Source organism: Sylvia atricapilla, chromosome 1 (assembly GCF_009819655.1).
Source record: "Sylvia atricapilla isolate bSylAtr1 chromosome 1, bSylAtr1.pri, whole genome shotgun sequence".
Lineage (NCBI taxonomy): Eukaryota > Metazoa > Chordata > Aves > Passeriformes > Sylviidae > Sylvia > Sylvia atricapilla.
This window is the reverse complement of record NC_089140.1, coordinates 28,280,717-28,424,895: the sequence shown is the minus strand read 5'-3', so window position 1 is coordinate 28,424,895 and position 144,179 is coordinate 28,280,717. Positions and strand designations below refer to the sequence as shown.

The window sequence follows — 144,179 nt, the reverse complement described above, 5'->3', positions numbered from 1 at the left end:
GTGAAATTAGAATGAAATACCAATGAAGCTTGTTTTAGAGCCCTTATCATTGGTAATTTGCTTTGCATTCCAACTAGACGTCTCACATTTCTTAATTCTGCATTACCTTGTGGTATCCAAATAAATTATTTGTCTACAAATAGGAAATAAAAACCTTACAATTATCATTTAGCTTTCAGTTTGAGGGCATATACCCCTGGTAAAAACAAGCATATGGAATTTATGGAGTTATATGTCAACTTTGAATTAAACCACTCAGAAAAGTTACACAGCTTAATGATAATTTCTGATACCTCTTTTCAGAATTTTTTAGTAGACTCTGCTGTATTAAAATTTATCCTTTAGAGTTTTTATAAGAACACACTGGGTACTTAAACGTTGTACAAAGCTGCTTTAGAAGTTTAAGTAAATGCTCAGCAGGTTTATCACACATGTTTATTTACCCCAAATGTGCCTATTTATTTAATTGGTAGAGTCTGATGGACTACTTTGCTGTTTGTATCATTTTGCAGTGGCATCAGCTGGCTTCCTTCCTGCTTTCTACATCAATGGAATAGTGAGTCAAGTTTAGTTTTTACTTCCCTTTCTTAGTGACAATGATAACCAAGGAGAATTTTGGGTTCCTGTCTGACTCTGTGGCATCTATATCAGTTTGAGTCAAGTATGTAGCAAATTTTCTATTTTGTGTGCAAAATTAACTTCTTACTGAAGCCTTCAGGTTCCTTAGGTTTCAGACTTTAAATATAGATCCTCTAAATTTAGGGTGAGATTTGTCATCCTGCTGAGAACAATAACCATTCTAAGACTATAGCTCCTACTTTGTAGATCAGAAGCAAGATCTGTCAAACTGTAGCTTTTCCATTTAATGTGGTCAAGTCCTAATTATCTTGAATACACAGAATTAAACATTTCATGGAGTCACTGGAAAGATAAATACTTTTACATAGGAATAAGTTGGGTCTAGTTGGTTCCTTGTTTTGAAATAAGCATAAAGTAGAGGATTTTCACAGTGCGGGAGCTCATCTTCTGTGCATCAAGATTACCTCTTCAATTAAATTGGTGGACTGCACAGATACAACTCACAAGTATGGTACATACTCCTTGTGTGTATGTCACACAGTACTAAGATCTTTGGTGGTCTGCCTTAGTTCAGGAATTCTACCAGCCCAGCTAATATTTCTGAGAGCAGAAATTTAGTATGTGATCGTATCTTTTAGTGAACTCCTTAGACATGGTGAGAACATGCTCTTGGACAGCAAAGGAGGATTTAATACCTGCTGTCACCTCATGTTAAGGAAAATACGACAACACTGGTGTGGTTGAGGGTGCAAGTTCCCTGAACACACACACAAGTCTGTGTGTGTCTCTGCACAGTAAGTACCCTTTTCATGCAAGAAGTTCCACTTCTTACATCAGTGCATCTATTGCAAGTGTTGGTTAAATATAATACATAGAGCAGCCAAGGAAGCTGCTCCTTAAAGCAGAATATCTCTTGTGTTGTTTGTCTGTGGAGATATTTGGAGAAGAGCTTGTGTTGCTAGCCGTGTGGGGAAAGAGACATTTCTTTTTGAAAAGGAAAATATGTTTTCCTGAAGTTTCTCTTGCAGTACATTTAACTAGAGATAGATGTCAATGAAAATTCCAGGCAGTACATTTCTAGGTGAATTGTGATATTGTCAACAAAGTTATTTACATTACAAAACTGTTTATTAAAAATAAGTTGTTCTGATTGTAGAAGTGACACATAAATGTCACTCCTATTCCTACAGTATAAGAAAACAATGGACCCAGAGACTTATGTAACAAACTCCGCCTTAAAGTTTTTGACCACATTTGGCAAATTTCATTCCCAGAATAGTTATTGGTACCAATAGTTATTGGTACTATGGTTCAAGTTGTTGGCCTTGGGTACAAACTTACCACTAATAGTTGACTACTGTCAAGCACCATGTTGCTATTGTCAGAGAAGACATAAAAATGTAATAAAAATTCAACTTCTAAAGTAGTCAAAAAACCCCCCACCAAATCCATGGATAAAATAAAATTATACTATCTTACTAGATAAAAAATAAAATTAAAAATATTTTTTATTTGCTCCTTGATATTTTTTAAGTACTTGTCCTCAGTGACTTGGGACTGTCTCAAATCTAGCCTCCGTATAATAAGCTAAAAAAAATATCAGTTTGAAAGTAAATGAGTAAAAAAATTGGGTACTTATTTCACGTGATATGTAGAATTGTTGATGAAATTGCTAGCCTAAAACTAAACTAAATACCTCTAAGTGTATATTCCACTTTCGAAGTATTGGTTTCACCTAATATTTCAGATGTCTGTGCATCTAAACATTTAAATAAGTTCTATATGAAGTTTACACTTAGAAAAAAATGCCTACCTTAAAAAAGAATACAGAAATACATGTATGCGTCTACAACCTTTTTTATGTTGTCAATATTTTGGTCAATTTGGGCACCATTCAGCAGTGGCATGCCTGTACAGGATGGGAGAATGCGGCCAACAGAGCTTACCCAGTAGCAATCAGAAGACATAATTTAAAACTAAATTTTTAACTTATTTGCCTTCAGACTGTGACATACTTCAACTCCAATTCTATGAATTCTGCAAATATTTTGGTTATTGTCACCTAATGATCAGCATTTGATACCTCAAAATAAAGATAGAAAATGCTGAACCCCCAGAAACACCTGCTGTATGAAACTTCTGTTTCATAAAGGCCTGTGGGTTTTTTTCTGCTTTGTCTTTTAAACCTTACCACTTGTATGTGCACTACTTGTGTTAGATTTATTTTGTCAAGTTAGAAATTTAGCAACAAGCTAGCATGATTGCTTTTTTATTTAATTTTTTTTTTGTGTGTTCAAAGATAAATATTTTCTCCTTGAACTTCCTTTCTTCACTGTGGTACAGAAGACAAATTCAGGTACCTTTTTGTTCATATAAGTTTTGCAAACACAGAAGAGTCATTGCCTGTACTGTTATTTTGTCTGTATTTCATGATCTTTGAGCTTTCAACCTTTACCCTGTTGCAAATCAAGTTTCCAATAGCACAAGCAGCTCCTGAAGCAGCCACTTTGGCCATAGTCAACCTACCTGGGTTTCCTGAGGATGTTCACCCTGTGCTTTCACAGATTCTGAAACAGGAAGCAATTTAGTGAATTCTGTTCACTGGAAGGGTCAAATGCCCTCTGCTTAGAAAAAGACAACTGACTTAACAAGCATTACTGAGTGGAAATAACTTCTTGTGTTTGCTGCTCAGTTACTTTATTGTCTTTCTTACATTGTTAAGCGCGTTGTCTTGTTTCTGCTGATGCTTTTTGTTTTTCACAGAGCTACTCCATTCAGTAAATATATTATATGAACACAGTTGAAATTTTTATTTAATATCTATACAGAATTTATACTTAAATATGGACAGATCTGCATAAAGCAGGAATTCTCTCATTCTCTGTGTATTGGGGGAAGGAAGCTGTGCAAATCAGATGTGCTATTCCAATTCACAAGCACAGGACTCATAATCTTGAAGTTGCTCTATAAGCTATGTGAATGATGACAAGGTACTTAACTTTGAAAATAAGAACAGGTGCTTTAAAAAGCTTTTTTTTTTCCTTATTACTGCTGTGGGAATTAATAAAGGATTGATTTTTTTTCCAAGAACACAAAAGATTGAGGTGTTTTTTTCAGTACATTTTTCCTCTTCTAGATGCAGGAACAGAACTTGCAGAGGTTTGTAGCTATTGCTTCATCACTATACATTTCAGTGAATAAATACTGCTCATCGATAAAACCTCAGGCAGACAGTCAATAATGGTTGAATATTAGGTAAGGCTACAATGAATGTCTGGATAAATTTATAGGTTGAAGGAAAAGACAACAGAAAACTCTAAAGGCTAAAGAGAGTATTTAAGCATTCTGTAGGAATTAGAGCCAAGTTGCTCACTGGATAGCAGGTATCTTCTTACCCCTTTGGGAAACCTAAGAGTTATGTGGGAATTTATTGTTAGAAATGCTAAAGAGCAGGTGTGTCAGCAGCATTGTCTTGTCCTAAAGATTCTTGCTGAGTTCCATATATAATTATATTTAGTCCCATTGAAAAGCAAAATAGATGTTTGTTTGCTAGACATTTCTAATGAGTTATACCTTGCACCAGAAGAAGTTTTAAAGAAACTTCCAAATGTTACACACGCTACCATAGAGCTGGATACATGTGCCAAGCCATGCTTTAACAGATTATGAACCTGGTAAATAAAAAAGTAGAGTAATAGCAGAAGTCATCCTCTGAGGTGGTTTCAGATCACACAGAACCCCTTTTTTCCTATTTCTGTGGTTTGAATTTAAAATTTTTTAAATTTACTTTTAGTACTGGTCATACTTTTTTTTTTTTTTTTTTTTTTTTGGTGACAACAGGCATATTATCTATTTCTTTGTAGACTTTAGCTAGACAACTAAAGAAAAAAATCTGAACTTAACGTTTTTGAAAATCTAGGCAAGAAAGATTATTCCTAATTTTTCTGCCTGTGTTATAAGGTCACACTTGAGAGCTTTTCTATCACACTGGATTTTTCTCCCTCTCCTTATGGGTTCACAGCCATTTAATTTGTCTGCCAAATCTCTTGGAGAATCTTTATTTATCCTCTGTCTGCAATGGGTACCAAATGTAACATTGCTAGAGCTCATATATGTTTTTCCTGGAAAGTCAGAAGCATAACAAATCTACTGCAGAACTGTCTTTCAGTCTGTCCATCTCTGAAATGTTTTCAGAAACTTCTCATTGCACACCTGTTTTGACTTTCTACTCAGCCAGTTCTGGACAGCAGAATATGAATTACTGTTGTTTTGTGCCTCCTCGACTGCTGCTCTTTACAGTTCCATCAGGAAGGTGTGAATGACTTGTGTATTATGTAAAAGAGTATTTTCAAGTGTAGAAAGGTCCTGGAGGCTGCTTGTACACCAGCACTACGATAAAAATTTAATTTAGGTCCTGTAAAATGTTTAACTCAAACCCATGTTGTAGGTGTCTTTACAATTATTTAGTTCATTAAAAATTATCGTGATACTTGACTCAAAGGCACAGGATCCCTAAGACACATTGTTCCTGGGAATGGTAGGAAAAATAATGCAAACTCAATTGTTTTAGTAGGAAAGGAGTGTGTTAAATCTGAACATTCCCTGAACCTATATAATTAAAATACCTAAATATCATTTAGTCATTAACTATTGATGTCTTCATAGATATGTAGAAATGGAGTCCTATTTATTACCATTTTCTGCTTACATAATGCTCAGGGGCCTAAGGGGTCTCTTGGCAGCAGGAAGGCCTAGAGAGAAAGGTAATTTAGACAGAAGATAACTGCTGTGTTCAGAGGAAAGTATTTCCAACATTTGGAAAGGGCCATTGAAGAATATGATAAAGTGGCTTTTATCTGTTTTGCAGATCATTATCCGTAATTATCAATAAGGTTTTTCTGTACATCTTTTTTACTTGGGCCTTGAGGCTGTTCAGTGAAAGATTTTCATGTTCATTTTCTTGAATGTGAAGGATTATTTTTCAAAGATAGAAGTAGAGTTATCTACCCAAAAGACTAGTTTAGGAAATGCAGAAATGGCCATGTTCCAGCACATATAAGGCAGAGCCAAGGTGGAGCTGGAGCTGAACTTAGCAAGGGATGCAAAGAATAACAAGAAGTGCTTCTATGGGTATGTCAGCCAGGAAAGGAAGGTTAAAGACAGCAGAACCCCTCTGATGAGCAAAGCTGGCAGACTAAAAACAAATGAGGAGAAGGCTGAGATGTTCAGCAGCATTTTTGTCTCAGTTTTCTATGGGAGTCTCTTTTTCCACACCTCTCTAGTAGATGGACTGCAAGATGGGGACTGCAGGAAAATGAAGAGGGAGCTTAACAAACTTGGTAGGGGAGTCCAGGGTAATCACATGAAATTCAGCCAAGCCGAGAGCAAATCCCCAGTATCAGCACAGTGTGGGGCATGAATGAATGAAGAGCAGTTCTGCCAAGAAGGTCTTGGGGGTGCTGGTGGATGAGAGGCTGGCCATGAACTGGCAGTGTGTGCTCACAGCCCAGAGAGCTAAATGTGTCCTGGACTGCATCAAAAGTGGTGTGGGCAGCAGGGTGAGGAAAGGCATTCTGCCCCTCTGCTTCACTCTCAAGACAGCCCAGCTGGAGAGCTGTGTCCAGCTCTGGGGTTCTCAGCACAGGAAGGACATTGACCTGTGGGAGAAGGTCCAGAAGAGTTCCACAAACTTGATCAGAGGGATGGAGAACTTCTCCAAAGCAGAGAGGATTGGACTGTTTAGCCTGGACTAGAGAAGGTTCTGAGAGAGATCTTATTGCAGCCTTTCAGTATATTTGAAGAAGGCCCAGAAGACAGCTGCTGAGAGCATATAGTAACAGGAAGTGGAGTAATGGCTTCAAATTATTTAGGGTAGATTTAGATTAGATACTTGGAAGAAATTCTGTGCTATATGAGAGTGAGGAGGCACTGGAACAGGTTGATGAGAAAAATTGTGGAAGCATTCAAGGCTGGGTGGGATAGAGATTTAAGCAATTTGGTCTACAGGAATCTTGTCTTTGGAACAAGGATTATCTTTAAAATCCCTTCCAAAACAGACTACTCAGTGATTCTATCATAAAAATAATTAACTTGCTAGAAGTATCATTTCAGAGTCTGTCCACAGGATGATTATGTTTGCTTGTTCTTTGGCTTATCATTTATCTTTCTCTCCTTTTTCTCCCTTCCCCCCACTTTGTGTTGTTGAAAGGTAGCAATATATTACACAATTTTCTGGTATGATGATGGTACTCTGAATCAATAAATGAATCCTCATGTTGCACAAAGATACTGAGCAATTTTATTTCATAATAGGATGCAGAAAGTGACCATACTTTGCATTTCCTGCCCTTACAGTGGTTTTTTGCTTTCAAAGTCTCCATCAATATAAAGAAAGTAAGAGTCAAGGGAGATACAAGAAGCAGTGAAGAGACATGAAAAGTAACGATAAGGTAGGAAGTAGACAGATCTATACCAAAGTTCAGGTTACAGTCATACCTCTGTCTCCATGTATGTAATCACACCACCCCAAATTCTGCATATTGAAGAAGCTATTAACATCTGAGACAGGTGCTCTATCAGAAGAAAAGACCTCCATTGGGCTCTGCATTACTGTATTGCATTTAATTAACTAGCAAGACACCCTGAAGTAAAATTGAATTAAAGGTCTCTCTTAAGCTAAGGAAGGTGAAGAGTTTCAGACTTAATTTTCCAAACAATATTTCGTTGTTTCAAAGGTGTATGTGAAGTTCTTACATAAAATCAGTTATGGCCAGCTTGGTCTTTGATATTATAAAATTCTTGAATGTGCCTGTGCCTTAAGCAGAATTTCTTTTCTTTCGGACAAAGTAAATTGACATCATTTGCAAAAATTTTGTACAGCAACTCCATGTTGGCTGTGACGGATTATTTACAATACCCCGGGAGCAGCAAACAGATTGTGTTTCACTCTAATTGGATGGGTGAGATAAGCTGTGAAGTTTTTACTCTTCCTTTACTCTTGGAAAATCCTAGCAAAGGTGTAGGAAGCTGCTTGGAAGTGCAGAAGGGTGATTTTACTTATCTTTTGTCTTCATGTAATTCTTTTGTGTGTGTGTAGTACATATCACAATCACTCAGTTTCCACTACCAAAGCAAAACTCTGCCTCTTTTTGGAATAAAGTCAGCTATTCCACCAGCTATTTGTTCCCAACTGACAGAATACATTGAAAAGGCAGAGTTTCCATACTGAAATTCCCTATTTCTGTTGTTTAGATAGACTGTTACCAGCCTATATAAATATGCCAGATATTTACATTTTAAATATTGAATGGGTCTAAAATGTTGTCTTTCTCCTTTCTTTTATAGTAGCCAAATGACACGTAAACTTTTTTCATTGACACCACAGTGGTTAAGAAGTCGAAGGAAGTGTAGTAGCTAGGAATATTTACAATATGAATTCAAGCTGTATGTTTTAAATAGATCACAAATGCAATAACCTCGAATTCCTTTCCATTATAACATCTCAAATATTGTCATTTAAAAAATGAGTTTGGATCATACCTCATATATATGTGCTACTTCATTTTAAATCCCTTATCAACTAATGCTGATTTTCATTTGAACGTAGGGAGCTATAAAAATTTACATGTGGAAAAAAAGCTACTGTTATTACACCTGATTTTGAACTTCCATTTCTGCAGTTGGGCAATGATACCTGCACAAACTGTAAGAGAATATGGTGGAAATGGTAAAATTTTCTGGTATGTTGGCATTTGCCTTCATGGAAGTGCGTGCTTTCATTATTATTCTCAAAACCTGAATGCAGAATATTCATCTTAATACTGGAGTTAGTACTATTTTATAGTTCTGTCTGCAGTATCTACTTTCATGTTCTATCCAGTTGTCTTTAATCTGTGGGCCAGAGGATGAGTTGTATGCAAAGATGAAAGATTTGAGATAGTCTATTGTGGAAAAACAGAAAACTTTGAAGAAATATTAGGCTTCTATACATAAAAAATTAATGTCCAAAGAGAAAAGTCTCTGGATAGGGCAAGCAGTAATGTGATTACTTTGACCATCAAGAACAACAATCTTGCTATAAGGGACAGTTAAGCAGTGGAGTAGTTTGCCTCGAGAGACTGGATTCTCTGTTGCTGGAGGTTTTTAGAAACTGGTAGACAAATATGTTAGGTGTGGGGTTTGTGCCACTTGTTACCAGGAACACAGGATGGACTAGACAGCCTCCTGAGGTGTGCTCCAGCCCTGTTTTTCAGTTTCTCCTATAAAGGTTCCAGGACAGACTACATGAAAATCATTACTAAAAATCTATTAAAACAATTACAATCACTTTACCCAGCAAACCATCTCTTTTAATTTTTTTCAGAGATGGTTTGGTTTATTTAGGCCTGATAGGTTTTATTAAATTGATCCTTGTCATTTATCATTCACCATCTGGTCTCTCCTAAGTGTTTATATATTGATTCCTTTGTTACTTAAATCTGACCGGGTAAGAAAAGGAAGCAGTCATACTCAGTTCAGAGAAAACAAGAAAAGTTAAGCAACACCTGTAGCATGGCCCCTGCAGTTCTTACCATGTTTTTATGTTGATAAATCTATCCAGCATTTTTGGTAGTCTAGTCAGTGCTGCTTTGCTGTCCTGAGTAATCCCTCAAGTCTCACCCTACGGCAGCCTTGTGGCATGCAGTTGGCATTAGACACCCTTGACAGGATTTACATAACCTCCACCACCCCTGAGAGGAAGTGTTTTCTTCAAGCTGCACTTGAGGCCCTTACAATATCACAGGTTTTAGTCCTTCTCACATGGACATATGTCACACAGACATTTGTTCTCTCTAGCGTTAATATGAATGCCTTGAACTCACGAGTATTATATTGTAGAGTGACCCTATGAAAACTGGAAGGTGGGAAAAAGACAAGAATGGTTTTTCTCAGCTAGCTACAAGAACTTGAAAATAGAAGAAAAATCTCAACTGAAATCCGCTTTAGATTTTACAAACCATTTATGTGAAAAACAGTTCTTAAGAATCTTTCATACCACTAACTTTTTATTCATGGAGGCAGTGATAAGCATTTTTCACAAAAAATGGTGAAAGCAATTTTTGTTCTGAAAAAGGAAATACTAATTTAAAAGACAATAGAAAAAAAACAGGAGAATTTTATGCTGTTATTTTATTTTGGCATTCCTTGTTATTCTTGTGTCTTACAATTTGAGTATCCATTCTCTAAAGGTGACATTTTCAGTCCTAAAGCATAGAGTTGAGTGCTAAGTTTTTGCCTGAGCTAGGCATTTCTTGCATCGTATGTTTACAGTAGGAGAATTTTTAAATTAGCAATTAGCAATTTTTAAATTTAGCAATAAAATTTCAGTAGTTAAGATTTTATTTTTACAGGGTGGGGGAACTTTCTGGTGGCAATATAATAATGTACCTGAAAACTGAGTACATCTTGTACAGATCCTGTAAAGAATTAAAGAGATTCTTGTGGATTTCTCATTTACAACTACCGAGTTGTATTTCCTTAAACAGGGTATTTTACAGGTGTTTGATTGTTCTAATACAACATAACCTTTCAGGAAAACTTGTTCTTCTGAATTGAATTAGTGAATATTCAAATGTTAACTAATAAAGCAGCTTTGCTTTAAAAATTACTGTGGCACATTTCTTACCGTTAATTGCTATTATCTATACAGAAGTCAACTCAATTCCATTTACTTGTGTAAACAATATTGCATATTTTCTGAAGGCTTTCCTTTGGAATAACTGACGTGAAGCAGGAAAATGGAACTTTGAGAGCAGAGACATTGAAATTTGCAGTGAAGTGTATTGACATAGCATAAGGTGTAGTGATATTAGTTTGCAACATGGAGGCACACCTGGGATAAGAACATAGAGGTCTACAACATCTTTGTTTTTTTCATGATACCACATTATTGTTTCAATGGAACTCAATTTCTCTGCATATCCTCAACAATTTACTATGGATATGTCCAGTGAAACAGAGGATCATAAGGCTTTGAAGCCAGTTTGAGGGAATGTATCTTGAGATGATCAAACCCTCCTGGTGTCTCAGGTCCTGAGATTAGCTGAAAACTTCTCAAAGTTGCCTGACATCCCTTCATTTTAGCCCTGTTCTTCAGGGAAACAGCAGTAAATTGGATTCTTAAAAATACCTCTGTCATAGTGTGCATCCTCACAGCAAAACAGGAAGAAGCTTCTTAGTGTGACTGGTTTATATGAATTGTTAAGAATTGCTGGAAGCTTGTTTATGATATGACACAAGCCAAGATAGCTGAATATTCAAAACTAATGCTTATGCTCTCTTCTTTGGCATATGTTTCTTTTCTAGATTTTATGGGTAAGGGAATAAAACACAATTAAGTACTGTATGAGACTTAAATAAGTAACTCATTATGCCAAATTGCTAACCTACTATTAATGTTAAATATTTCCAGGGAAATATAGCTTCCATTCCAGCTAAGTTTAAAACAAGCAGCTGCCTGAATTCACCTACACAATACTACAGATTTAAAATTCACTTATGGAGGCAAATTTTACTTCAATTAATTTACACCATTTAATATGTGACATTAGGGTAAATATTTCTTAGAAAAGATGTAGTGGAAGTGTGCAAAAAACTGGGATTTAATGTGATGAAATCCTTCTGAGGTTTAATGTTATGAAACCCTTCTGAAATTAACAGAAATGTTTCTACCAAGTTAATACAGATTTAAGCAGAGATATAAGGGACAGATCAAAATAAGCTTAACTAAAGTAAGTGTAGGTAGATTTGTTGCCAAAGTTGAAAAATTGCAAATTCCTACTTCTCTGCTCTGTTTGTCTTGAGGAAGTCAATGGAATAAGCATAATCTTTCTTTCATTTGTTGAAGATACCTGTCAATTTAGGTATAGGTGAATGTGTTGAATTGAACAAATACAGCAGCTGAAGCATTTGAACAATGACTGCAACAAAGCTTAATTTGTATCCATCAGCTATGTCTTTCTGCCAAAGTAGCAATGTGCAACCAGTTCAGTAAACTTTCTTAAGGTTAAAACATATTACAGTAGTCTGAAGTGCACCATCTTTCATGCATTTGAAGGCCCTTGTTTTCTATAGTGCACTGAATTGCATCAATTTTTGAGCACTGTAGTCTTACAGAGAATTAGACTTAATGTAGATGGTGATTACATTGTTTCCACAAACAATATATCAAAATTTTCCACTTGTCTGTGTATTTAGTGGCTACAATGAAATTTTAACTATCCAACAATGGACACTATTTCAGTATGCAGTATCTATACATGGAAGTAAACTATTTGCCTCATGTGCATTATTATGAAATTAGTTTTAAAATGAAGAGGTATTTTAATGCTGAAGGTGAGAGGAGTTGCACTTTTTCAAGTATTACACAATGACCTTTTTTCAAAGTCCTCTTAAGTCATCACTAGAGAGTTGATGATGCTCTTACAAAACACTCAATTATTGATTTTTAAGCACTTTTAAGATTCTTGAGATGTAGCTTATATGCTTGTATAGTTTAGAAGATGCACCACAACTTGCGCTTTGAAAAAGATGCCAGATATTTATGGTTGTATGTCACACATGAACTCCCAAGGAAGTCTCTTCTAGCTGAAGTGCAGTCAAATCAAAAGAATAGAAAAAAAGAGTGAAAAGCTTTAGCAATAACTGACAGTACCTAAAAGCATCACTATTTAAAACCTAATAGACATAACAACATGAAGTAAAAATGGTACTTTTCCTTCCACGTAGTTATTTCTTAAAATATTTCTCAAAATCCTTAAAAATTTTGGTGGAAAATTCCTTCAGTTCATCCATGGAAAGAAATGTCTAAGCAGAAAATAGTGTTTAGCCTGTGGCATACTGTGAATTAGTTTTGTTGTTGTTATTGTTTTATTGGGGAGGAGTTTTTAGGGATTTTTTCTTTTTTTTTGAATTAGGGAAATTAGTATACAGCTACTGTATAATGAGGTTTTTATGTGGAAGTAGTTTATGTCTATGAAGTAGTGACATTTTTACATGCTTGAACAGATGTGGATTAAATTTCCCAAACAGGGAACACAGTCTCATTCACATAAATTGATAATACAGTTTTCTTTCAAATTGTAGACATTTATGATGAGATTTATATTTTTCTTTAGACTTCTGAATATGTTGGAAATGCATAGCCCCTATTGATTTCAGTATGGGTTGGGAATTACTTGTCCATCTTTAGGCATTTTTATATCTGTCAAAATCATAGCTTTAACTCTGAATAGGTTTTTTCCTTTCAAAAACATAAGGATTAAATCAACTTTTAATGAGTTGTATGAATGCATGCTCTAAACAAAACATCTCTTTTTCACAAGTACATATCTAAATAAATTTCTCAAATAATTTACAAATACTTCTAAGCTTCATTTTTAGACTAAAATTCAGAGACTGTAGGCAGATAAACTTATATTAATTTCTGTGTTTTGTGATGAAACTCCAAAAATCCATCATTTATATACCAACATACTGAGATATAAGTACTGATATTTCAATTGAAATTGATTTTTCAATTTCTGTTTGTACTACCTTTCAGAAATATTTTAATAATTTTCAATTTCTTTGTTAACAATCTGGTCCCTAAAAGAATTTTAAATAGAGTTAGCTGTAATTTTTGATCACAGAAACTGGTTTGGTTAGAATCGCATAGACAGGATTGAAGTGGAATCATTTACTCAGGAATTTTTCTTTTATGAATAATGAGAATTTTAAAATTATGCCAATTGTTCAGCAGATTACTAAAAGCACTATAAGTCAACTGTATTTAAGTTTATTATTGTTATTACTATTATTATTATTAAATATGCTACTTCTCTTACAAAATATTTGAAGTCACAATTGTCAGTTTTCATCAATGAATTATTCTAATGTTCTGTAAATATTTTCATACTTAATTATTTTCACATTTCATCTTTTTGGCAGAGATGGGTTGCACAAAATATCCAGGTGAATAACAAGGATTGATTGATTGAATGATGATGTCATTTCACATGTACAGACAGAATGATCCATTCCATGTCCATGTGTCTAAAAAAACTGGATTTTTCTTCAGAGATTTCAGAGGAAAAAACATCCGTATGTGTGATTCCATGACTGAGAAATTTCCCTCACAGTTCCTTATCTGCCTTGTTTCTCTGTAGCCTCTATGTTACAGTCTTTTAACAGCCATGTAGTTTGGAAAAGGACCCATGTGCTTTGGTAGGACTGCCAAATAATAAGGTTGGCAAAGCCTTCTGGGGTTCAGCATAGAGTAGCTGAAGTTCTTATTTAAATAATATTGCTTGTTCCAGACATCGCCATGTTTAAAAATGTAAAGATTTTCATTTTCAAAGAGGGGAAATGAAAAGCACTCACTTCAATGAAAAGTTGTAGGAAGTTAGCCTTAAGATACTGGCAAAATTGGAATGACACTGTGCAGATAAATAACAGACCATTTTGTCAGATTCCATTTTACAGCTGCCTGTGCTGTAAAAAAATATTCTACTACTTAAGAGTGTTACTTTTTTTTAAAAAAAAAATAGATCATACTGAAGCCTTTCCTCAGATTTTTATATTTAAAAAACCCCAAAACCCAAACCACCCAACACTACAACTCCTCCACACTGCATGTCTGTGTGGTGCTACCAAGGGTTGATCACTACTCTTACAGCTGACGTGGCTGTGATAGTGAAGGGCAGAGAGGGGGATGCAACGTAGCACCCTAACTGTTATCATAATACGCAACAAGGACAGTGTGTAGTTCTGAATAGTATTACTGGGCAAGGGTGACATTCTTATAATCCTCCTACTTTTATGTCATCTGTCCCAGTGAATCACTCTCTAATGAGTATTAGAGATCCAAGATGTAGAAGTCTTGTTGAATCTGTGTGGTGTACTGGTTCACCACCTACAGAAAGGAGCTGGCTGCAGTGAAGTTTATAACGGAAAGCAGTAGATGCTTGTTAAAATTCTCTATTATGCTCTACTGGCATTTCATAAGAGAGAATGGATGGATTAAAAATGTGTGCTGATTACTATACAGCTGGGACTTTTTAACAAAACGGCTGCATACTTGTGGTACACCAAAGAGCTAAACTATGTTCTCAGAAGCACTTAAACTGTGAAGCTATTTAGATTCTTACTTGCAGGGATGAGGTCCCAGCTTCTGTCCCTCAGTGTGCTGGGTTATGTTCCGTGTGTGGACGATGTTTCTGAGAAGCATGGAAAAGTTCTGGGACTCTGGTTTGACATGGTCAGGAATAATACAATGCACTCTGCTGCTTTCTGTCTCTTTGTTTCTTCACACACATTCTGCTTAGCTGCAGTAGAGCAAGATACACCATATTGCAGAAAACCCTCACAAATATTTGAATTTCATTCTGTTTTCACTTTAAGGGCTTTGTTTACTCAAAATACGAGGTAAAGTAGGTGAACTGGAACTCACGATTAATACAGCTTACCAAGCCAAATCGACCCCAACTGTAAATACAGTGCTACCATTCCATCAATAGTGTGTGCTGTGTGAATTGAGATCTAACAAAATTCACTATGACTTAAAGGTGAATAAAGCTTTTCCTGACATGTATGTAAAAATGTAAATTACCTGTTATTTTGCCTATGCCTATTTCTTCTATTTATCCAGCATTGATATGATGATTTTAGTTTTTACTGCACATGCTTTTTGTTTTGCCCACCTCTCCAGTGGCACAAAAAATAGCTCCTGTAAATGAGACCTCCCAGGTGATATTCTACACATCTCCTTCCCCATGTTCTTCCTTTTCCCAGTTTCAGTGAACATAAAGGTTGTAGATAATGCAAAGATTTGCCTTCTGTCCTTTGGTACAAAACTAAATAACAGAATGTGCTTTCCTAGTCCCATAAAAAGACCTCTAGACCCCACTAATATAACTTACACCTTGCGTTACCCAGGACATCACTTTAGTTATCACACCAGACAATATTCCTGAGCTCATTCTGTATAATTGCCAACCCTATGGAAACTCTAGTCAGAACAAGAAAAATAATATGAGGCTAGTTAGACTAGTATCAATAAATAAAATAAAAATGGAAACTTTTGTGTTAATTTTGTATTGACAAGGTAAATTTTGATTTAGAATTAGTGAAATGTGGTTTCATTTATCCTTAAATCCTTAAATTCTTATTTTTTAAAAAAATTCTTAAATTTTATTTGTTATGTAAAAAAAAAGAGAACTGAGACCATCCTCCCATGTCATGTTGAAAATCACTCAGCTGATGACTGTGGAGTGAATTGATCAGCCCTTACAGTTTTCCAGATCTCATCTTCAGGGATGCTAGATGTGGCTTATTTGATAATTAATACCTACGATAGCTTTATCTTTTACAACAATGGTTACTATTTCACTATTAAAACCCATGCTATTAATAAGTAGAACGTGACACTATCATCATTAGCCTAAGTAAGCAAGAAAGCTTTTATTCCTTCTTGTTATTCACTAATTTATAGTAACAGTGATAAATAGGATGAGTGTGATTTTGTATTCATGATGAGGTGAGTTATGTTTATTGCTTCACTCTAATGTGATGTGTAATATTTTCACAAGGGTTGCTTCTGGAGATTTTGGTACAGATAAGAGAGGTCTTCTTAATATGCTCCTGTTATGTTACTATAAAGCATTCAGAACAGCAGATGATATCCATATGGAAAGCAAGAAAAATATAAAAAATGCTATATTCAGACAGAAAAAAGAAATTGTGTTTAGTGGTCTTGCAAAAGCACCACCATAGTTGGCAAGAATACTTTTCATGTTGACAGTTTTTGCTCAGAAGCCTAAACCTAAATGCTCATCAGGAGTCAACTGAACTCTTCCCATAGACACGTTCCTCTTGGAAAAGCTGAGGGATGTTTGTCAGCCAGTACTGGCAGCACAGATTTCTCTGCTATATTAAACCTAATATAAGCTGCTACTTTTTAAAGGCACAGTGTGGGTACTTCTTTGAGTTGCCATTCCAGTATTTTCCTGAATTGCTCAGTTCTCTACAAGACGATGTGTTTTCACTTGTTGGGGGTTTTTTGAATAAAATGCCAGAAGTATTTGGTCTCTCTCAGCTCTGTTTAGGGACATGCTCATGCTTTCAGGAGAAAACTCTGAATTTAAGCTCTGATAAGGGCTTTCTAAATGAGCTTGCAAAATTTGATAGGCTGCACAACCCACTAAGTCACATTTAGCTGACAGCATCACATGCAATAAAAGAACTATTTCTAGAAAGAGCCACAGGATAAATTGGAAACCATTAGAAGTTATAGTAATTTATGTCTAACAGTCTTTACTTACTACACTGTTGCAGCAAAGTGTCATGGAAAGACTACTGAAGAACCCAAGATACTTTATGCAGAAACTACTTCTGTATCATCAGGTGCCTTCTGGAGAATCACAAGCCACTAGGAACCCACCATTAGTTGGTATATGGTGAAATCATAAAATCATACTGCTTTTCTAAAGCTATTGAAGTAATTGTACAGACATGGGGCTTTTTTTTTTTTTTTTTTTTTTTTTTTTTTTTTTTTTTTTTTTTTTTTTTGGGTCCTGATCTCTAAAAAAGAAACCTGTGCAGTCTAGAGTTTTCTGGTAAGGATGGCAGCTAAAACAGTTAGAGAATCACCAATGATTAGTTCGATCATTCTTTGTTACTGTACTATTTACTACTAGAAATTAGGTCAGCATCCCTGACATTGGTCATCTCTAAGAGGTAACACCTTCTGTTTTAGAAAAATAATTTCTAATTACATTTTCCTTAATTTTTCAAACGCTCAGCTTCAGGGTTTAGCTTCCTCCCTTTTTGCATTTGCTGGTATGGATGAAATATTAAACTCTAGAATAGCAATATTAAACTCTAGAATATAGATTTGTATTTTATGGGCATCCATATTTTTACTATGTGATTTAACCAAAATACTTGAATATTTTCTCTTTTTACCATTGTAATTAGTTGTTGGTCTTTCTAACTAATTTGACTTTTTGTATATAAATGTAGAATCCTTGTGCATGAGTTACATTACACATGGCTGTAACAATTTCCTTATTGCTTAAGCTTTTGAACACTCTCCAAGTATATTCTATCAAACTAACCAGTATATGTCAGGTACACCTCTTTTTGCTATCCTAAGGGTAAAGCTATGAGTGGAATATTTCATTTTTGAGTGATTTTAGATGTGGATGGGTGCATAGGTGCTTGTTTGTGTATATTATTGCTCCTTTTCAGCTATGTTATCCAAGGAACATGTACCAAAGATGGCATGTTTAAGATCATGGACCTCTAATGGAGGCAAAGGTAATTTTCATTCTGTACCTTTTAGTTTATGAAATTCATAGTTTGCCACCCTGTTAAGAGACCTTGAGGGTAAAGAATGTCATCCAGGCCAGAAAATAAGGCAACAAAACTATTATTACAGCTTAAAAGTCTTCCTTGGAAGGTTTTTCATTGACTTGTAGTAAAGTGTGAGCCCTCAAAAACTTGGTACATTTTTTGTGCAATGAATTGGATTTACACAATTAAATTTAGTAAATTTTAGTAAATTTGGTAAAACAAATCAACATTAGAAAGCAAGAAAGTTCCATATTTCAAGTGTGTTTTAATTTGTATCTTCCTGGTCCAAAGTGGGGGGAAAAAAAATCGCAGTGACTCAGGGGACTGTGCTCAGTAAATTTGAGCTTCCTTTTGTAAAATGTGAATAGAAAACATCTTTCTTCCTTAGGCTATCATCAAAAGCATAGACATGACATTACAAAGATTCAATAGAGTTTGCAACAGGAGCATCCTGAATAAAGTACCAGATTGCAGAGATTGTAATCTTAGATATAAGGAGCCTTACACTTTTTTGTTTTTCTGAAGCAAATCTGTGATCTGAGGAATTTTATGTCATTCTGAGCTTCTGCTCTTATCTGCATTGGATTCTAAGAGAATTAAAAGATTTTTTTATTTCTTTTTAAAGGTAGTCTGGCCCTGTTCGCAATGGGATTCCAACATTTCCTGTTAAAGCATGATTTATCAGGAATTTAATTAATATCCAGTTCAAACTGTAGTACAGGCCTCTAAATTTAAAAAAGAAAAATAAGCATAGCACTAAACACTTAGAATTATGATAAATAAAATAAGTAAAAACCTAAAGTAAAATTATTTTTAAAAAATGAACCCAAACGAAAATTGGAAAAAGGAATGCCAGTCAAGCCTGTTATGTTCAAAAGCCAAATACAATTTTTTATTTTAAATCTTACGTTAATGGTATAATGTAATTAAATACTCTATGTGCTATCAAACATAAACTGTAGCTTTTATATTGCTGTTTTTCTTAGAGATGTTAATTTCTTGTCCTTCCCTCTTTCTCAAGCTAGATATGATTTTGAAACATAAGCAAATAAATGTCAAGTCCTTTGGCCTCTGTTCTGCCATTTCATTGCTGAAATTCTTCCCAATTGAAAATTTCCATTCAGACTGACTGGCATTTGTTGAACTGGTTGTTGTTGTTGTTGTTGTTATTATTTTACATTATTTTAACAGTCTTTTGCAAAAGCCGTGGATTTTATGCAACCCTTGCTGTGCCTGTGCATGATATTTTAAAAGCAGCTGCTTCTGTGGATCTTTTCCACAATAGTATGTTTTTTCCTGAAGACACCGACCCTCAGATAAAACCCTTCAGCTACTTCTAAGCCTTGGTCTGTGATGTTTCCAAACTTGTATGTGGAGCAGGTACCACCCGATTTAATACTATGCCAACTTAAGAAATACAGAGACCAAATAAAAAGGTACAGCAAAGAGTAAATATGATCAGTGGAAGTTTTTTCAGTATCTCTACCCCTTCTCCTCTTTTGAGACAAACTAGGATGTACAGACTTTGTCCTCAGAATCTCTGCTCTATGTTACATTTTTTCTGATCAGAATTAATAGGTAGAAAAATATGCACAAGGAAATAGATGGAGCAGAATGGTTTATGAGGGTTTCTTATATAAAAAACGTTTTTCAGATTTACAGTTATTTTTTTCAGCCTGCAGTGCGTTGAAAAGATAGGAGGATATGACCATAGAATGTCACTATGCTACAAGAATCCTTCTTATTCTTTGTCACAGCACACGTGTTGTTTTCTTATTAAGGCAGCAGATAGTTCTCAGAAGACGTCTCATTCTAGTTATAGAACTGATTTTTTTTTTAATATTCATTAATGGAAAGTGACTAGAGAAATCATCTATGGTTCTACAGTCTTGAAAAGACTAAAATTGTGTGAACTCACAGGAATATATTTCAGAGAGCAAGAGCTCAGCAGCTTCCTCTAACCTGCTTGGTTTTTTACCTTGCTTGCTCCCCTAGGGTGAACCTGTAGCTGTAACAGCAGCAGTTGCAGCTGGAATTAGAGCATATTTGCCCCATTTGGCCCACATATCAGGGCTTGAATTCCACCTCCTGCTTTCAGTTCCTTTTTTGTTTAATTGATTGATTGACTGAATGTGGGACACTTTAAAATATTATTTAGTTTTCAAAAGAGAAAAAAATACCTTTATGGCAAAATGAAATAAGAACCAGTAATTTAGTGCCTTATTAAAATATATTATTTTCAAAAATGAACATCCTAGCATTCAAAGATTGCGTGTTCTTCCCATGTCCCCTCTTTTTTCAAATACTGGAAACTAATGAATTGCAAAAGTGTGAATAATGGTAACCTTGAGCACTCTATGTGGAAGAAGCCTCCAACATCAGAGCTGAGTTTAGTGACCCAAAATAGCTAGGTCAAAGAAGAAATGAAGTCCCGGAATATTACTGAAATCCTCCCAGCATGCAACATTTATCCCTATTACTGGTCCTTGGTATAGTTGCAAGAGCCTAATTTTCCTTTTTTGAAAAACAGGTATAATTATTTTTTCTGATCTTGTGAACAGATTTTGGGACATGCAAATACAAGATTTTAAGCACATTAAATTCACCAAATGAAAAGAAGACTTCCTGCTTCTAAATGTTCTGTGTTTTATAAATTCTAAGGGTTCAAATGATATCTCCTTTGTGGCTTTTATTGTTCCTGTGAAGACTTGCACAATTTTTCTGGTGGGACTCTGATCTGTAGTTTCTGTACATCCTATTACATCTGTACGTGTAATTTTAATCTCCATTTTTTGTTATTTTTTTCCTACCTTGCATTTCCTCCCAGGGAAGAATTTCTTATCACATGACTCAACATAGCTGTTTAGTCCTCAGTTCAAACCTTGCAAACATTGGCTTTTCCCAGTCACTCTCTAACTACAGTTTTTTTGTATCTGAACTTCATTTTCTATTTTGGCATCTCTGCCTGCATGTGCCCTGTAGTGCTACCAAGGACTAGCTCCTTGTCTGTATTGCTGTCCTCTCCAATTTCCATGCACTCCTCAACCACCTTTCATAGATGCACCCCCTCTTTGTCTCCTTGCAATACAGTTTAACCTGAGTGTGAGATTGGTTGCTCTAGGTAGCCCTCTAATAGTTGTAATAGCCATAAAAGCAGTAATGACAGCCTACAGTGCCCCACATTTTCTTCTAACTTTTTGCTTTGGATAGGAAAAGTTCTCATGGAAAGCTCAAGAACCTCATATGTTGTGTTCTTTCAAATGCTGCTTTAAAACTTCTAATTTAAAATGCATCTGCTAGGCACAGATAGACGTGATACATAACTGCTGTCTATTATGTTACCTCTACCCCTCAAGGATGCTGGGTTTGGGTGAGAGAGAGAACACATTTTCATTTCTGTTTTGGTGAGCAAACACCTCTTCTCTCTAGGGCAGAGACCACCATCTTTATTCAGCACCTTCACAGGTACAACAAAGCCCTGCTACAAAGGCTAGCATTCTCAGCAACTAAAAATAGAGAACATATTAAATATGGCAAATGTGAGAACATAATGCATATGATCTCATTATCTTCACAGAAGTTAAGATAGTCTGTTTCTCCTACATTATCTACTCTATAAAAAAATAAAATGCCCTACTGCAAATGGGCACAAAAAACCTAGTTCTTAACCTGAACACCAATGGCAACACATTGCACGGCTCATGCCTCAGCCTCTTAATAGCAAAGTCACTTCCTAATTAACTGGAGACTGGAGCAGAGTTTGCCTCTGAAACAACATTTAAAATGTGCTTTTTAACTAATGTATTGGTTTATTTAGGTCTTTTTATCATCTTTACTAGGTCTTTGCTACTTAAAAACCCCTAAGAAATACTATTCTCTCCCTTTTAATTTTTTTTCTTGCTATTAGTAATCAACATCTGCTTTTCAATATCTCGTCATTTAATGTGCACAAAGCCGTTTTTAGATTTTGTCCCTTTTCTTTGACTCTTCTGTTGTTTGCCTTGGAATACTCAGGTGTTGTATGCAGACATCTGGGCTGAAGGGGGAACACAGGTAGAAGTGGGTGGCTAGGTCCTGATGGTTATATACATTGATGATTTCAGATGTACATATATATACAATATAATATCAATATAGCCACTGCTGCTAGTAGTAACAGTTTTGATTATTCCTGTATCTATCAAAATTCACAAATGAACAATTGTAGAGAGAGGTCATATCTTTTACTAACCCAGTTGATACAACTGCTTAAAAAAAGGAAATAGGTTTAAAGCCCTTCTTTGACTTCACAAGCTTGTTTGGTTTTTTTGGTCATTATAGCCACTCATTTAATAAATGGCATTGCTTTTTCCTACAGACCCCTTGCTGCTATGTTAATATCTGTGCTCAAGCTCTGAGCATGTCCAGTAGTGATCTTGAGTGAGAGTCTGTAATTCTGAAAGGGCACGTTGTGTCATCTTTGTGTCTTCTGGGTTTCAGGAGGGCTTAAAGGATGACCAAAACCATTTAATGTGCACTGAACAACTTCTAAATGAGAGATTTTCCAGCAAACTCAGTAAACACAATTTTTAAGCATTTCTCTTCCTGTTCCTTGCTTCATGTTTGCCTTAGACTATAACTGCATCAAGAGATTTGAGGTTTTCTGCAACCTCTATGAACTACAGAGGGGCAGAAATCTCACATAAAATATGTGAAGGATTCTGAAGTGTTTGCACGATTCTCTCTTGGTATCCATACAGGAGGACATGCAAATTAAAGCCATCTGTGAGATTATGTGCAAATTCTTTTACTGGCCTGATATTCAAGTGACTTCTAGGCTACTTCATTATCACTTTATCATGGCTGGCCATTTCATTAATTTAATTGCAAGGACAGAAACCTGGAAACTCCACTGACCCTGTAAGAACCTATTGCAATTTACATTTACATGTTTTAATTTGGTTTGTTCTTCCAGTGACTCATACATTGCTATATTAGGTCCTGGACTAGTATAATTTTATTTTTATTTTCTCAGTTGGTAAGGAAATGAGTATTGTTGTGATGGGATTACGATGATTTGTACAACTCAGTCAAAAAGTCATTTGAGTTGTTCTCTAGTATTTTGCACTAGAGGACTGTCTGCTGCTTTGGTTGTGTTGGCACAGAGGGCTGAGAATTCGTCCTGATCATGGATGCACAGTTCTAGATGATTCACACCTGTTGTGTTGTAATTGTCATTGAAATTAATACATACGAATAACATTTTGCTCCTCACAGGTTCGGAAGGAACTAGATTAGGACAATCCAAGGAGCTAGATGCAGCCAGTATCTCCACCAATCAATAGTAATAGACTATTATTGTCAACAGTACTTCTCAGGTTAAGAACTCAATGCTCAATATCTGTCTTTATAGACACAAACCCCCCAACAAGATAGCAGGGGCTGCCTGTGTAGGAATTACTCAGAAGACCACTCAGAGATCCAGCACAATACTGAGGTTACTCTGCTCCTGCAACTGGGCCAGTGCTCTAAGTGAGTGGCCAGCTCTTCTCCTTTCTAAAGCTTTTTTACTTTGAAGTCTTGGTTATGATGAAGGCTGAAAATATTAAACTTAACTTGCTTTTAATCTTTCATAGAATCATGGAATGGCTTGGCTTGGACCAGGCCTTAAAGGTGATCTGGTTCTGAACTCCCTGCCATAGACACGGACACCTTCCACTGAGACCAGGTTACTCAGAGTTCCATCCTGGTCTTGGACAGTTCCAGATATAGGGCATCCATCACATCTCTGCAAAACTTGTTCTAGTGCCCCATCACACACATAGTAAACAATTTCTTCTAAAAATCTAATCTAAAGCAACCCTCTTTCAGTTTAAAACTGTTCCTACTTTGTCTTGTATGCACTTGTAAAAACTCCCTCTCCATCTCTCTCGTAGGCTTCTTTACATACTGGACGGTGCTACAAGGTCTCTCTCCCTGGAGCCTTCTCTTTTTCAGGAGGAACAACCCCAAGTCTCTCTGTCTGTTTTCATATGACAGGTTCTCAAATCCTATGATCAAGTTAGTGACTCTCTCCAATAAGTTACATCTTTTTTATTTTGGGGGCCTCGGAGCTGGATGGAGTATTCCAGGTGAGGTCTCTCAAGAAGTTGGTAGAGGGGAAGAATCTCCTTTGATCTCCTGGTTGCCTTTTTCCTGGAGCCCAGGATATGGTTGGCACACATTGCAATAAAAGATTTGTTAGCAGTTTTAGTTTCATGCACTCTTTGTGAAATATTTTAATTTTAGTTTTCCTGTGTAGCATGATTTTCTAGTACATAAATGTTTTCTGAAAAATGCCCTGCATTGCATTATCAGGTAAACAGACACTGAAATGCAGTTGCTTATGGAGGCCTCTAGTATTACAAACTAGGTCTAAAAGACAATGATGTATGCAATGTGCTGGTAAATCATATAGTCAAACTAGGATTACTCTGTTTTCTTTCCTTTTTTCATTGAAGATACTTGTTTGCATGTACCTTTAATTCCACATCTCGTAGTTTCACGTATGAATATAATCACCATTTTTTCCTTCCTACTGGTACATTCCTTTTTCCTGATTTAAGGTTTAGTCCTTGATGCTGCATTTGAGACAAAGGCTTTACAAAAAGACAGAGTGTTGGACAACTATCTGCCCTATTAGCTTCTCTGGGTTTTGTTTTTTTTCTTTTAAATTTTGCTGTTACACACTATTTTTTGTTATATGACACTAGCATCACGATAAAATAAGCACTGTTAACCTTAAAGCATCAGCATCAAGGGGTTAAAATGTGGTCAAGGGTTAATTTCCCAGACAGAAATCTCATTAGGTTTTCATGAATTTGCTGTAGTCAGTCACATATGTAGTTGTTATTTTAATGAGTCTTCTATTGACTATGCTTTAAAAGTTGCTGCTCCACAGTTGTTTGGATGGAGGGCATCCTTTTTGTTGCCTGTCAGGCCCATCAGTGACATCAAAGTTTACCGGGGAAATGCCTGGAAGGAATGGATAAAGCAAAACAATTTCAAAAACCAGTAAGTTTTTTTTTAACTTAGTTTTGAAATGTACCTGCATATTATGCACCAATTACGACTATCCTTTTTCTAAATTATTGTCCTCGGTATAAGCATAATTTTATGAAGGTGTCTAAAAGGTTTATTTTTCCAAAGTAAAATGTTTTTGAGTGTTTTCTCTGTCTTGTTATCAAGTAAATTATTATTTTTTTTTTTTTAATATTGAGCTTCGATTTTGTCGTACTGGATTATGATGGTTTATTTCTTGATTTGAAAATGTACTTAAACTCTTTTTACGTTTTCTGGAAGAAAACAGTATTTATCAAATCTTCTCTTTACTCTGTCTGGATTTACTTTTATTTTTTACCTTACAGCAATTATTTGTAGCTCCATAGTGTGTCAAATTGAACAGAAAACACATATCTCATTGTCCTCTTTCAAATAAAAGTATGAATTATATATTGCCATTAAGAAATGGAAATAATATATAATTTTCAATATATAGTGAAGCTTTGTAGTATACTTGAACACATCTGTTTGTAAAAAAAGAACTAGTATCTTATTTCTAAAGCAGTATTATTAGAAAAGTTGATTTTAAAATAATTTCTTATAATAAAATAAAGTCAACACCTTTTTTTTAATATATTTTCAATTTGGTAAAAAACCGTTTCATCTTTTCAACTTAAAATGGAAGTGATTTTGAAGTTAATTTTTCAGTTTCTAAAAGTATTATATAAAAAGAAAAGATATTTAATAGTGCAGCGCTATTAACAGAAGTAATGTTTTAACATAGTTGCAAGAATTTTGAACAAACATGTAAAATTACATAGTAATTACTATGCCTTCTCCAGTGAATACGTGAGACAGTTATGACTGATGATGATACAAAATTGCAATTCGACACACAGAACTACATCTACAGCATCTTCCTCTTAATGGTTAATGAAGTTTTTCTGAGTACCACTCAGCACAGTGGATGAACAAAGATGAGGATAAAGAGGGCTTCAAAAATGCTTTACTATTCCTTTCCTCCCTAGCATGTGTAACAGGGCCAGAGAGAGGGAGGAGAAAAGGGAGAGATGTGTGGCATGAGGAGGAACAGCAAGTAATACAATGCTTCTCCTGCCAGGGTGTATTTATTGCACAGCTTCTCTTGGAGTTACAGCCCAGGCGGGACCACAGAGAGCTTGGCTGTTTGCAGAGTGTCCACCTCCTGCAGCTCAGTAAAGCAGGATGCCAAACCTGTGCACATGGGCAGGAGTGGTGGTGGTATGTGCTGGAAGGTGGTGCTGTGCCAGACTTTGTAAGGTGCAGGTTGTGATGTAGGGAAGTGCAAGGTGAGACCCAGCCATGTGAATTTCATAGTCAACACCAAATATGTGATGGCTCAGAGGTCGCTTTGGAAACTTCACTTGATGTTGGTTCAATTACCTTGGCTGACTGGCACACCAACAATTTTTAGTGTACTGTTCAAAGGTAAGAAAATCCATTACTGATTTTTCTTTAGAAGAATGTGTGGTAAAGCCCAGTGCTTTGGGAGCTGGTTGATGTGTAGCTCAAGATATCCACCCAGTGGGGTGGAGGGGTCAGCTGGAGACAGCAGTTTCATCGGCTCTGCTGGTCCAGGGGTTAAATTTGCCACTTGCATCCCAGGGTCACAGGTGTAGCCACGGCCTTCCCAGAAAGCCAGCAGCTGCTCCAGTCTCAGTATGGGTATAAATAGGAAAATGATGGCCTCATTAGAGAAGCTGTGAATGCCCCATCCCTGGCAGTGTCCAAGGCCAGGCTGGATGTAGCTTTGAGCAATCTGTTTTAGTGAGAGTTGCCCATGGTGGGAGGTAGAATTACCAATTATTTTATCACAAAAGTGGCTTACAGGAACAGCAATTGAGAAACTTGGTCAAGAACAGAATAAAATTATTATAGGCTTTACATTTAGAATAACATTACTCTCTTGTACTTGCAGGTATGTTGGGATGGGTGTATGAAAACAGAAGGAGCAAAAACACAAAAAATGAGCTGCTAGTGGTGGATATTTTCCCTGAGAAGGCTGTATGGGAAAGGACAGGTGTGGTGGGAACATGGTGCTTCCCTCTTCCTCAGCTGGACTTGACAAGTGAGTATGGATAGCGAGATCAGAAAGGAGATCAATCAAAATGTTGTGGCAGAGAGTAATGTGCTCCAGAATAGAGTGCAACGAAACACTTATAATTTTTGAAACAAAGTAGTACAAAAGAAGTAACTTGGATATTGTTAAAACCGCCACAGGAGAATTATGCAAAAGCGGGTCTCTTTAGTTGGCTTTACACTATTCGCTACAAAATGAGCCCTCAGAAAGGTCCGAGTGAGAAGCTGGACTCGCTGGCTTTGGGGCTTTTCTTGGTGAAGGCTGAACTACATCACATCATAGAAACCTGAAACTTTGTATCTCGCAGCAAGACAGCGTCATGATTATCTAAATTTACCACCTGATTGCCGTGATACCTGGAATTTACTGCTCAAAGAGAGGACAAATATAGCTGTTATGAAACCACACAATCTGCTTTGGTGCATCTTGGCAGTTCAGAAAGGCAAGAGTTTTTGGACACAGCCTTCCAACAGCCACTCAGTTCAAAGAACAGAAAGCTTGCTTTCTTAGACAAGTCCTCAGAACTCCTGAACTTGCTAGGTCCTGGCACCACTACACCAGAATTTCCCCTAGATCCAGTGTATGTATGCTGCCAAATTCTGTCCACAAAATCTAGAAATTATGTCATCCTCGTAGAAATAAAAATTGCTTTCTATGAATCAACGGGGAAAAAAACCCCCAAAAAAACCCCAAAAAACAAACAAAAAAAATCCACCCCAAAAACGCCCAACAAAAAACCCAAACCTAGAGCAACCGCGAGCCCCGGGATGCCACCAGCTCCGAACAGAACGGTACGAAGGGTCTTTCGCCGCGTTCACGTCCCGGGGCCAGCGGCGCTTTGCTGGGCAGCTCTGCCACCAGAAAGGGCGCGCGTGTGCGTGGGGGGGCGGGGGGAGTGTTTTGCCTCACGGAGTCAGGGAGGCGAAACTTTTTCTTAATTTTTTTTTTTTTTTTTTTTTTTTTTTTTTTTTTTTTTTTGTGAATGGAAGCGGTTGCCTTGCCACCCTGGGGGGGCGCAGGGGACACGGCGTGCCCGCGGCAAGATCCCGGGATAGCGGCGGCCACCCCAGCGCCGACTTCCGAGGCGCTCCCCGGGCGGCGGCGAGGGTCGGGCGGCGGCGGCGGTCGCCCCCCGCGGGGCAGGGACAGGGACAGGGACAGGGACAGGGACAGGGACAGGGGCCGGGGCCGGGGCCGGGGCGGGCGGGCGGCGATCCGGCGATCCGGCGGGGGGCGCGGGGAGCCAATGGGCGGCGGGGATCCGCCGGCGCGGCTCGGGGGCCCCTGGAGGAGGAGGAGAGGAAAAACCACGGGATTGAGCTCTGTCAGTGGCGCTCGCGGCTTCCAAGGGGGAAGTGCCGGGGAATAATTAATGTTTTTATTAAATTTGGAGGGAATTTTTTGCAGCCGATCGCCGCGCGTGGCCTTCAGGTGGGTCTTCCCCCGCAACTTTGCCCGCCGCCCCGCAGGACGGCGCGGCGGCGGTGGGGCTGCGGGAGCGATCCTGCGGGAGAAGGTGGCTGGTTCGCGGGGCGGGGGGGCCGTGTGTGTGTGTGTGTGTGTGTGTGTGTGTGTTTGTGAGGGAGCGGTGAGTGCGTGGCCGCCCGGCGCCGCCGCCGCGAGGTGCGCGGCCAGCCCCGCGTTCGCCATTACGAGTTGAGCACACGCTTGCGAGCGCCGGGGCTGCCGCCGGCGCGGATGGCCCGCGGGCGCGGCGCACTGTAAATAAAGCCCTGCCTCTCGCCCCGCTGCCTGCCGCCGCCGCCGCGGAGTGCTTTTGCTCCGCGTTTTGCTGGCAGGAGCGTGTAACCCAGGTGAAGGCAGAGAAGGGAGGGTTGTTTTTATGAATGGGACTCTTTGAGGTTAATTAGGTATGCAAATGCAAGCAGTTCATTCATGCTGCTTTTTTTTTTTTTTTTTTTTTTTCTTTTTTTTTTTTTTTTTAAATCTAAAAGCCATCTTGTATTCCCCTCTAGGCTGATTGGAGTCCAGATCCCGAGGAAATCTCCAGATCAAATGCCCAGTAAATAAAAACACTGAGCTAAGACTCGTGGAAGAGCTGCAGAATGGATGGATTTTATGACCAGCAAGTGCCTTACATGGTCACCAATGTGAGTGATCAGTTCAAAGTTGGTGTTTATAAACTTGACTCCGAGTTATTTCTGTGGGGGAGTTTTACAGACACAGTCTCTGCTTTGTTACGGCTGTAGGGGCAACTCTTCATCTGGGAGCTTTGCTTGCAAGATGAGCCTATCTTCTTAGTTATTGCAATAAAGCATCGTGTTCTTTTAAAGACAGTTTTGGGATGATTAAAAAATCATGCACATGATTAGCGGATGAGGGAGGCGAGAGCAGCAGCAGCTGCATTCAAAGTTTCTGGCTGCGTTTGCCTGCAACGTTCAAAAGAATGAAGTTGAGGCAAACATTAACCTTTTTTTTTCTCTCTGTTTTTTTTGGTTTTTTTTTTTTTTCTTTCAGGACTTTGCAAACAATTTTATAAGTGACACAGGGAAACAAAGCAATCTATTATAATTTCATATCTGGGTTCTCCTGCATAGCTTATGCTATGGGGATTTAATGGGCTATTGTGTAGGTTTGTATACTTTAGATGCTAAAAATACGATTGGTATTGTGTTGCTGCTTGAGCACGTTATATATGTATTGTACAAATAGATGTCTACATAGATAGACAGAAATGTGTTGCATTTAGACACAGGAATCTTTTGGAGGATGTTAGGTGCTCAGCAGAATCTTTTGTTAGAAATTGGAGGCTTGCAAGAAGTCCCTGATTGAAAATGTAAAGAATTTGTGCCAACTTTGCATATTCCTGATTAAATAAAAAAAAAGCCCCCAAACAAACCAAATCTCAGACCTCAGGTTTCTAAAGTAACTGATCTTTCCTGTTTATAGAATCCGCGTGGGAGAAACTGTAATGAGAGACCGACAAATGTCAGGAAAAGAAAATTCATTAACAGAGACCTGGCTCATGATTCAGAAGGTGAGGGTTTGTTGTTCCCCCCCCCCCTGCCCCCGCCACTTTCTCCTTTCTTGCTAATGCAGAGAGGCTTTTTGAGGGCTCTTTATTTATTTATTTATGTTGGAGATAAATGTATCTAGATCAATCTGAATAAACAAGACAAGAAAACTGCATTTACTAATGCAAAACAAACTGGCAAAGGCAATAAATTTATAAAGTTGAAAGTCCTTCCTTGACTTACCTTGTTGCATTTTGTGCACATGTGGTGCAAGGATGTCACGCACTGAAGGCCAAGCCCTTGCAGTGTCTGACACAAGTCATGGCACCTGGCTTTTTCACCATCAGGCCTCTTCAGATTTAGGGCATTCTTCATTTCTCCCATTTTTAATGTCCTTTTCCCTGGTATGTCTTCACTGATGGTAGCAGGAGTGAGGGAATGTGGGTGTGGAGATTTGATTTTCACCAGCTTTACTGGATAGTTAGGCTTCTGGTGCCTGCTGGCCTGTTTCTCTTGTTGTAAAACACTAGCAGAGTTAAAAATCCAGGGAATTTTGATTAAGGGAGCCTAGAGTGGAGAAAGTTTTGGGAGGCCAAGTAACTTTGTCCCATCGGTGGCCACTCAGGATTCTAGCTTGAGAACTGTAGGCTGGTAATAGCTGTTAACACTTCTTTAGGTTACAATGTCTGTATTATGCTATGCCTGCAGCCCGAAAGTACATAAGACGTACAGGAAGATATGTAGAGGCCTATAGCTTACCCCTATGTAAATCTCATCAGAGTAAGAACACACTGACACAGTTTTCAAAGCCCACACTTGCCTGAAAAAGTAGATTGAAAAGAAAGCAACTTTCTGATTTTCAGTTAAATCATTTCCCAGTGTGCATGAGGGGTATCAGTCCACAGGATAAATGAATAGCCTCTGTCATTTAAATATATGTGAATAGTTATCTGTCAGCATTCATAAAAGGGGAAGTCTCTCTCAAAATGCAGTAAATTAAAAATAAAACTGTTTGTTAGTTCAAATATCCTACTTAGTCTTAGCAAACAGAATTTTCATAACTGAGTATATGAGGCTGGCAAGTAAGCTGAATGCTGCTCTGGTTTACACCCATTGTAAGTAACTGATTTCAGTGAATTGCAAAAGATAAGCTGCTGGAAAATTCATCCCATGAAGAAGATGGTTTTAGCTTTAAAGAAGTACAGTGAGCATAGAGGAAATAGTGGTGGTTCTCATGTCATACGACGTAAAACATAAGGGGAAGTACAAAAGATTTCCCATTTCTCTTTGCTATTGCAGCATCTCAGATCATGACTTCAGAATTTTTATATGATAGTTATGACCCTACTATTAAAAATACTCAGTTATTGCTCAGGCAGAACTGTGGAAGTCCAAGCAAGCTTTATCTGGGGCAGATATTACAGGAGGAGGCCTGAATTGTATAAGAAGAAATAGTTCACCTGTAAGAAATATTATGATTTTTAACTTTCCTATTTGTTGCTGAATGAGCCTTTTATACTACAGAGCTCTGTTAAGATTCTGGTTATTATTTCAAGAGCTGAAAATACAGTAAGTGCTTGGGCTTTTATTAATAGGTGTAGAAAAATCAGTCACTGATGCCTCAGAATGCCTATTTTTTTCTGTACATTTGGCTGCCAAAACAGAATTAATGGATATTGTTATTAAGGAAAAATATATTTTTGAATGTATTTTAATCTTGTGAAGAGATTAGAGGTGTGAGTCTTTTACGCATGTCTTTATCTTTTTGCAGAACTCTTTCAAGATCTGAGCCAATTACAGGAGACATGGCTTGCAGAAGGTAAGTGAAAAAACTGCTTGTAAAATAGGAAAAACAACTCTGGAGGGGAAAAAAAAAGTCCTGAACTTGCTGTCTTAGTGTTCAGCCCAATTAATTGAGCTCTAAAAGAGCCACCTCATGTGTCATGCATACATTAGAGCCTCTGATGAGTTTGTCTTTGGGGACTCTGGGGCTGCTCTACCCAGTGTCATCACAAATTACCAGGAGAAATTGCTTCCAGCTCACAATCACATCTGCTTTTGGCAAGAACTAATGCACCAAGACTTCAAGTTCTAAGCCTCTGTTCAGATTTTAATTGCAATTGATCAGGTTTATATTATTGTACCTCGAGAGACTACATACAGCCAGAACTGGGCTTGCTGTTTCCTTTTCAGCAGCACATATAATTATTTGGTGTTCTGGTGGAGTACTTTTCTGATGGCAGAAATTAGTTTCTCTGGGTTCATCGGGACGGGATGCTTCAAGATTTAAGTGCAAGTGTCTTCTTTCCACCTTGTTCACAGCACAGAACATTAGGTGTGTATGAAATACTTAACCAGTACTTTTTCTTTCTTTTCTTTTTTTTTTTTCCTTTTTTTTTTTTTTTCCAGAAACCTTTAAATATTTTGCATGTTATTTTTGTCTTTGTATTTGTAGTCGTGAGATTCTGTGCCGGGTGATTAGAAAACTAACATCGGTCTGTTTTAGACATGCATGTTCTTTTAAGTATTTCAAATAATCTTGCAGAGCACATTCTAGTGAAGAGACAAGGGTTAAGAACAATAATGTACAAGTCTGAATTTTGAGTAGTTGTTGAGAGATTCATTTAACAGTAACAAAAATGTGCTGCTGCATTAGGAGAACTTTAACAAGTTGCAAGGTACCTTTTTTGTCTATTTGTTTTCAGCAACATTTTGTGATTTTTTTTCCCTTTGATATTTGCAGTACTGTTTATTTGAAGCAAAAGGATTTTTGTGCATTATCTGTTCTTAATATTTCTGGTCAATTTTTTATGTAAACTTCTGCATCTGAAATAGACATAAATTTGATGCAAGTTAAAATAATCTCTCCAGATTCATCCTGATTTAAATGAATGTGAGTATTCACATAAGTTTAATTTTTTTCCTGTACAGGACTATGCACAGCTGTTAAGAGAAGAGATGTTCTGGTTGTGTTTTTTTTTTTTTTTTTGGTTTGTTTGTGTGTTTTTTTTTGTGGTTTTTTTTTTTTTTTTTTTTTTTTTTTTTTGTGTTTTGTTTTGTTTTGTTTTGTTTTTTCTTTTTTTTCTTTTTTTTTTTTTTTTTTTTGTGTGTGTTTGTGTGGGGGTTATTGGAGATTTTTTGTTGTTTTGTTCTTGTTTGAAAGGAGGGATGATGTTGGGGTGAAATGCTTTTGCTGTTGGTGTTCATAGAAAGGGAAATACTGCTGATGACTACTTGCTTATGCCCTGATTCTGTTTTAACAGCTTCTTTAATAGTTTCTTTACCTATAAGTAAGTTGTGAGGTATTGTTTATTTTGATGACATTTTTATTCTGCTAATATTAGTTTTAGTAAGGGATTATTCTGTGTGTAATCAAAACCCCCTCCTGAAATTAATGGAACAGAGGATATATTTTTATGAACTAATGGAATTCTTCCTTAATAATTGAAAACAGGATGTCCTGTACTAAGATCATTTTTGTAGTATAATGGTCAGATGTAACTGTAGCTGTCTCCCTGTGGTAATTTTCTTAAGGAACTCTTTGCATTGTGAAATTTCATTCATGTTAGCAAATCAGAAGCATGTAAAAATGCTACTCAAAAGATACTATGTTTTAATGTAGAGGTTAACTTTCAGTTTGATTTTTTTCACTGACATGAATGGTTTTGTTTCTGAAAAATGATTAAATTTCTTTGATCTTAAGTCAGAAAAAACACAGACAGATTTATAATGCATGTGCAGGTAATAACAGAACTTTGAAAAATAATGCAGAATTTAAAACTAATTTGATCATTTGCATAGGTACATTAAATGAATGTAATGGCAATTTTTATTCTGAAGGCACTGCTTATTTTAGACTAGAATCACTCATTTGAGAGCCCCTTTACCTCTTTTTCAGAATGTATTTCACTGAATAAATTTAGATGTGTTTTGAGAGAGAAGGTGTCTAGTCCCATGTCAGTTAGGTTGAATAACCGTCTAAATGTAGATAAAATAATCTGGGAAATAGTTAAAAATGAAAAGAAAAGTTACTTTTTTACCTAGCAGAAAGTAATAAAGCTAAATAATGCAATTTGTCCACAGTATATTAAAACTAAGTATTACAGGCTTTTCAGTGTTCTAGAAATACTTTAAGAAATCTCTGTTTTGGGCCATGCCATGGTTTGAGTTGTTTCATGAAAAACAAACTTAGCACAGTTTTTCTTAAGGCAAAACTAAAAGTGAAATAAAAAGTTAAGATGACCACATCAAATATTGAGCTATTAGCTTGATCCCAAAGTTTTAGGAAAAAAATCTCCCACCTTTTACAACTTCTCTTAGTCTTTATAATATGGTAGTGTTTGAGGACATTGTAGCTCTGCTCAAATGTCTATATGGATGAACGTAGCCAGGAAACAGATTTTGAAATCAGACTTGTTTACCCATTTCTAGATGTGTCCATTTATGTTCTTCTGGACCTTCCTAGGCTAGAATGCTGCCAATTTGGCAGCATCAATGCTGTTTACATATTTCTTTTCATAATGCTCTGGAGCCAGGGAAATGACCATGAAATTTTAAAACATCTTGACCCTTTTTAAGAAAAGCAGTGGCAGCTGACCAGGTTTCTCCCACTAGTTCAGATCCTCACTGGGGAGTAACCAGGTCAAAAATCTACCTAATAGTTAGGAGAAGAAAATAAGTTGCATTTTATTACACACAAAAATAATGGATTTTTTGTGGATTTTTCTTTGTTTTGCTTTCCCTGAAGCTGTCCTTACTGCATCACATACTTTAGCCTGAAGATTTTTACAGTTAGTTGTCACCTGTGACAAGTTGGTGGTAAACAAGTAAACAGAAAAGAAGTGTATTCTTTTCCTCTTGGAAATGGTGGGAGGTTCACTTGTATTAAAGTATTAATCCAAATGTAAACAATTCAGTAACCTGTTTAATATTTTATTACTACATAATTAACAGGCTGAATACTACTTACAGAGAGCTCACAAATGTATTCCACTAGCTGCATAGTAGATTTTTATGGAAATGAATTTTGCTTCTTACTCTGTGTGGTATTATATATGTAAGAAAGACTCTAAATTATTTTGATGTAAAACTTAATCTGAGTAAGGTTGCCCCTGTGTCAATTGTTATGCAAGAAAGAAGATAGAGTATAAGTTTTCTCATGCTAGAAATTGAAAATGGAAAGCCTTTAGTAATTTTTTCATTGTTCAACCTTGAAATAGTTAAAGTTGTCTATTGTTAGCAAGACAAATATTATTTGCATGTTGTCTTTTATTTTGTATTTAAATAGCTCAGTGGCAACATTTTGACATGATAAGACTATAAAATAACTTCATTGATTCCATGTATTTGGAATCAGATTGGTTCTGTCAGGTGGCAATTGTTCGGTAACTTGAGAAAAGCGGTTAAAATATTAATCTAGTGTTATCTTGTCATGGTAGCTCTTCCTACCTATTGTGGAACAAAATGAAGAGAGAACAAATTGTTAGTGAGTGAATGTCTCCTTTCTATGGTAAAAGCATTTGGTTTTGGGAAATACTAGATTAACAAAAACCTCAGATTTTTAAAAATACCATTTAGATACTAATTTCTCCTACAGCTTGTTCAAGATACATAAGAGGCATCCCAAGTGAAGACAAATAATAAATTTATGCACTAATTCTGCCTCTTAGAGCAACAGATAATACACTTCTCAGATGGTAATATGCTAAAAATAAAATATCATGTTCTTTCTGTGATTTGAAAAACATACAAAAAGATTACGTAAACAGTAAATGATTTGAAATAACAGCTACAGGTAACGGGTTCATGCCTCTGGTGCAACTCAGCTAAATTGAGTGGATGGTTTCTTCAGGCTACTGAAGCCACTTCTTAGTATCTGAATGTAAGTAATTTCTCATAAGTAATTATTGGCCAACTTTGGAATGAACTTGAGGAAGTAAGTTTCTTCCCTGTCTTCTCCTAGTGTGAAGGTCCCACCAGTGTTGCAGTGATGCCTAAGCGAGTGTTGACTTGTAGTTTATTTCTTGAATGAGGAGGTGTGGAAGGAATAGTTTCTGGGTCTTGAAGGATTGCTTTTAATTAAAGAGAGCACTGGATCTTCGAATATTAGTCTAGTTAGAGTGGCTTTGTTTAATCTGGCTAACTAGCTTTTTTCTGCCAAAAAGTTGTAAAATTTAGCCAGTGTAGGGCAGATGGTATGTAGTCACATTCAAGAACTATCCACATTTTTATAGGAGCAATGAGAGTCAAGAAATAGTGATTTAATACTTTCATGACTGAAATCTGCCTGACAGGAACAAACACTCTTAAAAGCAGTGAAAACACTTTCAGTTTGTAGTGCAGAGAATTTTGAGAATTTTTTTTTGTGGATCTGATAGATTTGATTTTTTAATACTCACAGCTCATGATCATAAATATCTGCACAAAAAAAATAACAGTTGCATTAGGCAAAATGGGAGTAACGGTAAGGGGATGTTATAAAAAAATCAAAAAGAAATAAACCCACCAAAAACCTACTAGTCTGAAAGCCTTTGTAGTAATAAACTTTTTCATGTTTTCTTTTCCTTTCCTTTTCTAAAAAAGTACATAATTTTACTCAAAATCCTAGTTTTCAAAAGCATAGAGGGGTTTGCCAACCGTGAGGCAATGTAGCAAAATGTTAAATGTGAATACTCCTTTTAAGCTAACCTTTTTCCTCATTTTAGTATAGCAGCAAATGAAGAACAGATTCTACAAACCCATCTTCATATTCCTAGGGATTATTCACATAAGAAAGAATTTTGAGATCTGGAGCTAGTTTTGATGTACATTTAAGTTTATTAGTCAGAGCATCTCACGTTATGTAAAAAGGGTTTGAGGTTGTTTTGACAGCAAATCCAGTGCTTATGGGAAATAATATTTTTTACCATCTTGAAATTTATCACTGTTTTGCCTTCCCAATGCTTCTTTGTCAGAAACAGTTGTTCCCGTGGAAATAGAAGAGCTACCAACCAACAACCCCCCACCCCAGCTCTTGCAGGAATACTTACAATTTAGCCAATCTTTCAGATATTCAGAAGTGACAATGAATCAAAGAAAACTCAATAGATCCATTACTGTTGAGGCCTGAAGTCTTATTTTAGCTAAGGCCAAAATACTGCTGCTCATATAGAATTTCCTGTCAATTTCAATTTCTTTTGCCACTTTGAATAAATGATGGATATTTCAAAACTAATTGCTCTTAGCTCTAAAAGTGAAGCATGAGGTCAGAGCACACAGTACCGCAGGAAGTGCTCTGCTACCCAAAATAAAGTTTTAAGTGAAGCATTTTCAGCTTCTTGTTTTTCTGGGCAGTTTCCAGGGTTTGTTTTTTTTTTTTTTTTTAACAGGAACACCTTTCTCTGGAGTGCAGCTGAGCTTTTGGAAGCAGTTTGTGAGTGGGAGAAGGAAGAGTTAAGTTTAAGCCCTTTATAGTTTGCTTAACTTTTCATTTATTAAATAACGTTCCTCAGCAGGTCTGTGCTGCATCTTGAGACAAAGCAGTGAAATCACTGTGTTTATGCCTAAAGTTCAAGTTTACTTTGCTGTAGCTTTCTGGAAGGGTGTGACATGAAAAGCTTGTGGTTGGGGCCACATGGTTCATGCTGGACTGTGTTTTTGTGAATGGAGGCAGAACTCCAGTTCTGACTGCTTGTCTTGAGGAATTGCTTCGGAGATCAGCTGTCTCATTCACTGGCAGAAAGAATGACTCATACATCTTCTGCCTTGTTTGGCTCCAGGTCATTGTTACAGTGGATAGAGCTGGTTTTAATTAAATATTAACTCCTTTTGTCCTGGATGCTTGTTAATGGGGACTTTTTGTTTACTTGCAATGAAAGCAGGCTAACAGGCCCGAGTTCTAAACCTTTTTTTTTCTTCCAAATTGCTTTCCCTTTGCAAAATGAGCTGTCAGTTCAGCCTTTCAAAGAGTGTTTAAAACTCTAAAAACTACAAACAAATATTAAGTATTTCTGTGCTGTGAATGTATGCATAGCTCAGTAGGTAGTGAAATTGTAAAACCTAAACTGATAACATCTCAGGATCATCATTAACTTTTCTGCATGCTTTTCAAATCCTCTTGAGACATTATAGCTGCAGTCAGAATTAAAAAAAAAAAAACTTTTGGTAACATTCTAGGCTGAGTTGGATAGTTTATGCTGCAGATGTTGTCTGCTTCATGAGTCTGAGTCTTGATGGCTGTGAATATAGAATGAAATAATGTAGCTGCTTCTGCTATAAGCAGTAAAAGCCACGTGCTTAATATCCTTAAAAACCTTTTATTAGTCTTTTGGAATATACTTGCCTTCTGAAACCCCTATAATTAAGTAGCACAAGGAAATGTTCTCATTCAGACGGGTGATCATTTCAGATATCTTTTTTCAATTTTCCTCTGAATGGCAAAGTAAAAAAAAAAAAAGTTTTGGTGATTTATGCATTGTGTCTTGTGTATGTTAACAGAAGCTTTTATGGCAGCTTTGCTAAGTTGCAGTATTTGTGAATAAAAGAGCGAATTAATGACCTATGTATATAAATGTGTAGACCGTTGTGACACTGCAAGTTACATTTTCCTTTCAGATAGTCATGTCAAAGTGTCTTTACCTGCCTATTTAATTTACTGCAAAATCTACCTGTAATTATCCAAAATCCTGGTATAAAAACTCTCTTCTGCTTGAGCAATGGGAGGATGTATCCCAATGATACAGCATCTTACAGCGAGGTGCTGGTGGAAGGAATCTCTCTATGACAATGAGTGTTTGCATTTCAGCAGTATGGTCGTGTGCAAGTTTCAGTTCTGCTTGTTTAAGAATAATATCAGATTAAGGGAAGAAATAATTTCTGATTCCTACCAGTTAGCAGATCCTTTTGATTTCTCTGTATAGGCTTGTGGGCTCATTTCTAAGGTACTGATGCTGCTAAATTTACATTTCAGTTGGAAATGCATGTTCCTGGTTTGAATGTTTTGGATGCTGTTATTTGTTTTGTTTATATTTGGCAGAGTTTTAAACACTTCTTAACTTGCTGTGTTCCTTTCTCTACAGAGGCTTTTAAGGCTATGTTAATATTGCATTTAAAGTAAATTTTGACAACACAGTCTCCACCTGTTTCTAGAGTACTGTTAAAGTGATGTGCTCCGTCTCTATTAAATATGCCTTCATAAATTTTGGGAATCTATGAATGAAGTACATTATTCTTGTTTAGTCCATAAACAAGAGTAAATCAGGGGTAATGGCAGTAATGTAGTGGTTTCCATGACAGTTCAACCCAATATATATATTTTTTTTTCTTACTCTATGGCTGGGGGAAAAAAAAAAAGAACCTTACTTACTGATACATACATAAATCTCTACAACAGATTTTTTTTTTTTTTTTTCTGGACGAAGTCAAATTAAATTGATAAAACCAGAATGAAGTACTGGTGAAGCTGTCCAGTGCACAGAGGATGCTATCTGGAAAGTTATATGAGATTTCTACCCTGTTTCGCAACCACTAAATGTAGCCTCTTTATTTAAACAGAACGGGTTTTGCTTTCTTTGAGGCTTTTAAAGATATCCTAGATCCACAAATTTATATATATCTCTACATATACATGTATATATAAAATGCAGGTGCATGTTAAAAAAATTAATTCTGCTAGCCTCCTCGCTGCATTTGAAAATGATAGCTGGCTTAAGAAAAATGTGTGGGATGTATCTTCTGTAAACAAGAAGTTACTTGATTCAGTTACTTTAACTCTGAATGTACTCGCAGACACTTCAAAAGTAAGTGGAAATATAAGAAATCTTAGGAACTGATTTTTAAGTAGAAGACCTTGATTTCATAATCAGATTTTTCTGTGACAGTCAAATAGTTGGCATTTTTGTAAAGAAAATGCCAAATGTTCATGTGTAGTCAATTGCATGAAATGTCAGAAATTGCGGAGCATTAGTGTTTAGGCTCATCCTGTCCCTGAGTTCGTTCTCCATAAAATTTTGTGGTTTCTCTGGAAGAAAGAGAAATTGAATGCATCGAAATAGTGGAAATATTTGGGTTGGTACTGTTTTATAAAGCTTCAAACTTCGAGGAATAAATATGTCCTCAGAGATACTGGTTTATTCTAAAAGGATGGGTTATTCTTGGGTTTGATTTTGTTTGTTTGTTTTTAATTAGAAACCCAAACAACAAAGCAACAGTAGCTATGCTTTTTTTTTTTTTTTTTTTTCAAAGTAAGGCTAATTACACTTAGTGTATTTATCTTACTCACACTTCTTTTCAAATCTGTATTTGCACATTTCCAAGGTCATTTGTTTTTAAGGGGTATTCGCTGCAATAAACACAGTAGGATTTTAAATTTATTTTAAAACACAGAGCAAAGAATTTTTCGGTATTATGAGCCTGATTCTGAACTCTTTACCCAGGAAAAAAACCCTTCCAGTTAAGTCATTAGAAATATTTCCTGAGTAAAGGAGTGGAGATCTGGTCCATGAAGAGCACTGTAGTGCACATTCAAAATAATTGTGAGTAATTTAACATAAATATATCTTTTTACTTCAAGCAAATTATATTAAAACTACTAGAAATTGCACATACATAATAGGGAATCTGCACTTCCTGTGCTAGAAAGTGTTCCAAAGGGCATTAAAGTTACATTTTATCATTTAACGTATTTGAGAACATTTGATAGTTACAGTTTCGATAAGTGATTATATAAGTAGCATTTACCTTTCAAATCTTTTTGGGTAACCAGATCACGGCAGATGTTAACTTTTAATTAAGATCATATGAATTATTTGCTTGTCTTTGGCCAAGAACTGCGGGAAGTATTTTTAGACGATAATTTTATGCAGCTTTGCTGTGGCGATTCTAGGTAGTGTGTACGTTGAGGAAATGATGACAAAGTTTAGAGAAGATAAGCTGGATCTCTCTTGTGATGTACCAGAATCAGTCATGCTCCGAGGATGCCGTTGCTCTGTGTGATGTTCTGCAGTTATTTAAATGTATTCATCTATAATAAACATTTAGTGGTATTTCAGCTTAAATGGTTTAAATGAGTTTACCACGCAGTTTGAGAGATGGCTAATGTCTTAGATATACAACAAAAAGGAAATGTGGTACCAGAGGAGCAAAATTATCTATCAGCAGACCGTGAAATGTTTGTATTTAATAGCTCAGGTTTGTGATGGAAGTTTCCTAAAAGCAAAGACGATCTTATAAAAGGCAAATGGATGTTAATCAGGATTTTTTGCTTTAAGTAAATCTTTTTCGATGTCTGAAATGCTGTCATTGAACCAGTAATTCTATGGTCTGGTAAAATCATTCTTTTTGAATATTTAAAACAATAACAGAAAATCCCTGCTGTGTTGGCTGACTGCCATGAATTGGAATCACTTTTAAGTAAGCCGAAGGTGTGGTAGTTTAAGGTTAAAGAAGCATTAGTGTTAATCAGTGGCATTTGGTTTTATGGGGACTTTATGTGCAGATATTTTGAAAATGAGCACTACTGAGTTTTACCAGTAGCATGGTAGGTCCAGACCCTGGTACAGGGAGTGAGGAAGGGCCAGTGAGCCCCCACATCCTCCCAATTCCCATTGCTCTGTGCTGGGGCTTCTGTGGACTCACGCTGCACCACACAGCTTCACCCCTGGGTTTATCCGATATTAAAATGATGTGCTTGCCTCATTTTCATACTACTCAACAATGAAGAAACAAAAAAAATCATCATTTTAAATTTGACTGTGCTTTAAATTAGGTGCAAGAGTCTTTATTTATGGTTTAATGGCTTCTTTTAATTCTTGTTTCTTGTTCTTTGTTTTATTTTTGTTTCCCTTTCTTCAGCTCAGGTACCTGACAATGATGAGCAGTTTGTGCCAGACTATCAGGCTGAAAGTTGTAAGTATATTACAAATCATCACTTTCTTTAAATATATGTATTTGTATATCTGTGTCTTCATATTTGCTAATTATTTTGTCATCTGTGGTCATGTGATAGCTCCTTTTGCTGATCGGTGACATCAGTGCGATGAGTAGATAAAGCAAGTGGCATTTTGATGTGCAGCCAAAAGAACTTGTTTGGCTGAAGGTATAACCTTTAGCACAGGGCCCTTTCCTGTCATTTCCACACGCAGCCCGAGGGAAGCATGGAAAAAACTGAGGTTGTGGAGGTGGAAGGAGTTTTCTCTGTAGAGTGAGCAGAGGAGCTTTTTAGCCAATACCGATCAGATACGGTGGGACATAGGATGCATCTTTGCTGAGCAGAAGCCAGGCTGCTCAACATGTTTTGTGTATGAATAAATAAATAAAGTTCTCCACATAATCAATGAAATAGAGCCACAGCTGAAACATTTTTAAGTTGTCTTAGCCTGTGGCATTTTCTTGCTCAAACATTATTTTCCTTTGAGTTAATTGGTGAAAGCAGGAGTTATGTTAAGCTGCGTGCTTTGGATTGTTTTCTACTTATTATACAAGACCCTCAACTTATTTTTATCAGCCTGTACCCCTCAAGTCTTGCCCTTACCTATTAAAATGCTCCTATTCTTTTAAATGCTGGCTCGGTTTTGCTGTACCTGCTGTTCTGTTGTATTGGGGGATTGCAAGGGCAGAGCATGAGAAACATCTGACAAAGTCTCAGACTTCTTGGAGCTTCTTTTTGCAGTTTTCTTCTTCACGGGAGGGTTCTCTCCATCATCAGAGGTCTCTTCTAAACAGTGATTGTAGCAGAGCACATGGTTGCTTTTCCATTTTACCAAATAACTTAAATAGTTTATCCTATTGGAGTGAATTACTGCAGTTCACTAAACCAGATACCTGTTAAACATTGCATTCATGTACTGAAATATTAAGATTAATATTAGAGTGATTAGGAAAAATTGCATTAAAATAGTCTTTAACCCAAAAATCAAATTCACACTTGCTGAATTTTTCCTATAAATATTTTAGATTTTTTTTCTAGTTACTAATAAGCTGTTTTAAGAAGAATTTGTGGGAAGTATTCATAACAGTATTTTGTAAAAAACAAACAAAAAAAAAACCAAACAATTTTTTTAAATCCTTTGGCATTGTTGTTGTGCAGGATAATATCCCTGCACAACAACAATTTAAATTAGTTTTTCTTTCAAAGTTCTTGTACATGTGCAAACCAACAATCATGGTCACTTTTAAAGTTTGAAAATTGCCTTTTATAACTGAAGTTCGGTTGGTTTTTTTTTTAGCTTCTGTCTTCAAAGACTTTTTCTGAAAAAAATTATAATATGAAAGACAAAACAATCTATAAATTGAAAATCAGATATGTTTATATGATCCATACTTTCTTTACATATGGATCTGTGTCCAAATATAGTCATTCATGCATATACCTTTGTGTAAGAGTACAAAGTTCAACTGGGGCTTCTATTAACTCACAATCGTAGTTACACAACAAGTCAATGATTCTTGGAAAATAATTTGTGGACTGTGAATGAAAAGCCCCATTGAAACTGGCCACTGCTTTTGGTGATAAAGAAATTCTCCTAATATGGCTATTTTATTAATGCTGTTGTGCTTCAAAGTTCCTTAGCCACAGCTTACACAGTATTATCAAAGGAACATTTATTTCTTAATTTCAGTTGGTTTCTTTATCTTAAGTAAAGGTCAGGAGAGCTTCCTGGAGAGCTACTCTGGCAAAGGTTATGGAGTTTCAGACGTATACTTGGATATAATGTATGTAGCTGTGGGCTCTGCAAAACATGAATGGAGATCAACATAACCAAAGCCATGGGGAAATTACTGCTGCAGAAGTAGCACAATTGTGACTGTTTTCTCTAGGATCCAAGCCTGCCTTCAAACTCCATTATAATGGCTTGCTCTGTGTAGTCTGTAACTGTGCGGTACTGAGCCTGTTACTGGCAGCAGTCTGGCAGACGGACTTGACTTCTTTTTTAAAAAATCTACCTAAGTTTATTTTATTTTATTTTCATTTTTATTTTTTACATGGGAGAGAATGGACAAGCTTTCATAGATTTAGTGTTTAATTGAGCGAAAAGTGAGGAAGGACAGAAGTGTAAACTGATGGAGGGGAGGTGACAGCCAATTTAGTTCAAAGGCATCTAAACTAAACTGTGCTTTGCTACAGAAATTTCATTTATGGAGCTGCATGTAGATAGGGGTGTGTAAGCGATGTGCAAAGTATGTAAAGAAAACTGAAGTGTTCCAGTGAAACACGTACAATCTGCAGTCCAGTTACAAAACTAATGGCATTTTATTTCTAGCTTCATTGCTTGAGAAAGGGGCTTTAAAGCCGAGACAGATCTGTGCTGTTAAATTGAAAATTGTGATGTTAAATTGAAACATTAAAAGGAGACTTAAGAAGCTTCAGCAACAGTGGCAGTTCTGGAACGATGTGGTTAAAATTTTCTTGCCTAGAAATCACCAGCTTGGAGATTTGAAGAAGCCAGCTCTTGAAGCAAGATGTGGAAGGTAGTGGAGGAACTGATACTGCCAAGATCATGTGCTGTGTCCTAGCACTGAGCAGGATTCAATGCCCCTTAAAGTGCTGTGGCTTTTGCATTTATTTTCTGTAATAATGATTTTAACTAGTGAAACTGCACTGGTATTAGTAACTAGGGGAAACATTTAGTTTAGATTAGATATACAGTCCACTTTATCCACTCAGGGATTTAACTTCAAAGCTAGCTTGGGACCATGAATATTTCAATTATGAGTTGCTATTAAACTTCAATCAGTTTTTGAAAAGCAAACATAATATGTGTATTTATAGTTAGGTGTGGGCTTTAGATTATTATGAGTGAGATCAACAGCTAGCATAACTTCATGTGGTTTTATTGACGTTATTGGAATTACGCATATTTCTGTTAGCTAAGGATCGAGCGTGTCAAGCTTTAAGCTTCAGTTTACCTGTTTAAAAATAAAATTTACTTTGTTACACCTTATGTCTTCTGGAAAGAGGCCTTTCCTACCATAAAAATCTTAGTAATGCCTACAGCTTCAAACCTTACATTTTTGTCATCAAAGCCCCATCTTCTCTTACCTTTGTATTAAATATTTTTTAGCTTGGCATACCTATCACAAAAAACCTTTTTGTAATTTTGTTTAGCGTGAGTGGAATTTAGAATAGATAACGACTAGCTTGTTAAGCTGAAATTTGAAAAACAACCCAAAGGTTTCTTATACCTTTCTGCTTTCTGTGAATACTGAAATTCTTGAGTTCTAAGAGACAAAAATGTGTATTAATTTTTTGTTGTTTGTTTGTTTGTTTGTTTAAAGTTATACTGGAAAAAATACTGAATTGCATATTAAATAGTGTAATTCCTTACTTTTTCATTTCCATTCTCGCAAGAAATAAAAATTCCACGGGAAGGAGGAATCACTTCTACAGGCTTTTACTCAAAAATTCTGTCTTAGGAAGGTTGATTTTGTCTCTTTTTGAACCTGCTTCTGTAATGCAGTTCACTTGTTTGCTGAACATTCAAGTAACTTCCTAATGACTATTCTTTAACAATAACATGAAAAGTTGTGTAAAGCAAAGATGAAAAAAAAATCTCTTTCCTCTAAAAAGGTGAATGTTATGGGGTGTTTTTTTAATCAACATTCTGTATGTGACACTTTTTCCTGATTTGTATCCAATTCATAAAACCTAACTAAGCTGGTTTTCCCCTCCATATAAAGTCTGTATCCACATTTAGAGAAGGGTGACCTATGTTAACTTCTTCAGATAAGGTTTCCTATTGTTTCAAGTCCATTTTCATATACTGAGGAGGAGCCAGATCCTGAGCTGGTTGTAATCAGTGGCAAGGCTTTCAGATACTGTAGAACAGCAAGGACTTTCCACTCCAGCAGCAAAAATGAATAAAGTGTTCAGTTTGCTCGAAGTCAATAGCTGTTGAGGTGAAGATTACTTGCTCCCATTGTTTGGATGGTTTCTGTGACAGACACAAGAGGAAGTAGGTAGGATTTGCTGATGTTTAAAAGATGTAGTTGGCAAAGAAAACTTGGTATTGTCAACAAAACACTGAATTGTAATGCAACCTTGGTACAGTTGGTTATAAATGGGGATTACTCTGCACCAAACTAAATTGCCTGGTGTCTTAATAGTTAAACCATAATCATGGTTTATTTTGTTTTAATAATATGTATTTGCATGGATCTACTTTTTCAGAGTTTTCTTTTTCTTTTTTTTTTTTTTTCTTTTGCCCTGAAATGTCAGTTATGTATTTAAATATAATGATAAATTCTAGGCTTTGCCTTTTATTTGTTACGAGTTTCTGTTAATGAGGATTTGTCTTGTGCTTCACCTTCTTGATCAGTTTCCTTCCTTCTCATTTATTTTGTTCCTGTATTGTTTCCGAGATCATCACAGCCTTAACTTAACATTGCCAAGGGGTAAATGTTAGTGTTAGACCACATCTGTTGACAGAAAATGGGAAGGGCTGGCTGTAAAAATCTGTGCTTCTCCATGTCTGATTAAACTTTAAGATAGGAAAAATATTTTTTTTAGTAGTGATTTTGTCACTGATCTTTCATGACCTTTATTCTTTCTCTTACCTCTTTTTTTGTTCCTCCAGGTTTAGTAAAGGTGCGCCTTCAATGTAGATGCCAGGAATCTTAAATTATTCAGGGATGTGCTTTTTAGATGCTCTGGCTTCAATCTTTAAAAGCCTGTTAAAGAGAGATTCTTTACATAGGCTTCAGGTAGCTGTATTCTTCTGTCATTTTAACTAATGGTGTAGGATATTCTAAATGCAGTTTAAATGAGGAAAAGCTTTAATATTTATTTATATATTTTTCGGCATACAAAATAATGATTTTTTTGCATTACCAGATAAAAAATTCTTTGGGTTTTTTTTTTTTTTTCCGCTTTCTTCCTGTGATTTAAACTTCAAAAGTGAATTTCAGAATTAGAAGAGCATTTTCTGCTTGCTTTAGTATAGCAAGAGCTGGTGAGAAATTGATAGAGGTTAATTTTCCCTTATTTTGACATATTGTGAAGAAGAAAGCCCACACAATTAAAGTAGAAAACACCAGAATACTAGGAGTTCTGACAGGTCTACTAAAGTCAAAATGGAATTTACTGATATTATTTATTTACTGGAATTGTTTTTTGTTTTGATGCAGAATAGTTTGATTTTGCAGGTTCTAGAAAAGATTTTAGTGGACTAAAAAATGTCATTTTTTTTTTTTAATGTGGTGATTCATTTCTTAGGCAGCTGGTAGTCATGTCTTGGTAGTGCACAATGTTCTAGAAATTACAGTTGGTAGTGTTTTGGTTGTCTGTGTGCGGCAAGTTGCATACACCAGCATCTTTTCAGGTTGGTTTTTTTTTTTATTTTTTTAAAAATTTATTTTACCTTTATTTAGCGTCTGTGTGTCTGGAATAACCTTTTCTTTGAGTGTAGCTCTGCAAGTGTGGTGCTACAGCAGGCAGTCTGACGAATATCCTGCAAGGTGGTGCTACTTATTCCTGGTGCTGAGCTATTTTCTGGTAGGGCTTTCTGTTGCAGCTGTGTTTTCTTTCTTGCCACTTGTCTTGAAACTACTTCCTTCCATAGGTCAGATGTTGTCAAATACAGAGACATTTGCTTACTTCTTTTAGTGCATGCTCGACTGTGATGGATTATTTCTTAAGGGCTGTGAGAGTCCGAGCTCTGTGGTGTGTTCCTGCCTTTAGCTTTGCATGACCTTGGGCATGTTGCTTAACATCTTTGTTTCTGGTTTGAAGTAGGCACAGAAATGCATGTATCACTCTGCTGTGAGGTACACAGCTTTCTTAATGATCACTTATCTGGAGATCTCAAAAGCATTTTACAAAGACAGTCCAGTGCAATTGCTGTTGTAAGAGCTGGAGAGGTCAGACTGAGGAGTCGATGCTGACCACCTTATCTCCCTTCATAGTTGCCTTAGATAGCCTTGCTTCTTTCATTGTATCTCTGAGCACTTGTTTCCTTTGTTTAAACAGGACTGAAACTGTTACCACCTGTTAACTTTGTTTTTCCCTTTCCTTTTTTTTTTTTTTAAATTCACATTCCAAAGAAATTAGGATTTGGTGTCTTTCAGAAAACTCATTTTGTGGCTAATTGATGGGCATTAGCCTGTGCTAATAAGGGTTTTGTTTTTAATCTTTTTTTCTCCATAAGATTTTTGGAAATATTTTAATCTATATTTAAATCTATATTTAAATGCCAGATAGTTGTGCAGATTTAATAATTAATAACTTACTAATCTACCATAATTGCAAGTTCTGATTCTTGAAAAAGTTTTACCATGAGGGAGGGTGTCGATTGTAATGCCTTTAACTTGTGATATTAATAGTGGAACATTTGAGGGCTTGCTTTGATTTTAATAAGCAATTTCTGTTTATTTTATACTAAATTTCCAGCTTTGGAGGTGCAAAGATTTAAGTTTCTCCTGGATTGCAGTAGTGGTAGTGTCTCACAGATTATGTAAATACTGGTGGTGGCAGTAGCACTGTGAAACAAATTAGAAGACCCCATCAGGAACATAGCTTTTGATTTTTAAAACTTCTAAAGCTGAAGCTTTCTTTCAGAGTGCCCAGCAGCCTGTGATGTGAATTTTATTGCTAATGGAATGGTACCTCTGGGCATCTGCAGAGGCAGCAGACACCTTATGCAGACTGGTTTAACTGCACAGGACCCATCTGCACCTGATGGTCTCCAGCAGTGTGGGGCATGGGGGAGCCCAGGCAAGCTGGATAGGGCTCTTTTCGTGGGGGTTTGTGCCCCTGTCTCCTCACTGCTCTTCCAGGGCTGTGTCCCTGCTCAGCCAAGCTGAGTTAGTTTCCTTTCCTTAGAGCCTCATCCTTTTTTGCTGCTTTATTGCAGATTAAAGGCTTGGGTTGCATGTGAAGGTTATCAGCTAATGAATAAACTTCAGTCATCCTGTCCTGTGATAAATCTGTCTCCTAGATCAAAGATGAAGCATGTAGACCTTTTTTCTTTCAAATGGTAATTTCTTAAGGCTGTCAGATCACTTCCTAAGGTCTGTTTACATGAAAACAAAAACATTAAACATATTTTATTCAAAATGTTGAATTCTCAGTTTTGAAAAAACCTTCTATTTCCTCTCTGAGGAGGCCTCCCCTCCTTCCTTTTATGTAGGTCTCATCTGTGGAAATACAAGTGATCATTACATTATAAGTTGTCACAGCAGTATTTTCTTAACACTACTGTTATTTCTGTTTTAAACCAGATAGTTGTTCATTTCATCAGGAGTATGTATATGTATTAGAACATTTTTTCAGTTCCAGTTGTGTTTAAGTGTGCATGAACTTCTTTTAGCTGTATTTCCACACTGAAACCAAGCAAGGCAGACTGAAGGGTTTTTGTGATTCTATTTTGATACTAAACACTTATTCTCCTAAAAGTCCTTTCCATGCAGTGTTTTCGCAAAATGAGTTTTGTATTTCAAGAGCAGTGTAAATACTGATTTGAAAATCTATAATCTCTGGAATGGTGTAAAATAAGGAGGCAGTCTGCAAGCTGAGTTAGTCCACTTCTATATATTACATAGGTTTCTTCATGTAAAATGTATTCGCGGTCTGTATAATTTTTTTAACTTTTTATTTCTGCTTGCTGCCTCAGCAACTGGAGATAGAAATCAGGCTCTCCTACAGAGTGCTGTGAAGTTTTCAAGGGATATAGCAGTTAAAAAAAGGAGGAGAGAGTGAAAGTCCTCAGGACATCAGTTAAGCACTGAGGAGTCTGTGACACATTTGTGTCATGTAGGACAGAGGTAGCCCTCTGTAAGCATGCAGGAAAAACAGCCCTTGTTTCAGGTTCTAAGTCCTTTTGTTTTGGTCCCGTGCATTTCAGTACTAGGAAGTAATTGCAGTGAAGCCATTTATAAGCTGATAAATGTGCATAAATTATTATATTTATTAATTCTTTTGAGTTTTAGAAGTCATCAGTGTTTATTTAGGAATGGTATAAACCTAGTTTAAACTTGTAAATGGAAAACTGATTATTTTATCAAGGCATGAACTTGTCTTTTCCCTGAGAAGGATTTTTTTCTTTTCCTTTCATTTATTCTTTATTCTCTTTGTCTTCAAGACATTACTCTTACCAGTTCCTGGATTCTAGTATGACCTTGATGAGGTGAATGGAGAAGTGAACTGTCTTGGTAAAGGATATCTTTCTTCTTACATATCTATTTCTTCTGTAAGCTGAGGATTATGCATGTTAGAAAAGAGTGAATCATTTAGCAGCTTTATTTCTGGTTGTCTTTTTTCCTGTGGCTGTTTATGAACTTATTCAGCAAATGTGGTTGCCAGTAAGTTAATGTAGTGAAATATTTTCTAGCACTGACATTTACTGCCGAGTCCTGCAGTCACTGAATAGGAAGGTTACTGACTGGCCAGGGCTTTTGTCTTTGAATTTATACATTATGAGTCGTCATCAAGGACATTTGAAAAATGGCATGTGGAAAAACAATTCCCAGTCTTGCTAATTTGATCCTCTTTGCTCAAAGATTGTTTCCTTTCTGCTTATAATGTATACCTAGAAAAGATAAACAGTTTAATTCTTCTTTAATACTCTGTCTTCATGCTGAAACTACATGCAATGTTTCCTTACTAACCATCTGTTAATAAAATTTCTCATGACCAAAGCAATAAGAGAAATAGAGACAACAGGGACTTTTTAAAGTGTTAGTATTCTGTAAAGACAAAAAAATTTCAAGTATTTGGGATTAGAATTTAGGAACGGGATTAATACATGTGTATTAAGTCAGTTTGTGTGTACATATATATATATATGTGCATATATGCATACAGGAAATGACTGTATGCACATATAAAATAATCATAAAACTTTAGGAATGCTTGGCTTCAGAAGACATCAGCAAGTGTATTGGTAATGTACATTCAATTGCAAGTGTCATACACATTAGGAATGCTTTAAGTAGCAGCAGAAGCCTTAAATATCTGTGCTGAAAGCTAGCACCTGGTTGCAGGTGGTCAAACTTCCACTGGCTCCAGAAAGAGCACTTTACTAAGAGTCTTTGAAAATCGGCCTACTTAAATATAGTCTTGACTTTATGTTCCCAGACGTAACCACTTCTGACAATGGCTTCTTTGTTTCCCTGTTGAATCAGTGATAAAAATTGTGAGCTGAGCTTTACTGTTGACTTATTTCAGTGGCCCACACCTTTTCTACTGAAGACTGCAGGTTTTGCAGTAGTTTTTAGCAGTGAGCTAGAGGATTAGATTTTAGCCTTGCTTGAATGATCTGTAAAAGGAAGCTGTTAGAGTTCTTACTGGTGAGCATTTGTGAAAATTGAACATTGAAGCATGGAGGACACATGTATTTACAGTGGTGACAGTCTCTTTCTCCACATGAAGTTCACAAGTATCCCATTAGCTACCCTGAGTTAGTGTATACTTGCTTTATGAATATATACCTCTTAAAGGTGAAATTGAATTAAAAATAATCTCAAAAGGCACTTTTTAGTGCCTATTATTGAGAACTGCTAAAATAGCAATGAATTGTAAATAATCTTTTAAATTAGTTGTTTAATTCATGCTAGAAAGTGCTTGGTGTGGAGTCCATTTCATTATTTATTGTTTTCTCTTGCTTTTGCATATACTTGAGTAACTATCTGACAGGCACGATTATCCTTAAGGATAATCTTTTATTAAGATGCACTTTCATTACGAGGCTATTCCTGTTTTTATAGGGACACATTGGTTACGGATCTCTGAGGGTAGGCTCCTGAGGCTGAGCCACTTCACACTAGAATCAACTTTCTGACACTGGTTGTTTGGATTATGGCAGAACCAGCAATTAAATCCAGTTTCTTTCACAATTTGTCCAGCAGCAAGAACAAGATTAGTGGCCCTCTCGTTTATAGATGGCTGTTAGCTCCTTGCATGAATCCATCAGAAAAAACCAAAAAAGATAATGATTATATTGATGTAACTTGAAACTTTTGTGTAAGCGGGGAGATGAGGCAGAATCAGTTCCTGTTTGTTTTCTGCTAAAGACATCTTTCCTAAATATCAAGTTGATGATACCTTTAAAGCAATAAATAGAAAATACAAAATGGTTAATTTTAGTGTTTATTGTTCTGGTTGGGAAAAATGCTTGTTACAGTTTCCAGAGTTTTCTTCATAATTCTGTTTCTACAAAATCTATTCAAATCCAGACCTGAAACTGTCAAACTGCAGTTACCTGAAGTGGAAAGTGTGTGTGTGTGAGTGTATGTGTAAAATGCTGGGATATTACTGGATATTTTAGTAATGGAAGTTACGCAGTGCTTAGCCATTACCTCTCACAATTTAAATTAAATTTTGAAAATTGCTGCAAATGGAAATCCTGTCCTCAGAAAAGCACACAGACTCTGATATAGTGGCCAGCTCTTCCCTGTGCATTTAACTTTATTGATAATTCCCAGGTAGGAATACAATTTAAGTTTTCTCCCAGGCTTGATTTTACATTAAGAACTTCCTCTTTAGCAGAAGCTCTAAAGGTGGATTGCCTCTTTTTGCACCATGCCTGGGAGCCTTTGGAGCCAGATGCATTATCAGTAACTGTAGGAACAAATGCCCCTGATCTCCTCCCAGGATTTTAACAAAGCAAATGCAGGTGAAGAGCAGCCCTCTTGCTCTGTTCAGTCATGGAGGTTGCAGATCCAGAATAGAAGGATTAAAAATTCTTTGGAATTTTTTTTTCCCCTCTCTGTAATCATCTTCAGCTATCCACGTGTTTTAGTTCAATTGCTACAGAACCCAGCTGGTTTAATTTTATTAGGTTACCACTTCCTCCTCCAGAGAGCCCTAAGCCTCTGTTTATTTTGGGGGCAGGGAGAGCTCTTCGTCCTGCCTCACTGCCACACCTGCTCTCCTCAGACATCAAAGTGAGCCAGTTCACTCCTCCTAGCTTAATCCTTCCCCTCTCCCTCCCACCAGTGTTCTGCAGTTTTCCTTGTATTCTTCTCAGTTATCCAGTGCCTGTGGTATTTGTCAGCAGGTTCACTTTTGCCCTGGAGGTACCTGCCAGGAGGCAGAGACCCCCCCTGGCAGCACTTTCCATTCGACTGACTGCAGCTGTGAGTCTCCTACAGCTGGACAGGTAAATTGTCTGGAAAGGAAGGAGAGCACTGCAGGAAGGGGACATAAATCGGAATAAAACAGTGCCTGTGACAGCATTTCTGTGGGATTGCTTCTTTTGGAGGCTAAGAAACCGTGTTGGTAGCTGCAGCTCCTGCTGCCTGAAAATACCTTCCACACAATTCTTAATGGGAAAGTGGAAATTTTTGGGGGATAGAGGCAAAGAGGGATCAACTAACTGAAACTGTGCCAAAATGTTCCATGCTTGGGGGTAGAAGAATAGAGACACTCTTCTAATACCACGTGGCAGTTCAGCCAGGTAGCAGCTGCCCAAATGCAGTGTCAGCTTATAACAAAGGACCTTCAGTGCCTTACCTAGGGATTTACTAGAACCCTCTAGAAAAGTTTGCCTTGGAAATGCTCTACCTTTGCATTTAGTGAGTAGGTAATCTTATACTGATATTTACTGGAAGTTCCTCCCCCTACCCCCCAGTCAGATGGCTTACCCTTTTGGGTGGGCTTTTTAATTTTTGTTATACTGAATATTCTCAAGTGAATATACTATGCAGTTTTTGACTGACATGGTCCTTTGAAATGAGAAGCCAAGTGGCTACAAATATCTGAATTATCTCAATGGTGCCTTCCGCACTTCCAATGTCAGAAGGCTGCAGGTGTACCCTCAGTAACTAATGAGCATTTCAGAAATTGCAACTGCAGAGACAAATTAGGGATATCTTGCACTAAAAGTGAGGATTTATAGCAGTGAACCAATTATTAAACTGAAGGGGCACTTAAATATTGTGCTTCTTGTCCCACACTAACTGGGAAACCCTCCACCTCTCAGGGGAGGCTACATATGTCATGCAAGGGGACCTTAGGTTAGCTGCCCAGAAATAGCTATCCTGGAGGTTTTTTTTTATTGTCTTAGCACACAAGCCTTAGAGAATTCCAGTTAAGGAATGACATTTATTTTCTTTTGCGAAGAAGCTTCTAGAAGAATTTCTTTGCTGAGCAGTGGCAGGACCATCATGTTTAATTGTCAAATAAGCTGTCCTGCAGGGAAATAGCATAGGCCTACATTTTAGTGATGTTTTTGTTGGTAACCTCCTCCCTGTGCATAAATGCCCTCGTATAAACCTGCCTCATGGAGACTTATGCAAACTTGGTGTGCTCTAGGTGCAGTGAACTCTTTTCTGTTGTCTATTTAACACCTTTTTTTTGGCCTCAGGTACTAATCTCAAAGACTTCATGCTCATGCCAGGTCGTAGTCAGGATCAAGAAAATTATGGTGAATATATTGAATTAACATAATCTAGAGATTCACAGGTGATTCAATTAATTTAAAATTAATTGAATGTGGTTTTTTGTCTTTTAGTCATTATTCTGTAATGCTTTTTGCTTAAAAAATTAGGTAAGAAGAAACCTCTCTCACCAAAGCAGGAGCAAGTTATTTTAGCAAACAATGCTGGCTCAGATGGATGCAGTACTGTAGTTCTTAATGTCCAGAATTTCCCAATATCAATTTTCATAGGAAAAGCGAGCTGTTATTTTGCATCCTGCAACTCCTTGGTAGTAAACAAAAATAAAATCCATCTTCTGCTGCAGTTCATTTTCACCTGCTCGCTACTTTTTCCTAAGTCAAATACCAAATCAATATTTTTTTTTCTATTCTCATACCATGTCATCTGAGAAGAGACCATGTAGGCTTTAAGGAAAAAATCCTAGCATTTTGGGTTGTCTTTTATTCTTTACTTTCTCCCCCCATCCTTTCCCACCCCTTAAGGATTGTAAAGACTACACCTATAGCGTAGCGTTTATGCGATTCAAATAAACTTTTAATTGACACGCACAGTATTGTAAGCTTTATTCTGGAAGAGAAAATAAGCAATTTGCTTCATTTTGCAGCCTGAGTTCTAACTGTTATTAAAGTGCATTTGTAGTTGCATATTTTCCAGTAAAGGTGACAGATTACTTCAAAGCTGGTATTTTCTTTTTGTTAAACAAGGTTCTCAAATAGATCCATCTTGCCCACGTATTCTATTCTTGCCAGTTGGCTTTGAAAGCTGGTGCTTGGGCTCATCGTTCAGAACTAGCTTCCAAAAAATGAGGTCCCATGCTGTTTCTATCTTTTGAGCTAGTAGGGGCTGGAAGGATCTGATCTGAAGCCAAGGCGAAGACTGAATTGATGGAATCATATATAACGGCTTTGCCAAGTACTGCCCAGTCATGAAGTCCCACTTTCTGGGAAAGAGCACTGAGATGAGGGGTGGCAGAGCATTCTCTTTTTTAAGAGATTGTCCAGAGATTTTCTTTTCTGGATTTAGAGTCAGGCTACCACATAAGAAAGAACTAGCTTTTTATTGAACGCTTTTTCACACATTTACAAGTTGTTACTTTCTTCTGCATGCTGCTTACCCACTTTCTCCCCAGTTATACATATCCATTTGAAGAGGAAAAAGCTTTATGCTCTTTATTTTACATATTACACATATTTTGATACATTACCATATGTAATGTATCATTGCAGAGGCACGCTTGCACATTCAATATGCTTACCTTCATTTGACTCTGTGTGCACACACAAATACCCAAACACACATGCAGACTGATTCGGGTGAACGGTCACTGCTTGTTGATCTGGATGGAGCCCATTTGTCTTTAGGTCTAAATTCTGGATCTTGAAGGAGTTCTAGTTTTCTAGATGCAACTGTAAAATGGAGAATAATACCAAGATAATATATTTCTTAAAAAGATACCTGACAGGAATACATAGATTCTTCCCATCCCCACCCTCCCTTCCCTTGCTAGCAGCTTTCATTTGTAAGGTAGGGAAAGTTAAGGTCTCTTGTCTATGTTCAGCTTTTCTATAAACTGCCAGGATAGTCTCTGAAACCACAGTGATGATACATATCTGTGTGTCAGATATCCAATTTGTCACCAGCTTCTTCCAATATCTGGCAGAGAGCAGGACCTAAATGAAATCCAGTTGACTGGAGCTCAGCTAAGATCTGATAGAAGTGACTTTGATAGATAAATGGTTGAAGAACCTGGTGGAGTCTGTGTAGATGTAATCTGTTCATTTCTGCAGCTGTTGCAGTGGTCAGAAACAAAACGGTTCTTTTTTGCAAGAGCTCACGTAGGGTGAAAACAACTACAGATCTTGTCTCAGTCATCCATGCTTGCAGTCACTTCTGTCTTCAGCTGTAGCAGTAGTATGTGTTTATAGGCTTCTAATTCAAAATCACTGGGAGCAGTTTAGCTGGAAATACTTGATTGCCAGCCTTTACTGTCCCGGCTCTCTTCATCTGCCACCTCTCCTAGCTGATGTTTTTATTTCAGGTTTTGTTAGTATATGAGGCAGCATACCGCATCCAGCTGTAACGCAGTAATCTCTGGAGTATGGATGAATGGTCAGCTGTGGCGGGTACCTGCTTCTGATGACTCCTGAGCATCTCAAAGTTACCAGTAAAACTTCTCATCAAAATATATAGTACAGTGAAATTGAAAGGGCAGTCTGTTTTGGCATCCTGATGTCTTTAGTCTGATGCTTATTAAATGATTGTTGAAATTCAGAGTGCAGCTGTCTACAAAGGTCTAAAGCTCAAATCATAATGATCTAGAAATAAATAATCAATAAATGTCTTCCAGAATGCAGAAGGCTGTTGTTTCATGAGTTAAATGCACATTTTTTAAACCTCTTTGGAAAACATATAAAGCCTGTCATTCCCACCTAGAAAGCTATAGAGAAAGTATTTTGTTTCATAGCTCATTGCTTCAGATATGCAAATACCTATACTGAATGTATGATTCAAATGTTAAGATGACCATTGCAAAAATAAGGCATTTCAGGACTTGTGAACCCACAGTGTTGTGCTTGGATTTTTTAAAAACGTTTTCTGATAAGAGCACCAAGGTCATTACTATCACCTAAGACATAACTAGTATTTTATGCCCTTTGACAAATCATTCAATCAACTGTTTAAAAGCAGATTTATTTTTTTTTATACTAATGCCTACCTGTTGTACTTATAGCATAAATAATTTGTTTGAATCATCAGGTGAGTGCTGTTAAGTTAAAGTGAGAGAGGAAAATGGCAAAAACACGAATTAGGGTCCCTGTCCTTAAGTGTATTTCAGTTTGCATTTTGATAGCAGTTTAGAAATGTTATCGCCTGTTTTGTCACAGACATAATTCACATCTTTCTTCAGGCACTGTAAACAAGAGAAATGGTTTAATGGCTCCATAAAAGGCACTCTGTGCTGATAGCTGAGATTAGACCCTTTAGTAATGGATTTTTGTGTGTTGGGGGAAGGGGAGGGCTTGGCAGAGGTAAATGTACTGGAAAAGAATCTTGGAGAGACTCTGATGTATCTGAAGTGCCTGCTGCATTGCTGTATGTATCGAGAGATAGATTTAAAGTGTGACAGTGTTGGCTTTATCAGTACAGGGGGCTTTTCTTCTTGCATTTGAAATTTTACCGAGTATTATCTTGGGTCACCTCAGTCAGTCCAGTACCTGGAGTTGCAGTGGTATTAGCTTAAGTATTTTTAAGTCTTCTGTGTTTCCATCTTGCTGTTGAGTAAAGTCCATTATATTCAAGTGTGTTCAAAAAATCTCTCAAAACTTACATTGCATATTAAAATTTTGCCTCAATCAATGATAAAAATTAGTGAGTTTATTTATAGAGTTGTGTTTAGAGAATGATTTCAGAGCATAAATTTGAAAGGCAGCTCAGAAAGAGCATGTTTAAACCATGACTTACTGTTACTTCCTTTTCTCCACAGGTACTCAAAGTCCTCAAGCATAACACATGCGAATGTAGTATTATTTAGGAGACATGAGAGTTCAACAGCAGGAGCAAATGTGGTATAAAATCAGTCTATAAACTTCTGTCAATTGATTTTATACCACATAGTAAATGCTTGTGACCCACAAGTGTGGGATAAGACATCTTTGTCTCTTTGCTCAGTGGAGTCAACATTGCTTGCCATTAACCAACGTCACTGAATTACCAGTTATATCTCATGTCTTCTAAAAGTATGTTTAAAACCATTCTTCCTCAGAAATAAGATTTTATCATGTATTCTGGGCAGGAATCTAAAGTTTGAAAGCTAAAGTATTACTTTTTGTTCAAAGGAGAAATGACTTGCCATTTCATATAACATATTCCTCATTCCTTCTTCATCTTGAGTAATCATCTCTTGAAAAACATTTTAAGCCATTGCTTAATGCAGTGCATTTCAGGACTTTCTTAAAAGAAGTGGATTCAGGTCTGTCTGTACAGAGGTGGTACACTTCCTGTTTCTTGGGCTAGAAAGTGTACATATCAGACTCCTCTGAGCCAAAACAATTCTTCCTTTGATTTCAGAGTTATTAGTAAAATTGTCTGTTTGAGTGGTTTGGTTCTTCATTCTTTGGGTGTTATTATGAACAAAATGTTCAGGAGTTAGGCTGTTGACTGGTAGCAAAAGGGAACAGCACTTCTGAAGGATGGATGGCAGGTTTCACCTGTGTTTTTGAATGTTACATGTGAGTTTACTTTGTGGTGAAATCATTATAGCTTTGTATAATATCTAGGTCTGTACAACAGCACATTATGTATAATATGCAAGCCCTTTTACTCTGAAAATATAAATAGATATATTTATGCACAGAGAATATGCATACAGTAATGTATTATACCTTCATCAATTTGCTGCAGATGGTAGCAGTCCTTCTGCTTGCCTTATATCTGTGTGTTGGCTTCGGAGATGCTCCAGACAGGGTCTGTGTGGCAAGGGTCTGTTTCTGATACTGATAAGCCTGACTTTGCACGGTGGTTGAGGTGAGGTGTTGAAGACATCCATCTAAATACACGTTGTAAGATTGTTTGCCTTTCAAGTTTGGAGGTAGTTATCTGTAAGTAATCACTTGGGATAAAATCTTGGCCCTTGGTCACTTTTTAATAAGATCATTATTAAGGCAGAGAGCCCCTTTAATAGGTCGAGGTTTTTGTTCTGGGGTTAAGTAAAATAAATTTACCATCAGGGAGAAAGAAGTGGTGAGGAGCTGGTTGTTTAAAATGTCATTTTGTTAATTTGAATGTGTTGGTAGCTGGTATGCTGCACTAAAATTAGATTGTATAAATAAGCAACCCTGCTCTCCTCAAAGAAAAGAGGATTGAGAACATAATATAAAATCCAGTTTAGCAAGAGTGTATGTTTAAAGTATCTTTTAATTGGTGCACTGTAGAATGAGTGTCACACTAAAATCAGAAGTGACGGGTGGAGGGTTTCAGTGATGTTACGAAAACTGCTTTGAATGTTTGAAATTTTATTGTTAAAGTAAGTCTGTCATCTTCAGCCACACTTAAGATATGGTCTGAAAGGGCAAATAGCCTTCAAGAAAGCCCCCCTCCCAAAGTGCAGTAAGTATTTTTATCAGCCTATTTTTTCCTTACTGCCTCTAAAAAGTGTACACTTAAGGAGTTACAGATAAAGCTTAGCATGGTGACTGTGTCAGGGGACTGCCTGAGGAAGGCTTTAAATTTTACAACTACATTATCTTTCTGGCTGTAGTTAAGATAAAGATCTAATATAAAATCACTTTGGTCTGTAATGCTTTCTCTAAATGAAGTGAAGGTGTTAACCTACTTGATTTGATACACTTTACCCTAGCTTATAAAGCTGGGAAGAAGGTGAGGTAAACTTTAATTAAAACTACAGCACAGATGCCTTCTAGCGCTGTGCCCTGTACCTTACTAGGACTGTACAGTAAGCAAAATAAAATGTACCTCGCAGTTGAGGCAGCAGGCTGGAGCCGTGTTCAGTGAAAGTAATTTAATTAGTGTTGATCATGACTCCAGATGATGGTGATTTGATAAGGAATAATTTAGTACTTAACAGCCTTTTACATGCACCAACTCCATGTGGGAAGGTAAAGCAAATTGCACAAAATGAATGTGCTGCTTTCACTTGTGCCTGTGCCAGTGAGCTGGAAAACTGCCTGTTAGCAGACGTTCAGGCTCTCAGCGATGTGATGAAATACCCAGCCAGTTCTCCGCACAGGGCTGTAGTGTGGGAGTCTCTGTACTCCCGTTATTTAAAAATAAATAAGGGAAGTAATTTTTCATAACAGATTAACTCCAAGGAAGTAGCAAAGTAAAAATAAAAATGAAAAAAAATAGAGCAGCATGTGGCCTTTGTGCAAATATGTGATACTGGCTTTCAAAAAGAGTCTTGTTGCAGTTGTGTTTTAATTTTTTGATTCAAGTTCGAGAGATTTCCTACCTTAGTATTGGAGCCAGGGTCCCAGAGTTGCAGGGCCCATCATATGCATTAAATGTGTGGCATCATTATATGACCAACACATAGAAAGGGGAGTCAGCAGTAAAAGTTCACCAGAAACATCCTGAAACAAACTACTGGATATCAGCCTGCTTCGCGATTACTTTGGAAAGCTGACTGGGCTGCATTTTGCCATATTATTAAATCTGAGAATTGCTTTTCAAGAAGTCTATGTGGGCTTCTTTTTAGTGCAAGTTCAGACAGTTTTATTCAGGAAAAATTCTTTCCTTCTTGTGATGTTCACATTTTCCATCTCTGTTTTCTAAGTTGTTGTGCTGTGCATAAGCATTTCTATATGTTTTATTGTCTGCTTCTCCTTTCTAATCTTTCCACATAACTGACTATTATCCACCAAGTATAATAGCTGAATAACAGTTTTCTGCTAACTCTTAAGAGTTTAGTGAAAATACGTGGCAAAATAGAGTAGTGTTATGTTGCAGATGACTCAACTGAAAGGCAGTAGTAGAAGTTGTCATGTAGTAGGGTACAAGAGGATCTATTTATGAAAGTTCCGTGAACATTGCCCAACCATGAGAAAACCCATGGCAAAAGCCTGGAATCCAGACCTTACTCACAAATGCCAGAGTTTAATGGTTCTGGCGCTCACTTCTTAGACAGCATTTCATTTATCTCCCCACTGAACACTGGTGTGTGTATTTAGATGCATTAGTATCAGAAAATACGTTATCTATAACAAATCATCTTTCCCATGTTCAGATGGAAGAAAAGGGGTAAGATGCTACTTGATGGTATATAATGGAAGCCTGACTTTCTGCTGAGATTCCTTAACAGGAACTGCTGCATGAATGTGGATTTTTATGGGGATGCAAGTGTCTGTGTCAGGCTGGAATGTGATGTTCATGCTATGGTGCTTTGGTGACAATATTGAAAGTCAGTGATAAAATTAGCTCTGGATTCTAGGCATCTCGGAGTTCAAAAATGCATTAACAACCTCAATTTGTTTAAAACTTGACAGGTGTGTTTTCAAGCTGTTGCATACCTGTCTTTTAGTCCTTTGTCCTTCTAGCCAGTTACTTAGGTTTGTCGATGTCAGATGAACTTCGAATTTTCTTCTGCTTTAATTTTGGTTAAGATTGGATATGAAGTAAGGAAAGCCGTCTGGCATAAACTAATTTGCTGGTTAACCTTGCCTTTACCTTTGGCCTTTCTCTTAAAACAGACCAACTTGTGCATCTAATTAATGCTGCATTTCTGTCACACTCCCTCTGAGGTTTTTTTTAGCTTTTTAAAAAATATGACTTTTTAAGTTATTTTTTTTCCCAGTTTGTGTCTATATCACATTTACTATTGAGTTTGGCCAGGCCAGGATTTATATTGTTTATTTTTAAGAAAAATTACTTAAGCCATTTCTTCTGATTTTTTTAAAAATGTTATTTATAATTGAAAGTGCATATAATCATCCAGTTTCAAGGGTTTAGCTGCAAATTTTCAAGCATTCTATGGGACAAAAACATTACTGATCATGTTCTTGAGGCTGATATATCTCAAATTTATTTTGGAGTCATTTATGTGGCACTCTTTGAAGTGGACTACTATTGCATTTATAGCTAAAAGCTACCTCTGATATTACTTAGAAACATTTGGTGCCTGGGAAGTATTTTGCCTCTGACAACATTTACAGTAGTTAAGCCAAATATAAGTGGGCTGTTATTTTCCTGCTAATGAGATGGGATGCTGGCCATCATTCTATTAAACAATAGAAGTGATAATAGCCAATATGAAGGATCTCTGGTGTCTATTTTTCAGTTGACTCTCAGAGAAATATTTAAAATGTTTATTTCCTATATTGTTTTTTATTATTAAAATGGTTTAATTAATCATGTGTTTAATTAGCAGTATCAAGCTTACTTGGGAATGCTAATTGTTGATATTGTACTTGGGTTTTAATTGCATTCTCCTTCTCTTTCCAGTGGCTTTTCATGGTCTCCCTGTGAAAATCAAGAAGGAACCCCATAGCCCATGTTCGGAACTTGGCTCCGCTTGCAGTCAAGAGCAACCATTCAAGTTCAGTTATGGGGAAAAGTGCCTGTACAATGTCAGGTAAAGGAATTAGGGGCATGTTTGCAGTGAGAGCTGCTGGTTTAAATGAGGACTGACTAAAGAGTAATAAAACCATAATAGAGGTCTTATAAAAGTTACTTCTTCAGCAGATAACAGACTGATGAGATAATGCATTTAGCTGATGAACACTGATGGATTTGTTTACAGTTGTATCAAACACTTACATAATAATTTGAAAACACTTTTTTTCATCAAAATGCACATCCTCCATTCCTCCTCCATGGGAGCTAGCCAAAGTTTAAAAACCCAGGGTGCAACTGTGAAATAGAAGGAAGGAGTATCTTGTTTTCTGTGAGTTGTGTTGAAAGTACTTTCAAAATGCATTATGCACATTAGGAAAGAGAGATCTGTGTAACAGGCAAGGATTTGCCAGGTCTGAGCAACACATTAGGTATTTGACAAATTGTGCAGATGTTGTATGTGTATATTCCTGGGTGATTACCTTTTAAAACAGTGTTTCATTAGTCCCTGCATCTTTGATACTTGCTCAAAAGCAAGTTGTCTTCGTTTATAGGCATAGATAATAAAAGCTTTATTTATTTGTGGGTGGTGGAGGGGCTTGATACCTCTTCATTCCTTATTGACTTTCTTTTGGTTGCATTTACGTGCCACTCCTTCCTTTAGTGTCAGCTGTGAAGGATTTCTTATTGATGTTTCAGTCTATTTTAGAATCTTTCATCTAGCTTTGATTCTCATTAATGTATTACGAAAACTGTAGCATTTAAAGCATTATAACATTTAACTTTTTGGATATGAATAGGGGGGGGGAAAAAGGAAAAGACTGGCACTTTTTCCAGTTATAAGGAGTAATTTTGGTTTCAAAAATCAGATGAATCCATTGATGGATTTGATGGGTGCTAAGGGACCTGACGTAGGAAAGTATGCAAGCTTGTGCTTACTATATTCCTAATGTCTGCATTTCTCCTGCTTAGAAACAGGGATGATCGAAGTGTTCTTAAGTCCTTTCCCAGTTTGAGACACCCTTGAAAATAGCATCTATGTATTTGTAGGGCCAGCAGTTTATTTTTGAGAGACAGAGGGGTAAAAAAAACCTGTCGGGAGAGGCTGCTGACATCCTAGTATGGGTAGCTAAGCCAGCATACCATTGTTTTTCTGGGTCAGATCCCTTCCCTCTGGCTGTATTGTTTTACTGTCTCACTTTGTGGTTTGTGCAAAAGAAAAAGAGCCTTGACAGGCACTGTCAGCTCTTTGTGCTCTAGTCCAGGTGCTTCTACTTTTATGTATTTTGTATACCTCCTTTTAGAATGCAACTGTAAGACTGAGTCCTTTAAAAATACATTTCTGTGCCGCAGAGAAGAAAATGCTGTGCTGAATCACTTGTGTCTAACATGACTTCTTCACTGCTCTTCTTAGTGTACAGCTGAGAATTCTTCTGCCCCAAACTGGTTCACAAGTTAACTATAATCAAAAGCTTCTAAATGGGGTGCTTGTGGTGATTTTTTTTCTGGATGTAGATGCTATGGTTTTGGTTTTTGTTCTTTCTTTGGAGAAAATAACCTGCCTTGCTTTTCCCTTGCCTTACTAATAGTGCCTATGATCAGAAACCACAAGTGGGAATGAGGCCCTCCAACCCACCGACGCCATCCAGCACTCCCGTGTCACCGCTGCACCATGCCTCCCCAAACTCCGCTCAGACTCCGAAACCTGACCGGGTTTTCCCTACCCACCTCCCTCCATCCCAGTCCATTCAAGACAGCAGCTTCCCTATGGATCACAGGTAAAACGCAAAACACGTGAAGGACCCATGCCGAAGGTGTTTCAATTGTGGCTACCACTCTCTTATATTGGGTAGCATTGGCTTCCTGCCCACAACTGTTCCCTTTTAGGTTGGAGGATCAAGGTGGAAACCAGCAAGGTTCTTAGTGTCAGAAATGCTTGTGTTCATGAAAGGCTCGCACCCAGCTTGGTGCACTGGTGTACGAGTTCATATTGGCAATGACAGAATTTAAATTACACATTGGTTCTGTCTTGTGAGGTGATTACAGTATGCTGGATAATCTCATCTAGGCTCACTTTCCCATGAAAGGTTGGGCCCAATGGTCTTTCAAGGTCCCTTCCAACCTGGGCTGTTCTATAGTTCTGTGATTTGCTTGAGGCTAGAAAGCCCTTCAAGGTGATGAAGTCACTAGCAAGCATGTTCCCAACTATAAATATCTGGCCTCTCGCTAAGCAGTTCACCTATCTAAGGGATAAGTGGCCATCTTACAGTGTTCCTGCTTCAGAATATTCGTTAGAAGGGTGGATCATTTTTCCAAGCCCTTTTGTAATATAGTATTTCAAAAAAAGATGCCAGCATAAATCATGCTTAAATAACGTTAGTCTGAGTAAAAGCCACAAGAGTTAGAGACTAGAATTAAGGCTTAAACTGTCCTTAAGTCACCCTGTTTTGTTTTGATATGTTAGAAATCCCCAGACAACTATCTTTCTTAGCTCAGTTTTGCAACAGATGTGCTCAGTGGATTTCCCTGTTTTTCAGTCCAAACACTTGTTTGTGGGATTCTATTTGCCCTAACCTTTATTGCATGAACCTGTTTTTGTATGCTGAGTTTAGATTGCTCTTTAGCATTTAAAATTCCAGTGGTGTGTAAAGAGATATATATGTTCAGAAACTTGTTTTACCTCTTAACCATTATCAAATTAGGAAAGACCTGAAAAGAAAAACAGTTGTTGGGAGTGTGATTTGCATGCCTCTGCTCTAATAAGGGCTGTTATCTCCAGGGATTTGTGCAGATCATTTCTGAAGGAGGTTGCTAATGCTAACATTGCTGTTTCGAGCTGTGCTGAAATAGCTTTAATTATCACCAAGGTTCTCTACAAGCCCTTCTGGCCATCAAGAAACACTGAATCGGCCCCTTCACCTGCCATAGTCCCCATCTCCTCCCCAGCCAGAGACTGTGGTCTAACCACAAAGGCCCCCAGTGAAGCCAGGCACTGGTTTAGATTACAGGATGGTAGATAAATGTGTTTCTGTACATAGACCAAAGTCAAGCTGCCAGGAGACTGAAATCGGCAGAAGCTAAATTGCTTATGTGCAGAGAACAGTAGTAAGATTTTTCAGATGAAAATACCTTTTTTTATAAAGCAACTTTAGAGGGAGCACTGAACCTGTATGTCAGCCCTAACTTGAGTATTTATAGACATTTGCATACATCCTAGTATAATTTCTGTACCCATAACTTGCTCTGTGGAAGCTTTTTAGGCTCTTTACATTATTTCTCCTCTCTCCCCCCCATCTTTGATATTCATATTCTTTAAGGCATTTTCCACTAATGCTTCTGTTCTATAGCAGAACATCGTGTGTCCTCGTAAAGTTCAAAATAGCTGATTTAAGCAAAAAATCTCAAACAAACTCATTTTTCTCAATTTTTAAAGAAAGGTGTAATTGTAGTGGAAGATATGAAGATATTTTCCCTCAGTTTCTTATTTATTTTGAATCTTGTGTATGAACCAAATGTGTACTCATATTTTTATGAAATTCAAATTTTCCTGATTTACAAGGTGAGACACTACTACAATGAGTGTATTCAGAAAATGTCATTTAAACAAATGACCAGCCTTTGTGAGTTCTTATATGAATCTATAACTCGAGGCACAATTTTTTGGAACACGAATTAGTGGCATAGGATAGCATTAGTATCTAGTACGTACAGCCCATACATCTTCATACAGGGCATGAGTATATGAACGATAAGTGGTCCTAACAAGTACCAACAGGAAACAAATCCACTTGTATAAACAAATGGCTTGATTCCATACAAAGCTTCCAGTACAACAAGTATTATTAACTTCCTTTGAGGCTTTGTGAGTGAGCCTGTTTCTTATTTTATCTTCAAGTTGCAATTTTCTGATTCACTCCTTGACAGTTCTTAATGATAATTTCTGCTTCTTTTTTTGGCTAATGAAAAAGGAAAAAAAGGAAATGAATGCAGTGTCAGTCAGCCTACTGTTTCATAATACATTTGAGTTTCTAAGTTTATTTTCTGCAGGTGTAGGTGGAATTGCAAAACCCAATGTTGCAGCGCAGTACTCTTTCTACTGCAAAAATTATAGTATTTACAATAGTATTTACAGCGGCATTAGAAATATTCATTTGTCTCCACTACTACGTTGTAATGGTTTCTATCTCTGTAGTTTCCACAATATTTATGATTAAACTATAGTAAATATTTGTCAGAACATGTTACAGCAGTATTATGACAGATGGTAGTAGAGTTCAAATTGTTTTAGAAACATGTACTACCTATGAGTTGATAGTCAAGGATTTAATTGCTTGTGCAATCAAACTCCTGCATTGTGCTTCACTAGCACAGTTTTCTCCAAAAGACTTTCTTTTGGAGAAAACTGTGTGGGTGTGCAAACAATTGGTTCAGATCTTCATTAGGTCTTCTTTTTTGTGTGTGTGTGGTGTGACAGTAAGAAGTTTCCAAAGAAAGGCACAAGTTTCTTTTTTTTTTTTTTTTAATGTATCTTGTTTATAATAAGTGATAACAGGACTAGTAAGCAGTTTGTTGCAAGAACATAGCATCTGCTGATGGTTAGTGTGGTGGTTTTAGTGTGTGGTGGTTACTACTGTGGTAATCTGCAGGAGATAATGGGAAGACATCGTGCAGTTCATCAGGGCCCAGTGGGAAAAGAGCATCCTGGAATTCTTCTGTATGCTTCTGAACCCCGCAGATGTCCAAGTAATTACATTCAGACCTTTTAGTTCAGGTAGATAGGTTTATGGAAGAAAAAACAAGCATAGGTTTTTGAGAGTAACATTGCATGTAAATCAAGATAATTTAAAACTAAATTATCTTACGCCTACTGAAGAGCATTTGGGCATAGCAATGGCAGTGTGGCTTGTAGAGATTAGAACTTTCATGTAGAAATGACTGAGGGGGAAAGTTAAGGCAGGAGAGTAATTAATTGCAGCAAAAATTGTACCCTCTCCTTTTACTGGGGTGCTGACATTCCCTTCCTTTTACAGTTGGAATGCAGTGTCATCCTTGCGAGTCCATCTCTCATGACACTACCTCCGGAAGAAAGAACAGTAGACCTTTACCCTGGAACGTTTCCAAATGTTAGAGCAGACAATACTCTATTCAAAATGTGTTTATTGTGGTCAGAATGGTTTCTGTGTAGCAGTAAGATGGGTAAGAGTAAATTAGAGTATGAGCAAGATGTTACTAACATTTGTGAAAGTGCAGAGAACTCTACCTACACCTCCTTCATGTCACTGTGGTAGAATGGCAGCCTTTCTACTGTTTTGAAGCTGGTGCATTTCCTGTTTGCCTCTTCTGTTCAGGGAATGTATTGAAAGCAAAGAGGATGTGGTGGGGACAGGTCTCAGAGCTGGTATAATAGGTGGGATTTTTGTTCCTTTGCTTGCCAAAAACAGTGATCCTGATGGGAGCACTTGGCATGATAATAAGCAAAATGTTTGTTATTGAGAAAATGATACAGCCACTAGTAATGACTTCTGAAATCTTTTGGAAGTGAAACGTTGCTGAAGTCCTTTACATGACCTCTCTAATTTGTGTTCTAGATTTCGCCGCCAGCTCTCTGAACCTTGCAATTCTTTCCCACCTTTGCCTGCAATGCCAAGGGAAGGACGTCCAATATATCAGCGCCAGATGTCTGAACCAAACATCCCTTTCCCACCTCAAGGTTTTAAGCAGGAGTACCACGATCCAGTTTATGAACACAATGCTATGGTTGGCAGTGCAGCCAGTCAAAATTTCCCCCCTCCTCTGATGATTAAACAGGAACCTAGGGATTTTGCATATGATTCAGGTAGGTGAGATTCTCCTTTAATTTTGCATACCAAAGGAATATGTCTGTCCAAGCCAGTGGTATTGATGTTTTGATCATATGAATCGAAACTTGCTCTTTTGACACTTATATCTCACAAACTATGTCTGAGACAGTTTACAAAGTAGTAGGTTTTACTGCTACATAAGTAAATCAGGTGACTCATGCCACCATTTCTTGCTCTTTAAAGGGTTTAATTTCCTAGAATCTCTGTTGAGAACCGTTAAAGAAGAAGGAAGAAAATAATGTGTGCAATTTGCATTGTTAAGAGGGAACTTGTTCTGTACTAGCTCATCTTTGACCTCTGAATTTGTATGTTCCATTTTATGAGTTCTTCTATTTGTCTGCCAGAAATGGAGGACTCTTTCTCCTCTTGCTTGCATTACTTTATATCAGGAGTAACTCCACTGAAGTGGGTTTATACAGCTATAAAACCGATGAGGGAGAAGAATTGGCCAAATTGGTGTCAGCTTCTCAGTTTTGTGCATACTGCTGTGTTTTGTGGAGGTACATGATCTGAGATGCCAGATTGCTGATGTAGGAATACATGGTTGCTATTAATAATGTTATTATGATTGTGCTTATGGGGCAACTGGAATGGAACCGTATTGCTCTACAGACAGTACAAAACAGAGGTGGTGGCAGAGTCTGCTCTCAATAGCTTCTGATCAAAATAAAAAAGATAACCAATAGAAAGAATAGAAAAACAAATCAGGGAAAACATTGTAAATGTTTGACAAAATTCAACATTATATTATAATCAGGAAAAGAATGAGAAAATTAAGACATCAGAAAAGAAATTAAGTACCAAGTCACAAGGTGAAGGAAGCTACAAAGAAGAAAGCTAGAAAGGTGGTATAAAAAGAAGCTGAGATTAAAACATGAGTGCTCTAGGTGGGGTACAACAGTTGGTTGGTATGGAGCCAAGATAATACAATCAAAGTATTTTTCCATTTTAGTGTAAGTGATTTCTGCAGCTTTCGTACACATCCGTGCTGACTTGGGCAGGGGGAAATGGATGGCTCTGTCTGACTTCAGTCTGACTCCAGTCTGACTCCCCCTTCTTCTCGGCGCTGCTGTACTCACAGGGCTTTCCTTCTGGTTCAGTCTCTGGCAAGATGCTTTTGCAGTTTATTTTCCAAAGGCTATATGACGGCTGAGTGAAGTGTCCTTTGAAATTTTAGTTCATGAAAAGCTATCTTGCAATTTGATATAGTGTAGAACTGTTTTTTTATTTTCTTTCTGTAGCTAACTTAAGATGGTCTATTTGGTGGGGTATTTTGTTGTTTCATTAATGTAAAGTGCTTGTTGTTGAGTTGATCTCATGTTTGAATGGGAGAATTTGGAAAGTAGAGCTGCTTTTCCTTTCTTATTCTTAACAAGCAAATAACAAATCCATAGGAAAATTTGAGTTAGTCCTTAACAGGGAGGAGACCACGGTGTGAAATATTTCTCCAAGCTGAATATAAGGCAAGATTAAAATGAAATTGAATTACAAGGATCAGATCCAGAACTCAACCCATTCATCGATGAAGTTCTGAGATCTGTGGCTTTGTGGAGTTGTGTATCTCTAGTCCTAGAGTATATGGAGAGACTGTTTAGTTCATGTGGCACTGGGCAATAAATGGGTTACTGCAGCTTCAGGCACTGCCAGTCCCTGCAACCTTCACAGCACCGTTATCATCCTGTTAATTAAAGGTCAAAAAAGGCCCTTTTGTAAATACGCTTCTTATTTGGCTCAGAAGTGGGATCTCCTTATTGCATACTGTTATTTTAAACCTGGATTGGCTGCTAACATTCATATTTCTTTGGAATATTCTGTATGGAAGAAAGCTGGAAATTTTATTCTGAAATGAAGATGTACTAACTTATATCCATTCTTGTCATGCCTTTTTTATTTTCTGTCAGCAAGAACAACATTCCACTTTATAATAATGATCTTCAAGCAAAATCGTTGCTTCTTTTGTAGATGAATGATTAGTTTTTAAAAGTGTAATAGCTGTGTAACCAGTGGTCATGAAAAATTAATCTGTTGGTATCAGGAAGTACTTTTATTGGCCTCAGAATCACTGCATTTAAGTTGACACATCTGTACACTCCATAAATTGCAGTCAACAACTGTGGTCTGTTGATATTTTGTCTTGTTACCATCTGTTCTCTAGAAACCATCATTTTCCATCCTTGCTAAGAGTACATTAAATAACCCCTTAGGAAACATAATGTATTGTCACTGAATCATTGATTTCATTTTTCACCTATGGATGTTCAGGGAAGGAGGAATGCCAGAGTAAAAAGTTTTTTTTTCATTGCATTTTATTGCAGCTCCGATAAGAATATAGAAACATATTTAAAAAGTTCATTGTAATGCACTGAGATGTTCCTTTTGGGATGTTTTTGAAAGGGGCTCATAAAAGTTCATCGCTTTTGTGCACTATTCTTTTATACTTTGTGGGAAGCTGATGAATGAAAAGCATTATTATAGAATGATTACAACTCTATTAAAACATGACATTAATTATGACATGGGAAATGGCAGATCAATTAGTTGTAATTGTAATTGCAGGTATGCAATTTCTACTGCAGAATAGAGATAATGGAGATGTTTGAGATAATGGAAAAAGAAAAATGTCAACAGAGTAGAGGCTCTTCCTTATCCATCCACACTTCTAGAAGTCACAGTGCATCATACATGGTCAATCAGGCATTTTCTGCTGTGGACTTTTGATTATTTTTATTTATTTATTTATTTATTTATTCCCCCCTTCCCCCCCACCAGTGTCTGACAGTCAGGTGTATTTAGTACTTGATGGTAAATCTAGCAACTTTAGTCACAGAAGTGCAGCCAGGGACATACAGAGCTTTGAGATTTTGCATAATTAATGAATATACTCCAAAAGGCTTCCTAAGACCTTTGTTTACAAGGCCTAATAGTGGATGGGGTATTCGTAATAACAGTGGGTATTCCTGTACACTTAGCACTTCTAGAATTCAGTAATGTGTTCAGGTACTTAAACAAAAAGGCCAAACTGATACAGCTCATCTCTCTGTGCTTTACTTTTGAGCAAGATCTTCACAGGCTTAACCCTTCCTACATGCTGTAGCGTATTTGCAGGTATACTAAGGTATGACTCTAGCTCTGTGACTGTCAATTAATACTATAAATCAAGTTTTAAAATTACATCTTAAGTTATTAGGTTTATGTCTTATTTGTGTTTTTCCCAATTGAAATAGCTATTTTGGTTGAGAAATTTCTGTGACCGTGCCTTTGGAAACTGAAATTTGTCACACAGTTATAATGGAGATGAATAGAGGAGGAACTGTTGCTTGCATATACCAGTTACTGATTGCCAGGAATTTTTCTGTTGAAATTTAGATAGATTCAGTACTTCCTGAATGTGTTACAGGCATTAACAGGGCTGTTCTCACAGTTTCATTTCAGGGTAGCCTCACAATTAATACGCTTGAATGGACCTTCAAAAATTGGATTCTCTCCCTGTCACTTCTGAGACACTAGTCACATCACTTAAAGAATGAACTCTCCAGACAGAATTATTAGCCTCCATGTCTTTCTTTCTGAGTTGCTCATCCCTTTAATTCCTGAAGCCTCACCAGCAAATACCTTGTGTTTGCAAGTGAGAATGGATGGGGAAACGTCCCTCAGTTAAGAGAAGTGAGCAGAGGCCAAAGACAAATCAGATATATAAACCTGTTTGTTTTGGACACCCAGTCAGAACTGGGTGATTTTTAAAAGAACATTATGTACTACATATGTTCAAATCCTAGCTCCTAGGAACTTTCTTTATATTCTAGATGCAGCATTATGGAAACATCAAATAAGGGTGTCAGTATAGGCAGTATAAAATACATAATACCAAAAATCTGGCAGAAGCAATGTGGCTACTTTGAAAACCTTGTTGGAGCTGGAATGGGCTTTACTGGGCCTGAAGTTGATCATTCAGCTGTATATCTTTTCTTTTCTTGAAACTTCTGCCTCAGTACATCGACAGCTTCCAGCCCCTGTAACAAAGGAAGCAGGGGCTCCACCTGCTAAGCTGTTTGCAGCATGGCTCTCTTTCCCACAAAGAGTTTTGACCTGTGCACTCAAGACAAAAGTGCTGAAGCAAAAGGCTGTATCATATTTGCAGCAAAGGATTTGTATAAAGTTTGTGCAGGAAGTTGTCAATTGTGACACTTATTAACCTCTAAGTTTGCTCATTGAGGTATAGAATGTTGGTAGCATTCTGCCATCCATGTTATAAATGTATTTACCTAATGACAGGAAACAGACTAAAATGGAAGAGTCCTCTCAAATACCTGATGAGGTGTTTTTTGAAAAGCAAATCAGTGGGTATTAATGTGGAAAAAGACCCCTGGTAGCTCATTCTTCCTAGGCGTTAGCCAATGTATTCTTGAATTTGAAAGTTTGCAGGATAGCATAAGAGAAAGTGTTGAATTAAAATTTCAAGGGGAATTTTTTTTCAGGTTATATTTATTTGCAGGTTGATTTTCCTCCTTGCATTTCTTTTTCAAACAGTTGATTATTCTATTTTACTTCTGAAGGCAAAATTTAGATATTTGGAGATGCTAATGTGGAGAGAAAAAGTCAATTGGAGATAGGGCTGGTTTGCTTTTTTCCAGGATATTCTCTAGTGTATTGACCAGCATAGCATTTAACGTGACAGAAGTCATGATGCTTCCACTACTGTTTATGATTATATTGGCTAAATTTTGTACTGTGCTCTGAAAATATAAAGTTCTGTGTGAGTGCTAAATATTACTACTCTTTTCCCCTGGGAGATTATTTCACAACAAATAGACTTCACAGTTTAAAAATATTTTCTGATCGTAAGCCTAAATTTTCTCTTTGATCGATTGCATTCCCTTGCTCATAGCTACACCTCTTCCTAAACAATTTCTTGGTATTAATGTACCACCTTTAAGTCGCTGTAGATGGATTGTGTGTATACTCTGTCAGTGTGACATGTTGAGATCTGTATCTTGCTTCAAAAGTATTCCAGCTGCTTAGTCTTTTCCTCAAATTCTTTCCAAGTTTCCTTTGTTTTTCTTTTTTTTTTTTTTTCCCTTTTTTAATCAGGCTGCAAATAATTGCAGTATTTTTGAATGCATTTTTATAAAATGCTCTGTGAAACAGAACTGACTCCATCCTTTTCCTTTTTTCTACACACATCTCAAAACTACATCTCCTTATGGCCTTAAGGACATTCTTATACACAGAAGTACATTGTTCTCAATGAAAATCCAGATAATATAAAGGCAGGAGGGGAGAAGGGACAGGGTTTTGCTCTTGGGTTAGGAGGTTTAAGAACTCTCCCCTCCTCGATTTTGGTTTTGCAGTTCTCCCTGTGGTTTAAAATATTTCATCCTTGTGTCTTGGGAACTTGTCATTTGCTGTGTTGTTTCAGTGAATGACTATGAATTTGTTCAATAGTTAAGCTGCACTGGACTTTGTACTTGCTCTTAAAACACAAATCTGCTGTTGGACTGTATGGCAGCAGAAAATAAGAGCGTCTGACAGGGAAACTTGGGAAACTTGGACTTGAAGATTCCTGTGAAAGGCAGAAATTTAACTTTTCACTTGCTGTCAATCTAGCTGATTTCCTCTATTCACTATTTCTGTTTGAAATAAATCTGTAGTTAGAAATTATTTAATTTCACCATGTTATCTTGTGAACAAAGGAAAAACCTGAATACCAGGTTAATGTGAGTATAGAGGCAGGAGGGCCATATATGTATTTTTGTTATCAAGGCAGACAATACGACCTGAAAAATTGTCCTGCAGTCCCTGTTTTTCAAAGAAATGGATAAATATCCTCTAAATCTACAGTTACAGTAAGTGGCACTGGCTAATGATTTGATTTGAGGATTGAGAGCACAGTCTGGATTTACTCTTTGTGCATTAAGGCAGGTCAAATGGACACAGGCTGCATTTTAAATCAGTAATGGAAGGCTGAAGCCTGCCTTAAACCAATCACATCAGCCTTGCCCAAGACCAATTGATCCCGAGAGACTGAGCCCTGTGAGCACAGCTTTTATATGAATGGACGCTGTGCAGCCTGAAGTTTCATTCATAAAATGGATGCTGAAGGGAAAAAAAAAAAAAAAAGCCAACCCACACACGCCAAACCCTGGAATGTCCATTTATGCGGAGCTGAAGGGTGTAGTGTTCCTCAGCTGCTGCTTTTGCCAGTTGCCTTAAAGTAATGATTAATGCTGCTTGGCCCTGCCTGCCTGCAACCTGACACCATTTATGGCCTTGGTGTGTTTCTAATGTATAGTGAATGAGAAGGCTACATGCTCAAATCAGAAACATAAACAGGAACTGGTTGGTCTGAATTCCATTCAAATATGTCACTTCAGCCGTGCAGTGTTTGTCCAACTTCGATTTTACAGGCAGGGAATGGGGCGGGGGAGAAAAAGCAACACAGACGTTTTTGCAGTAAGATTACCAACAAAAGGAGCGAGGGAGAGAGAAAATACTGCTGTCTTTTGTTGAATTCAAAGGAGAGCAATGTTTAAGATACTTTTTACAGTTACTGAGGTTTATAAAAGCAAATATATGATTTTAAAGTATGCTCAAAAGATCATCTCCATGTGGAATTTCAATTCAGAGCTGAATGTATGAGCCTTTGTTTTCCCTGTTCTGCTGTACAAAAAGTTACACATCGCCTAGACAGGCTGTTGACATCTGGTCTCACAAAATACATTAGATGTTGTCATAGATCTGAAAACCAAAGTTGTGGAAAGGAAGATGTTTGCTTAAGGTTTTTTCTGTATGCATGTAATATTTCCACTTAGACATGAGCCAGTGGGGCCAAACCTAATTCTCTGACAAGTTTTTGTGAAGTGAGGTGTAAGAAATTAAACTTTAAAAATTTTAATTAGCTATTTCTGGAAGGAAGTGCTGTGTATCTATGAGTGCACATACTGTTGTTTTTTCCCTAGATTGCTAGCACAAAGTCTGGTGACAGAGAAAATGAATAAAACCTTCCATTCTGAATGTTTCTAAATTGCATAATGATTTGAGAAAAGATTGCCTAATTTTAAAACAGATTTTTAGGGAATTTTTATCTGTTTTCACCTATGTAATTCAAATGTAGTGCAACTACATTTTTTCATGCTGAATCTGCTACTGAAAAAAATAATGCTGACTTTTGTATTGCCTGGACTTTACCAATCTGTAGGACTCTGTTCATTACACAGCTTGTGAGGGAGTAAAGCTTTTAAAGGTGGTTGAACTAAAACTTGATCCACCAGCATTTGAGTGGTGAATTACGCTCAAGCAATTCCTGTATAAGGAGTTGGTAATTAGTTCCACTATTTCTACCTGAATATCTCCTTTTGGGGAGATATGAGTTTGAATCTAAATGCATTCTGCAGATTTAAAATCTAAAAGAATAATTTGTTTCTTCTCCCTGCAAAACACAAAGCACATTTTTCTTAGTGTCTCCTGGTGCTACCTGAGTGATTGTTGTGATCTTGTTTGAAGAACTGCCTTTCTTACCTAAGAGAGTCCTGTTTTCTGGTGATTTCATTATTATCTTCACCCTTGAGCAGTTCAGAACTTCTCAATGGCGTTGTAAACAGCTGCTTTCCACCAGGAGGCTGAATGTGTTTCAGTGGTGGATGAAGTGCTCCTTTGTAACAGTTTGTCAGTGCTCTTGGAAATCTATGAACAGAAAAGTTATTTGCCGTGATATTGTGATGTTTTAAGTTTAATGCCAAAAGTATGATGTGTTCTAGTTTGAACATTTTATTTTTAAAAGGCTAGTTTTGTTTCTGCACTTGGTAAAAAACTCTCGCAATACACCAACCACCTGCTCACGTAGCAGGGAGGTAGTTGTACTGCACAAGGGAAGCTCTGAAAGGCACTGACGGGATGGCTGGTGTGTTCACAGGGTCAGGCTGCCCATGGGAGTGACACCAGGTTTGTCCCAGCTACCTGAGGGGCTCGTGCATGCCCTCCTATACCAGTAGCATAAAAGGAGAGAGTCTGCATGTGCTGCATTTCTTGTCTACGGGAAGACAAAATGGCACATTTAAGTCTATCTGTATAGACACAAACTGAATTATTGCAATAGAGGCAAATATTCACATAATTACTTTTCAAAGTGAAGGGACAATTTAGAAGGACTTGGTATAAGTGAAATTGTAGGATTGCCAGTGAAGTCCCTTCAAAGTTTTGGGGAACAGCTCCTTTTGGAACAGTTCCTTATGGAATCTGCTTCTAATATGCCTTACTTGGTAATAAAGTTGTAAGTGGAAAAGTGGTCAGGAAAACAGTAAGAAGGTTCCAGTCTTACTGTCATCACTTCATTTTAACCTGTGGGGAAGTAGGCTTGTTCACTATGCTTGAATGGTTGGTGAATTTGCTTGACTTGTTAACAGACTCCCTGACTAAGGCAGCTGCCTGCCAGTGCACCACAGTTTTCACCTGAGCTGCCACATGGAGGGTGAGGCCAGGTAGGCAGTTCCTTCTTCTCCCACCTTGTTTCAGATGGCCTGTGCCTTCTAAGGCTCCATCTGCACAGTGCATTGCAATGCCTCTGCATCACAGTGTGCTTTGTCACGAGCACATGGGTGTGCCCTGGGCCTCCAGATCTTCAGGTGGTGTTGATAAAGTGAACTGGAAAAGTAATTCAGAGTTAGAGTGTAACAACAATCTGCCCGTTAGTTGGGAGGTTGTGTAAGGTCAGAAACAGGAGCAGCTGAAGAATATATCCTGGTTCAGGTTTCCAGTTCCTGCTTTGCTTCATTTGGAAGAAGGCAGTCAGTCACTTCATCCCGTAGAATACAGTTTTGTCATTTCATCCCTTTGCCTGCAGAAGTCTATCTTCCCGTGTCTATTCTGGCTAGGGACACAGGCTGAAATTCTGTTTTTTTTCTATGCAGGGTGGGATTGTGGGAATGAAATCTCATCCTTATCTCTGAAAAACAATCAGAAAAGAGGATGTTAGGATTCTTTAAGTGCTCTAAGTTATACAGGGCTGAGACAACCTAACACCTTAAATTCTGACATGATAATTAATATGAATTGCCTTACCAGGGACCACTCAAGTGTCATATTCAATGTCCTGAGAAAGTCTGTTTGGGCTTTTTCTGCTTGGATGTATTTTGATGAAGGCATAGCAGAGCTTATTTCCATTATTTTTCTCTGTGACGGTCCTGGATGAGAAGGCATTTTTGCAGTGTCTAAATTATGTGTGCTTTTTTAAAACATCACCTATTGGGAAGAGAGTGGTTTTATGGTCTATGATATAAGACCATAATCATTGTTTTAAGATGACTGCTATGTTTCTGTTAATAAGAGAGCAATCAAGAATGATCCCTAAGTATTCCAAATGCATGATAAAGATAAGCAATTTTTTACATTTCCATATTTTTAGCTAGTTTGTTTAGTTTTTTGTTTGGTTATTTTTTTTTTAGAGGGGTTCTGCTGTTCTCGAGCTGATGTAATCTTACTATGTGAATTACTTCATTAACAGTCTGAAATAAGCTTGTTGTGTGCCTAAATCTGGGCACATTTTTTTCAAAGACTAAAATTTGCAAAAAGATCATAAATCAGTCATCTCAAAACTTAGATCCTGCTCTGGAAGTATTTCATGCCTGCTTCTGTCTTATTTGTTGTCTTGAAACAATGGTTTAAGGAGAAGAAAACATATAATTGCTCTATAATTTCTACACTAAAATGTTTCTTTTGAAGTAGCTACCGCTTAGCATGTAAAAAACTTCTGGGTCTTAGTCAAGCATTTAGTACAATTTAAAACTGCAATACTAAATTTCATTGGTTGGACTTTTTATAGATAAGGTAGAAATGAAAGCAGCAGGCAATTTAATTAACAGTAATTTTTCTGGGCAAGTCATTACTTTGATGAACTTCAGAGCAATGTTTATGGCTCCTAATTAACCATGTTGTCATTTGATTGAATAATCACTTTGGAAATGTTTCTACAATTTGATTAGAGTCTGACCCACTCTGATAGTCATAAATTAACTGATAGCACTTTAGGATAACAAGACTCTAGTTACTTTACGAGAAATAAACTCTTCCTGCTGTATTTTTTGGTTCTCTGTGGACTGTTTAACACAAGCTAACCAGAAGATAAGTAATGTTGGTACAAACAATGCTTGCCTTAAAGAGACTCCAGATGTTAATTATAATGACTTAGGAGCATGGGAGATGAAACCCTGACTTGGCTAAGAAGACAACTTTGTGGAGCTTGCATAATTCTTTATTCAGTATACTCTGCTCTATCACTTTGCAAGAGTGGAGTTCATGAGTCAAAAAGGGCTTTGCTGCCAATGCTAGAGAAGTTTTACCTAAAATAGAAAATAGCATCTGTTTCAGTTCTACAGCTTCCTCCTTTTTTACGTAGATTTTTCCATTCTCTTTAGAATTCAATCTACTTGGTAACATGAATGATTCCTTGCAGGTGAAGCACTGCTTGTAGCCTTGACTTCTAGTCTGCAGAGCTATACTTGACTCGAGTGATCACTGAGTCATTGATTCCTGTGGTTGCTCAGAATAGCTGCTGAGACATTAGAGATTCTCTAGGCCTGAGGAGGCAGGCACTGAGCATTTTATTGAGGGAGGAGGTATGAAGAGTTGGCACAGATGTGCAAGAGGGACCATGGACTGTTAGAGGAAACTTATTATTGCCCTGTGTTTCACTTGATTGTGAAGTCAGTGTAAACCTCATTTCTTATCCTGCCAAATCTTGATACTCATCACTAGTCAGTGAACAGTGAAATTTGGAATCACAGTCTGAAAGAGTCTGTAGGCAGTGTTGGAAAATAATGTCTGCTCTTCGACCTCTGTTTGCAATCTCTTAAAGAGTTACAAGTTACTGGTAACAGATTGCATAGCTTAGGGTAGGAGTTCATCGCAAGATCAAATAGACTTTGTTAAGCAAGACTTTTGATATCCAAGAAGTAGGTTAAACATGGTCTAGAAGGGCAAACATTTGCGGTGTGTTTCTGTTTGCAAGTCCCAGTGTACAGGATGTGACTACTTGGAGACAGTGCAAGACAAAGGGAAGAGAAAGAAAGACATTTAAAGAATACATTTTTTATTAGTTCTATTTGGCTTTTCTCATTCTTCCTGCAGATTTGAATAGAGGTGGAGAACAGCAAATAAATACCAATATTACTTAGAATATGCACAGTGGATTTTTTGGAAAGGTGTCCTTTTTGTTTTAAAAGTGGAGAGTGATATAGATACACTTAAATTTCTGGATAAAATGCTTAGCAATTGCAGAAAATTTCATTAATCCTTCAAGCCCTTAACCAGAGTCTAAAAAAGCATTATCCTACTCTAAATTCACTTTGGCATTCCTTGTGTAAGTGTAGAGTTTATAAGTCTGCAATGTGACTGGCAGTCTTTTCAGCGCAATTGATGGAAAACTTTAGGTTGAATTAGTTACAAAGATAGATACACAAGCACAGGGTTTAAAATATTCATGGTCACTGGTGCGGATTTTTTGTGAGTAGTCCACAGTGTAATTGCCATGGGAGTCAGCTTTTAGCAAAGTTGATTACAAAAGGTTTGGAGTTCAAGTGCCTATTGTAGGCAGGGTCTGTGAGCCTCACATCGTGACTTTGTCCTTGGCCATGCATGGTATGTGCTGCTCTGCAGTGCTGACTCTCTGTTGACAGTTTCCCTCTCACTGCAACTTGCATCCTTCTCTGTTGCTCTTCTGCTTGCAGCCTGTCCCATCGATAACCTGCACACTTTTAATTCCAGACAGTCTTTTGACTTGCATTGTCATCTTCTCCTTTCAGAAGTGCCTAGCTGCCATTCCATTTACATGAGGCAAGAAGGCTTCCTGGCTCACCCAAACAGAACAGAAGTTAAGTTTTCTATTATGTATCATTTTTGTATCAGAGAAATGTAAAAATTCAAAAAACCTGGGGGTATTTGGGGTTCACTGGTTTAGTTCTGCGGCTGGAAAGACTTGCATCATCCTTCTTTCCATTTTCAGTGTTGAGCTTCTGATACAATGAATTTTTTGTAGTTTCTTTTATTGCCATGGGTAGATCAGGATAGAAGCAATTATATTATGAACTCAACTCATTCTGCTTTTCAAGGCCTCTAGCACTTGAAAGGAAGAGACTCTTAAAAATTTGTGTGTTTCACCTGTTCTGCTCAAGTGATATTTTTCAGGCTGTTAGCGTGATAGGCTCAGTTAACTGTGTTAAGTAATCAATTTTATACTTTAAATTCAGTGAAGGTTTTGGGCTTTTCCTTTTGTTATTATTTTTACAATGTTCTGATGCACTTTGTGCCCAAATCGAGATGTACCAAAATTCCCAATGATTTCAGTAGGACAGAGTTTACATAATTATCAAATTAATAATTCTGATTGAAAGCACTTTATGTGTATTAAAAATAAGAAGTCTAACAGAACTAAGATGACTGAAAGAGAGGTTATAGCCTCCACTGTCCTGTTGTAGTTTATCTGTCTTAATAATGTATTATTTTCTTCTTGTTTGTTTGGGGTTTATTTGTTTTTCTTCCAGTGGGCAATTTCAGAAACATGAGGAATCTGGTTTTGAGATTGACGAGAATCCAGATAGATGTATGAATCAAAGACTTCATTTGCTAGTGTAAAGACAGAATTAGAAAGATAGCACGTGGCCAAAATCATGTATGCTTCTGGGTTGAAATAAAGACAAAAAAATAGTGTTTAACAAGGAGGTAAAACAGGAGATGGAAATTTCTAAGTCTTGTTATATGAAATAATACAAAGTGTAGAAGCTTGATAAGGGAGGTAAGAGACATCAGGAAAAAAATAAACAAACTGCAGGGATAAGGGCAAAAGGTTTTGATTTTTAATCACAGCGCAGATAGGGGAAAACCCATCTTAGCTGTGTTATGCTCTTGTAAGGAGTTGGAGGTGGCAAAATATTCATGAATGACGTAAAAAAAAAGCAGTGATGTTTGCTAAATATTTGTTTTCTGTATTTGGAAATCTTTCAACATAATTTTACAGAATAAAGGTCATGTCAAATCTGATCCTGTTCTTTGCTGAAAATAAAAGTTTGATTGATAAAGATGTTTGTATCGTATAGTTAGACATTTTATGGCATTCAATTTGCCTCTGCATTACATTCTGATTAAGAAGTTAGCACAAAGCAATATCAATAAAGTACACATTAAATACATTAAGACCTGGCCAACTGACAAATCTAAAAGAGGCTGTCACCGGGCAATCATCTCTGAATGGATTATAGTTCTGTAGGAATTGGTATCAGGAGTGTTGGTATTCAATATTTTCGGTAAAGGTATGGAACAAAGTTAATAGATAACTTTATGGCACAAAGAGAGAGCAGTAAATAACGGGCAGGACAAGGCAGTCACACAAAGCAGTTTGAATTGTTTGGTTATCTGAGCACATTAAACAAAATATTTTTTAGTACATGAATGTAGATCAGGCCTGTGGAACTGGGAAACAGTATATTGGAAAAAAGGATTTTGAGATGGGCCTCCTCCTCAGCTTCACAGTGGGAAACCAGCCCAACTGAGCACTGTAACCTTAAGGAAAAAAGCCTTCTGTAATACTTAGGCAGTCAAAAGGAGGGTCAGAGGGCAGCAGGAGAGGAGGAGATGTTTTGTCTCACACAATAGCACTAGTGGGACTGATACTGATATGCAATACAGTTCTGGTTAAGCAAAACATGAGCATAATAGGAAGCAGTAGGAATGTAGCTACTAATAGGAGCGGTAGGACTGCTGGGTTATAGTGTCTTTTAATGACAAAATAAAATTTTACAAAATTATCTAAATTGGAAGGAACATCAAGCAGTGTGTGAGGGTGACTTACGTGGTTGTGAGAAGGAAATACTGAGTGGTACTTCTTTAGTCTTGCAGGGAGACGACCTGCAGGAACTCATGGTTAAATGTCACAGCCATGCTAGTTCAAACAGGAAATGAGCAAACATTTTGTAATAAATCATAGAGAAAAATGGATGCTTTTTCATTTTAGCTGGTGGAGATTAACAGTCTTTCGGGAATGCATATGTTAATTAAACACCCTTGTACTTAGGCCAAAATGTTGGGATTGGGCGGTGTGCAAGGATGTGGGATATTAATCTGATTCCTGTATAACTTAGTGTTCCCTCTGGCATTAAGCCTGTGATATCTTTTTTTCTCCATGCATCTTTTATATAAACACCTCTCTCTTTTAACCTTACAGGCTGTATGTATGAAAAGGGACCTAGGCAGTTTTATGATGACACTTGCGTTGTTCCAGAGAAGTTTGAGGTATGTATGACCCATCTCTCTTTTTCTGTGTAGGGAGATGAAAAGAAAGAGATGAGGGACTTTTCTCTGTTGCTGATCAAAAAAGCCCAGTAACATTCCAATTTAGGATTCCTTAACACACCATTTGTCGTGCGCCCAACCAAAGCTGACCTTTGTCTCTTGAAACCAAAGTCTCCTCTTCAATAGGATGTCATTCGACTTTTGCCAGTGAAAGATGCTGGCTCTAGACTTGTGCCAGAGGAGCTCAGTTCCTGTACTGTTGAGAAGTAATAAGAGGATTTCCATTGCACACATTGATGATCACATACTGCTTGTTGTTTGAGATTTAATGAAAGCTGTAATAATTATAATAACATATATAACTTATACCTAACAAAAGAGTGGAGAAAGCAGCAGCTTTGGTTTTACTGAGGATTAAGCCTCTTGTATTGCTGTCTATGAAGTGATAAATAGTGGGAAGTGAGTATATAGGACATTTTGTGTTTGTGCCAATGTATTTGCACTAGCTTGTATGTACTAGTGGTTTATTTTTCAGTGGATTGATAACAAATCAATACTCTGTTCACAACATTACCAATTACAGCAGATTTTTTTAAGAGGAATCCTGAGGTCAATTAAAAGGAATGGTCCAAATTATCCTCAGTTACTCTGACGTAAAATCAGTTTCCTGGTGTAACTCAGTTGATTTCAGATTTATTTCATTATAAGCGAAGTAGATGGGCACCATATTTCTTGCCAGTGACTCTGTTAGTCTGCAACTTTGGGAAGTAATTTAGAGACCAATTACTTAAATTTGCTAGAATGGCATTATGCATGCTAGTGTAGTGTTGTTAGTGTAGCTTTTGTGTTAGTGTGAGGGTGTCCAGCTTATTCATTTCAGCAGGAAAGATTAGATATTTCCTGATAAACTCGTGAACAAATCTTTGACTGCAGCTAAAAGTAGGGCTGGAGAATTGGTGCTCTTCTCCTACTTTATTTTGTTTGTTTTGTCCTGAGACTCGCTTATGGGTAACAAAACTATTTCATGTTTAGCAGCATTTTTTGTATTTGATGAAGATCTGGAGACTCTGAAATGAAAGTAACCCAGAGAATTGCACATTCTTCAGAGTATCATATGTGTTTTTATGTTGGTAAGAAATAGATAAAGAATTTTAGACAATATTAGACCTAACTGAACATTGCTCAATCCAGTATTGCATTGTCGCTGCATTGAGACAGTCACAGAAAAGAGTGATTTATTGAAAGTCTGCTTTTTACCCTGGCTTTGTAGTGTGAGCTTGTTTGGGGTTTTAAAAAAAATCTTTTTTAAAGCATATCATGTCAGGTATTTCTTTGTTCCCCACAAATGATTGTGGATCTGAGCTGAGTACGAGTGTCAGTATTTATATGTGCATTTATGGGAACGGAATCAGACCCTCTAGTGCAAGAAGTTAAAACTTGTTAACAGTAGCATTTGTCTATGTCTTCCTTGAAGAACCTTTTGATTAATTTGGGTTTGATACAGGAAAGGGAATGAAAATGATGAAGAAATACAAATGCAGTTAAAGAAATAAATGTTGGAGAGTATTTTTGTGCAGTCTGCTGCTAGCTTCTATGACTGCCCAATGAGAGAGCACCTCGTACTCCAGAAGATTGATCTTGTGATGCAAATAGGTGTGTTTATACTTGCAGCATGATGTTTTGAGGGATAAATAGCAGATGTGTTGTCATATTCTGGCCAGTAAAGCAAAAGCTGGATAAGCCCAGGACTAGTCTTGATGTTTCAGAAGTAGATTCTCAGCTGGTTCATCTGAAATCAAAGATCAGCACAAGGAAAGAATTTGATCCTATGTAATACTGCACTTGCTATTTGCACTTTGCTCAGCTATCATTACAAGAAAAAAACCTCTCCTTGAAAAAGAAAGACTTTCAGAACTGGAATTTGAACCTCACATAAACCAAAAAGCCTTGTGTTGATTTATTTGCTTTCCACAGCTATTGAGTCAATTTTCTTTCCTGATTATAATAGGAAGTGCTCCATTTTTAATATTATTATTCTGCCTTTCACTACACAGAGCCATTCTGTAATGGCTGTCAGAGCATCCTAATGTTGTGGTTAAATGCAAATTCCTGACTTTCCTTATTAAACAGGTCACACTGTTTATTGGAGGCTTTTGCTGTTCTAATAGTTGAAATGAGTAATTTTACCAGTATTTGTAGGATTCAGTGCTTGTGTGGGGAAAAAAATACTGTCTGCTTCAGCATTACACCTTTCAGCTGTTGTTGTTTGCACAAGTTGTTCAGTATAAATATGATTTAAAAACAAGAAAGACAGTATGGATGTAGCAGGATGTTTTTCTCATTGGCAATTTGTAGAACAGTAGTAGAATGTTACTGACGTTTTTAAAAAGGCTTTTCTAGACCTTAAAATTTTAGAAAAATGAACTTAACTGCTTTCAGAGGGAATGCTAATTAATATGTAGATATGAGTAAAAGTAATTTTTGCTCGTATGCAAGTCCAGTATGCCACAGAGGAACTCGCATATCTGCAGGATTTACATGCCTATACATAAAGCACATGCTGTTTAAGTCCAAGTCAAATACTTTATCAAATTTTCCTTAGAATCATTTGCATGCAAGAAAAGTTCCACTCAATAGGGTTTGCAGCTTTATGAAGCCTACATTACTCCACCAAAACTGGGGCCTGTGCAAAGTATAGCACACAAACACAGTTCTTCACATATCAGAGTTGCTTCAAAAATAGTTTATGTTCTTTCAGAGAGAGGATATTACAAAATGGTTTGCAAGAGATTTGCATTTATCAAAACTACATGGGGAGAGGCTTAGTGAGCGTTCCATAAATCATGAATGAATTTAAGTGCTTTTTAGCATATTAATATGTTATTGTAAGTCCCCAGCAAACAGGGGAATGTTGCGCTTGAGGGTGGCTGATTCTTCCCTCTGTTTTGTTACCCCTGATGATTGCTTTGCCAGCTTATCTGACGAAGTGAGCGATGGTGCTGCAGGCAGGGCATTGCTCCTGTAACGCTGTTGCTGCTGTGTGTAGGTGATGTCAAGCAGGAGCCAGGCATGTATCGTGAAGGACCCACGTACCAGCGGCGAGGCTCGCTCCAGCTCTGGCAGTTCTTGGTAGCTCTGCTTGATGACCCGTCCAACTCTCACTTCATAGCGTGGACTGGCCGAGGCATGGAGTTCAAGCTGATTGAGCCGGAGGAGGTGAGTTAGACAACATGCCCTCACATCCACTGCCCTGTCCTGCAAATTTAACTGTGCTCTTTGGACTTAGGCCTTGTTTTCCTTCAGTGGTTTGCTTCAGTAGCACTTTAGAAGGGTGAAAAAAAGGACTGTCAACAGAAGTGCTTCAGTTAGGACAGAGGTATGGTTAAGCATAGATTCGACTCCTATCCCCACCAAATAATAAATATGTTGCAAGTACTAGAATTAGTAATTAGTTTGCATTAATTGTGGGATCCACATTTTCAGAATCACTTTATGGATGGAATTATATTCCAAAATCCTTTGAAAACTTATCCCTCACTAGTCTTTCAACACCAAATATTAGATTCATTAGATTGAATCATTAGATTGTTTAGAACAGGCTTAGATCCTAGCTTGCAAATGCTCATGCACATGCATGGCTCTTCTGAACCATGAAGGACTCATGGGGTAGATAAAATACTTATATTCATGAACATTTGCTGAAGCGTGGCTTAGTTCACTTGTGTGATAAACAGGAATAAATTGAATGTTTTATTATGTAAACTGATTTGGACTAGGTAATGTTATGTAACCTAGCCTGCGTTCTAACGTATAATGGAAACTGTTGGAAGATCAGGTGCATGTGAATTTTGTTGTAAAATTGATGGGGAGGATTTAATTAGGGTTGTCAAAAGGTCGTATCATTCTGCTTTACTTTTTTGCCCCTTGAGTAGGGTTTTCTAATAGAGGAGACCACAGCAAATTTTCTGACAGCATCCCCTCTGAGTTACAGATGAGTGGGAGGCTCGGGGGTGTATGGCTGCTCCTGCATTCCACCAGCTATTTCTGCTGTTTGCCATCCATCTACTGGCATTAGCAGTCCTGAAAGCTTTCTCGAATGTTACTTACATTGCCTGCTAACAGCTCTGTGGAGATGCTGGACTAGCTGGGGGTGGTGTTGGGACTGATGTCCCTTTCCTTCCCAATGTGGTCTGGCTGAGAAGCAGGCTGCTGCAAGGACCCTTGCAAGCACCCTGCAGCGTGCTGGCCCTCATTTGTCTGAGCATCCCCTGCTCTAGTGATAATCACCATGGCAGATCCTGACATTGTGTATCTGAGGATTTGAATTCAGAGCAGTCTTAGTCAATATGATACTAAAACTTTGCTGGCAATTCTGCAGCCTTTAGCAGGCTACATGGATTCTTTAGTTGTGTAACCTGTCCCAGAATGGAGAGAAATCTTTGGAAAGTCCTTTGTTTGGTTTTGGTGAATAATGTACGTGATTTTCCCCCCTTACCCCAGTGTCATTCTTTTTACTTTTTTAGTCTTGTCTTGTCTTTAAGGTATGTCCAATTTTTTTCAAGTTTGAAGAGTTTTACTGAGAAATGGTTTCCAGCAGATGGTGCGAAAACTTTATAGATTTTATTAGCTAAGGAAAGGAAAGTAACAAACCCCTAAGGTTTCCTTATTGTGTAATTCCCTGAAGAACTGGATAGTCTAATTTAACTTAAACAGATCATCTGGCTATGTAGAAGTTGCTTTGTGGTTTTGAGCAGCATTGCATCCAAGATCTGGAGAAGGCTTGAAGCTTGCCTCACTTCGTGTGTTCCTAGGAGTACAAAGGAATCTAAGTTGTTGTCATATGAATGTCATGAATCTGGCAGAAACAGTCAATTAAAATAAGAATAGCCTATGGGAAGTTGCACAGTTCTGTTGGTTACCAAGTGTAAATTGAAAGGAAATCATAGAGCTTGTTGGTTCTGCTGTGGCAGGTTAGGATATTGGTGACATGGCCTTTCCATCCATTCCTTACTGAAGGTTTATGCCCTTGTAGAAGGAGTGACAACAAGAATGACTATGTATCAGCTCCTGGAGTGCCATAGTTCATTCAGAAAGTAACTGTGAACTAGAAAGCCTAAGAAATGGGCATGGGTCCATTTATGCAGGCTTGTCATAGGGACAGCAACCTTCAACAGGAAGGTAGGGTAGAAGGGTAGAAGCCTGAATCCCATCCACACCGCAGGACTAGGTAAATGCTATACAGTTCAGGGATGGGAACTGGACCTTATTGGTTGTTTAAGAGTGTCAAAATACCGCACAATGTAACATATTCTTCACCATTATTTGTTCTTTGTCTTGCTGTGTATTTATTTATTTTGCAAGATTGTTATGTTGGGGACTTTCAGGACTCTGATTAACTCAGAAAAAAACAACCTTGGAAGGAATAAAAAAGGAGTGATGTGGTCATGTGTTACAAAAATGAATAGGTGAATCAAAGTTGGACATTTAGGCCAAATCTGCAGCTGGAATAAATTTACATGATTGGAGGTATGTTTCAGTACAGCTAAAATATAGCTGAAGTTAGCAGAGGCCTGATAATTTACATAAGCCTGAAAAACTGTGCCACTGAAAGGAAATAATGCTTTCAAAAGAAATTTTAGAAATTATTGTCCAGGTGGACACCAAAATCATGGATTCTTCTCAGTGCTGCATGTTGTCATGGCTTGCATCAAAAAGCTCCAGACACCTATGGGAAGTTTTGCAGAACAGTCTGCAGAGAAGCTGCTTGGGTACTCTGTCCTTTTTCCAGAGCTGTATGCATATGCACCTCCCAATCATTTTTATAAAATGTGCTTTAAAGACTTCATCAGCTCTGCCTTTTGTTTCCCTCTGGTGATATTATAGTAATTTTTACAGATAGTAATTGGAATGTCACCAATAGCCAGTTAAATTTCAGGCAAGGAATAGAAGTTAAACTCTTTAAACAAGGGGTCGCTTTGTCCAAAACTATCTTTAGCAACAAAACAGGAAGCATAAAGTCAAGTAGAAAACATAAGTCAGAGCAGAAGGCATATTGTTCTCCATGGAATAGTTTCATGACTTGCTTGCAATTCACTTCTGATTGTTATTTTAAGGGAAATCATACGACTGAAATGATGATATTTCTGTTGCATTTTTCATACCATCATATCATTCTTCCAAGTGATTATTCTGCCTCCTCAGATAATTCTTTTTTTTTTCCTGAAGTAATGTTTTGAGACTGGGAGTTGTCTTTTGACTTGTATCTCCTAATAATCGCAACATTGCTGTCATTCCAAGTACAGTCTGTATTAGTTCATGAACTAAGTGTGTATGCATGTGTGCTTAAAATAATGGTTTTTTTCAGACAACAAGGAAAAGACAGGCATTGTACAATTCATAGTATCAAACTGAAGAAAGGTTTTGTGAAAGTTTTCTGGCGGAACTTACTAAATATTTTTGTCTGTCATCTCTTTGTATGACTTTATTTTTTCATTGGTTTTCTTTATTAAAAAGCAAAGAAAAACCCTAACCTTCCACCACATTGTCCAATAAGTCTGTTTCAAATTCAGTGATGATGTACATCCAATTAAAATTCATAGCAGTACATGGGAAGTTCAGGTCATGGCACGCTTTTCCTGTTTGTTGCGCCTGCAGGGTTTTCCCTCCTGCATCCCCAAATAAAGTATCTGTGATAAGATCTGCTTGTTAAATGCATTGAACGAATCATTGTTAATCCATTTTTGTGGCAGGTGGCACGTCGCTGGGGGATTCAGAAAAACAGGCCAGCTATGAACTATGATAAACTCAGCCGATCGCTTCGCTATTATTATGAAAAGGGAATCATGCAAAAGGTGAGTAGCTAATTTGTATTACATTTCAGCAGTCTTTCATGTTAATCCATAGGTCAGTTTACAAGGAGTATTTGTAATTGCATGTCTTAGGTAGTTTTGTCATCTGTTTAGGCAAACACTAAGCTTTCAGACCTACTAGGTCCAGCAATATGCATTAAGATTTTTTTTTTCTATGTAAAAAATGTTTGTGGTTGTAGTTCACACACATTTCATGATTATAAAGAAGTAACATTCAAAAATATCCAGAAGAGCTTCCTGGCAGCTGGGAAAGACAAACGGTAGAGTACAGTATGATTAATGTTTTGCACATCTAAATTAGCTGCCCAGTGCTTGGGTACTTTAGTAAGTGCAAGATAGAGGAGAATAATTATGCCTATTAACATACCAAGTACTTTAATATTTTTACCAATAGTGTTGTAGTAAAACTGTTTTTGAGTAGAATTTAATATTTATAATAGACTGAATTAGGAGAAATATTTAACAATAATTTATATATTATGGGCTAGTCTTGCTGACAGTATTCAATACATCGTACTACTGTGGCTTGCTGATTTTTAAATCTTGCTGTGTAGTACCATGTAGATTGACTGAGAAATCAATAGGAGAGAGCAGTCTGCTGTATCTACAAAACTGCCAGGTGTGATCAAAGATTATAATAAACACCTTGGACAGCAAAAGTTATTCCATCTCTTTTCACGTTGGTCTTGTGACCAGTGATGATGAACATGTTTAAATGTGTCATATGCCAATTCCATTAATGGAAACAGTGCTCTCACCTCAAGTTACTGGGCAGCTTTTCCAGTAGGTTTTGTGAAGTCTTACACATTCTCTTTCTTAGATTATGGGATTGTTGTAGTGCACTCCTTTTTCACTACCAGTAGTCAGCTTGGACAACAATCTGGGCTAGTATTGGCTTGCAGTTCTTCAGTAGCTCAGCACCTCATTCATTTTGTGTGTCACGTAAGTGTGCACCGAGTCTTTGTAAAGTGGATTGGAAACTGGGTCTGGTCAGGGAGAAGCAGAAGCGCTTGGTTTTCGCTGACTGGTGCTTCTGGCAGAGGAGTTCCTTGTTGCAGGTTACAGCTCAGCAGCATAGGCAGCTATGCTGCCAGCACACTTCAAAGGCAGCAGAGGCAAGAAAAGAAGTAGCAGAGGTGGGGATAGAAAATAACAGAAGTCTGATAATGCTGCCCTGACCCATGCATCCATTAACATGGAAAATTTACGAGTACTTTTGACAGCTAGCTTGCTACATCCTGAACTACTACTTTATTATCTACAAGAATGTGCTTAACACACATTTTAAAGCTAGCTCGTATGCTTATTTTTCTGACATAACGATGTTTCAGGTTTGTCCTGGATCACTCTATCTGGCCAGTTCGTGTATGCTGAAAATTAATAGGGGTTGTAGATGCAAAGAAGATTTCTTTACAGCAAAGTTTGTATGCATATTTTCCCTCTTTTATTTTTTAAATCAACAGTGATAGCAGGTTGTGCAAAAGCCTGATTTCTGAATGCAGCCTTTAGTCTATCAAACTTGCTGACATTAATTTGATTTTAAAAATTCTGCTGCACATACAGTCCCTATCAAATTCTATTTGTAGAATAAATAAGCTGAAAGTTTAGGGAGGTGCTTCAAAATTATTTGCACCCATAAGAAGAACAGTTGTTAAGTTACAACACTTTTTTCCATCTTCACTAACTCACTTCATTGCTATGGTAGTTAGAGTTGCAAGAAGCAGACAATATGATTTTATTTTTACGATCATTTTAATAAATTGTGAGCATGCAATCTAATGCATATTTTTAAGCACAGTTTTTTAGATAAGGTACTTGAGAAGACACTATATTGACTTCTGTTTGTTGTTTGTAATAAGACAGCAATTCTGTATTGTTTTTATCATTCTCTAGCTTTTAGGAAATTGAAGCATAGACATTTAAAGCTGTTCTGATTAAGGGAGAACTTTCGGATCTTTGGACAAATGCCCCTCCATAAGCAAATCCAAATGTCCCAGCTTTGCATGAGCAATTGCTAAGTACATATTAGCCTACGTATTTGCTTATGCTGTCCCTGTACAATCAGCATGCCCTGTAACTAAAGTGCTTTTATACGTAAGTATGAATCAATCTGTGTAAAGTGAAATCCAGATCTCTGTCGTGCAATGTGATTCTTTTTTCCACTTTGCACACAGAGTGTGTAATTTCATTTTGCCACTGTAGTGGCAATTTGTTTGCATTTTCCAATAAGAACAGTTCCATTTGTGGTTAAATATAGGAAGTGATTGCAAACAAATGTTTAGAAGTAGAATACTTAGTTCATCTTCCAACAGGATGTCACATGTGGCAAAATCAAGAACATTCTGCAGTCTGCTTTGGCAGGTCCCACTTGTCTTTGCTTAGGTCATTGCCTTACCAGTTCTGCTGTCACATTTTTAATTGTGTCACAAAGGTGGATTCTTTACAAGACTGTTGAACTTGGAGTTGCAAAACACGAGGCCTTATGCTGCACCTTTTTTTCCCTTCTGTTGTCCTAAGGTGGCTGGAGAAAGATACGTCTACAAGTTTGTTTGTGATCCCGAAGCGCTTTCTCCATGGCTTTTCCCGACAACCAACGCCCCTTACTGAAGACTGACATGGGAGCGCCACATCAATGAGGAGGACACTGTGCCTCTGTCCCACTTTGACGAGAGCATGGTCTACATGCAGGACGGAGGCTGCTGCAACACCCACCCCTATAACGAAGGCTATGTCTATTAACAACAGTGACACTGAAGGGATGTTTCCCCCTCCCTTAAGCTTCTCCTCTTTCCCAAGACCCAGAGGAAAGCTGAATCGACTTCGTTTTGTTTTTTAAATAGTACACTAAAAGGGGCTTTTCCTGTTGCATTACTCCTATGGTCTGCCATGGACAGCGCACTTTATTGAAAGGGGAGGGTTGGAACCTAAACGTTATTCTGTGTAAAAGGAGGAAAAGGGTGGGTTTGCTTTTTACTTAAGTTTGGGAAGGGAACATACAGGTTTTAAGTACAGAAAAAAGCTATATCATGTCTGTTTTGTTTCATATCAGCATAAGATATTGTACATTTTCTCTGGGTATCTATAGTACAGTTAATTCTCATTGTGCAAAATAACCACTTTTGGTGATGGTATCACACAGCATGCCTAGGGCATTTGTTTCTTGCCATTCTTAATTGTCTTTCTGCAGTTATAAAAGACAAGCAAAGCATATACCACAGCATTTAATTTAGAAGTTTCCAGTGGCAGAACTTGTACCTTGCCTCTGAGAACAACCAGATAGTTTTCCTAATTTTCTTTTTTTCTTGTGTGCATTTGACCTCAAAAAAACAAAACAAAACAAAACAAAACAAACAAACCTATTTAATGACAGACTGGCCATAAGTACAGTGACCAAGCAGCAAAAATCTCTGACTTAAGACTGCAAGCTGCATGCTGCATCTGGTGCCACATTGCTATACATATATGGCCCATGCTATGGTGTTGATTTTTCAGGATCCGTTTGAGGGTAGTAATTACATGGAATAGGCTTTCTGATGATCATGTCAGCATTAAATACAGGATCATGATCAGGAGGGGGAAAACATTTTGTATCCTTCCATTTCCTTTGGTACATAAATAAGTTATTTAATCAATAGGAATTAACTGTACTAAGTCACATATCTAATTATGCTGTTTAGACACAGCAAGCACTCCTTGAGAAAAATATCCAATACACTAAATAGGTACTTTAGTAATTTTAGACACAGTACCCATTAATATGCATTTAAGCCTTTTACTGCTGTGTTATGTTGATAACATATATAAATACTAGATAATGCTAATGCTTCTGCTGCTGTCTTTTTCTGTAATATTCTCTTTGATGCTGAATTACTATGACCATTATAAGCAATGCTGTAACTACAGGTAGCATTTCAGGACAAATAGATGACTTGAACCATTTATTGCTTAGAAAATAGCTTACGCCATAGCTGTGCTATAAGCAGCTTTTATGCGCATCCACAAATGACTAGTAAGCTTCAGCTTGCTGAGGAAAGCTCTGCAGAACCTTTTGTAGTTTTCGGTGGAACAGAGACGAACTGTCAAAGAATACCATGAAGTTGCTGTATGACGTTGTAGTGCTGGCACTGGTGTTACCAATCAACTTGTTTTGGACACTAAATGTAAATGTGATCAGATATGCTCAGAAGACAGTTTAAATTTTGAGGGGTTTTTTTTTGGTTGTTTTGTTGTTTTTTCAAGTTGTTTTAGTTTTTGAGAGGGGTTTCCGTGAACACGTGCTATTCTGTATGTAAAACAAAAGCAAAAAGTGGCAAAACCCCCAAAAGTTTAAAATATTTATGAGCACCTTTTTTAAAATACAATAACTCATAGTTTGAAGGGGTGGAGAGGGCGGTATGAATTCGATTTCATTTTTTGCCCAGTGAAATTTAAATAGTTGTTATATGAAGTACCTCATTTTCCTAGATTGTCAAGAAGTGGGAGAAAAATTAATACATAACCATGAAAAAACAAGAATAATTTTCATCATAATGGATGGATTTCAAAGACAGTCCTAGGTGGTGGGTTAATCTTCCATCCTTTTTCAGTTAAGACACTACTTAAGTTATGAATATTTTAACACACATTTAATCAAAAGTAAAGAAGTAGTGGTCACTAGAAACCACAGGTGCATAAAAAGCATTTGGGCAGGTATTTAATTTACCCAGATCCATGAGACAATGTATTTTATAATATATGCCTTAATATGCCGCCTAACTCTGTCATCCGTAGGTCTCAATGGCACTTAAATACTTGGTGATCAACTGAGAAAAAGAAGGCTAAAATTGCAGAACTAGCAAAAGGAAAGGGAAAATGTTGAGTAATACTGTTTTAAAAAATTGTGGTTTCCATTGAAATAAGGTTCAAATGAAACATGCTTTGATGAAAAGTCCTTGGATTGGTTTTGGTTCTTTAATGTCAGCACAGAGCGCCTCTTGCCTGTGGCAGGATGTGGGTATTTGGGAAAGGGGTTGGACAGAGAAAAAAATGAAAAAAAAAGATTTAAAAATTGCATTGAATGTGTAATATTTAAGAAGAAAAAATATATATATATATCTGTATACGGTAGTGACTCACTGAACAAAGCAAGCAGTCAGACCAACATTACATGATCTCTCAGCAGAAGACAAAAAATCTTTCACTGAACTGATTAACCCTTTTTAAAATGTACCTAAGAGGTTTATTTAAAGTCTATTTTTATTCCAATTTTTTGTTTGTTTGGGTTGGGGTTTTTTGTTTTGTTTTGTTTTGTTTGGGGGTTTTCAGGTAGAATAATAAATCTGGCAGCTGATTTCTGCAAGATTGTTGTGTATTGGATTCCTAACCATTTGGATTGGAGAGGCCCATGCAGAAAGATTATTCTATTGGCAGAGGAGAGGATGGTCTGTCCCCAGTGCCTAGAATGGCTTTCTTGAAGTGTAACAGAAAAAGAAAAGGAAAGGGAAAAAAAAAAAAAAAATAACAACAACAACAAAAAAAAAAAAAAACGGTGAGGAGTATGTACAGTTCATGTGTGTATATATATATGAGTTATAGCCAGGAGTTAGATTACCAAATCATTGCATTTGACTAACAAAAGGGAGGAGGATGATCTGTGTATATTTTGGGATTGATTCCTACTAAGAGCACTTACACATTTTCAGAGGGCCATTTTAATACCCTACTGGATTTGAATATGAGATGTGTGGGGCTGGGTTTTCATTTGGTTGGTTTGGGGGTATTTTAGTTTTGTTTTCAAGCTGTGCCACAAGTGAATATGCAGTTTTCACCTGTTTTTAGTAGGAGCTGTATGTAATAGAATGAGCTGGTCTCTGTTGCTCATGTGTCTCTGTGCTGAACAGAGCAGTGGGGCAGACAGGGTAGAGCTGCTGTGAGGCAAAGTCAGGAGGCATCGCTGGAAAACCCAGCAGTATGGAGCAGCTGTAGGGGATCAGGTTTTATGTGCCATCACAGATCTCTTGCACAAGTAGCTGAACACAGGTGAAGTTAGTGAAAGATTTGGCAGATTCCCTCAGAATCCATTTGAGAGAGTTACCATTACAAGTTAGGACAATTGGACAGATTTTTCTTTACGGATACAACTTCCATGGCAAAGAGCCTGTCCTTTTCTTTCCAAGGTTACACTAGTCTACACTTTCTTACACACCAGTGACAGGACAAACCTTAACATAACATTAACTGAAAGAGCTAATTTCATCTGCTGCTGAGACCAATCTGCTTGCAGTACTGACGGTGGTCTGGTGATACCCGGGGAAATGGGGATACATACGTAACTGCTTTTCTCCAGAAATTCCCTGCAAAGAGCCCTTTGCTCAGAATCTTTTCGTCTTTAGGATTCTCTGCTACATGGGATTATTCCCCAGGGATTAATGTTTAGAGTTTTATTGCACTTGACATCTGACTGGTTTGGGCTTCAAGTCCATCTTCACAAAACAATATCATCTATTAAATATTTTTGCCTTCTTTGTGGTTTTTTTGTTTGGTTGGTTTTTAAGAGCAGGAAACAGATCAATGTGTACCAAAGGTATTATGAGGAAATCTTTTGAGTTGTTAATGGCTCTACTTTCTCCTCTGAAGAGCATTAGCTTCAGTTCATGTATTACAGGTAATAGCACTCATAAACAGTCTTATTCAGTGCTCATATCAATACTGAGAACTTTTCTAAATAGTCTCCTTCAAAGATTTTTGGGGAGTCTTAATTAATATGGTATTTTATACTCTAAGAATCATCACTTTGCAATATTCCACTAGCATAAGAGCCTAAGATCTCGCAATAAGAGCCTAGGAAATTAATTTCTTAGTTCTCTGCTTATCTGAGGGGTTTTCTGTTGTATATTTGAGTTTTCTGTTTGATTGGATTTGTTTTGGGTTTTGCTGGTTTTGTTGGTTTGGTTTGGTTTTATATCAGAGGCTACTCTGCTTGGAAAGGAGGTAGTAGCTGAGAGTTGCCTCTGCCTCAGAAACCCCAGTTCAAACTCCACTGTATTTTGTGAAGATACCAGGCTGAGAACCAGAGCATCTGCAATACAGCGCTGAGCCCTGCCCTCCCTGTGCTCTTACAGAAGAAGGAACTAAGTGCACTGTCTATTGTTTCTTCTGCTATGAGAGCAGTAATCCCTGGCAGAGCAGCAGGATGGAAAGCTAGGGGCAATAGCATTTAAAACAGCATGATTACCCAGATCTGTCTGTCTGAGACTCCAAAATACACCAGCCAAGTGCTGTCCCTTACCTCCCAGCTTTCATGGTTGTGTAGGTAGGTAAAGTTAACTTCAGTCTTCAGGAGGCTGAGATATTGGCTCCATCCCTGAACACCAATTTAATTTCTGTAGAAAGGAAATATCTGTGCCATCTTCTTATGTAATAGTCTGAAAATGTCTATGAAGTGTCTTGTTGACATTTTCCCCAATAACTTTTTTTGTGTGAAAATGCCACAGCACGCATCACCAAAAGAAAGGGTAAATAAACTCTTAAGTTGTTATCCATACATCAGGTTCCCCAAAGCTATAGTAGTATTTACTCTAGCAATGTATCATGTCTTTAATACTGCTGTATTGTTCTTACTACGTAGCTTAATTGGACTGACCTGAAAAATACTTGGTGTACATTGAAATTTTGTTCCTTTTAAATGAGTTTTTAAATCATTTTAAATGACTTACAGGAAGGTACCCCTGAGGTAGGGTTACAATCAAGCATTTGGATCTGGTAAGCCATAACTCTGTGTCTTACTCTTCCAAAGCTCTGTGGGCATGTATGCCCATATAAATGTTTTTCAGTTGTGTGGTAGAGAGGTAATTACAGCCACTGGCTGGATAAGCAGGGTGAGGTGGTTTGGTAGTTTTTGAGTATCTAGAACTGGTTTTGTTTCAGAAGGAGTGTCTATATGTATTACTTTCCACAGTTAGTTCCTAGTAACCAGGTAGAGAACTGGTGTCCAAAACAGCATTTTTGCTCCGTAATTTACAGTAGAGGCTATGGTATTTCCTTGCTGCTGCCCTAAAAAGGAGGGAGTTGAGATTTCACCATTTTCTTTTCCCTTCACTCCTGTGATAGGACCCAGCTGATCTATCTGAAGATAGTTTAGGCTAATTCTTCACTCACCCATGATATTTTAGTGAACAGTCTGCTCATCAGTACAGTGGCACTTTGTAGAAGTTCGAATACAGTGTTGAGTATTTTAGATGTACTGCAAAGGGCTTTCTATGGTGGCTTTCCGTCAAAATCTTGCATGGGCAGTGGCATATGGCTACACCACCTAAATAGAGGCAGAGAGAGATTTTTTGCAGAGGCACCAGCTCCTCAGAGCTTGAGACATTTGCTGGAATCTGCAGTTTAGGCTGTTTCCTGGCCAGCCAGAGTGAGTCTGCCCTGGAAGATCTGGCAGTGAGCTCTGTGTGTATGTAGAAGACCAGAGAGAGCACGATCCCAGCATGCTTGAGTGAGGAAGCACAGAGATGGGAAAAAGTCTGTCAGGGGCAATCTGGCTCTACCAAGTAGCTATTCCAGAGCTGATTAGTACAGGAAGAAGGAGGTTATATGACCAATACAGTAAATCACAAAGATAATTATTTGAATGACATGCTGCAGGAGAGTCATAAGAAATGATGGAAAGTAATAAACTCTGTAAACAGCAGTGATTTTTAAGACCCTGGTGCTTGTGGGAGTGCTTCAGGAAAAGGAAGAGAGAAAGTAAAACACAGAAAGGGATGATAATATTAGATGAGAACAACAGAAGTCAAATCATGAACTGCATTAGGGGACTTGGAAGATTGCAGTGTTTTAGATAAAAGGAAGGGACTAAGATAAGTGCAGCGTCAGTACACTGAGATAAGAGAAAGAGAGAAAAGGTAATTGGAGGCAGTGCACTTTGTGGTCAGTGGGCCAAATGTGTTAGGCTCAGAACTGCACTGGGGATGTGTTTGGCCTGGTAGCATATCCCCAAGGACAGGAATATCAGTTCTGACTTTGGAGTGATTATTTAGTAAAATAATCTGCACAGTGTTTGGTGGTTGTTAAAAGAGCAAACAAGATACTGGAATATGTAGGGAGTGTTTAGGGCTGTAAATGTAATGTCTTTTTCATCCCACTATACTAAAAAAAGAACCAACAAAATCCACAAACAAAAAAGAAAAAATACCTTTCAGCATAATGGGGCAGACTGTGGGTTGGTATAACTCAGCTTGGTTTCCTTGAAATCAGCTATGTAGTTTTATGTTAACAGAGACTATAGCCTGTATTTGGTAATGTGTATGCCTGTCTAGCATAATATATACACAGGACTTTTTACTTGTTGCATTATTCAGAAAGATAAACAAATGATCAAGAGCTGGGGCATAGCGTGAGACTAATAATAAAACATGAAATTAAACAAAAGTACATGTCCTCTGAATTCCACTGATGTAGACAAGTCATTCTGCTTTTGTATAAAGCTCTCTGATGGAGCTCTATACACACCTCTAATTCTTGCAATTAACTTTTTTGACCAATGCTGGGAGACTGTGTGCTGGAGTCTCTGCTCTCAGTAGCTCAGCACTAGTGTCTACAAAGGTATCTGGGATCTGTAGGGTCAGGCTGCCTGCCCAGCTTGTCACAAAGACCATGTGAACATTTTCAAATCTTCAAGAGTATACTAACCTGCCATCCATTCTCTGTATTAGCAAAAATCAGGTATATTGCAGATTTAGCCAGAAAGGCTAGCCTACAAAGGAATGTACCTTTGGCTACAGATGGCTTGGTACAGATACCTGCACATGCGTATTTGAAATGAAGGCACAACTTCTATTGGTACAAGGTAGTTCTGTGTACAGCCTTTTGTTTGGGTCCTCTAACTGAACTGAAAAGGGGGTAACACAACTTGCTTAAGTAGTCTGGATTATTTTACCCTAAATTGCAAAGGCCTGTGCATGATTACAAAGCTGCTGACATTGGGGTTGGAGTTATTTTTTAAGAGAGAAGAGAAATATTGCTGCAATTATGTTTAGCTGGGAACTGTATGTCTTTCAACAAAGAAGAAATGAAAAAAAAAAATCAAGAATAAAATTTTACCAATTAATGAGTAATACTCATTTTATATCCCTACCACTAACATCTAACATTTCACCATAATATTTGCTCTGTGGGACATTTTTGCATATAGGAAGCTAAGGCTATATAGTAACATAAAAGGTTGAAGTAGAGCTAAGAAGTTATAACCACCAAAAGTAAGGAGAGAGGAAAAAAACACTCTAATAAATGTTTTTCCATTCTCATATTGCCTCTAAATTTATCACTTCCATATCCCATCTAAGTTCCAGCCTCAACAGATAACATTATGCAGTACGTATCATAATTTCATCAGACTTGGACTCTTCCTTAAAACCTTAGGTGACTTCATGCATTTATATCAATTTTATCAACAGAGCATCTGACTTTCTTAAAGCAGATGTGGATCCAAGACCAGATTTCTCATGACAAGAAGGTTTGGATTTTGATGGGATGCTTCTGACAAACACAGACAGCAAGAGACCCAACTCTCTCATGTAAAATAATACAAAAAACTCTGGAAATACTGTGTATGTGATGTCTTCAGTTAGTAATATTTTTGGAAGACTAAAGGCAGTTTTATTTGGCTGATTTGTGTTACTTGGAGGTGACCATGTGCATAAACTATAATGGGAAGTCAGTATTTCTGAAAATTTATATAAGAGGATTTAGCCAGAGAAGTGTGACCTGCTGACTCATTGTCCCAAAATGGTATCAGTCTAAAATATCATTGCAAGTGTGAGCTGAATTCTCATACAGGCCCTAAATGGGACAGAGAGTAGCTCCATACATTAGGAGGACAGGCTGTCGTGGCTTTATCCAGTAGAGAAAAGCAAGGAAGAAATCCTAAAACCTAATCATAAGGAAAGAAGATTAAAACTTTCAATATTTGTGCAAATTGGCAACTGCAAGCTGTAGATTGTAATTCATGAGAAACAAAAATTAGCTTACAGTGGCTTGCTAAGTAACCTTTGATTCTGGGACAGCAGATGAGTTCAGCTTCTGTTGGACTGCACACCTAGGACATGTAAGTAACTCAGGCCAATGAATTTTTGCACTACATACAATGGTCTCAAATTTGCTTATAAAAAAAGCCCATCTGGAATGTTCAACAAGATGTGCTAAAGAAAATATCATCATGTAAAAAATGAGCATCTAGCTGGTAAGAGAAAAACTTTGAATCACTTCATGGATGATAATATCATTGTTAAAGAAAAGGTCCTTAGAAGAGCCTACAGACATAGCAAAAAGGACACCAAGAAAAGCAAGCCTCTCCAATATCTCAGGTTTTAAATGCTTAGACAGGTATAGGCTAGCTTCCTTTTCTCATCCCCGCTTTTGAAGGAAAAATAAGGTTCTCTTTTAAAATTCAATAGCTATCAAGATTCCTAATTTTTATCTTTTATTCTTTTTGTTGAAAGGTAAAATTCAGATTTAAAACTAAAGCCTGTAACCCACTCTACTGAATACAGTTGTTTCTATGTCATAATTGTAAAATAATGATAGAGCAATGTGGTATAGGGTTTTATTGACATGGATATGAAGGAGTTGTATTACCATGCCCAAGCTGCTTGTTACTTCCATGCTGTTTGTTTCTGGAGACAGAAGTGCATTTTACAGCTTTCCCCCTGCCTAAATAAAAAAGGCTTTTATAGCAACAATCCCAAGCATTTTTTTCCCCTCTGAACCTCATATGCTAAAAAAGAGAAAAAAAAAAAAAGGAGAAAGAGAAACCTATTCTTAAGGTGTTTAGAAAATTTTAAACAGTGGCACAGATTTCTTAATTTTTCTGTTTATAAAGTTAATGACTATGATGGAAAGTCTGAATTCTTGACAAAGAATTTGAAAGTGATATCAAAATGGAGCATCTTATATACATAGCACAGTTGTGTTAGCTAATATTTGTGTGCTCACACACATATTCAAACTGCTTCTTTCAACAGAAGTTGCCAATTATTTCAGACTTTTATGAGGTAGAAATTAGTACTTCCTATTTTGCCTAAACTTCAGATTTTTTTGAGAAAAGAAGGAAAACTTAATCAGAAAAGAACATAAAAGAAAGAAAAAAAAAAAAAAAAGAAAAAAAAAAGAAAATTAACTTTTCCAAATTGCTGGAATGAGAAATTGTCAGTGGAGCAGGAAAAGGGAAGTTAAAAATGAATGGATAATTACAGTTGACATATAGCTTTGTGATTTACTACACGGATACTATTCATGTACATAGACTCTATAGGCACTTTATATAATAGCCATGTAATTAATGTATACATTATTAATATATAAGTGCTTCTATTAAGAAATGTCATTAATGATTCTGCCATCCTGGAGCTGTAAGATACAACTTAGTGTGATCCCCATAAGGCATTTTTTTCTGGTCTGTCAGAATTAAGACAAAAAAACTGCACTAAATTCTTACCAGTACATAAAATCTTCTAATAAATCTTCTATGAATGTAGGCAGTCTAATTGCCCTGGAAAGGAAGCACACAGGCTATTTTTGGTGAAGTGGGCAGAAAAGATATGGAAGTGGATCAGGGAGGACTTAAAATATACTCAGGCCTTGAAATATAGTCAGATCTATAAGAAAAAACTATAGGAAGGACTGCACTGATATATACTCAAAGTTTAAAAATATAAAACTTTTTTGTTTTCCTTTGTCGAGTTTCAAAATAACTGGAAATTAGAAAGGGACTGAGCAGTTCTGAGAGGAAGAACATTTAACAGATTCCCATTACTGGCATAAGACAATCAATTTTATTTTTTTTTTGCAAGTTTCTGCATAACAATAGAAAAATGTTTCACCTTCCACTGAGAACTGTAAAACAGAATGTCTTCACAAGATTTCAAGAAAAAGAATAATTACTGAATTGAAGGTTAAGTATAATAATTATAGCTGGTAGCTGAGAGTTTGGGATTGCAAATATAATCAGCTCTGTCAAAACAAGTTAAGGAGAAGAATATTTAGTCACAATGTTTTAATGTACACAGTTCAAGTGTTTTCTCTGATTCTGCCTTGAGGTCTACAGACTTTAGGTTCATCTGCCTTTTTTGTACCTGTAAGCGATGTATGGTTTCCTGAATGCATGGACATTCTCTGCACAGGTGAAACTCTGAATGGTGAAGGGACAGAGTTCAAAGGCCAAGCACAATCAGAAGTATCAGTTTTTGTCAACATTTTCTGGCAGCAGAGCTCCACTCAATGGTTTGGTAAGTTCTCCAGCATTTTCAGTAGTTTTGTGAATTTTCTGCAGTTTAGTTAAACAAGAACTCAGAAGTCTATTGAATTCAATAGGACTGGGCCCAAGATTTCCCTACTTCACCTCATTTTCATATGGATGAAGATAATCTTGTATGCCTTATTGTATTTTTTGCATTTGCCTGCTATGAGAAGACTGATTCATTCTGCCTCTGCCCCTTATTTATACATTTATTCTTGTGTAGAGGGTGTGAATTGAGCAAGGTCAAACCAATCAGCACAAATGTAAATGAAGATAAAAAAGTAAAGAACCAGGCTGTGGCATCCAGTTGTTTTCTATCTTCTCCATGCAAATACAAGATTTTTTTTCTTCTTCTATTTCTTAGCAGTAACAGACTATTGCTTGTTTTTGTTCTGTATCTCTGTCAGCACCAGAACAATGCAATCTGCTTTTTCACCTCTTCAGATGAGAAAAATCCTTTTTTCATTTTTATCCTATGTATTTCCATTTGCGTAGGTTTTTCCTCTGTGTTTCATACTCCTTCATTGTGAAAATCCCATTTCAGGAAACTAAGGCAGACATAATGACATATTTAGACAGCTTAACATACTTTACTGAGAGTACTGAGGCAGAAGAACATTACAAAAGGCAAGTATCTGCAATATTCTGTCTTAGAGTATGAGCTATTCTAGTATCGTCCACTAAGTAAGACCCCTGTAAGTCCGTAGAAGGATATTATGCAGTATTAAATGCATTTTCCTTGCTGAAACATGGACAGAAAAATTTCAAACTCAAAGAAAGCATTACACATCTCTGCCTTGTCCCTGTTCCTGTTTTTTGAGGTCACATCCTCATCCTGTAATGGGATGATGTTATTTTTACGCTGCCTATCGCCATCAATATATTTGAAAAAAATCTCTTTTATTGTCCTCCACATTTCTGGCCAGGTTGAGCTCCAGCTGAGCTTTAGCCACATGGGATTTTCTCCCTAGAGTGGAAAGCAGCATCTCTCTATTCTTCCTATGTCACTTGACCTTGCTTCCACTGGGCACACACCTTCCTTTCTTTGCCCTGTTTCCAAGAGAACATCCATGTTCAGCCAAGCCAGCCTTTTGCCTCACCTGCTTGACTTCTGACACTTGGGAATTTCCTGCTCCTGCGCCCTTAGGAGGTGATGTTTAAAATTTAGCCAGCACTGATGGACCTCAGCAGCTTCAAAAAACCAGGGCAAATCCCAGATTTCTGCAGGAGTGCTGCCAGGACAGGCATCTCCTGCTAACCAGGACCCATAATGGCAGCTCCACTCAACTGAAAAGTATGGAATAAAGGTGAAGATTTTGGAGGCTTTGTAATCTCAATAAAAGAAAAGATCAATCAAAGTGCTTGTTTATCTACACTCTGGACTTACTGGGAGGTTTTTTCTATCCTCTTCAAATTCCATCTGTGCCCAAGGTATTTCGTATTGTCAAAGAACTGATGGAGTAAGACTGAAAACCTAATATTTTTACTATTATTCCCTGACTCACAAACCAGGATCTGTCTCATTTGCATATTCTTTATTCATCAAGGAGGATGGTGCTTTGTCTTTCACTGTTACTTTTAATAAATTAACTAAGTAGCTAATAATAACAGGGGCTAAAGATCTATTGTGCAATCCATCCAAATCACAGTGACCTTTCTTTGAACATGAGCTATCAAAAGTACATCATGAGCATGACTCATATGAGACCTCAAAATTTGTTTGCTTTTGTGCCTAATGCCAGAACTTAAACTCTGTTCTCCCAAGGCTGAAAGGCTAATGTACTAATTCACAACGTTGTGCAGCTGCCTATTTGGTTGAGTTTTCTGTTCTTCTCACAGAAGGTTAATTTCCATAAAAGGGATTTGGATTTGACTGGGCTTGTTTGGACAAGATTTTACGGGATTTGGTTTCAGTCGTGGTGTTTGATGTCTCATTACATAAAGAAATACAGCACAAGAACAGAAAAGTTGAATTTTTCACTATACAAGCCTGACTTTTTGTATTGAATGTGTGTACAATATGTTGTCTGGGCTAGTGAAGTATTTTATTGTGTCTAAGACTTAGCAACGTTATGTTAAGCTGGAGCTCTTTATTACTCTTGTTTTTGTGATGCTTATTTTCAAGAGATATATATTAGAAGATAAAACTAGTTGAACTAGGTGCTAGGCAGTAGGAACCAAATAGTTCCACTTATCAGGCCATGGGTTCATAGTGATCTGGGGAAAATATTCGACTGCCAGAAAGTCATTGCAGAAATGCTAGGATTTTCACAGCCACGTGTTAAAAGTGTGACAAATGCACAACCCTAACAAGACGAAGCAAAGTTAAAGCAGTTGGTAGATGTGCACCTGATCAAGGCATACAGCTCTTGAAGAAGTTAGATTCCATCAGTTGCCTTGTAATTAGATCTAATACCATTGATTAACAATAGAAGGAAGGTGAAGAACCTGTAGATTGTCGTGACTCAGATTCCTTTTGTGTTCTGGCCTCTCCAGAGTGTGAGAATTGAAATGTAGAGCAAAAATTTCCATCAAGAACCAGTAATATAACTAAAGCAGAGGAAAGAAAAGTCTGAAGGCAGTAAACAAATTCATCTTCTTTAACGCTAGTGGATGAAATCTAAGTTGAGATCGGTCTTGTACAACCTTGCCGAATTTAGAGCCATCTGCACAGGGGTAACAGATGGCAGCATTTGCCCCTGCAACTCATTTAGAAATACATCTTCATTTGGCACAATCCAGCAGGGATGAAACACAGCAGCACTTTGTGAGCTCTGCTGAGCAAAAAGGTTTAAAGCAGCTGACAAGCACCATAAGATATCGTTGTACCAGTTTGTATTGATTGTGCTGGAGGGCACCTCCTTCTGGAAGAGGATTGATTTTTGTGTGTTTTCACAAAGAGATTTTAATAGTCTTTGTACTTGCTGTCATGTCACAAAGCCCCACAAGCAAGACATGCCTGATACCACAGCTTAAATGATCAGCCATCCAGCTTGCAATAAGCATCAATTAATACTGTATAAAACATCTCCAATGCACTTATACCGAAAACCAATTTTTATAAGCTATAAGGTCAAATTTCTGCTATAGCAAAGAAATCAGCATCATCCAGGAATTAAATTAGCTCAGCTTCAGAGAGTGATTAAGAGAAAGAGTACTCAGTTTCTGATTCTTTGTTAAGAAGGTCAAACTCTTTCTAAAACTCATGAAAATGTGAAAGCTGTTAATTGCAATCATTTGAGTCATTGAATAGAAAATTGTTCCTAGAGTTTTTTCTTTTGTTACTTCACTTAGAAAACTTAATGCCTCTGCAATTTCCTGAGGTAAAAATTCACAGCAAAGAAATGACTAGCTAACTAGTTACTTTTTTAAATTTGGACAGAAAAACCACAGAAAGGAGTGTAGGGTTTTGTGCCTAGGTTTTTTGTGCCATAGGCTAGGTCAAATGACCATAGTAATATTACTAAAGCTTTATCATAGTTCATTGACACTGCTATCAATACCGTATTACTTCTCCGTTTGGAAAACTCATGGATAATTTAACAGAACTGAAACTAGAAATGGAACACAAAATATTATGTGTACTTTTAAAAATACATATTTTCAGAAATGTGATAACTACAATAACCAGGTATGTCAGAAAAAAATTTATTCTCATCTGTTGAGCTTTTCTATAAGATGAGGAAATCCTTTATAAATCCATGTCCAGTCTGCCATGACATGCCATCTCTGCTGGGATGCAGTGAAACATTTGTTCTAGCAGGACTGAGGCACTGGTTGTTGTAGATGCTCCAAACAGCAAGTGGTTAATTTGTGGTTTCTCCTGACCACAGTAGGTGATGTTCCTTGCTAAGCCAGTAGCGGCTTCTGGAATTGCTTGGCTGCTGCAGGTCCTTAAAAACACAAGTGCAGGTGGTACCTGGGGACATGATTAGTGATGGACTTGGCAGTGCTGGGTTAATAGTAGAGCTTTAGAATGTTAGAGGTCTTTTTCAACCAAAAAAATTCTTTGAATTCTCTGACTGTCCTCATGCCATGAAGTACTGAGCACTGCATCCTAGATGCCACTCCAGAAGTCATATTTTCTTCTTCCATTCCTCCTGCAGGTATAATTATCACTTTCTTTCTTCATGTCTCCTACTATGGGTATCGAAGAGAAGCTGATGTTTTCCAGAAAGCCAACGTAGTTGCTGGAGAAATCCCCTGAGCTAGCCCTCACTTCCCGGTCCGTGCCAGGAGTGGCTGTCCCCAGGTCCAGCTGTGGGCCGAGTGCTGTGCAGAGCAGGACTGCTGCTGCTCTCAGTGGCAGCCAGTGGGACAGCACCTAGGATTAGGGCAAAGAACAGGGAGGAGCCTTTGGTGTGCTTCTCAAAGGAGTTTCTCAAAGGGGCCAGAGATGAAAAGCCAAACATCAACACAGTCTTTTAAACAGGGGAGGTACATGGGGAGGGTAAAATTCTTCAATCAATCAGGGATACAATGGATTAGGGAGGGGATCTCAATATGACAACCAATAGAAAGACATTGGGAGTGGAAAGGATCACATGACCAATGGGGCTTCTAGGAATGAGGGAATTCCTGGGAGGGGTTTAGGCAGGGAGTTGGACAACAAGGACTGACAGGGAACTTTCTAGAACCACGGGCAGGAATTAGGGAGGATTGACATTTACATAGATGGGGTAAAAGGCAGATCTATGAAGTGATGGACAACTGGGTGAAGAAGGAGATAACCAATATCAAACATATCAGGGGGGAAACAGGCATGATCCATTGGGAAAATAACTTCACAACAGCTTGACAAAACCACAGCAACACGAGGTAGTGCTATCTTTGCTTTCTGATTTGATTTTTAGAAGCGTCACTGGGAATGTACATGCTTAAATTAGTTGCCCAAAATCAGGGAAAATATTCTCTGCTGCTTTGGTTTTGTTTTGACTTAGTGCTTACAGAATTTTCAGGAGATTGTGTGTGAGTTGCAACCATTACAATGCAAATCACAGATTATGCCCAAATCAATATGGAGGTAAATAAAATTAATGGGACTATTTCCACCAACACCTATACAAGGTTGATCTGAGATAATAAGATTTCTGAATAAAACCTTTTCTTTACTATATTTATGCAGTATTTTTGTAAAATGAGGTCTGGAATCTCTTTTTACTGCTGCTGCACTAAAAATAGCAGTGATGTAATGTACTTTACAAATACTGAGCTTCAGTGTGGAACCTAGAGTTGTAGCTTCTAACTTTTTCTAGTTTGTAACTGTAATTGTTGCAACTCTGCAACTGCATATTTGGACAAAGAAAGCTCAAATCTTTGAGTGTTGGGAAAAGAGCAAAGAAATGAGATGATGGAAAATGTTGGATGGTTCTTAGGAAATAAAAATAGCTTCTGTTCAAAATAAGTGAAGAAAACCTTCATTTAGTAGCTCATTTGTCTAGAACATAGGAGATGTGAGAGTTGACAGAAAAAACCCCATGTATCTTTATTTTAATGAAACATGAATATGGAATATTTCAAGATAAATCATACTCTGGTCATTATCAGAGCCATCAACACTATTTTTGTGGAACAAATATGCAAACTAAGAAAAGATTACATCTTTGTACAATACTGATCAGAAAAATAGAGAAAAGGGTAGAGAAAATGTGGAAGACAGACAAAGAGAGAATGAGTAACATGACTTTGTGAATCAGCAAGTATTGGCAGTGCTCCTTAAACTCTTAACCAGCTGGGAGAAGTTGGCTCTCACTGTAAGTTTAGAATATTTTATATTCTTCAGTATAACAGAAAAGAAAGAAAATATATTAACTATTTTTTGAAGATGAAGGACATGATAAGATTAACTAATATACATGTAAAATTCTTTCTATGATGTATATTATATATTTTACATCATGTACACATGGAACAGGTGCAATCTCCCTCATAACTGTGAATTTTAATCTCTGATATAAGATGGTAGTAGATTTTCCATTATAGTACAGCTTTCATCTTTTCTTCAGCAGCTTTTTTGGGGGAATGGAAGGATCAATTCATTAGAAAGAGACTAGATGAACAGTAGAAGAGTCTTGAAATGGCAAGGCTTTTCCCATGCAAACCCAGCAGAAGAACATCCTGCCTTAGAGTTAATTTGAAAGACTGGGTTTTTTGTATGTGTCTGTGTCTGTGACACAACCTAAGAAGATTTGAAAGGAAAGTGCTATGTGAGAACATTTGGGGATAAAAGCATTGAGATCCAAGGCATTTTGCCTAATTAAAAGAATGGCTCTTTAAAGGCAGGTCAAGATGTTCAGGGATCAACTGCACAGTTCTGTCATTCAAGGAGTATAGAAGCCTGATCACAGATGTTTGTAAATATTATTTATTAGAGACAGAAAAATACTGTACATGCATTATCTCACTCAGCTCTCTTCTATGTGACTGTTCCATGCAATATTCATTGTACTGTTTTAAAAATATCACTATTTGACTTCCAGGTCTGCCTTTAAAAACGATGTTGAATAACTAAGATAATATTCTTATGCAAATATGATGCTTTATTCTTAGAATTAGCATGGAATAGATAATGAGAGGAAAGTAATGAGTGGTGATTGTATAGTTGATATTGCATAGAGTTTAACAGCTACTGTTGTGTGTATGAGATAGATGTCAAATGTTTTCTTATGCAGTCATCAAACATTTCACGTGATCTTCTACATAGTCAAAGAAATTCCCAGCTCTTTCTTTCTAGCTCCACTGCACCATTAGAGATACAGCTGGATTCTGCTTTTAGGACTTTTTAAAGACCTCTATTGTGTATCAGCAGATACATTTCTCAGACAAGGGAGGTAGAATAATGATAAGTGGGGGTCACTCACCCACCTGTGAGAAGATGAGAAAAGAATGACCCAAGGACTCCATTCTTAATCCAGAAACATGAGCATGTATGATGAGTTTGCTTATCAATTTAACTCCTTTCATTGCACAATAGTCTCAGTTATGAAGTATGTTTTCATACCTAACAGTGGAATTAGATGTGTGTTTTCACCCTGGTATGGAAGATCTCAGGTGACTTTTCTTTAATGTTTATCAGGGGAAAGTATGCTTAAAATTTGTTGTCAAATATTTGTCATATACACTAGAGAAAATGAACAAACCTCAGTGATATGTGTCCAGACTCTGTGTGTGTTCATTCACCTGGCCTACTTTACAAGGACGGTCACTGTCTTCATTCTTTGTGCTCAAGTTCTCCATCCTCAAAATGTGAGTAACTGCATTGATTTGATATCCCAAATATTATTGTTAAGCATAAACAATTGTTCATGCAACCTGCTACAAAGACTAGGGTTTTTCAGAAATGGCAACAAGGGAAGTTGAGAGAAGAACACCTAAGCATTCAAGAAGCACTGAAAACACAATAACTTTTATTAAATTGCTTTCTGATTTTAGGAGTGTGGCTGTTGACATCCGTAGGACACATGTACATATATAGTCACAAGGAATAGTAGAAGACTGGCAAGTAAGGGGTGAACAGAGACACATTTACTTTTCTAGGCATTACAAAGTGAGAAGCAAAGTGAAAAGAGAATGAAGTGGAGGGAAAGTAAAGAAAACGAGGAAAGGATCATTCTGTGACTAGAGTCATATGAAGAATTAGGGTTACTGGAGAATGGATAGAGAGATTAGGGGGAATATCTAGAAAAGACTTAGAATGGAGAGAACTGGAGAGCCATAAAGGAAAGAGAGGCAGATGCATCTGGATGAGGACTCTGTATTATTAAGTTCCTCCTGAACAATCTGGCCTTGAAGCAGATTGTACAATGAAGTACTTACCTACTGCAGGAGGATATGATCTGGTAATGAAAAAGTAGACAAGTTTCTAGACTGGATCAAAGAAGTTATGACCATCAGACACTGAAACCCATCAGTCCTCTTGCTGCTTGTCATGTGTTGATTATATAGTTCCCTAAGGACTTGAAACTATGATGAATGCACAGAAAGGACTACTCAGGGCCTGTTTATTCTAGACTGGTCCCATGACTGGGGAGTCTGTTATGTGCCAAAACTTAGATGAGTACAGTAGTTACAGGAAAAGGGAGTACTATTAGTACCTATAACTGCTTTCTGTGGTTCTAGGCAGCAGCTGCTGCCTCACGTGGCTCCTTGGTTCCTAGCTCAGGTCGCATGTGGCCCATCCTGTTTAGGATGTTGATGCAATAAGTGACATTTCTAGGTGGTCCATCCACCACCCTTCTGTGGAATTGAAAGAAGTGCCATAATATGACTCATTTAATGTTAGGGGGCTTTGTTGCCACAGATTTCACTAACAGCTTCCATATGGGCAGTACATTTATTAATACAAAAGCTAAATAGGGAGTAGGAAAGTGTTGTTAATGGTAGAGGGTTGCTGCAATTGTACATCTTGTAGAGTATTTCAGGGGAGCCAGTTGTGGTGGAATCCAGTCACTAAAATACTGCTGACAGCTACTTGAGAAGAAAATCTGATCAAATTATAGGAGTTCATATAGAATTTTAAAAAGGGAAATATTGAGATTCTGAAAGTTGCTAGAAGTTATTTCTAGCTAAATGAGATGGACTCAAAGGTATGTATTTGGAAAGCAAAAAAGCCAGCAATATTAACCTACTGGTTATTATACTTTGAATAACTGCAGAGCATTCTTGGGGAAAAAAAGAGGTTGTGTTTAAATGGACCATAGGAACTAATTTGTAACTGAAACACTGATGATATTTTATTCTTATTAGCTTCTGTCATTTAGAAGGGAGATTAAGCTTTCTACAGAACCCATAAACATTTAGTTTGTTGTAACTACAGATTTTAATGGTTGAAAAACAGGCTTATCCATCTGTTGGAGACCAGCAAAACAAATACCTTGAGTTACCTGTATAAGCTGCTTTCTCTGTACACATAGTTCTAAATAAACATGACATGATCTGATAATACTGATCATTTTTTAGACAGGATGTCAAATTTAGGGTAAATGATGCTAAAAATTATTGTAAAATGGTCCCTAGCCTCTGTCAGTGCAATAAAATGATCACAGCAGGTTTTTTTCCTCATCAAAGCAGATGGCTTTAATGATTTTTCAAGCCATGCTTAATTCATCTGCAAACAACAGAGATTGGTTTCCAAATGTGTACTGAAAGAGAGGGATGTTACTGTTCATAAATGCTCTGCAAGTTTGTTTTGCCCCGTCATTAGTGGCAAATGGTGTTTACTTAAGGTAAATTATTTTTTGTGAACTGCCTTGGAGTTAGTGTTGCAGTTGCAATAAATTACCTGTAAAATGAAATGAGCATCACCTGGCTAATGTGGCTAGTACAATAGACCTGACGGAATATGCAGAATTATCTATTTTCTTTAGAATTAAAATTGCATTGTAGAAACGACTGCTATCTTTTCCAAATACTTGTTTGTTTGTTTCATACTACAAAACTGAATGTTTTTGGTTTTTTCATAATTTTCTATTGTGAGTTTGTTATTATTGTCATATTGTTCTTTAACGCCAAGTACAGAAAAAACACAAAAACACATGGGCAATTCAAATATGGGTTCATATTTTTAAAATGTCTTTGTTTTTGTATTGTGTCAGAAGTTAGAGAACAACTGAAGAACTAGTCTGTATAAGATATCTTACAGGAAGGGAAAGTTTAAAATACACTGAGTAAATAAAAACAGTGGTTCCAGCTTATTTATGTCTCCAGAGGAGGAAATTCAGTTATTTCTAAGATTATATCATTCCTCCATTTACCTATATATAGGAAATATAAGCAGAGGAAAAAAGTTAACGTTTAATGGATGTATTTCTGAACACTGAAACTTATGTCTGCAGAGGCTTCCTCACATTAAAAGCTTTGGTTTTATCAATAACATTATTGCTCCAGGCTATAAAGAAATAGAAGATTTTGTTTCTTTCTATAGATGTACACCAAAACTCTAAAAAAAGTTTTCTTTTCCAGAACAGGCATTTATCACTTATAGATGTGAGTAATGTATACATTTAGGCCATAGAAGGCTTGTATTCTTTCTAAACTCATCTTAGTTGAAGTTAAAATATGTCTCATGATTTATGATTGATGGCTTGCCAGCATAACCATTTAAAATGTAGCAAGAATAGACAAGGTGTTGGGATGACACTGACTATAATAATAACACGAGATATGTGTTAAGAAAACTGTGAAATTAGATATTGAAGGGCATTGATGCTTGGGGTTGTAGATGTTCTTGATTTCAAACTCGAATTATAAACAAAAGTTGTACTAAATAATTTCAACGAAAGTTAGATGCAGGTGGTATTCCTGATATGAGCCATTATGTGTTTCTTCGTAGTCTAGACCTTCATGCTCAAGCTTCATAAATATTGAAACATGTATACAATTAATATGAGCTGATCACTTCCTTTCTGTGTCATAGTCTGTGCTCTTCCCCATCACTCCCATTCAAGTGTTGTAAAAGTCCCAACTTTTTGGGTCAGACAGGGAAGTTCAAGTCTATGGCTGTACAGAGAGTTGGGGTACACAGAACAGAGTTAAGCAGATGTGAGGACACCTGACTAAATCAGTACCTACACAAAAAAGGATTTGTTGACCACTCTCATTTCAGAATAAGACTTCAGATTTTTCAGTCCTGGTAAGTTCAGTGGTAAGAGATACACCAGGTTTATGTGTCAATATAAAAATTCATTAGGCAGACAATAGAAAAGATATCTTCCAAACAATCTGTTTGTTTCGCAGTTAGAAGAATATTTTTTAAATCATTCTTCTTTTTAAACCTTAGTGGTACAACATTATTCATGCTGTCAGTTGTCGTTTGGGAGATAGCAAGCCCCTCATGCAAAGTTGTGACATTGTTTAGTCACAGCAATTAGTTCAGTTATCTAACACAGTACAAGTGGAAAGTGAGAAGAATGGGCCAGAACAGGAATAATCCTCAACATGTCTTTCAATTCAGAAGAGGGGTCAGGGTTAGAAACATTGCATTCAAGATGTCAGAGACAGTGTTAGAGAGCATAATTTATCAGTGACGTTCATGCCTAGTGCCAGGAAAGCAGCTGGCATCCTACAAGAAATATACTTGAATAGAACGTAGTTCAAGACATTCAAGACCTTTCTGAGAAGTGAAAACCTAGATGAAAATACAGCCTCAGAGTATAAATGGAGGAGCTGTCTAGCACAATGTGTTGACATTCTTTAAAAAAAAAAATAACCCACAACAAAACCACAGTTGGAAGGTGGGGAGGAGGGATTGTATCCTGCTAAACTGTGAGTTTCAGTAATAAGGCTCACTAAGAAAAGTGCAGCATAACTAAATTTAACATACATTCTAGAAGAGCAATCAATCATATAGCCAGAGCTTCAGTGAATAATTCATGTGAAACCTGATGAGATAAAAGGACTGACATGAGAGAACACCATAAATAACATACTGTAAAAAAGACTGAAGACCAAAGATCTAGGCTTTCATCAGCAGATATAAGGCAACATTCTCCTTTGGAAATGCTTGCTGGTTCATTCTCTCTATCTAGTCAACTTGCATTTTTCACAGTTTTTAGCTGGGAAACTGACAGAAGACAATTTAGCATTTCTAACTTGCTACTAACCTCTACTTCTTGCCAATTCCTAATTTCTCAAATTGCCATTTGTGGCTGTGAAAAGAATAATAAATGCGGGACCTTGTTGCCATTCCTGGTGAATGAAAGCACCAGAGTGGATCTCTCCTATTCGGTCTATAACCACACAACACCTTTCACCACTTCTTGTATTTGGCGGAGAATTGATGGCTTCTTGTCTGAGTCACACTTCTCTTATCTGATCTTCTAGTTAGAACAGAGGATCTTAAAGCACATGCTGAAAGACTGAAAATCACTTTTCTGGGAAAAAATGAACTCTTTTTTTTGGATATGTCTCTGCTGCAAAAGATTTATGTGAAGCAGCAACTTTAAAAATTGTGATAATCCCCTACTGCAATGGACCCCAGTCGGCAGTAGTATAAGTGCGCATTGGCTAAAAGTCCATCTTTTCACTTCCATAGCTATGTTGCTCTTACCTGAGCTTTTTGGTTGTGGTGACTAAGACATTGTGTTTTTCAGGTTTATTTTTTTTTTCCTGACCTTATAAAGGGTGCACGGGTGACCTTTGTCAACATCTGCCAAACTGCAGTAGTGACAATCTGCTATATTGCTTCTGATAAAAAGGACAGTTATGCTAGTGTAGTTTACCCCAAAGCCAAGTTGAAGAAAGTTGTAACATTTCTTTCCGTTCTAGATGTGTTATGGTGTGATGCAAATGCTTGACAAGGTGTAAACCACTCTCCTTCTCAAGTATTTGCCTTAATCAATGTACTTCTGACTACATGTTGGAGTGCCTTTTTCTTTGTAAAAAATACTGATATACAGGGACTAACAAGGCATCTGTGACTTCAACAGGTTGCTTTAGTGTAAATAATAAGACCAAGGGGGTGGCCCACTGAGTGAGTTTCTACTGATGGAAAAGAGTCAGCTAGAGACCACAGTGAATTGCAAATTATTCAGGTGCAGTATACATGCTGGATTGTTCTTTTGTTAAAAGTTAAATATACTTTACTCTGCTTTACTACACCAAAGCCAAAATGCCCAGCACTTTGTAAACCCAATGGGTTTATAGCATTTAAACTAGATTCAATTAACATGTTTATTCTGTTCAAAAATGCATAGTTCACACACACAAAAAAATGGCAGAAAAAGAAACAAACCTACTTCTATCATTAAGGTACGATAACTTATAATCTCTTAACAGCAATTTATTTTGTTAACTTAAATCAAATTAATTTCTTTTTAGATAAATTTAATATTAAACTGTAGCTTCTGGTTTCACTTTCTGTGAACAATTGTTCAAGTAATTCAATATTACATAGTCTGGATCATTTAGAGAATTCCCTTGTCCACATTGGAAAGGAGAATTCCACTTATCACAATATTTTTGGAAGTCCAGAAAGAGTGGAACGGTATCACATGGCCCTGTAAGACATATTCGAACAAGATTCACAGTTTCATAGAAGGAAAAAATGTCTTCCAGCTTCACTTCTAATTGGTATGATGAAATTTTTGATGACTAGAAGCAAATTGCTTCACCTTTAGTACCATGTTTTTTGGGGTTTTTTTGCACTATACTGTGTGAGTAGTTCTGTTTCAAGTTGTCACTCCAATTTAAAATCATGATAAATACTGATGTATGGCTATGGCCTGTAAAGCATGTCCCCACTCCTGCCTAGGTCTTAAAAACATTTCTTCCTGGTCTGTCAGAGCTATTGCACTTAGTGAACATTTTCTAAACCAGTGAAACAGCCTCCCATAGCCCATTTGGATTGCTGTGGTGGGCCAGTGCTTAATTCACTGCAATGCAGTGGTAAGCTACTATGTCTCAAGAGATACTGGACTTTCTGGAATGCAAAGCTGACATTTGTCATTTTAGTCTCTTGTACATTGCACTGAACATTTAGACATTTATACACTGCAGTGAACAGCTCTGCCTGTTCCAATGAGAAGGGCCAGAAACTAACCTTGGTTAATCACTGAATTCATTCTTCTGGCAGTTCTCTCAGCTGATACTTCTTTTCTTAATCTATGAAGTTATTTCACAGGCTTTCTATTTATAATGCATTTAATGTCCCCTACTGGTGGTTTATTCGTGGAGTATAGTGGTACAAAAATACGTATTAGAAGCAGAAAATATTAGTCCTAGATGTACTTGTTGTCTCTGAATTTTATTGAGCAATTGGTTCGCTCGCCTGCAGGCACTGATTCATTACAACACAATCCAAAAGACAACCTTGGATTTCAAATAAGTAACTGAGGTCAGAAATTTGGCACAAAGCTCTTAAACCAATAGTGGAGGAAATTGCTTTATTACAGAGTTAGGCTGATATTTTCAGAGGCAAGAATAACTCCCATTAACATTGTTGGCAATCACAGCCTAATCCCAAGCACGTAACTTAGAAAACTTCCCCCTGTGTGGACAAGTGTTCTCAATGAGTTTCTAAATTTATAGAAGCCTCAAAAGCCCACAGTCTCTGGTGTTTTGTTGTTACAGTCTGCTGTCAATTCCCAAAGGTAGGACTCCAGCATAGCAACAAGCAGAATTTTTATTAGGCCAACATTCGGCAGAGTAACATTGTTTATATTATACATTCTTATTTTTACACTTAATTTTCATGATTCCATTTTAGCTCTATTCCCAGTAGATGCCTGAAGTACCATTGCTCTAATCTCTACTGACTAAGAAAACATGCAGTAGATTAGGCAGTGGTAATGGTTAGCAAGTATGGGGCCCCTGCTCTTGAGCTCAAACGACAAGCTCATCACAAGCTGTTTCTGATGTTCTGCTATTTTACTTCAATATCCTCCAAGAAGCAAAGTTGGCAAGGTTTCTGCTGTGAGAACAAAGTGACAACATAAGAAAAGTCAAGGCCCAAATCATGATTTTCACAGCCCTAAAGATTCCAGGAAAATGACTTCTTTGTTAGTATGATCTGTTTTTAACTTTCAAGGACAGCATGAAAATTACTTTTAAAATAACAGCAATATCAGCAAGAAGTTGTCATGACCTATAAGCTTGTGTTATAATAACCATTTTCTATAGTTCAACAGTCTGTCTGAAATCTGAATGCAAGTCAGGCTTGTAATACTGCTGTGTCTTGGAGATCACGAAAGAGAAGTTCCTTGTGGAACAATTTTGTTCTGAGTAATATAAATTGCAAAAAGCTATTAATTTGGCAGAAAGAGAAGAAGCTGGAACAAGAATCTAGCATCTGGATATACCCTGAAGAAGTTCCATTTCTCAGAGAGGTGAAGCATTAATTTCTTTACTTTTTTTGGTATTGTGATTGCTATAATTCTATTTGGGTAAAATTCAGGGCCTCACGCTCCTCACTTTCACAAAGACAGGACTTTCAAGCTGTCTATAGAGAATATTGAGTCAGGGAAACTAGCAAGTCCTTTTGCATTTGTCATCTTCTGGTTTTGAGGACCTGTCTGGGAACATTTCTATGTAGCTACACTAGGTATATTCCAGAGGCTCCTGAAATATTGGTCTGCTTGTTGCTGGCTATCAGCCTTAGTATTCAATTACCAGGAAGAAATCTTCCGGGAGGGAAAAATGTAGAAGACGAACCTGTAAACACTTGCAAAGTGCATGAATAAATAAATAGGATGCACAGAAAATTTCTTCTAAATTCTGCTGGGTCCTAGTCCTGGTTCAGCAATAGAGACTATGCAATCCTTGAATGATGGACATGCCAGTACCAGCAATGTGGTTCCACTCATTTGCATTTTAGTATGAAGATCAACACAAAGCATTAGGAGGAGTGCTTCAGGATCCCAACTTTCCTCCAAGGAGTTGAAAGTGCTGCTCACCCAGTCCTTTGGGGGACTGATAAAACCAGTCCTGAAGCTGTGTCCTCTGTTTGGTTGATGTTTGGTAAGGAACGAGTGGGTGGCTACAAGGACTGAGTGATGAAGCTGCCGGAAGCAGATATGGTATGGACACGAGAGGCGACCTGGATGGTGACATGTAGCAGGGGTGGAGACCTACAGTGCTCAAACCAGCTTTGATGAGAGTAGTGGTGTGTGGTTACTGTTGTTTGGGTTTGGCCAGGATAAGAGAAGTCTATTTGGTCTTGATTAGAGTGAAAGACAAATATTTGGAGTGAGATAATATTTGACTGAGAAGACAAATAGGGTGTGGGTGATGAGTTATGTATGAAAGAAGATAGGAAATCTCTGGAAGTCATGCAGGATAGGGTAGGCCACGGAAAGTGAACAAAAAAGCAGTCAAGAGTTGACAGGATGGAGAGGATAAAATAGTAGAAGGGAAGAGTGTAAGTCCTTATAGGTAAGGGAATATGAAATTCAGGAGTTTCCAATATTTTCAATTACAATGGGAATAAAAAGATAATAATGACAGGAAAGAAGGCATCGTTGTTGTTGATCAAGCTGTTGTCCTGAAAATTATCTAATAAGCAGGTAGACATGACTCCAATAATGCTTTTACCTTTTGTTTGTTTGCTTGTCTTTGGGGGATTTATTTTGTTCCCAGAGAAGCCATTTTCGAGAAGAATTTTCATTTTTCTATCCAAAAAATATCATTTTTGAAGACTCTGGGAAATAGAGATCTGTTTTTGATCCAGTCATGCTTACTTTTAGCTGTGTTGTTCAAGAGAGGAGTAATATATTTAGATTAAGAGAACCATTTGCTACTTCTTAATAAAACTTCTGGAATCCTCTCATTGAAAACTCTTCATTATTTTGATTGCACAGAGTATAATCATTAGTACCTGAACAGAGGTACCTTAAGAAAGAACCAAAAGAAAGTCAGTTTTGTATAACCAAAGAAAGTCTGTTCTCTAGCACTAAGGTTAGATTATATATTTGGTATATATCTGTGGCAAGAAAGAGCCACTTTAGTTATATTGATGGCTTTTACCTTATTGTCAATGTACAGTTTGGATTTTAAAAAGTGGAATCTATTAAGCCTGTGCTTCAGAGTTATCATGTGTGATGCAGAACGACCAGTCTGGGCTTAATATGTAGCCTTGTTTGTGACAATTTCCCAGCTTCTTCTTAAGAAGCCCAGTCCTTTCTGTATTCACGTCAAAGCTGATATGCACAAATTTTTTTTGCAGTAGTAATAAATACATTCCTGGTAAAAGTGGAAAAGTGAATTCATTTCCTCTGAAAACTGAGCTTAGTTATAAACAATTCAGGCTTGCACAGTAGTTGTCTAAATCGTGTTTTTTTTGGGAACCTCATTCAAGACCCATGACAATCTTCAAGATACTATCTACCTAGGTTTTCAACTATGCCAGTTCAATAGTGTGTACTGATTCATAATACATCCCAACAGAATGCCTATAGAGTTCAGATACATAGCTGGAATGAAACAAATTGCTATGAGCACCACATTTGGAAAAAAAAAAAACCAGAGTCTGGATAATCCAGAGTCTGGATAATTTTCACATAATCAGAATGTCTGAGGTTGGAATGGACCTATAGAGGTCATTTGGCCCAAACCCCTCCCTCAAGTGGGACCCCCTGGAGCCAGTTGTCCAGGACTGTGTCCACACAGCTTTTTAATATCTCCAAGAATGAAACACTTCACAGTTTCTAGAAGTGTTCTATCCATTCCTCTTTGTATCTGTTACTGAAGGAGCAGGCTGTACACCAACATGCACAATGTGTCACTAAAACTTGCAAGTGGACTCAAGAGCTTTGGTGTGAGTGTGTATTTGCCCCATCCCTCAGAGTATTATTTTACATTGGAGTACAATCATCCAAAGTCACAGCTCTGCCTCTCTTCCTCAGCCTTAAAGAAGAAAATATTCTTCTGCTGACTCAGCTCCATGAACTAGCTCAGTGCAAATCATAGAGACCCATCGTGTGGGTGAGAAGGAGGGGTTGGAACTGTATGGCAGGGAGGAGTTGAGGAGTAGATAGGATTATTGTAGTTTGTGTTTGAGTATGACTTAACAGTCACAAATGACATAAGGTCAATGGGAAAAATATGAAGTACAGTTTATTCCCCTCATTGGTGATGAGCTGGTTTCTCTCTCAGTCCACAAAGTGCTTCTGTCATCTAAATAAGAAAATATTAAGGTATCTTATTAATTTTGAAAATAGTCAACTGTAATTGCAGGGTAGGGTAGAATGCAGTATAAATAACAATGGTAATCATGTTGATAGCTAGTTCTTTCCTATTCAAGCTTACTACCTTCTTTGGATAATACCCTTGGTTTTTGTTGTAGAAGTTAAGTATTTTTCTTCAAATATCACAGGCAAATTGAAGCTAAAGTATCTTTTCTCATTCTGTGTCATGCTCAGCTACAAGATTCAAACTGAGTTACTGCAGTGACTTCTGAAGTAACAAATTACATTAATAAGCGAGCAATATTGTAAGAATATAAAATATGATTAGATTGAAGAGATTGTTGAATTTTGTATTTCAGCTTCTTTTGATTTTACCGGGAGAAATTTAGGTATCTCTTCCCTAATGCCATGTATATTCCATTTTTTTCCCTGCCTGTTATTTCTTTATAGAAATATCATTATTTCCAACCACATCACTGTTCACTGTAGAGCCCTACATGGGCAGTGATTTGTGAAGGATTACTTGCAAAGCTTAGACTACAACTGTCTCAAGTGAAAAAAAAAAAAAAAAAAAAAAAAAGAAAGGAAGAAATAAAGGCTTACAGTAAGGTAATGTATACTGGTAATATCAAATTGATTCTACATGCAGAGTTTCAAGCCTGCTGTGTTTGCAAAAAATGTTGTTTCAGTTTCTATATGTCAAAGAACAATAATCCATCTGCAAATAAGTATTTGCTTTAACATGTCCTGTATATCAAGATTTCAGCAAAAAAACCTGACAACTAAAATTTGTAACTTCTATTGTTATTATTATGCTTAGGGGTAAAGGGGTCATTTTAAACATATGAAACCAATGAAATTTCTTATTATGATCAGCATACTGATTTGCATCCCCAGTATTAGATACTTTATAAATCCTGAGGCTTAAACATCAGAGCTGTTGTTCGCTGTGTGCCTGGCCAAGGGGACTAGGTACCACCTTGTTCATATAAAACAAACGGGTAGGATAACTAAACTGATCTCTCTAGCTGCACCACTGTAATCCTCTCAGATACAGCCTCACTGCAGTGAACTGAAACTGGCAGCACATCAGCTGTGCTCAGTTCCCTGTTACACTGCTCTAGCTGGAGCAAAATCGTCACCTTTATGCATCATTCCTATAAATATAGGGTCTGTTAGAAATGTAAAGGAAGAGTATGCAGTAAAGCTGGCACATGTCCCTGGAAAGCCTATGTGTAGCTGATCTCAAAAGTGAATGCCACAGGAGGAGTGTAAGATTTGGTCTTATCGTCTGTCTTATGCAGTGCAGTGAAACACTGATGCAGTGGATGATGTGCTGTTTTCGCCTCCTTGTCTTCTGTGATGTTTCACTGTCTTTAAGATTGGTGTTACTTCTGTTCATCTGGAACTGCAATGTACTGTAATTTTCTCCCTGTGAGACAATCAGCTTTTTTTGGTTTTGCACTTCTTCTTACCTGCATCCAGACATTATAAGTCTTAGGATCTGTCTTAAGCCTCCATAAACAAAATTAATATTTACCTCCTTCCTTGGTTGTGCCATAGATGAGGAACAGGGACTACAAGATTCAGGACTCTCTTATTGGAAGGGTTAAAAGTGAAAACTAACAAGATAGGCTCTAAATTTTCTAAGTGACAGGCCTGACTTTCTTGAGACTCAGCATGAACCAAAGAGGTAGTGCAATCATGCTCTTATATTTATGCCTAGATCTGATCTTCTTTTTAGCATCAGAGCTCTGTAATAATAAAATAGTTTTTGTTATTTCTCAATGGCTTTGATAATTTTTCTGACCTGCTAGTCTTCTTGATCAGATCCTCAAGAGCCACCTCACTTTTAATTTATTGAATATTAGATACCCAAATTCAAGTTGGGCACACAAACAGGTTTGAGGACTGAGTGAATGTTTTCTTTGCTGTGTACCCTATCCTGGCCCTCCTTTTTAGGTGACCTTATTTTCTTCACTGTGGTAAAGCCATGTATTTTGGTTTACTATTTGCATATTTCAAACAGACTTCCCTACAGTATTTTAGTGCAAGCCTTGTTCTAGTGAGCTTCAAATTGATCATAAAGCAGTTTTTATATTGACTTCACTTAGATTCAGGTCAGGCCTAGATGCTGCGATGGGATATATATTTAAGGCATACAGATTTATGCAAATTCCTGTATTAAGTAATGAGAAAGTAGGGGGTGATACTTTCAGATAGTTACCTGCCTCTGTGTACACAGTGGCACTGTGTGTTTTGCATGGTGCTGTCTTGGGTTCCCAAAATTGCCATCTGGTCTAGGTGGTGTTTTTAGTTTCTGAATACCTGTATAAGAAGGTACATCAGGGTAGCACTCACCTTCACTTGAAAATGTATCATTTGACAACAAAGCAGGTGACCAAGGCAAGAGGTCCCAGATTTCACCTGATTTAAGATATAAGGATGGCAAGTGTTTTGAAGGAAGGCCCTTAAATCCAGAGCTTAATCCTCCTTGTTGGTATCACACAGCCTAGGCATGCAACCATTTGTCTGTGAACTCTGGATTTCCTTAAAGGAATGGCCAGGCTTAAGTCCAGGCATAGAAAGACAGGGCAAAGGGAGGGAAGAATAGGTAGCAAGTGACGAGAGGCAGGTAAATAATACCTGTAATTCTTTACAGCCATTAAGACCTCTGAAATTTGGAATGAACTTTTAAATATTTCTGAAGCTGTTAACGTTGCAAACAGGCATTTGTTGCACTGAAATGGAAGCAAACCACTGCATCAAATAACTCTTTCTTCTAAGCATTCAGATCTTGCTTGGCAGGTCTGAACTTTTGACAACCTAAGTATTAAGGTTATTATTTTGGAATCACATGATCCTTTTCCAAAGAATAGACTTGAGGTTGAAAAAAAGAAGAAATAAAGGGGGGAAAAAAGAACCAGAAAATAAAAGGAGAAAGAAGAAAGCAAAATAAACTTCAATAATCGATCTGTCTTTCTTTCTTCTATTATGTCTCTCTTTACCTCTCTCCTTCTCTCTGCTTTCTTGCTCCAGCACTTGACTGTATCATACTGTGTTGCTGGTTGCTGAGGTGCTGCTTCACCTTCTGCAATGTTGCTTGATCTTTGATTTCCTGTGAAGCACAATGAATCTTACATTAGAGTGTGCAGAGTCAGGTGGTGCACCATCTGTTCCCAAGCTCTGAAAACACTGAGTAACAGAGAGCAACAGAAAGCAACAGCTACACCAGTTTCATCAGAATATTCATATTCACACAGTAACAAAAAAACCAGATGACTCTATTTTCAAGCAGAAAAAAGCACTTAGTTTTCCAAGTTACCTATTCAATCTAACATGTTGGGCTGGTTTTCTTTCATTTTATGAAAATATGCTTAATACTCGTTAATGTGGCTCAGTCACAAAATATGTTAACCAGTTCATAGTGCTTAAGTGATTAGATGTTATGGAGACCATGTGATGTGGACTGCAAGTAGTGTTAATTTGACTGTATTTAAGAACATCTGTGCATGCAGTGACCAAAAGAGTGCTGGAAAACTATGCTGTTAACATCATGAGGAGCTGGTAATGCAGAGAATTGGTAATTCCCCAGCCACCAACATACGATAATACTTTTTTTTTTAGTGTGCACTAACACTGAGAAATGTTGTGTATCCCTGACTGAGTCTTAGAAATTCCTGTGCTACCCTACTAAATATTGATTATGGTTCATAGGCTACAACTATTTTAATTATATGTTTTCTTAACTGCAGTTTAATCAGACGAAAGAGAAATACCTTGAGTGGCACAGAATATGTTTATTGGCTAAGAACAAATCGGCTACAGTCAAAGTTGCTAACAAAAATGTTTCTAATTCTTCAAGGTTCCTCTCCATATCAGTGCTAGAATGGCTTAAGTCAAATTTGCAGGAGTCCAAAATTGCTTTAACTACTTTGCTAAACATTGTGCTTACTATAGAAGAAACTAGAAGAAAGATCTATCACATTTTTGAAACCATTGAAAAAGCCGCGTTGATCTTCCTCCACTTTAACCTTCTGACACTTCTGTTTTGAAGCACTGTATTACAAGAAGAATATAATGTTTGAAAATAAAATTGCTTCTGCCAAAAATAAGGAAGTCACAGAAGAAAGACATACTGTTTTGTTTAGCACTGGTACATCAGAACTCTCTCTAGTGTCTTCCATCTCTCAATACACAGCTCTGAAAATAAATTGTATCTCATGGGTAGGGTTGCCTATTCCCAATTGTGCTCGTGATTTGTTGAATAATCTTGAGAATTTGCTATGTGCTATAGTTTATCCAGACTTGAGTAGACACAATGATGATTGTATATAGAATGATTTTGTATATGCAGGATCTTTGACGCAGAAATGTTCGTTTATTTTACAACTACCCAATTATCTTACTCCATAATTTCCTTGTGGGATTATATATGTCTAGCTGGCAGACACATATACTGTTGTATAATCATATAATGCAAAGTCAGTTCTAATATGTGTGTAATTTTACATATGTGCATATGTGCTAGATGGATTGCATATAATGTGTGTAAATGTAGCTGTAAAGATAGACAAATATACAACCCCCCATGATACGCAGTAAGGTTGCTGCATGGTTGTAAAACATTTGAAAATATCTGCATCAAAGGTACTGTACTAACACAAAGTAAAATACCATCCTACCTTAAAAAAACACCGAGCCCCTCACTGTTGCAAACAGGGAAATGGGAGAAAAAAAAAAGGTAACTCAAAAAGCTGACACAAACATATTCTGTATCTTGGCAAATGTTGGTAGCAAAATTGATTTTGCATTGTCTGAGTTTGGAATGGCTAATGTTGAGATCAAGCTGCTAGTCTGCAGAGGAGCTAAGACTTTTGGCAGACAGGAATAAACACACTATATGCAAGCAAAATGCAGGACAAAAAAGACCCCAAACCCAGTTAAATTAGAGATAGCTTCTGATTTTCAGCTTGGGCAGTGCTCAGTGCCCAGCTGGCTCAGCCCTACACTTAATGGCTAATTGGGATGATCAATTAAAATATTTCTCATTGTTTAATGTGCAACTATGTCCTAGATCAATGAGGCTTAGAAGTCCTATAATCAGATGTCCTAAGCTTTTAACCTTTAATAATTGAGCTGTAAGAGACAAGACCTCATTCTTCTTGAAGCCTTCAGGAAGATGTGTTAGTTTATTCTTTGCTTGTTAATTGTTCATTTGAATGTAAGAGTCTGACCCTGTGTTTGCTGACCTAAACAGCAATATTTCCATTGAAGTCAATGGCTTTGTCTGCACTGTTGCTGCCTGGGGCTTGGTCATCTCTGAACCAATATAACCACATGGGTGTTGTACATGCTGGAAACAAGCAAACAGCTAGCCAGAGATAAGCTGTTAGCAGGATAGAAGGTTTGCTGCTTCTGCGGCCTGTGCAGCAATGTTTGTGAATATAATGCACCATGTAGACAATACTGAGTTACCTCTAAAGAAGGAAATAGGACCAGTCCAGCTGCAACACTGAAATGGTGTTCCAGCATTAGAACAGGCTGCTCAGGGAAGTGGCTGTCACCCACCCTGGAGGTATTTAAGAGATGTGTAGATGTGGCACTTGAGAATGTGGTTTAGTGGTGGACTTGGCAGTACCAGATTAGTAGATTCGATGACCTCTGAGGCATTTTCCAACCTAAATGATTCTGTTATTTTATCTGCAAGCTTCATCCTGGCTAATTTATTTTGCTCTCAAAAGTAAATGTGGGATGCCTACCTAATTTGGCTGTTCTACATCTGTAGCAAAACTTTGAAAGATTTACTCCTTCAGAAGCAAGGAAAAACAGCCTCTGGTCTAAAAACAGGCCACTGAGGCAGAGTTTGGTCCAGGAATTTGTCCATGCTCCCACTGGATGTCTGTGTCAGAACTTGAAATTGCTGTATCAAGATGATTGGAGCCTTATTCCTGCTCTTCTAACAGCAAAGAATCCTTGTTGTAGGTCAAGAAATGGACACCAACACCACTCCCGAAGCTCCTCAGTCATTGGCATAAGTTCACCAACCAGCATTCATCCCATTCAGCTGGGACCAAGTTCTGTATTGACCCTCCTTGTACCCTTTTTGGATATGAGCTGGATTTCATGAACAATGTAGTGATGGCTAGAAGGGGTAAGGTTTTCCAAAAGCTAGTCTCACAAGCAATCAATTTTAAGTGAACTGACCTGATTATTACATTTTCCTCTCAAAGCGAGAGTAGAAGGTGCGTGTGAACCTGTAAGTGCAAAAGGTTGTCCTGAAAATAGAAATGAGTTCATTCTTAAGTTCCTTCAAGATGCTGTGGGATGTCAGCTTCTGTTCAGGAACTCCTGGGGTTGTATCATGCCAGCAATTGCTATGGACTGATCAGAACTCTGGTGCAGATGTGTCTGGGGTGGCACTATGTGCAAAGACCATCCAGTCCCCAGGGTAATGGCACAGAAGGCAGCAGTGTGTATGTTCTCTGGGAAGAACATGGACAGGGTAGGCAGGGGCACAGGGATGGTGGATGGCATCAGCATATCAGACTGATGCATGTATCTCTTTGGATTTACAACTTTAACCATATAATCTTTTTTCTCTGTTGATTTTTAGAATTTCATTATGTACTGCAATATAGAAGCCTAAATTAAAATTAATGCTGACCCATTGACTTGAATAGGTGATAGCTCTGAATTTCAGGGAGCTGAATTTGCCTATGTTCACATTTCTTTCAATTGCAATGACAGCAGTTTTAATTTAGATTAATATTATCTGGTACATATTTATCTTTCTGCTGCCAACTAACATCTCCATGGAGAACTTGAAAGATTGTGACATAATTAGTAGAGACAATTTCCAAAATGCAAGAAGTGAATAAAGTTGCAGGCAATCCCCTCTTGAATTTACCTGCCAATATTTTTTTCAAAAATGTGTTATGATTCCCATTTGTTTAATATTTATGAAAAACAAAGTACTTTATGGTAGCTATGTTCTGCATTAATCACATTTTTACTATTATATACCTGTTTATTACTTAATTAATTAATGATCATTAATTATTAATATAAATAATGTTTACCTTTATTAATTCTGAAGTATATTAATGAATTAAAGGTGATTTATTAAAGAAAGTGGAAGTGAAATATTTTGAAGCCTAGCTGCCTCTTAGATTTACTGTAAAAACTTGCAATGATAGATGCAACCTGAAATTATCCCACAGAAGAAAAGCTATCATATAACAGATTTCAGGGGGCTGCCTGACACAAAATGCTAGCAATCTCTATCATCTTGGACCAGGCTCTAAGCCTCAGCTGAGATTTCACCAGACTGGACATGTTCTGTTTGAAATGTCAAAATGTTGCTGAATCACAGGTAAATGTATATTTTATTTGATTCAGGCTATGGCAAGGATCAACCCTGCTCAATAAGACATTTCTGAATGCAGCAATTCATTTTAGGATCTCTGCACTAATAACTAATTCAATACAAACATAGGCTGACAACTCTCTTCTCACTGACAAGAACAGTAGAAACAATTTTACTCCTTTTGGCCACATTAAGTCAAAAGTCAGCTATCACCCTCATATTTTGAAAGGTGAAATTACATACATTGTTCATTCTACTATAAATTATCCCTTAATTTTCAATCTCACTTTGTGCTCTACCATATATGCTTAAGAAGAACAGTGCATCTAGATTCAAGCTCAGTAGTGAATATGTATCAAACGTTTTATACACTGTTGACAAAAAACCTTATTTGTCAAGATATATTTCTCTAAAGCTAATAATCAGTTTCATTTGCATCAGCTGCAGACAGTGTGTGCAAAGCTGACACTGAGATTTTGCCTTTTTTGGCTGAAATGAAGCAGGTGAAAGAAAAGAGAAAAAAAAAAACAAAAACCCAACAGCTGATTTTAGAAAAATTCTAACTGGATGGTGTTCATTTTGCTGAAGAAAATTCTTGCTCCATTTTAACATAGTTCATCTTTCTTTTTGACATGCCTTGACATCTTCTGAGAAGACACAGCATGTCATGAGATTGTTCCTGAAGTATAAAAACCATAACACTGCCTTGCTGGGTGTTGAATTAGAGCAGCAACGTGCAATATTGTCAATGCTAGTAACCCCTCAGTTATGTCTACTCCTATGCCTTCACACGTGGGTGGTACATTACCCAGCATCAAGAAGTCTCCTGTATGAGGTAACGTGCCTTGATATTTTAAGTACTTATAGCTAAGCTGAACGTGAAGCTAAACCTAGTCTGATTATATTTAGTGCTTATTTTATTTGAATAGTAAATGTGAGGTTTTGCCCCCACCCCAACATTAAAATACGCAGGTGTCTATTAGCCCTTGTATGTGTTAGTGATGTATGAAAAATAAATAATTTTCACTGTACTTCTTGGGTGTATTTCAAAAGTTTAGGAATGTGAACTATCATTTGCAGCCCTCTTAGTAATAAGTATACTAATGGATATGAAAGCTGACAAGGATAAAATTATTTTTTCATTATTTGATAAATGTTACAAAAATGTTTTAGATCAAGGTAAATCTGATAATTGTGTAACATAAACATTTTCTTGAACATGAGTGTAATTTGGAGTTCAAAGAGAGACTCTTTTTCTTTATTCCTATCAGGAGCTGAACTGAATATAACGTAGCTATGTAGAGAAGTGACAGACCCTTTACATTTAGGACCCATGGAATAACAAAAGGCAAAATATTGAAAAAGCCATTCAGCTTTACAGTGGTTCTGTGAATTTGCCCACTGGTTTTCAGGAATACTGACTTTACTTAGGTTTTCTTGCAAGTGGGAGGACCAAAGAGTCCTCCATAATTCTATGTATATTAGAGTTATATTCAATATTAACCAGACATAATGTAGGACTTAACAGCACTTTTCCCCAGATTTTTTGTGGCCCATAAAACAAGTTTTTTGGAGGGTAAACTGTTTATTCAGCTCTTGACATCTCTGTACATGGTGACCACCACCAAAAGAAAACACCCTTCCTCTCAAACACAGGTAAAGTAATATCAGTTTTCTACTTGTCTTCCTGTGGCATCCTATACCTTACAGATCTGCAAGAAAATACATTTTAATGGGAAAAACTACCCCTAAGTAACTAAGGTTACAACAGATGTTAGGAGGGAAGCCTCCTAAGGAATTTGCATCATGGGCTACAAACCTACCAAGAATCATAGGAAGGGCAATGCATACAAAAAATTAATGGTGTCTATGAAAACAGTGCTGGATTTTTAAGAAGTAGTGTATTATTACGGGTCAATACTTCCTAAATTCATAAGCTTTTAACATCTCCACTTGTGCTGCTTTACTCTGCCCAATGATGTATCCTTTGTTCTTTGTAGACTATCTTTAATTGGAAAATTGTTTAATAAATCCTCACATTTTATCTCATCAAAGACAGACATAGTGTGTGTAAATATTCATTACCACTTCATGTTTAAAACCACTTTGATAAATTAACTTCATAACCTTTAGAGAACAGGAAGAGACAGGAAGCCTGGATGTAACTGAGACAGTGCATTAAAAAATGGAATAAAAAAAGTACCTCAACAAAGTGATTTGAAAATGTGTTTAGAAAGATTTTGATTGTGACTATTAGTCAAAAGAAGATTCACATGAGCTCTCTTAGAGCAGAAGATGAATTATCTTCTTGAGCTGACAATCTCACTATTCTGTCTGCAGATGTTGCTTCAGCCACTGGGTTAATATAAATTTAGGGTCACTGTGAATCTAAATCTTTGGATATTTAATAACTACAAACAGTGTAGAACTGTAGGATGTCTTAGTCCAAGTTTTACAGCAGTCTGGCCTCATGTAAAATGCTGTTCCAATGATTTCTTTACCTTCTTTCTTCAATCCTTTACAGGATCAAATTTTTCCTTTATCTTCATCTTTCCCCACATTTGTTATGAAAGGTCTGAACTGCTTGCCTTCACCATTAGGTTTCTCCAGACCCTGTCTCCACCCTCGATATCCTCCTATTCACACCTGAGTCTTCACTATTCACTACTTTTATCTTCAGTCACCTCTGAACTTCCTCTCCCCCTGCTCTTCATCCTGGGGAAAAGCTTCCTGTTACAATATACACAGCTACTTTATCATCCTCTTTTCATTCCCTCCTTAAACCCCTCTTCTTTGGGACCATAAATTTTAGTGAACAGCTGACAGCAATTATGATGTGAATGTGCTTTGACCCCTATCAATCTTAGTGACTAATATTGTCTTATTTTTCCCTTGTATTTCCCCATATGTCTGTCTATGTTGCCTCTTATCATACTTCAGCTACATCTCCATAATACTTCTGGAACTAGCTGCAGAATAGAAAGAAAATATCTGAAATATCTTTAAATGAAATTGCTTTATCATGAGCAGTAGTCTCCTGTACAGTATAGATGTATCCTTAAATTGTAATCTCACTGAAGCAGAGCCTGCTTTTTTGGCAGGAGTAGCATAATTTCAGCTTGTAAATAACTCTCGTAAGTACCAAGGCAGTGCAAATAATTACCAAGAATTCCAACAAAAAAATTCCTGTAACTAGACAAGCTGATTAGCAGATGAAGCAAAAGTAGAGGTCTTGTCTGCATGACGTGTTAAGAAACAAGCAAGTAAAATATCCTATATCACTTTGTACCAGCTCTCTTCAAGGTTTGCTTGTGCTAACGCTTAACAGCATATGCACATCATGCAATTTCTTCTACTTTAATTAGAGATCTGTGAGGAGTAAATTCTCTAGAGATAAAACTTCTGCTTATCCTATCCGCTAATTATCTGCTTTTTCTTTGAAAAAAACATTTGATATTAGAATCTACTGTTCTTGAGTAGGAAAAAAAGTTACTGTGACCTTTGATGTGACTAATGCATAGTGAATGAATTTACAGAATATGATGAAATGTAGTTTGGTCTTTGCAGGAGTTAATATAGAGCACATAAAAAGAATTGTATCAGGAATCTTGAGAGATTACTACCTTTTCTGCATTTTTATCCACAATGCTACTGGGTGATTCAGGTTTGACTGTTGCTATAGGAAATATATTTACAGGGGTTCTTGCTGGAGTAGGACAGTTGGAAGGTGGTGTCATAGCATAAATTCTCCTTGTGAGGAAGGCAAAACGAATTGTCAGCACAAATCATGGCCGGTCACCACTTCTAAGCCGCAGTCAGAGCTGGCTGTGCAGTGCTGGCCCCAGAAGTTGTGGTGTCTTTTCTGCCAGCCTCATGCTGCTCAGGGGAGCAGGAGGAAGGAGACACCCCTCGGGCTCAGTGGCTGGAGCAGCTCCTGGAGCTGCTAATTTGATGCCCCCTCAGGCTGAAGGGAGCAGGGTTCCCCTTCACTCTCCTCGGGGAGTGCCTCTAACCACCGAGCTATTACATGTGGCTCCTCCTTTGGATTTATTTTTGAAATAACGCAACGAGTACTGAACAAAGAGCAATTGGTACAGCTTCCTTCAGGAGAGCATTTGGGACTGAGGGCCCCAAGTGGAAAAGGAGTATCTATCTGCTCACAGCTGAGATCAGAAAATCAAAATTCCAGAGGGGAGAGAAGGGATTGCAGACATGATTGACATTTCCTATTAGCTAGACGTAGGAGATTCCCAGCTCTTTAGGAAGCTTTCCCTTCACTATATGATTTTGTTAAGGGTATGTTTTGGTGGTGCCTAGTTTTTCATGTAAATAGCTCTGAGAGGTTAGGTGTCTATCTCAGGTCTTGGGACTCCAGCTGAGGCGTTAGAGGGGCATGTGGGAATAGTTGCAAGAGGATCATGCCCTGGGTCATACTCTCCATCTTCCCTTTGATTTATTAATTACCTTAGATCTGATAAATTATGACTCTTTTCAAAGGGCTCAGGAAGGGGACATCAGGATACAGAGAAATTTTAACTTTGTTATTAGACAATGTCAGGTTGCTCTCACCCTGATAACTGAACTCTTTATACTTATGAAGCCACTGACTTAATAGATTTTTAACCTCTCCTTAATGAGCAGCACCTTTGTAAACCAGGCAGAGGACCACAATTTTTATTTTATATCTAAGAAATCTCCAACCAGAGGCCTTGCACCAATTTTAGGTCAGTTTGGTTTCATGGAATTCTAAAGTATTGCTCCTAATACATTCTGATCAGATGAGCTCTAAACCAGGCCCACAATACTGCAGGTTGTTCAGTGTACTGCCCTCACCTCTTTGTATTCCAGTCTTTATAATAATGTTAATGTATTCATGAGGAAGACAGAAATAATAGTGTAAAAGTGCTGGATAATGAATGCTTTCCTTTACATAAAGTACGTACATTTAAAACAAAACAGACTTGGTCACTTGAGTAAATTCTACGATACTTTCACAGAAGTAGGAGTATTTACTACAAATTCCCAGTGGATTTTCATTCCTACTCTTTCCATATAAATGATCTTGCCCTTGCCCTTGGATTTGCTGTTGTCTGCACTGGGAACCAGTCAGGTTTCTGGAAGCCCCCAGAAGCCAAAGAGTTTTCCAGGATACTAGTATGCATCACTGGCACATACAGAAATCCTAGCTCCCAATGAATGGGGACAGTTAATGACATTTGTACAGACAAGGCTGCTTTGTCTGATAAAACATAGATAGCTAAATTCAAAAGAGGGAGTCAGAGAGTCTACTTTCCATCACTGCCTAACTTTGATGGCCAGAATGAAAACAGATAAGTGGGACAGCAAATCTTTATCTTATTGATTAAGGATGCTGGCACGATGTATGTGAGATCTGGGTTTTGATCTGCGTTCCCTGGGCTATTTATGCCTCGTTACATTCAGTGGTCTAGGTGAAAAACAAATAAGGAGAAAAACGAGACCAGACTGTGAGAAAAGGCTCTTGACTTGTGCTCAGCAGAACGCACCATTAGAGACCACCAAGGACCACTGCTTCCTTGCAGAGCCAGACTGCAGCTACTGAAAGGTTGCCTGACCCCCAGAAAGGTAGCACAGCTGCTGAGGTGTCTTCTGTGCTGCATGGAGTCTTCCTTCTGGAAATGAAGATTTACTCCGGAACCTCTCTAATGCTTCCAAGAGATTTGAATAACAATTTCACTGACTTATAGGCTTGACTGCTAGTGAAGAGGTAGGCTGTGCTATGACAAAGGAACAGACTTTTCAGTAATTTTGTATTAGCCAGATGGACAATTCTGAGGGCTGCTGTAACTTAGTTGGTCACTGTCTTGTGTTCTTGAAAGCTTCAGAAATAAAACTTTGAGCCATTGCCTTGCACCTAGGTCTTGGTTTCCTACTGAGTTTGCATAAGCCCTGCCCTGTAAACCAGGCACCTTGTAAGCCAAATCTTGTAAACACATCTGCCTTTCTTCAGAAATGACACAGAGAGCTGGGCATCATAGAATCATAGAATGGTTTGGTTTGGAAGGAACCTTAAGGATCATCTAGTTCCAACCCCACTGCCATGGGTAGGGACACCTTCCACTGGACCAGGTTGCTTAGAACCTCGTCTAGCCTGGCCTTGAACATTTCCAGGGATGGGGTGTCAACAGCTTCTCTGGTCAACTTATTCTGGTGCCTCAATACCCTCACAGGAAATAATTTCTTCCTGATATCCAATCTAAATCTAGCCTTCTTCAGTGTAGAGCATGCTTGTGTGCTCTGACTTATTCTCCTGGGGTGAGTGGAACATCTTTTTAGCCAGTGAGATGCCTATATTTTATTTATCATTGTGGCTTTGAGTATCGCTTGTTCAGCCTGAGAGTACTTCCACATTTTGGGTGGAGTCTAGAAAGATAAGCTCTGGAATAGCATTTCATCATGCTGCTGGGAGAGGTGTAGCCTGTAGGTTTAGGTTTAGGTCTCTAGTTTACCTGCTGTTTGAGCCAGATTGCCTTAAACTACATAAAGATATCTCTATACCAGTCAGATGTGTCTGCAGCACAATGTGCTTAGTTGTGGAATCCTCCACAGATTTAACAAAGTCATACAGGGCAGATAAGATGTATCATGAATGACTATTTTTTGTAATAATATTTCTGATTAAAAAATTCAAATTTCAATTCAAAATTCAAAGCAATCCAGGTTTTGATGCTACTCTTACGAAAAACACTTGGAAAGAGAGTTACAGCTTTCAGAAGCAGAAACATATAAGAAAAGCCTGACAGGCAAAAAATGCTGACTCTTTGATATACTTGATTATAAATCTTGTAATGTAGAAAATTAACTCTACTGCAGCCAAAAACCTCACACAAGCATCATGTCAGTTATCATGTTACTGGCAGCAGTCAGTGGGAATACATCTAAATCTCTTTTTTTATTTTCTCTGAGACACTGTCATTTATGGGTGCCAGTTCATCCATAATATGATAGCCCTGGGGTCCCATACTATAGAACCTAGTATATGACAATGTCATCTGCTTAACTGAAGGTTGTATGATATTACATTTAATGAGGAAAAATAAAGGAAATTAGCCAGGGACACAAATATACTAATTAACTTAATAATTTATTAATGAAGTTGGCTATGTTTTGTGATAATGCATTCTACTATTCTGTCACAGTCCTAGTTGTTTAAAATCTTTGGAGGACTGGCTAGCAAAAAGGATGTCCAGTTTTGGGAAAGGAGGAACGGTAGATAATTCTCACAGAAAAGTAAGCATGTTGACTGTTATGCTGCTTAACATAGGAAGTTGATTCACATGTTTCTTAAGCAGATGTACAACAGATATAGTAGTTTAATACATGAAGTAGTAATAACAGTTTTGTCTGTGAAACCCCTTTATCCTTGCTAAAATTGTAAGTGTTACACTTTCAGCTTAAAAATGGTTTTTATTAGCTTTCTTTTGGTCACCAATGACAGCAGAAAAGGCCTGATTAATTCAATCCATCCGGTCTTTTACAAAATAATAAAATAAAATCATGAACAGAAAAGTCTATCTATTGTTACCATGTAACAGAGAGTGTACCATGGTTGTGGTCATATTTGAGAATCATCCTTCCTAACTCAGAAGCTTCAAGTTCCTTGTTGTTATTCTATAAAATAAGATCTGTTGGACAGTGGCCTTCAAGGTGTGAGGTCTGCCTTTCTAGTGGTTTTCAAAGTGTTTTACAAAATGGTATTTAATATATTACTGTTAGTCTTTTCACTTCAGCAAAATGTTTTCCTTCACAATCTTGTTGAGGGCACTGCCTGTTCTTCCTGTTTTCTTCTCCTATTTTTCCAAACTCTGCCCTAATTTGTAACAGGAAGGTCCAGCCATATGAATTTATCTTCCTCTCCTTTTCTTTCTTTTCTTTCTCAAGACATAGGAGGGCACAGAGTTGAGTGTCACTTACTGTCCCAAGAAGACATGGTAGAACTAGTCATCTCTTTCTCTACTGGCTTATGGTAAGTAACAAAACAATTACTTGCAAGAGCATAGGAAGATATTAAAAAAAGAGAAGAAAACAGATCAAGCTGTGTATTGAAATATAATTAAAATTTTTAAAAATATAATTGAAATGATAATTTTATTTATTTAAAAATTAATCAAGATTCAGTCATTTTTTTAAAGACTGGGAAAAAATCATTGATATGATGCAACATAGTGAGTGGTACCTCTAACTCTACTTTTGCTTTTCATTTTTAAATGATGAAACAGTTATTGCATAGTTAGTGCTACTAAAACTGTAAGTCCCAGATGCAGCTCTTCCCTTGTGTAAAGTCTGAAATACAAAGACTTAAGTAAATGATATAGCAAAAGCTTTTTAGTTTTCATTTTGTTAATCTGCCCACTGCATAATTAACACACAAAAATAATTCTCTTCTCAGCTTCTTAAGGAATGATTTGATGTTTCAGTATTGTAGTATGGTTTGATACATTTGTTAGTTTTACAAGACCATGGGTTAGCATTGTAATTATTATGTGATGGTATACAATATATTACTATTTTACTGTATCAAATTATATCACTATATATGGTTAAAAATTACATATACAATGTTCTTATAAACAATTGTTGTAGTTATAATGTCAGTTACTTTTTTATATAATAATTTCTTGGGTTTTTTTGATAGAATTAGTTCCCTGACATTAAATGCAGGCATAATATACTCAAAAACTTCTTCTCCTTCTCTGTGAATCCCTATGCAACTTTTCTTATCAGTTTGTTAGACAACGGAGAGGAATAAGTGTAGGTGTTAATGGTGATTAGCTTCTATGCTTTCTTCTTTTCCTTCTTATGAGAAATATGGGAGGCCCCATGGGAACTGTGTTCCTATTGCTCTAAGCAGACGCAGTAGGATAAGCAGCAGACGTAGGTAACCAGCTGGATGTGAGCCAGCAGTGTCTCCAGGTGGCCAAGAAGGCCAGTGGCATCTTGGCCTGTATCAAGAATAGTGTGGACAGCAGGGGCAGGGAGGGAAGTGATTGTGTCTGTACTCGGCACTGTGAAGCTGCATCTCAAGTTCTGTGATCAGTTTTGGGTGTCCCACTTCAAAAAAGACAATGAGGTGCTACAGTGTGTCCAGAAAAAGGCTGTGGAGCTGATGAGAGGTCTAAAAAACCTCTTGTGCGAGGAGGGGCTGAGGGAGCTGGGGTTTAGTCTGCAGAAAATGAGGGTCAGGAGTGACCTTATTGTTCTCTCCATAACTCTGTGAAAGGAGATTGTAGCCAGGTGGGGGTTGGTGTTTTCTGCCATGTTTCAGGTGAAGGGATGAGAGAAAATGTTGTACCAGAGGAAGTGCAGATTAGATTTTAGAAAAATATTCTCTGGAAGAGTGGTTAGATATTGGAATAAGTTGCCCAGGGAGGTGCTGGAGTCACTGTGTCTGGAAGACATCAAGAAGTTTCTGGGTGGGGCACTTGGAGATATTATTTAGATTAGATTATAGTGGTGCTGGGTTGAAGGTTAGACTAGATGGCCTTTAAGATCTCTAACCTTGATGATTCTGTGATTCTGAGTCCTATCTAGCTATTATTGGTAACTTGGGGATATAGGGAAAATTTTCAAATTTAAGATAACAACTTAGGTAATCTACTGAACCCTCATGGGTAGCTTTGAGAATGGTGCTGTGAAAGTTTGGTAGTTTTTTGATGATACAAGGACAAGTTTAGCTATGTAAGATGTAATTGACAAACTGTTATAAAAGCTGATTACTGTTGGCTTTAATCAAGAATATACTTCTTTCCAATCTAAAATATTTTGATGATTTTCATTAAAAGAGCTTCCTCCAGGGAACAGGCTCAAGGAATTCAGGTATTGGAAGTGGACTTGAGTCCTTTATTTAATTCCAGCTGGTGATGTTAATGATTTTTTTTTAATAATTCAAATAATTTAAAGTGAGGTAAAGACTGAAATTTAACTTTGGCTCTTCCATGTCAATTGGCCACTTATTCATTATAGTCAGTCTCTCTTTTTCTTAAGAACTTGTAGGGTAGTGAAAAAGCTTCTGAATTATTCTTCCTGATGGCATCATAAAGCTAATTTTAAAATATCATACAATGATTATTAAAAAAAAGAAAAAATATAGGTGGTTTTGTTTACTCTCCAGAAAAAAAAAAAATCTCTTCAATATGTCTACTTAAAATTGATGACAACAGGCATATCTATTCAGTGTGGACTAAACTACATTTCCAATAAGAGTGACATTTGGAAGCACAAACAGAATATTCAATGACATAAGGAAGAATTTGATGAATTGCAGTGCATCTTGTGATGTAGTTCCAAATGCATAAGGCCAAGGAACATCAATAAGTCTGAGTGGTCATCATGTGGTCATCATTTCTCCAGAGAAGGAGATGCCCCTGGCTTGCTCTTAGTATATGTCCTGTGCTAGAGAAGCCATTGACAGACAATGGCAGTCTTATTTCCTACCACATTTTACACTAAAAGTGGTTGTGATAAGACAATTCAGTCTAAATGCCCTGAGCCTCCAGAGTACTTGTGAAGAATTTTTACAATTCTGGTAGAAGATAGTGAAGAAAGCATGCCTGCTGTTATCAGTAACTTTCTAAATGGGATTGAGAAAAGGAGCTTGAACAAATCCATTCTGTTATGTCAGCAAGGTACTTTTTTTCATTACTGAATCAAAATTAGACTCCATTGGTTCCAGGATGGGAAAGGCCCTTCAAGGGCTCCATTGCAAATTTCATGCCAAATACTCTAGTGCTCTTAGGGATCTATTGAGCTCAAATTATATGCTGGCTTCTATGGATCTGGCTTTTGTACCTAGATGAGCCATTCAGCAGGGGTACAAAATAGGGCAAAAATACATCTTTGTTGAAACAAGAAGGTGTCTCCCTGGCTGGGCATCTGTGTGCATGTATGCATACATGCATTCTGCCTTCCCTCAGTGATCCAGCAACCAGAAAACTGCAGCAGAAATGCTGATCCCAAATAGCTGTAAAGAACATGACTTAATTTTGAAAAAACCTGATCTTCTCCGTCAGCTACCTTAATTTTGGTGTATTCCTTTAACCATTGGCACAGAAGCTCAGCACGGACACTCTCATTCCCACATACTTGGATGGGAGGCTGACCTATTGTGCTCAAACGTGATGCACATACTGAGTCTCAGCATGCCAACACTCATGACCATCTGCTGGGGTGGCACTGTGCCCACCACAAAGGTGGGACGCCATTCTCAGGAGGCCTAGGTGCCAATTGCCTATAGATTGAAAAGAAGAACTTAGACAATACAAAAAGTGGCACTTTCTTTGTGGGGGTTCTTCCTGATGCCACAAACTAGCTCAAAAATTGTTTGCCTGCATCAGGCAAAATTCTGCTAATTCTGCCTGATAGCATGTATCACCAGAAATATGATCTTTGAGATGATTCACAGACAAAATTCTAGACAGAAAAAAAATCTTAAAAATGTTGCTAGGCAGAGTCAGAAACCATAAGATAGAACCTCCCCCGAAGTTGTGCTGAAAACACAGAAACTAAGCAACAAGCATCTGGAGGAGTGGGGGGGACCTGACACACCCACTGCTGGGACATGGAGCTTCATGCAGCTGTGTCTCTCCCTTCTCAGCGCTCCTTGCTTTATTTTGGAAAACGCAGTTTCTTTCAAATCAAAGTGGTTGCACACAAAGCTCAATATGCAATCAGTCAGATTTTCAAAAAGATTCTGTGTGTACCAAAACAAATGTCATATTCCTCTCCAGGGGAAATTAAAAAGAACAGGGATGGGGGAGGAATAGCATTCTCAGATCCTTTAAGCTTGTTTCACCTTTTTCTTTTGGCTTAGTCAGCTTTTAAGGATAAAGAAAATCAGTTTACTAAAATTTTTGGACCTTGAAAGTCCTCTGAATCTCTCTAGAAGCAAGCACCATGCTCTGGTACTGATGTCTGGATATCGATAAATCTGTATCAGAAATACCCTTCTGTGGAAAACCTGCAGGTAATGGTGATGGAAGATTATACAGCTTAAGGCCCTGCTGGAGGCATCACAACTGAACCTGTTAAGGGTCACTGGAGAAGAAAAATTAGGGAAGTCAGCACTTTTAAAACTGAGGGAAGGAAGAGTTAGATGAATCTTGTTGCTGAGCTTGATCTATTTAACAAATCCACCATTCTTCAAGTCACCATCCAGATCATTGCTTTATCCATTTCAGTGTTATTGAATTTAAGTCCCCAAAGCACGTCAGGTGTATTTGGCTACTCAGTCAGTCACTGCTGAGAGAAGAGTGACATCCCACAGAGAGTCAGTGATTTTGAAGGGATATGTGCTGCTTTGCAATGAATTTTTGTGAAATGTGTATATTATACTTTTCATTATGTAAGTAGTAAATGTTGTGATTCTTCATGGCTGAACATTTTAAGTTGGGATTTAGTTTGCACATAGATACATGCACGTCTGTACATATTTACTTTACAGTAGGCAATGCAAGCAAAAGAAAGATCTTTTTTCTATGGTACAGCTTTTAGAATAAATGCTGAAAAGTTTGCATATTAACAGAACAACTTCCTTAAAACTTCAGTACCTTAAACCTTCACTCAAACTTATGGACATGTAAGCAGAGCCTGAAATGGCTAGTGTGTTAAGCTATGCTGGTTACAACTTCAGTAAAGATGCTGAGGGATCCCTTATTTTCATATAAAAGTCTTTACTCATGGCATAAAAAAGGAGAATATGTCTCACATATTTACACTGCAGGTAACAATTATGAAAGTATGGGTACTTGCTGGGAAGTTAAATCTGCTTAGAAAGTTTTCAAAACAAGTATAGATTTCTTTTCCCTCTGCGTTCTTTTCTTTCCATTTTCTGACTTTGAACATTATTAGATGTTTATGGAATGGTTGCTGTGATCTGACATTAACATATTATTGATATGGAGTTAACAGGATGAAGTGGCTTGTGTTTTACAAAGGTAATACTAATATTCCCTTCTGGCCAGCAAACTTCATGAATTTGGTTTTCTCTGAAAGATTTTTGTCTCCCCAGAACATTTTAAAATAAAGTAACTGAAATCAGAAACAAGATTGAAAAGAAACTGCTTACATCTCATTTCTGTTTCTGAAGCATATCTTGGCCATAGCACAATCAAGATATGGAAAATAATCTGCACATTAAGCATGTATGCTTAGCTAATTTTACAAAGAACTGTGAGGTTATATTTGTTATGTCTGGCTTATATATAATGAATGGTTTATTTTACTCTCTTTCTTCCTCTTTTTTTTTTTTTCTTGCAAAGCAGAACCCGTGCAACTGGCCTACACTCCCAATCAATGGTGTCTGCACAATTAACTACTAGAAAAGAGCCAAGCCCACTAGGTAGCTGACAGCTGCTTGAATTTAGGCTGACACCTTTAAACAGGAATAGAGATAGCAAACGTAGCTGATGCTGGGATGCCTCCATGGGGAATACAGTAGATTAGCTAGCTCAGGATACAGCCTCTGTTGCATAAATAAAAACTACTGAGCATTTTATGGGCCTGATCCTTTGAAGCATCAGGTTGGCAGCATCTCCAGATCCTGCTGAATGTCCAGGCAAAGTGAAGATAGCTGTATTATACATAATATTTCCTTACCATTTTGTGGATCAGGTCAATTATCTTTTAAGTCCATCCTAGGGAGCTAATAGAAGTGTCTTTCACATGTTTAATTACACAGAGAAAGGAAGAAAAACAGACAATGGGCAGAAAGAGCATAAGAATTGATTCATTGTCTGACCACAGTGAAGTAGAATGGCAAGACTGAACTGAAGAGCAGTTGTTTGGGACCGGATGAACTCCAGAAAGTACTCAGACATTAACATGAAATAATTTAAATTTCAATAAGTCCTCCTTCTTTACTTTCCCTCTTTACTCTCTTTACCCTCTCAGAGTTCAGGAAAGAGTTTTAGAGCTGAAACTTTAAGTATAAATGATGATGGTGCTAGATAAGTATTTTCATTTTACGTATCTTTTCAACACCTAATAAGAGATCTAGTAACAGACATTAAAGACAACATTTTTCCACCTAAAAGGACTAGCCCAAGTCACTGTGCTGTCATTTTAACCCTTCTCATAATTCATTCAAATTAATCTTCTCAGGAGTTAGCTACAATTTCCCAGTTTATGAATGTTGAGTTAGGAACTGGAACACGATTATTTATTTTACAACCATGTGTAAAGTATCCTACCAAGGATACAATGATTTATTTGATGCGGGAGAATGAGTGTTTGCTGTGCGGGTTTTATACTCTAAGGAAACATGATATTCAAAGAGAGAAAAAGAAATATCAGCATCCCTGTCTGAAAGAATGGAAGGAGATTTTCACCATTCACCACATGGTCATGCAGAAATATAGGGCAGCTGTAGGATTTAAACTAGACTTTCCATTCAGTCCCTCTCTATAATTATTCATTTAATCTGAAAAACATGCCAGCAGAAAAGTCTTGTGCTGCATCTGGTAGTAGATAGGATATAGAACTTTATGCAAGAAGGTTCACTATCACTACATGAACATGATTTCAGCAGAGCTGTATTCTGATTTTTCTTTAAAATTCCTTTAAAATGAAAGAATGGCATTCATTCCTAACTGACAATAATTTTTCTCTGCATCAGGATTCAAAGACTGAATATGTCAAACTTTAAATCCTTATTTGCAACAGGGTTATTTGGCTTGCCTTTTTTTTGTTGTTTCCAGTCCCCCCACAGTAAGAGCCTACAGGAGAGCAACTCGAAAAAAATTGGTGATAAAGGCCATAACAAAAATATGTATTGTTGTCTTCCTAGATATTCTTGGCCTTGAGCAACTTTGTTAATCCTCACAAATTTTGGCATGAAATAGTCTTAAATTTATATTGATTAGACTGCCTTTGTTTTGGGCACCCAAAACAAACAAAGAGGTTTGTAATAGATATTGAATAATATTGTTCTAACCAGAACAGCTGCTCCAAATAATTTATTCTTTATTTAACCAATATGCATCATTTTTTTCGAGCAGCTTGCTCTTCTAAAATCTTTAATACCCATATTTAAATGCATTTGTCTTCAATCCATAGTAAATGGAAGTAGTACATACAAGCACATCTCACTTTTGGTTTGTATGCAAAAACTTAGAGACAGCTAAATGTTGTTTTGATCAGTAACAGAAATGAGGAATGTATAAAGGATGAAGGTACTTACTATGTCCATGGCTGGATCACTTATTTGCTTTCTCACATAGTCACATTTACTATTGTTGTTTCTAGGTCCTTTTCACCCTTCTATTTTTATTGGACTGCAGTCCTGCCCTGTTTTCCCTGTACTTGGATACCCCTAGGCTAGAGCATGAAGGTATCTTTGAAAGGATCTGACACTGGTGTTTGGAATAGTTGGCACCTTTCTCTCTTACCCAGTGAAGAGACAAGATATGGATAATTTTGATTTTGGTGTCATTAACATGAGTATCCAAAACAGAGCCCTGGATCAGTGCTGCTCATTTGGAGCCCAATAATGTTCTCAAAGACGTACAAAGAGGTGCCAAGGACAAATTCGCTTTTGTTACGACTTTGCCTCAGTCAGCTAGAGACAGTTATTCTTCACTCTCCTTTTTGTACTGTGAAGACACCAAATGGCTGCTACTTTTCTTTCTTGCTCTTGTCATAGATAAACACTGTTACACCGCTTTTATTGAGCAAGTCAATGTGTTTCACAAAGGAAAGGTAAAAATCCAGGTTGAGTTTTATGTCTGCTCCACAGTCTACAAAACATAAGGAAACAGCTCTCTGTGTACAGGGTTTGCGTGAAGTTAGTCTATACGGCTCCGTACTCAGGCTTACATTTAAAAAAATGCCTGAGGCATTCCTTGAATGCCTTTTTGAGCTTGAAGAAGCAAATTCCATAACAGTGAATGTCATGATACTATTATTATATCACTCTCATTCTGGGTAATATAAAGCCATCTCTTCTCCACACTGTGAGGTTGTTTGTACCTGTGTCTTGTACGATATTTTGTTTACAACAAATGATCCCTCCTGCCTATTGTGCGCTAAACCAACTCCACTTTTGCTTTTAGTGAAGTCTTCCAATCAACCAAATCAACTTCCAATGCTCTATATTTGTGTGGAAAGCAAGAGAATATTTTCAGAAGATGCCATTTTTTATAAACTAAAACATATGTAGCAGAAAAAGCTTTGAAAGGCCAAAAATATCTATGGAAAAAACTGATAATTAAAATCATAACGTATAGTTTTTTAAAGCAGTAAACCTGAAGTTGTTGATAAAACAATAAGGAGAAATGTGAACAGTAAGACTCAATGGGATCCAGTGATGAGAAAATTAGCCTAGGACTTGGGAAACTTGTGCTCAGATTCCTGCTCTGCTGCTGAGAGTTGACACAGTTCTGGGCACATTCATTGCCTTTCTGA

General features: G+C 37.3%; 1 protein-coding gene across 1 annotated transcript; it reads left to right on the top strand.

Moving 5' to 3' along the window:
• Nucleotides 1–28,330: 28,330 nt before the first annotated feature.
• Nucleotides 28,331–94,936, top strand: ETV1 (ETS variant transcription factor 1). Its single transcript, XM_066318175.1, is given in 16 exon segments — nt 28,331–28,519; nt 29,065–29,199; nt 29,999–30,086; nt 31,835–31,882; nt 41,893–41,946; nt 62,368–62,497; nt 64,068–64,256; nt 68,067–68,314; nt 80,132–80,200; nt 82,546–82,613; nt 83,471; nt 85,660–85,829; nt 89,363–89,464; nt 92,000–92,045; nt 92,048–92,100; nt 92,102–94,936. Coding segments are annotated over 15 exon segments (1,431 nt in total). The 5' UTR covers nt 28,331–28,519; nt 29,065–29,154; the 3' UTR covers nt 92,222–94,936.
• Nucleotides 94,937–144,179: the final 49,243 nt, after the last annotated feature.